General features: G+C 40.3%; 5 protein-coding genes and 1 long non-coding RNA gene across 11 annotated transcripts; 2 read left to right on the top strand and 4 right to left on the bottom strand.

Moving 5' to 3' along the window:
* Positions 1–36,999: 36,999 nt before the first annotated feature.
* LOC131932493 (homeobox protein Hox-D3-like) lies at positions 37,000–48,883 on the bottom strand. Its single transcript, XM_059289408.1, has 4 exons — positions 48,706–48,883; positions 43,992–45,217; positions 37,747–37,904; positions 37,000–37,575 (listed from the first exon to the last, which is right to left on the bottom strand). The coding sequence occupies exons 2-4, from the start codon at positions 45,199–45,201 to the stop codon at positions 37,129–37,131; spliced, it is 1,815 nt and encodes a 604-aa protein (XP_059145391.1). The 5' UTR covers positions 45,202–45,217; positions 48,706–48,883; the 3' UTR covers positions 37,000–37,128.
* A 9,494-nt stretch (positions 48,884–58,377) lies between these two features.
* On the top strand, positions 58,378–67,837 carry LOC131932492 (coiled-coil domain-containing protein 13). 5 transcript variants are annotated; one of them, XM_059289402.1, is made up of 18 exons: positions 58,379–58,491; positions 58,806–58,899; positions 59,052–59,219; positions 60,005–60,082; positions 60,175–60,280; positions 61,118–61,257; positions 61,506–61,685; positions 62,271–62,375; positions 62,758–62,910; positions 63,679–63,755; positions 63,849–63,948; positions 64,555–64,761; positions 64,995–65,113; positions 65,274–65,345; positions 65,580–65,714; positions 66,026–66,132; positions 66,486–66,597; positions 66,846–67,836. In XM_059289402.1, the coding sequence occupies exons 3-18, from the start codon at positions 59,058–59,060 to the stop codon at positions 67,009–67,011; spliced, it is 2,019 nt and encodes a 672-aa protein (XP_059145385.1). In that variant the 5' UTR covers positions 58,379–58,491; positions 58,806–58,899; positions 59,052–59,057; the 3' UTR covers positions 67,012–67,836. The 5 variants fall into 5 exon arrangements, with proteins under 5 accessions (XP_059145390.1, XP_059145387.1, XP_059145385.1 ...); XM_059289403.1 differs by lacking the exon at positions 58,379–58,491 and adding an exon at positions 58,539–58,560; XM_059289405.1 differs by lacking the exon at positions 58,379–58,491 and adding an exon at positions 58,544–58,560 and having other exon boundaries at positions 58,806–58,853; positions 66,846–67,837.
* An 846-nt stretch (positions 67,838–68,683) lies between these two features.
* Positions 68,684–70,786, bottom strand: LOC131932489 (uncharacterized). The gene is made up of 2 exons (XM_059289401.1): positions 70,717–70,786; positions 68,684–69,776 (listed from the first exon to the last, which is right to left on the bottom strand). The coding sequence occupies exon 2, from the start codon at positions 69,768–69,770 to the stop codon at positions 68,835–68,837; it is 936 nt and encodes a 311-aa protein (XP_059145384.1). The 5' UTR covers positions 69,771–69,776; positions 70,717–70,786; the 3' UTR covers positions 68,684–68,834.
* A 328-nt stretch (positions 70,787–71,114) lies between these two features.
* LOC131932490 (uncharacterized) lies at positions 71,115–76,267 on the top strand. Its single transcript, XR_009384589.1, has 3 exons — positions 71,115–71,207; positions 73,924–74,059; positions 74,397–76,267. It is a non-coding gene; the product is annotated as an uncharacterized LOC131932490 (long non-coding RNA).
* Positions 76,268–77,014: 747 nt separating this feature from the next.
* Positions 77,015–88,479, bottom strand: LOC131932488 (INO80 complex subunit D). Of its 2 annotated transcripts, none has more exons than XM_059289399.1 (11): positions 88,377–88,479; positions 86,838–87,112; positions 84,123–85,681; positions 82,899–83,007; positions 82,507–82,734; positions 82,199–82,296; positions 81,375–81,508; positions 80,934–81,102; positions 80,557–80,742; positions 80,044–80,154; positions 77,015–79,914 (listed from the first exon to the last, which is right to left on the bottom strand). In XM_059289399.1, the coding sequence occupies exons 2-11, from the start codon at positions 87,077–87,079 to the stop codon at positions 77,927–77,929; spliced, it is 4,824 nt and encodes a 1,607-aa protein (XP_059145382.1). In that variant the 5' UTR covers positions 87,080–87,112; positions 88,377–88,479; the 3' UTR covers positions 77,015–77,926. The 2 variants fall into 2 exon arrangements, with proteins under 2 accessions (XP_059145382.1, XP_059145383.1); XM_059289400.1 differs by lacking the exon at positions 88,377–88,479 and adding an exon at positions 88,227–88,270.
* Positions 88,480–93,658: 5,179 nt separating this feature from the next.
* On the bottom strand, positions 93,659–97,758 carry LOC131932501 (protein HEXIM2). Its single transcript, XM_059289426.1, has one exon. It carries the CDS (start codon positions 97,566–97,568, stop codon positions 96,621–96,623), a length of 948 nt encoding a protein of 315 aa, XP_059145409.1. The 5' UTR covers positions 97,569–97,758; the 3' UTR covers positions 93,659–96,620.
* Positions 97,759–137,863: the final 40,105 nt, after the last annotated feature.

Genomic DNA, 137,863 nt, shown 5'->3' with positions numbered 1-137,863 from the left:
AAACTTGTGTCATTACGACAGCTGTTTCACTAGATTAAACGTCAGATTAAAACCTGTATCATTACGATAGCTGTTTCACTAGATTAAACGTCAAAACTTGTATCATTACGACAGCTGTTTCACTAGATTAAACGTCAAAACTTGTATCATTACGACAGCTGTTTCACTAGATTAAACGTCAAAACTTGTATCATTACGATAGCTGTTTCACTAGATTAAACTTAAACTTTGTATCATTACTATAGCTGTTTCACTAGTTTAAACGTCAAAACTTGTATCATTACGACAGCTGTTTCACTAGTTTAAACGTCAAAACTTGTATCATTACGATAGCTGTTTCACTAGATTAAACTGAAAACTTGTATCATTACGATAGCTGTTTCACTAGATTAAACTGAAAACTTGTATCATTACGATAGCTGTTTCACTAGATTAAACGTCAACTTAAAACTTGTATCATTACAACAGCTGTTTCACTAGATTAAACGTCAAAACTTGTATCATTACGACAGCTGTTTCACTAGATTAAACGTCAACTTAAAACTTGTATCATTACGACAGCTGTTTAACTAGATTTAACTTAAAACTTGTATCATAAGGATAGCTGTTTCACTAGATTAAACCTCAACTTGTGTATCATTACGACAGCTGTTTTACTAGATTAAACGTCAAAACTTGTATCATTACGACAGCTGTTTCACTAGATTAAACGTCAAAACTTGTATCATTACGACAGCTGTTTCACTAGTTTAAACGTCAAAACGTGTATCATTACGATAGCTGTTTCACTAGATTAAACGTCAAAACTTGCATCATTACGATAGCTGTTTCAATAGATTAAACGTCAAAACTTGTATCATCACGACAGCTGTTTCACTAGTTTAAACGTCAAAACGTATAATTACGATAGCTGTTTCAATAGATTAAACGTCAAAACTTGTATCATTACGACAGCTGTTTCACTAGATTAAACGTCAAAACTTGTATCATTACGATAGCTGTTTCACTAGATTAAACTGAAAACTTGTATCATTACGATAGCTGTTTCACTAGTTTAAACTGAAAACTTGTATCATTACGATAGCTGTTTCACTAGATTAAACTGAAAACCTGTATCATTATGATAGCTGTTTCACTAGTTTAAACGTCAACTTAAAACTTGTATCATTACAACAGCTGTTTCACTAGATTAAACGTCAAAACTTGTATCAGTACGACAGCTGTTTCACTAGATTAAACGTCAAAACTTGTATCATTACGACAGCTGTTTTACTAGATTAAACGTCAAAACTTGTATCATAACGACAGCTGTTTCACTAGATTAAACGTCAAAACTTGTATCATTACGACAGCTGTTTCACTAGATTAAACGTCAACTTAAAACTTGTATCATTACGACAGCTGTTTCACTAGATTTAACTTAAAACTTGTATCATAAGGATAGCTGTTTCACTAGATTAAACCTCAACTTGTGTATCATTACGACAGCTGTTTTACTAGATTAAAGTCAAAACTTGTATCATTACGACAGCTGTTTCACTAGTTTAAACGTCAAAACTTGTATCATTACGATAGCTGTTTCACTAGATTAAACGTCAAAACTTGTATCATTACGACAGCTGTTTCACTAGTTTAAACGTCAAAACTTGTATCATTACGATAGCTTTTTTACTAGATTAAACGTCAAAACTTGTATCATTACGATAGCTGTTTCAATAGATTAAACGTCAAAACTTGTATCATTACGACAGCTGTTTCACTAGTTTAAACGTCAAAACTTGTATCATTACGACAGCTGTTTCACTAGTTTAAACGTCAAAACTTGTATCATTACGATAGCTGTTTCACTAGATTAAACGTCAAAACTTGTATCATTACGACAGCTGTTTCACTAGATTAAACGTCAAAACTTGTATCATTACGACAGCTGTTTCACTAGATTAAACGTCAAAACTTGTATCATTACGATAGCTGTTTCACTAGAATAAACTTAAAATTTGTATCATTACTATAGCTGTTTCACTAGTTTAAACGTCAAAACTTGTATCATTACGACAGCTGTTTCACTAGTTTAAACGTCAAAACTTGTATCATTACGATAGCTGTTTCACTAGATTAAACTGAAAACTTGTATCATTACGATAGCTGTTTCACTAGATTAAACTGAAAACTTGTATCATTACGATAGCTGTTTCACTAGATTAAACGTCAACTTAAAACTTGTATCATTACAACAGCTGTTTCACTAGATTAAACGTCAAAACTTGTATCATTACGACAGCTGTTTCACTAGATTAAACGTCAACTTAAAACTTGTATCATTACGACAGCTGTTTTACTAGATTTAACTTAAAACTTGTATCATAAGGATAGCTGTTTCACTAGATTAAACCTCAACTTGTGTATCATTACGACAGCTGTTTTACTAGATTAAACGTCAAAACTTGTATCATTACAACAGCTGTTTCACTAGATTAAACGTCAAAACTTGTATCATTACGACAGCTGTTTCACTAGATTAAACGTCAACTTAAAACTTGTATCATTACGACAGCTGTTTCACTAGATTTAACTTAAAACTTGTATCATAAGGATAGCTGTTTCACTAGATTAAACCTCAACTTGTGTATCATTACGACAGCTGTTTTACTAGATTAAACGTCAAAACTTGTATCATTACGACAGCTGTTTCACTAGTTTAAACGTCAAAACTTGTATCATTACGAGAGTTGTTTCACTAGGTTAAACGTCATAACTTGTATCATTACGATTGCTGTTTCACTAGATTAAACGTCAAAACTTGTATCATTACGACAGCTTTTTCACTAGATTAAACGTCAACTTTTGTATCATTACCACAGCTGTTTCACTAGATTAAACGTCAACACTTGTATCATTACGATAGCTGTTTCACTAGATTAAACGTCAACTTAAAACTTGTATCATTACGACAGCTGTTTCACTAGATTAAACGTCAACTTAAAACTTGTGTCATTACGACAGCTGTTTCACTAGATTAAACGTCAGATTAAAACCTGTATCATTACGATAGCTGTTTCACTAGATTAAACGTCAAAACTTGTATCATTACGACAGCTGTTTCACTAGATTAAACGTCAAAACTTGTATCATTACGACAGCTGTTTCACTAGATTAAACGTCAAAACTTGTATCATTACGATAGCTGTTTCACTAGATTAAACTTAAACTTTGTATCATTACGATAGCTGTTTCACTAGTTTAAACGTCAAAACTTGTATCATTACGACAGCTGTTTCACTAGTTTAAACGTCAAAACTTGTATCATTACGATAGCTGTTTCACTAGATTAAACTGAAAACTTGTATCATTACGATAGCTGTTTCACTAGATTAAACTGAAAACGTGTATCATTACGACAGCTGTTTCACTAGATTAAACGTCAACTTAAAACTTGTATCATTACAACAGCTGTTTCACTAGATTAAACGTCAAAACTTGTATCATTACGACAGCTGTTTCACTAGATTAAACGTCAACTTAAAACTTGTATCATTACGACAGCTGTTTCACTAGATTTAACTTAAAACTTGTATCATAAGGATAGCTGTTTCACTAGATTAAACCTCAACTTGTGTATCATTACGACAGCTGTTTTACTAGATTAAACGTCAAAACTTGTATCATTACGACAGCTGTTTCACTAGATTAAACGTCAAAACTTGTATCATTACGACAGCTGTTTCACTAGTTTAAACGTCAAAACGTGTATCATTACGATAGCTGTTTCACTAGATTAAACGTCAAAACTTGTATCATTACGATAGCTGTTTCAATAGATTAAACGTCAAAACTTGTATCATCACGACAGCTGTTTCACTAGTTTAAACGTCAAAACGTATCATTACGATAGCTGTTTCAATAGATTAAACGTCAAAACTTGTATCATTACGATAGCTGTTTCAATAGATTAAACGTCAAAACTTGTATCATCACGACAGCTGTTTCACTAGTTTAAACGTCAAAACGTATCATTACGATAGCTGTTTCAATAGATTAAACGTCAAAACTTGTATCATTACGACAGCTGTTTCACTAGATTAAACGTCAAAACTTGTATCATTACGATAGCTGTTTCACTAGTTTAAACTGAAAACTTGTATCATTACGATAGCTGTTTCACTAGATTAAACTGAAAACCTGTATCATTATGATAGCTGTTTCACTAGTTTAAACGTCAACTTAAAACTTGTATCATTACAACAGCTGTTTCACTAGATTAAACGTCAAAACTTGTATCAGTACGACAGCTGTTTCACTAGATTAAACGTCAAAACTTGTATCATTACGACAGCTGTTTCACTAGATTAAACGTCAAAACTTGTATCATAACGACAGCTGTTTCACTAGATTAAACGTCAAAACTTGTATCATTACGACAGCTGTTTCACTAGATTAAACGTCAACTTAAAACTTGTATCATTACGACAGCTGTTTCACTAGATTTAACTTAAAACTTGTATCATAAGGATAGCTGTTTCACTAGATTAAACCTCAACTTGTGTATCATTACGACAGCTGTTTTACTAGATTAAAGTCAAAACTTGTATCATTACGACAGCTGTTTCACTAGATTAAACGTCAAAACTTGTATCATTACGATAGCTGTTTCACTAGATTAAACGTCAAAACTTGTATCATTACGACAGCTGTTTCACTAGTTTAAACGTCAAAACTTGTATCATTACGATAGCTTTTTTACTAGATTAAACGTCAAAACTTGTATCATTACGATAGCTGTTTCAATAGATTAAACGTCAAAACTTGTATCATTACGACAGCTATTTCACTAGTTTAAACGTCAAAACTTGTATCATTACGACAGCTGTTTCACTAGTTTAAACGTCAAAACTTGTATCATTACGATAGCTGTTTCACTAGATTAAACGTCAAAACTTGTATCATTACGATAGCTGTTTCAATAGATTAAACGTCAAAACTTGTATCATTACGACAGCTGTTTCACTAGATTAAACGTCAAAACTTGTATCATTACGATAGCTGTTTCAAGTAGATTAAACTTCAAAACTTGTATCATTACGACAGCTGTTTCACTAGATTAAACGTCAAAACTTGTATCATTACGATAGCTGTTTAACTAGTTTAAACGTCAAAACTTGTATCATAACGACAGCTGTTTCACTAGTTTAAACGTCAAAACTTGTATCATTAATATAGCTGTTTCACTAGTTTAAACGTCAAAACTTGTATCATTACGATAGCTGTTTCACTAGATTAAACGTCAAAACTTGTATCATTACGATAGCTGTTTCAATAGATTAAACGTCAAAACTTGTATCATTACGATAGCTGTTTCACTAGATTAAACGTCAAAACTTGTATCATTACGATAGCTGTTTCAATAGATTAAACGTCAAAACTTGTATCATTACGACAGCTGTTTCACTAGATTAAATTTCTTTCATCTTGAACACACCTCATAGATATATTGTATACAAGGGTTTCGTAAACAAAACGATATCTTGAATAGGCCTAAATTTCGTAGACATCTTATCATGGACAGGCATAAACTTTATAGGCCTAAAGTTCATGGACATCTTTAATACACCTCTTGGACATCTAGTCAAATGTCGAGGCGACAAATGGGTGACTGGACAACGACTTTCTCTACCTATATCTGTTGGCCACACGACGTGTACCTGGTCAGTCTCCCACTACACGTGTGTGTGGGGGTCAAACCCCATTATTTATAGTCAGTTTATCAACACACCTTTGTTTGTGTGTGTGTTGGGGGGGGGGGGCGTCTAACGCCACCACGTGTGGTCAGCTACTACCTACAGCCACACAGCCACACAGCCACACAGAACACCTGCCATAAACCACGCCGTGTGGGCCCTCAGACAACCACTTCTTGTACCCCCCCCCCCCCCCCCCATCATACGGCACCTAATACAGTCCCCCAATAAAACAGCCTCGTTCCTTCAGCCAGCGTTAATGCCACAGATTATCCCCCTGTTTCAACGCTTAAGGGAATCTTTCTTCCCGCGTGCCCCACTTCCTGATACTTTCTTTGATCTATCCTGTCCTGTCACTGTCCTGTCACTGTCCTGTCACTGTCCTGTCTGGTCAGACAGGTAAGGTCATTACATCACCATTCTCTTCTGGCGAGGTCATTACATCACCATTCTCTTCTGGCGAGGTCATTACATCACCATTCTCTTCAGGCGAGGTCATTACATCACCACTCTATTTAGACGAGGTCATTACATCACCATTCTCTTCAGGCGAGGTCATTACATCACCACTCTATTCAGACGAGGTCATTACATCACCACTCTCTTCAGACGAGGTCATTACATCACCATTCTCTTCAGACGAGGTCATTACATCACCATTCTCTTCATGCGAGGTCATTACATCACCATTCTCTCAGACAAGGTCATTACATCACCATTCTCTTCATGCGAGGTCATTACATCACCATTCTCTTCAGGCGAGGTCATTACATCCCCATTCTCTCAGACGAGGTCATTACATTACCATTCTCATCTGGCGAGGTCATTACATCACCATTCTCTTCTGGCGAGCTCATTACATCACCATTCTCTTCAGACGAGGTCATTACATCACCATTCTCTCAGACGAGGTCATCACATTACCATTCTCTCAGACGAGGTCATTACATCACCATTCTGTTCATGCGAGGTCATTACATCACCATTCTCTTCAGACGAGGTCATTACATCACCATTCTCTTCATGCGAGGTCATTACATCACCATTCTCTCAGACAAGGTCATTACATCACCATTCTCTTCATGCGAGGTCATTACATCACCATTCTCTTCAGGCGAGGTCATTACATCCCCATTCTCTCAGACGAGGTCATTACATTACCTTTCTCATCTGGCGAGCTCATTACATCACCATTCTCTTCTGGCGAGCTCATTACATCACCATTCTGTTCAGACGAGGTCATTACATCACCATTCTCTCAGACGAGGTCATTACATTACCATTCTCTCAGACGAGGTCATTACATTACCATTCTCTCAGACGAGGTCATTACATCACCATTCTGTTCAGACGAGGTCATTACATCACCATTCTCTCAGAGGAGGTCATTACATTACCATTCTCTCAGACGAGGTCATTACATTACCATTCTCTCAGACGAGGTCATTACATCACCATTCTCTTCTGGCGAGGTCATTACATCACCATTCTCTTCATGCGAGGTCATTACATCCCCATTCTCTCAGACGACGTCATTACATCACCATGATCTCAGACGAGGTCATTGAATTACCATTCTCTTCATGCGAGGTCATTACATCCCCATTCTCTTCATGCGAGGTCATTACATCCCCATTCTCTTCTGGCGAGGTCATTACATCACCATTCTCTTCTGGCGAGGTCATTACATCATCATTCTCTTCTGGCGAGTTCATTACATCCCCATTCTCTTCAGGCAAGGTCATTACATCACCATTCTCTCAGACGAGGTCATTACATCACCATTCTCTCAGACGAGGTCATTACATCACCATTCTCTCCAGACGAGGTCATTACATCACCATTCTCTCCAGACGAGGTCATTACATCACCATTCTCTCAGACGAGGTCATTACATCACCATTCTCTTCACGCTGTCGCACGAGACCTGCGGTCAGACCTTTGGGACCTTTCACGTCTCACATAGGGAGACTGGGACATATTTTTCCTAATTAATGCTAGAAACGCTAAAGAGCTGAGCGATCTCGCGGTCTGTGAAAAGATTTGTTCGTCAGCTTACACTGAGATCTTCCTTTCTTTTAATTAGTCTCTCCTGACATTGTTAGGTACTCCTGACATTGGTCATTTCATTTCTGGCATTGTTAGATACTCATCACATTGGTGACTCCTGACATTGGTCATTTCATTTCTGGCATTGTTAGATACTCATCACATTGGTGACTCCTGACATTGGTCATTTCATTTCTGGCATTGTTAGATACTCATCACATTGGTGACTCCTGACATTGGTCATTTCATTTCTGGCATTGTTAGATACACTTCACATTGGTGACTTCTGACATTAGTGACTCCTAACATTGGTGACTCCTGACATTGGTCATTTCATTTCTGGCATTGTTAGATATTCATCACATTGGTCACTCCTAACATTGGTGACTCCTAACATTGGTGACTCCTGACATTGGTGATCTCCTGACATTGGTGACTCCTGACATTGGTGACTCCTGACATTGGTGACTCCTGACATTGGTGACTCCTGACATTGGTGACTCCTAACATTGGTGACTCCTGACATTGGTGACTCCTGACATTGGTGACTGACGCTGTGATCAGTTCCTGATGTGCAATAAATGTAGCCTTTCCGAAACCCCACCCACCCTTCGTTACCCCTGCAACCATAAATTTAAAACTGCCCACAAGTGGGTCACGTATACCGGAAGTCGTCTGTTGTATCTTAATCAGGCCATGAAACATCGAAGTAGGTCAGATCAAAAGTGTGCCAGATTTATTAAACTAGGTCATAAATTAACCTGTGAAATATTATCTAGAAAAATAGTAAAGTGAATTGGTTGACAATGATTTAATAAAATAAGTGTATGGTGTAAGTGTTTAGAATAAGTGTATGTGATAAATTCATGTAATGAGTTTATGAAAAAGTTTTAAAAATTAGTGTATACAATAATTGTATGAAATAAGTGTAAGGACTAAGCGTAAGGACTAAGTGTAAGGAATAAGTGTAAGGAAAAAATGTAAGGAAAAAATGTATTCTCTAGCAAAAAGAAAAGAGCTGAGTCAGGAGAGACAACACTAACTGCCAAGTTTTCAGGTGATGTCGCGTCCAGATTTTGAGTGATGGCGTCGCATGTTCTTTATGGCAGACAATATTTAAACTCAAGAGACATAAATCCACTGGCCCACATTAAAATCTAATTATTAATTATTAAATTACAAGCAAGTTGATGCGGTCTATTCATAGATCAAGTGTTTCCGGTTGTGTGTGGCTGTGTGATTTTGTGTGAGGACGTCTGTGGTTATGCGTGGCTTTTGTGTGGTTGTATGTGGCTGTGTGAGATTGTGTCTGGTTATGTGTGGTTGAGTAAGATTAGGTTAGGTTAGTTTTGTCTGTCGTCCCACCTGGTACATAGGCCGCTGACAAGAGCTTTCCAGGCATCTCTGTCCTGGGCTAGGGTTGAGTGTCTGGTTATGTGTGGTTGTGGAAGGTTGTATGTGGCTGTGTGGTTGTGGAAGGTTGTATGTGGCTGTGTGTGGCTGTGTGGTTGTAGAAGGTTGTATGTGGCTGTGTGGTTGTGGAAGGTTGTATGTGGCTGTGTGGTTGTGGAAGGTTGTATGTGGCTGTGTGGTTGTTAAAGATTGTATGTAGCTGTGTGGTTGTGGAAGGTTGTATGTGGCTGTGTGGTTGTGGAAGGTTGCATGTGGCTGTGTGGTTGTGAAAGGTTGTATGTGGCTGTGTGTAGCTGTGTGTAGCTTTTGAAGAGGATCTGATCATTGGTGACCAGAAAAATGCGCAATGGAAAAAAGCGCAGACTTATATTATACGGTCTGGACAAGAAACTATGGCCCCAGACTTATATTTTATGGTGTGACCAAGAACGTATGGCCAGAGATTAATATTCTATCACACCTTACACTGCGCATGCCCATCTGTCATCTTCAGTTGACAACTTCCTTTGATGCCAGCTCGCGCTAATGAATATTCATGGGAAAAGTATCCAATGAATCACGTTATTTGCAGGTCTATCAGAAAAAACCTGATTTCACTGTGAAAACAGACAACCCGACATCCCTTTGACCTAAGTAAGACAACCCGACATCCCTTTGACCTAAGTAAGACAACCCGACATCCCTCTGACCTAAGTAAGACAACCCGACATCGCTTTGACCTAAGTAAGACAACCCGACATCACCATGATCCTGAAAAAAAAACTGCTAATTATCAGCTTTGAAAAAAAACGGACTTAAGGAACTCTCATAAGTCGCCGACTCCATGTTATAAACCATCAGGGCTAATCTTTACACGCTAATCTCCTGCGTCAGCATATTTTTTAGCCTGGCATAATGAGTAGGATAATAATTTACTTCGTTAGCAATTTTAGGGCGAACTTGTATATCAGGCTTCATCAATCTAGACCACGGGTTCCCAACCTGGGGGTCGCGACCCCCCTGGGGATCGCGAAGGTCTTTCTGGGGGGTCGCCAACTGGTATACTAAACCTTAGTAATTTGAAACAAAACATAAATATTTAGAAGAATTTTTTAAATTCGGCGTCATTAACATCACTGGAAATGTAATAGAGAAGAAACAAAGCGCACTGTACAAAGTTGTTCTTAGTCACGAATCTATGAAATCTTCAAAACTAAAACGTCATTCGGAACACACCAAAAAATATATGGAGTTCTTTCGTCGGTAAGAAGCTAGTTGCAAACGCCAGAGACTTGATCGAAAAAGAAGTTTTCACTAGCATTAGTGCAAGCATCAAATGAAGTCGCGATAGAAAATGCCAAGCAAAAAAAAAACAATAGGAGACAATCTCATCAAACGCTGCATGTAAGTAAATGTTAAATAACACATTTTTATTGAAATTAAGCTTTCACCATTGTTTGCTTTTCAAGTTGATAAATCAACAGACGTGAGTTCTTGTTCGCAGTTGCTGGTCTGTGTCTATATTCACGCGGATGATAGCAAAGAAGAGTTGCTCTTTTGTGAAGATAGCAAGGAGAAAATAAATACATTTTTTTGAAACTGGATGATTAAAATGGGTTAGAACGGCTGTGGGGGTTTGTACGGATTGCGCGCCATCTATGTTTAGCTCAAAATCGGGCTTTCAGAAAACAGAAAAAATTTAGCTCCCTAACCACTGCCCTAACCAATCGACATCAAGAGTCCATTGCTAGTATAAGTCGTAAATTATATAAAATCTGGAGCCTTCAAAGAACTGAGCAAAAACATTAATATAGATCACGAGGTTCTGCTCTTCTACACTACAGTACGCTGGCTGTTAAAGCGAATTGTTGTTGTGTTTTTTAATTGAGATCTGAAATCAAATTGTTCTTGGAAGTCCAAAGGAAACAAGACTTTTTGGTATACTTAAAACGACATAGATTGGTTGGAGAGAGTATCATACCTAGCAGATGTGTTCGAACATCAAGATAAGCTTAACTTGAAGTTTCAGGGAAAATGAACGAATATTATAACTTTCCATGATAATCTCGGGGCATTTTCATCTAAACTGCAAAATCGGTAAAGAAAATAAATCTTGGAAATATTGTAAATTTTAGAAACTCTGCGGTGTGGTAGATGAATCTGATTATGAGATAATTAAAATTTTGAAAGAAGCGATTTCTGGGCATCTTGAATCTCTTGAAAACGAACTGCATCGCTATTTCTCTGAGCTGAAAAAAAGAAGAATCTGCATTTATGCATTACCCATTCTCTTCTTCCCTTGATGTTGCCAGCATTCCCGATGAATTACAAGATGAATTCTTTGATTTGCAGAATGATTCCGAGTAAGATGAAAAACTGCAGACACAATTTTGGTATAGTATTCACCATTCATACCCAAACGTAAAATTGATTGACTTTTCGATAATATATTTTCAACACTTTTTTTCGATTAAAAACAAAATTAAGATAATTATAATGACATAGGTTGGCGTTAACAAAAATTTTTTTTTAATTAAAAAGTTAACCACGAAGATTTAGTGAATAGTATGCAATTTTACTCATGCTATTAAAACAGTTATCAAGAGTAGTTCATATTGAAAGTCTACTAGAAAATCTTATTTTATACTTATTAATTTCCATACTAATTTCGGCTTTTTAATTCTATGGGGGTCGCGGGTCACTTACTTTTTATAAAAGGGGGTCGCCACTCGAAAAAGGTTGGGAACCACTGATCTAGACCATATATAGCACCAGACTCCATCAATCTAGTACCGTTACAGCTAGGTTGCTGAAATTTGATATATAAGTATTATATCCAATGTATTGTTCTGTATCAACTTTTCAGCGATTTCCGATAAATGGAAGTGGAACTTATTTTACTTTTAAATTTTCAAAAGCCTATAACTTGAGTACTGTTTCAGATAGATAAACGAAATTTCACATATAAGTAAGCTATCTAATGCTCTGCCTTCTGTCAAATTTTTAGTAATTTCCGTTTACTGGAAGTAGTAATTTACACTATTTTCGATGTCTCAAAAAATGCATATGAATTTATAAAGTACTAATAATATTCCGCACTATTATACAAATACTTTTTTTCGTTCACTAGGTGTGCAATTCTTTTTTCTACGAGATTTTATTGTATTTTTAAAAGTGTAATTAATTAAAAATGGATTTAAAATGTTGTCTTCATCGTGATGTGCCATCCCCCGTAGTGTTATATAAGAATTTTCAAGAAAGTTTAGGGGAGATCACTCCGGTTTATTTTTTTTTAGTTCATAAATAAATCGTGCGATAAATTCAAACTTTTATGACATTATTTCTATTTGTTTTTATCTAATAAAATCACATTAACCAATGAAATAATGAAATGGAATTTCTTTTAAGCACAAAACTAGTTAATTATTACGTGTAATTTCACTTCGACTTAGTAAAGTATGCCATAAAAATTGGAATTATTCATATTTACGATTTAATTGCTATTAATTGGAAAACTTGGTTATTAAAATGAAATACAAACAATATAAACAATAAGCTTTCGATGGGGGTGCAGGGAGGTTATTTCTGGGAGTTGGGGGAGGCATGCAATTGGTGGCGGGGTGCTGGTACAAAGGGCGCCTGGGGTGGGTGTGATGGGGTAAGAATCGCGCATAATCTCACTTTTGAACATTATATGTTGGAAAAAAATGTAATTATAAGTAATTTAAACGATAAACGCGTAATGAAATAGTTGGGATACTTAACGTGTGAAGGCGGTGGGAATGGGGTGGTAGACTTGGTCGTTTTGGGGGGGGGGGGGGGGGAGCGTCTGAATTGGGTGTTGTTTTGGGGTGGTAGGTGCGGGTTTCTATCTGTTAATAATATTTATTGTTTTTAACTTAATAGTGACAACATAAAGAGAATTATTAATGATTTTTAAAACAATTATTTATTTAACTAAGACGTTTAAAATAATAAAAACGAAAATGGGTTTTTAAAATAAAATCCATTTTTTATGATCACACATTTAAAGCATACTGCACAAAATGTTGAAAAATAGTCAGACCCGACTACAAGAGTTAATTCAATTCGATGCCATTACTTTGGTTTACTGAACCCGATTGTGTTAGTGTTGATGTTAGTTTGTGACTTCTTAGATTGCACAAAATCTTACTATAAAAAAATTGCGCTCTTTGTGTTTCTTCGTCAAATAATGTTAACTTTCACTGTTTTCGTATCAAAAATATAACTAAGCTATCCTATAAAGTCAATACCCCCTCCCCCATCAACCACACCAATAACATAATTCCCTCACATATCAAAAATATCACCAAGCTATCCTGTAGCGTCAATATCCCCCACCCCACCCTCCCTCTACATACCAATATTCAATATAATAAAACTATAGTATACCACCCCCTCCTAACCCACAACATCACCCTTTTTCAAAATAAAATCATACCCCTTCCCCCCCCCCCCCCCCACTCCAAAGATAAAGCTCAATAACATCTTTAGGTGTTCCAAAAACTCATTTGCCGTGACGTCACGTCGAGATTAGAGAAGATGAAGAGGCTCGTGCGTGAGCAGTCGCCCAGCACCCCCGGGGAGCCGTCGGGAGGGCCCCGCCCCCGGGGAGCTGTTTTGAGGGGCTCATCGACCCAAATGGCGAGGTCCCCACCGCCGTTGGACACCACCATCGAGCGCGGGGCTAATGGAACAAAGATTTCCTCATCGCGCCGGTTATTAAAGGGTCAATTTGTAATAAAATGATACCGTTACAGGCGCTTAAGGGTTAATACTTGTCGATTGGAAGGGGGATAACCCCGGATTTGTTGTAGATCGTTGCCTCCCCTGAGTGCCATCTTGGATCAGGAGGCGTGATGGCTCCCGATTACGGAACTCGAATTGCACAAGCGTTCCAGAAGCCATCAGATCTCATTTATCCCCCTTGTCTGGGCCTCGGTTGGGAGAAGCGTTATCTCCCCGCTAACAGAGTAGCTCACAAGAAGTGGCCAGAAGGAATTTGTTAATTTATTAACCGCTGTAGATCACGGAACAAATTAAGGATGTAAAATGTGAAATGAATCCACTAAATCTGGCAATTGGCTGTGGCCCAAACTCTAGGTGTCAGCCATTTTGTTTTTATCTTTTTGACAAGCGGCAGAGCTGAAGGATTGCCACGCAGTCGTTCAGTGTTCGAATCTGGTTGGTTCTTGGGGCAGATTCCGTTTTTTTTTTATGTCTAGGTGGATCTGGTGGAAACAAATTGATTTTCTAGTATTGGTGGAGCAGACTTGTGATTTCTATCTTAGTGGATCCAGTGGAGCAGACTTGTGATTTCCGGTGGATCCAGTGGAGCAGGCTTGTGATTTCCGGTGGATTCAGTGGAGCAGGCTTGTGATTTCCGGTGGATCCAGTGGAGCAGACTTGTGATTTCCGGTGGATCCAGTGGAGCAGGCTTGTGATTTCCATCTTGGTGGATCCAGTGGAGCAGACTTGTGATTTCCGGTGGATCCAGTGGAGCAGACTTGTGATTTCCGATGGATCCAGTGGAGCAGGCTTGTGATTTCCGGTGGATTCAGTGGAGCAGGCTTGTGATTTCCGGTGGATCCAGTGGAGCAGGCTTGTGATTTCCATCTTGGTGGATCCAGTGGAGCAGACTTGTGATTTCCGGTAGATCCTGTGGAGCAGACTTGTGATTTCCGGTGGATCCAGTGGAGCAGGCTTGTGATTTCCATCTTGGTGGATCCAGTGGAGCAGACTTGTGATTTCCGGTAGATCCAGTAGAGCAGGCTTGTGATTTCCGGTGGATCCAGTGGAGCAGGCTTGTGATTTCCGGTGGATCCAGTGGAGCAGGCTTGTGATTTCCATCTTGGTGGATCCAGTGGAGCAGACTTGTGATTTCCATATTGGTGGATCCAGTTATTTTATATCTAAAGTTTAGATATCTTGTTATACGGAGGCAAATTGTCCCATCTCGGTGTATCCTATGGAGCAAGATGGAAAATAAAAGCCAAAAGAAGAGGCAAAGAAAACAGATCGCAAACCTAACGCCATAACTACTAATTAGCATAACGTTAATCTAAAAACAAATGTACAACTATTATTGTTTGTTTGATTTTAAAATATATTTTTTTAAATTTTCATTGCATAAACTGTATCTCTAACCAAGATTAGACAACATAATATCAATTAAACAAGCACTTTAACTTGGGCACATTCTTGTTTCGAAATGTAGGCCTATACTATTAGTCGCACAAATCCTAATAGTATATTTTTACTATTTGTTTAGTAGTGTCACGAATCGGGAAATTCCGATCTCAAAGATTGTTTTTATTATCCCCTAAAGAAAAATTTGGGGAAATTCCGATGTTGCCAACTATCTCAAGTCTTAAGTAGCTCTCTTTGCGCGGCGAGCGAAGAAAACAATGTGACAATCACAGAACCCATACACAGCCCATCCAAGGCAGCACGGTGGTGTAAACACTAGATGATGGGAAATACCATCTGCCTAATTCTTACAAGTCCCTCTAAGCCTTTTATCAACAGCGGCGTGCCGGGGTCGCCAAGACGGGGGAGGGGTCCACATTTCAGGGGAGCCACCGCTTCACCCCGGGTGACTTTTGATGTGGCGGCGTTAGCCACATTTTGGCCGGTCTCCACCTGTCTGGGCACATGATTGATGCCAGACCCGGGGGGCCCTGGAGGGGCAACAGGTCCCGGGACGACTGGTGACAAACCCAAGTTTGATAAGAAAATTTTACACTGGATCAAATGCTGTACTGTACACAGGAGGGGGGGGGGGGGGTAAAACATGACTTGACCGATGCCAGACTAGCTGGACATCACACAGTCACTCACATCACACAGTCACTCACATCACACAGTCACTCACATCACACAGTCACTCACATCACACAGTCACTCACATCACACAGTCACTCACATCACACAGTCGCCGTCACTCACATCACACAGTAGCCGTCACTCACATCACTCACATCTAACAGTAGCCGTCACTTACATCACACAGTCACTCACATCACACAGTAGCCGTCAATCGATGACGTGTTTATTACAAAGATTGAGCCAATCACGTAATATCGTAATGGGGGGGGACACATTTTGAGTAATGTGGTCGTAATGTGGGATTATAAACTGCACTGATTTCACTTCCCAATCTATTTACATCAAAGTTCCCGGTCACGTATCGTCTAAGGTTCCCGATACCGGTATCGACAAAGTTTCTTGTTCCCGCTTAATTCAAAGTTCCCAATTACTCCAAGATTCCCGATACCATTGTCTTCCAAGTTCCCGATTCCCGTTTCCTTCAAGGTTCCCGATAAGGTCCCTATAAGACCTTCGGCTCCTGACCTACCCCTGCCATCCAGCAACGGAATTCTGGTACCGGAATGTCGCGACTCGCAGGATGTGTGAAAAATGTCGAGTTTGTCCCCGGCGTTTCTCTGTGCAAATAGCGTCGTGATTACGGCAGACAAGAGCGCTCGATAAGGACGCACCTGGATAAGCCAGATGAAATACCGGTGTTTAGACCACTGATTGCCTGTTGCTCCACTATAAAGGAAGAGATCGGCAGGGGCAACAATTGTAGATGTAAATACGGAGTTACCTCCCGTAATGAATTCGCTTATCGGGAGAAAGAAAACTAAATACCCGAGCAACAGTTGTGTCCCCTTTAATCTATTGCTGCCTGATAACAGAATCGGGTTAATGTTCCTTGTTCTCTAGCTTAGCTATGCTTATATATATATATATATATATATATATATATATATATATATATATATATATATATATATATATATATATATATATATATATATATATTTAATGCGGACATCATTGTCGAAATGGTGGAGCTTTCACATTAACGTTGCTCGGTATAAAGTGTTTTGTGATCATATGATACATACACATGTCCCGACTTCGTATGTTATTAGAACAACGCGTTTCAATCCAACACGCTGGTAGATGCTCAGTATCAACATGAATTATTATTTATTTGTCTAACAATAATAGGGAATTGTCTACCCTTTCTCAAAGAGTACTAAGGGTAGAAACTATTTTAAATTGTCGCCCTTACTCATTAGACTACATGGTAGATGGGATCCAAAAAGTCTATTGACAAACGAATATAAAGCTAAATCTTTTGACGCAGACCACGATGCAAGTTATCGATTTATAAAGCTGTTTTGTTAATCATTAAAAGCTATTTGCTCTAAAACTAATGTTTCCTTAAGCTTTGACATGACGGATAAAATGCGATTTATAAGAAAACCCTTGGTTTTAGTCATGTAGCCCTCTGATAAAGGAAGACAATTAAACGTAAAGATTAGCGGATTACAAGATGTTCACGTTTCAAGTGAAGAGTTCATTCCCTTTGACATGTTATGAATTTTTTTTCAAGGAACGATAACTTATTATTAACCCCCTTTGTTATTTAGTTATTTTCGAGAGGGGGTGGGGGGGTGGCAGAGAGGGAGGGCTTTAATTTTCCTTTATTTCAGATGTTAAAACGGTAGGATTTAGGGATAGGATTTGCGGATTGGATTTAGGGATACACACAATCATTGTTTGTTTTTAACTGTGGGGGATGGGGTGCGCCATGTGCATGCGTGTGTACACGTGCGTGGGTTGAGGGCACGTGCACCGCGTGAGCACGCTGATATCATTTTGACGAGTTTATTCCAATTTTCTTTCAATATATCTGTCTGGCTGTAGAATTAGGCAGCGTGAACTTCCACTACGCACCAGCATCCCATGATACAACATTACACTACCGCTACTACACATCACCACCACTAAATACCACCAGTACACAATACCACCCTTACTAAATACCACCAGTACACAATACCAGCACCACAAAATACTACCACTACACCATCACCACTAATGCGCTGATGTTTTCAGTCATCACTATCATATATTGGCTAAAGCCTCAACAATCTCCGTCAAAAACAAGCTACCAGCCACATCCCCCTACATACCTAGCCGTACCTTGTACAACAATCAAATATGACAGTCCAAGGTCTCCTAGATCTCCGACCCCCCCCCCCCATCCCCCAAGCTCTCTGACCCCCCCCCCTCCACAAGCTCTCTGACACCCCCCCCCCCCTCCCCAATGCCTACTGACCCCCCGTCTACACACAAAGTAACTTGTCGTCTCCACGTTAATTTTTTAATTGCCCACGAATGTTAACAATAGAAAAATGCGTTTATCACCTACTCCCCCTCCCTCCCATCAATTGTCACCCCCCCCCCCCCATCCGCAATTATCTCCCATCTGAACAAGATGCCCGCCCCTGACAACCCGCGAAGCCTATGACTCCCGGGAGAGCATCACTTTGCAATCCCCAATTAATTCGTCTTTAACCCCAGCCCCCTCCCCGTCAGTTGCACCCCGCCCCTCCCCCCCCCGGGCCCCTCCACTCACATCAAACCCCGGCTCGTCCAGCGTATCGTAGTATATTAGGTCCTACAGGACATGCAATACATTAGGTCCTACAGGACATGCAATACATTAGGTCCTACAGGACATGCAATACATTAGCTCCTACAGGACATGCAATACATTAGGTCCTACTGAAATCATCGACAGAAAGTAAGTACTAAAGTAAACTACTGAAATCGATGATTTAAATAGTTTACTCCAGGAGTTTCTTTATCTTGATGATTTCAGTAGTTTACTTTAGCAGTTACTTTAAGTGGACCATTTCAGTAGTTTACTTCAGTAACTACTTTCTCTTAACATCGCAAGCCCCGACACTACAAGGACTTGTGACTTAGAGCAGTGTCAACTTTTTTGTGACTTAAAGCAGTGTCAACCATCGGAACGATAAAAGATTTACTACCTCACAAATTCTTTATCCAAAAAATACTCCACCTCTCCCCACCCCAAACTCTCCACCCCCCCCCCCCCCCAACATCTATTTCGTGCGTTGGCATCTCCTATTACCGTTTCGTGTGGGACCTAGACCAATCATCGAAAGTTTCAGCGATCATGTGACACGTGTCACCGTGTTTACATCTATAAAAAGAAGTCGATTATTATCAAAGAGGCCATTGGATACATTGACTGGGGACTGGATGGACCCCTTGTTCGTGCGGCGACCCCGTACATCACAGGGTACCCCGGCCATTCAGGTCGTAAGGGCTCTGTGTCCCCTCCCCACACCAACTTTAATGACTCCTCTGCTTAGGGGCGCGTTTGTGCCATTCAAATGTCTTTTATCATTTAGGGCTTGTCAATTCTCTATCCCCGAAATTTTACGGACAATTAATTTTTATCAAAAAAATATAACGCGATAAAGGTGGTTGGGAGTTTAAGAGGGAATTTTTTTATGGTTAAAGAAGAGGTACAAAACACGGAATTTGGGGGATGTGGGTAGTATGGGAGGGTGGGGTATGGGGTGTTGGTGGTATGACACGGAATACCTGGTCATATGTTGAGGTAGGGAGACTCAGGAATACGAGATACAACATACATTATGACAAGCTAGTGGATCTTTATCTGTTTGTAGTTTGAAGAAGTTGTCTTGTGAAATTGTTATGTCAGGGGTTCAGATACGTCATATCAGGGGTTCAGATACTTGTCATGTCAGGGGTTCAGATACTTGTCGTGTCAGGGGTTCAGATACTTGTCGTATCAGGGATTCAGATACTCAATCAGATCTCCGGTGACCGTTCTACACTAAGGTAAGTTTTGTCAAGGCATTTTGTTGACATGTAAACTTCAGCTAACCCTGACTCTACTTACCCTGTTTTCAGGGTTTGAAACCACCTAGACTAAGGCAAGAGGATCTGGGATTAGCCGTACCACCGCTGGATTAACCTGTCTATACTAGAATTTTCCAGCCACTCCCCACCCCACAACCACGGATAAGGTGGGCAACTCCCATTTAAAACACCACCTTACATCCAAACGACCATAGGATGACGTCACACCGTTCACAAATTCTATCCTCGAGTCTGTCCATCACCAGCCCTCAGCCTACCTGTCCCCCCCCCCCCTTCAGCCTACCTGTCCCCCCCCCCCCCCTTGATGCTGCGTACAGGTGGAATTAATTACACCTTATAATCTTCTTTAATGTTCATATTTAAAACCGACGTTCGCCTGGGGTCGCCTTAAGCAGCCTACATTTGTTCAACTTTAGCGTGGATGACGTACATCCGTCACCCAGCTCTGCCGTCATGTCGCGGAAAATCGCGCGCCCTTCAAAAGGAAAAGATAATTCCTGTTACGCCGAGAACGATTGGTTTATGGACACACATGAAACGAGTTTTTCATTTTTCATCTGGAAATTTTAAATTTAGATGACATTGTTGCTGTCAGGGTAAGGCGATAAGAGATAAGGGACTGTACTCCGTCACCTCGCTCACCTGAAAGGGGGGTAATTATAAACATTTAACGGCTTCATTTGTGCAGGTAATGAAGGGAGGCTATGGACGGGGGAGAGTCATTAATTAAGCGCGTCGTGTTGGGGGTGCTTTGAAATGGATCGCAAAGTCTGGGTCGTTGGCTGTTTGAGTAGAGTCGACCTCTGTCGCACCGCAGGGATGGTGGTGCAGAGAACGGCGAGGTATAGGTGAAGCAGAGTTTGTCATGAATACGGCAGACTAGGGACCTTTATGATGAGAATTAATGCTGACCTAGCTGACCGTACACTGGACCACAGACCACTGAACCACAGACCACTAGACCACAGACCTCGGGACCACAGACCACTGGAACACAGACCAACATTACCTTGTATTTTGTGTGCGCGGTGCACTAAATAACGTATACATGTTGTAATAAGCTGCGCGGCAGGTTCAAAACTTCTGCGCGGCCGCGCCACTGCGCAGCCTAGAGAGAACACTGCCACAGACCGCTGGACTACACTATACCTCATTCGTAAACAACTTATTCTGTTGCTATAATCTTGCCAAACTTGCCTGAGTGTGAGAGGAGAAGGAGAAATCCTGCACAACCACCCCCACCCCGTCATACGACCAGGATACGGAACTTCATAAGACGACCGGCTTGAACGAAGCTTACACTGGGATAATAACGATGGTCCCCTACAACCTCCGAATGTCAACACACCCCTTGTCTCTTGCTCCCCCCCCCCTTTCACAACCAGCTATACAGTAGCTATACAGTGTGCCCCTCCGTACAACCAGCCCCCCCCCCTCACAACCCCCTCCCCTACCCTGGCTGCCCCATCTGTCTAATTAAAAAAGTATTTTGTACCATCCTGATTAGTCCCGCTCTACACATTTGTCTTCGTACAAACTTCCCTATGTCGCTTAGTAGATTGTGTGGCCGGGATGGTTGTTGTATGTGTAGTTTTATGTGGTCTGTGTGGTTTTATCTGGTCTGTATGGTCTGTGTGGTCTGTGTGGTCTGTGTGGTCTGTGTGGTTATATGTGGTCTGTGTGGTTATATGTGGTCTGTGTGGTTGTATGTAGTCTGTGTGGTTTTATGTGGTCTGTGTGGTTATATGTGGTCTGTGTGGTTGTATGTAGTCTGTGTGGTTTTATGTGGTCTGTGTGGTTTTATGTGGTCTGTGTGGTTTTATGTGGTCTGTGTGGTTTTATGTGGTCTGTGTGGTTGTATGTAGTCTGTGTGGTTGTATGTAGTCTGTGTGGTTTTATGTGGTCTGTGTGGTTTTATGTGGTCTGTGTGGTTTTATGTGGTCTGTGTGGTTTTATGTGGTCTGTGTGGTTTTATGTGGTCTGTGTGGTTTTATGTGGTCTGTGTGGTTGTGTGTGGTTGTATGTAGTCTGTGTGGTTGTATGTAGTCTGTGTGGTTTTATGTGGTCTGTGTGGTTTTATGTGGTCTGTGTGGTTTTATGTGGTCTGTGTGGTTTTATGTGGTCTGTGTGGTTTTATGTGGTCTGTATGGTTTTATGTGGTCTGTGTGGTTTTATGTGGTCTGTGTGGTTTTATGTGGTCCGTGTGGTTGTGTGTGGTTGTATGTAGTCTGTGTGGTTATATGTGGTCTGTGTGGTTTTATGTGGTCTGTGTGGTTTTATGTGGTCTGTGTGGTTTTATGTGGTCTGTGTGGTTTTATGTGGTCTGTGTGGTTTTATGTAGTCTGTGTGGTTTTATGTGGTCTGTGTAACTGTGTGGTTTTATGTAGTCTGTGTGGTTTTATGCGGTCTGTGTAACTGTGTGTAACCTATGTGGCTAGAGAAGACTTCCACTGTGTGACATCTACTCTAAAGTTTGACCCTGTAGTGTGGCCCTTTGTTCAATACTACAGCTGCCACGTCACTAATTCATGCATCTACGGCTCCAACATTATGTGCAGGGCCGGCGCTACCTATAAGGCGAACCAGGTGGTCGCCTAGGGCGCCATACTTGGGGGGGGGCGCAAAATGTTTAACCGCTATTATCAAAAAGTACCTAATAATTAATAACTTTTATAAAGGAGTAGCGATCTATTTCGGCGCCCGGGACGAACTTTCAATTTTGCACCCCCACCCCAAATTTAGGTCTATATATGCGTATATTTATTCGCGATGGTAAAAATGCAACCCCACCTCCCTATTTTGGAAAGGTCGGGGCGCTTTTTACCAGTCACTTTGCATTTTAATTTGGTTTCAAATAATTGCTGTACAAAAGATTAATTTAAATTTCGAACATTTCAAACGGTTATCTAATTTTAATAGGGCTTTTAAGTCTCGTTTTCTCTGACTTTGAATTAGAAATCTGTCCTAGTGTTTTGTAATAACGGAGTGTTCAAAGTATTTTACTTGTTTGGTAAGCTATGATGAATCGTTTAGATTAGGGAGTAACGGCGGAAGGCACTGATATGGTTTCGTAGGTATAAAGTATCGAAGTGTTCAAGTGTCACAATTTTAATAAGGCTGTTTTGTAGATAAAGGTCTAGTGGAATCTGACTAGTAATAGAGAAATGAGAAAGAAGGTGATGATAGTAGTTCTGGAGTTCGGGAGTATTGATTTTTGTGGTATTAAGGTATCGAATTATATTCACTGTTAAAGTGTAGTAGTAGGTCCAGTGAAATCGTTGTTGATTGGGAGTACTGTTTGAGGAGCCTGGTGAAGTTAAGCGAGGTTGCGTCGTAGTTCTGAAGCATCGAGTCTAGTTATGTTTAGGCATCGATATGTGTTTTGAATGTATATCGAGTAGTCGAGTTTATCGTAAGTTGGATAATTTCAATTCAGTACGGAACACACTACAAAGAAAGGTGGGCGTTCTCTAGTTGAAAAATCTTTAGATTTTTTGGAATCTATATTACCACTCTTTAAGTATTAATTTATAATATTAAACAGGATGGAATTTATAACTAACCGTAAACTTTGTTTTTTTCAAATTATATATTTTTTATATTTAATGAATAATGATAGCAATGTCTAAAACAGTTACCCCTGTTGGAATTTTTTGAAAGGCGTCCCTTTATCTATTTTTTTTTTCTTTTTTTCTCCGCCTCAGACATGTAATTTACAGCGTCAGTTGTGTGTTCGCTTTAGCATTAGTTTTCATCATCGGCTTGTGGGGACATTTACAATAGTAATATTTCTTTCTTACTTGTATTGTAGCCTACTTTCATTCCTTTAAGATGGTTTACTTATACATAGATCTAATACAAAACGTCTAAATATAAAAAAAAAATATTTAAAAAAAAAAACCAACCTGAAAATGCAAATTAAGTGATGATTCAAGGGATTTTTTTCCTCGGCGTGGTGGGCTGAGGGGACGGGGACGGAATTTGGGTTTTTAAGTAGAGCTGAAATAAATTTGGGATTACAGAGAATTAAAATTATACAAATTTTAAGCAATAGGAAAAGTTATGTTATTACAATGAGACACTTTGAAAGCAAACATTCTTCCCTTTCAAACCAGTGTTTCTTCCAGACTTTTTTCTCCGGGGGGGGGGGGGGCACTTGAAATCTTCGGGGGGGCGGTAAACTTTCTTCGGGGGGGGGGGGGCGGACACTGTTAAAAGTATATATTTTCTATATAAATTTCATTTCGTTCAAACATCTATATCTTTACAATCCCTTAAGATAAAGGGATCCAAAATTTTATATTAGTTTTGTTCATCAGCATGCGGATTTATGTATGTCATCAGAATTAAATAGAAGTATGTTATAAAAAGCTACCGTTTTTAGACTTTCAAACAAAAACTACAATTAAGTATTCAATAGATAAAATATATTGTTTTTACAAGGGTTACATAGCTAATATAAAATATTTGTTATAATTATTACGTAATGAAATTTAAAACGTTTTATTGTGTTTTTCAAGCATGTCTTAGTTAGACATAGTTAATTTTGCTATTATTGTGAAAGTTATTTCCCTTGAATTTAATTTTGGTATTTGGATTTTCATATGGGAGATATTTAATCGTTTCTTAACTTTACATTCATTACAAATTCAAGCACCTTAGGTTGACGGCTTACATATAAATATAACTTTAAGTTATTATTTGCTATTGTAAAAATTATATAGGGCTTAAGTTCTAAACAAAATAGGTGTTTTAGCATTATTAAGTTGAAAAACAAATATACCAGTAGCCGATGTAGATTGCAATACTTAATGTTAGTAGACATACAGCCTTAGTCGTAATTTAAACATCTAATTAATTGTCTTTTCATATTTTTCACCCTCTCCTAAAGGATTCATATATAACAATTTTAGGCTGGAAGCTATAACATTTATAACCCTTTATTTTTCAAAAACAAAAAGTACCGTTACAAAATCATACAATATAGAAATTTTACAATTATAACAAAACACAGTCAAGCTTAAAACATGTAAGTTCCGTTTTGGAACTCACCTTGGGAGGTCTGCAGAGAGCCCAACACTACAAGAATTTTATTTTTCAGTGGGTTTTTTTCAGACTTTTTTTTCTTTTTTGTCCCCGGGAGGGGGGGGGGCTATGTCGTAAAGTAGACTCGTGGACTTGGCAACAATTTCAATATAGTGAGAATACGCTTGCAAACTGGAATTGAAGGAATTAGTACAATCCTTTGAGACGAAGGAGGCAAGTAAAATTTGATTTTGATGTCTTCTTATAACGTGTATGCAATGGATAATAAGTTATACGTCACTTTTAATTATTTTTTTGCTTACACATATGTTGTAGTGATTAATTTGTGATAAAGGGGGCATTTTAATAAGTTTTGCCTGGGGCGCTAAATAGCCTGGCGCCGACACTGATTATGTGATGCATCTACAGCTCCAACATTATGTGATGCATCTACGGCTCCAACGTTATGTGATGCATCTACAGCTCCAACATTATGTGATGCATCTACAGCTCCAACATTATGTGATGCATCTACGGCTCCAACGTTATGTGATGCATCTACGGCTCTAACATTATGTGATGCATCTACAGCTCCAACATTATGTGATGCATCTACAGCTCCAACATTATGTGATGCATCTACGGCTCCAACGTTATGTGATGCATCTACAGCTCCAACATTATGTGATGCATCTACAGCTCCAACATTATGTGATGCATCTACAGCTCCAACATTATGTGATGCATCTACAACTCCAACATTATGTGATGCATCTACGGCTCCAACATTATGTGATGCATCTACAGCTCCAACATTATGTGATGCATCTACAGCTCCAACATTATGTGATGCATCTACAGCTCCTTCATTACTACACCTACGGCTTCTTCACTACTCCAGTTCTGATACACCTACACCTCCTGCTTTGATGCAGTGAAAAATCTACATGAAGCTGCATCTTGTAGCCTATCATATTTTGTTCTATAAGACATTGTAGAACCTGTGTAATCATTAAAGCCAAGAAATATCTTTCTGCCTGTCTATTTACCTGTCTGTCCAGTTGTCTGTCAAAACGTATGTCTACTTTCATGTCTACTTGTCCTCGGCCCTGTCTATAATTGGACGACCTTGACAGAAATCATTGACACCGGTCTGTAGGTGGTCCAGTCCATGATGTCTCTCTCGGAGTCAACTTTCTCACCCAATTAGGGCATCCTGCTAGAGAATCGATACCAAACCTACTCGTACCTTTTTTGTTGTTATGGTGGTGTGCAGTCTGTAACATAAAGTATCGATACCCCTAGTGTTGTATCCGAATCCACGTGACCAGGTTCAACCATCAGCCCTCTCTACTAATCAGAGTGTCGGGAGCTGTTACTGCTCATGCGAGAATCTAATGATCCGTTTTTTTCCAGCGCTTGTTTGCAAACACGAGTGTTAAGGCCATAATTGCCCTCACAGATGTCAGACCCCACAGTTCGGGGTCAGCCCCTCCCCCTCAAACCACCCCCTTCCCCCCCCCCCCCCCACCAAACAAACAGATATACCTCGCATCCTTGGGTCTTCTCAGCAGACACCCCCCCCCCTCCCTGCTACACACACAAAATCAGACCACGACACAGACAAGGTCAATTGCAAATATCCTAGACCACCACACCTTTGAGACGTTGTTGAAAACGGTTCAATGACAAAAACCACCCAGCTGTCTAGGGTGTCCTCACGAGTAGACTAAGACCACGACCCACCAAACACAGTTGCTGTGTGTCTCACAGTTGCTGTGTGTCTCACAGTTGCTGTGTGTCTCACAGTTGCTGTGTGTCTCACAGTTGCTGTGTGTCTCACAGTTGCTGTGTGTCTCACAGTTGCTGTGTGTCTCACAGTTGCTGTGTCTGGTTTCAAGTATTCCTCCAGCGTGTGTCCTGTTCTGTTTGCTCGTTCAATTAACAAAATAAAACTGACTTGTGATTAGATCAGTCTTACAGCTGATTATCTTCATAGAGCACCAACATGTCCACCTGGATCAAACTCTAATACACCACATTTTACTGCACCATCTGAGCCTCTAGTTTAAAACATCAGGTCTCTAAAACAGCGTCTCTAAAATCCATCAGTAAAATCATCAAGAAGAAATGGTACTGTTTTCCTGTTTCAGCCAAAGTCCTTACAGTTTTTTTATTTACTAGCGGTTACCTCTTTTGTTCATTAAGATAATTTCATACATTAAATGACGTCTATCAACTATATTGTGCTGTAAAGGATAGAATATTTCTTCCAAATTTTCTAACCTAATTCATGTGTACATAATACCATTAGCATTGCGTCATATTCTAGATTCTAGCATGCACGGCTTACAAAAAGCAACACAGTCGTGTTGTGTGTGTAGGCTTACTAACGCCCCCTGTGAAATAATCAAGTTCGTCAGGCAAGATTTATCTCAAGCAACCACCGACTCGATCATTGTACCTACATTTTTTTTTTCGCGATCTGGGCGGCCGCGTCGTTTAACGAAATGATAAAGTAATCGACGTCACGCCAGCGGACCGGACTCACCGCAACATCTACCACCAGCACGACAGTCCGTTCAGGTTGGGACCATCCATCCGCTAGGGGCGCGTTTATCTCAGCAAGCACTAAGCCGGCGCTTACCTTTTTTGTGTTCCCGTGAGCCGGGATGAATGTCTTTTCACTGGAGTTGCGACAAAACACAACCCATGAAGAAACAGGCTCATTAGTCAGTGACAGGGAGGTCGTCTGCTGGGGGGAGAAACAAACGAGCGCGCTTAGGAAGGTGTACACCGCCAGTGGTCTACCTTGTGTTTACACCTCCGTGCTAAGATAGCTCATTATTGACGTCATTAATAAACTTGGCACCTGGCCTGAAGGAATTACGGTCCGGATTATCGGACCAGAAAGGCAGAAAACCTGGAGCTTGTCTGCCTTAATGGAATCTGTCCTTTTTAATTAGTAAATCAGTTTTACAATATAATTCGCATTCCATGTAGTATTCGTGGATATTAAAATACTGTTAAATACACGTCACACATGTAAGTCTAGCCTCAAGTATTCACACATCTATGTCTAGCTTCAAATATTCACACATCTATGTCTAGCTTCAGCCATTCATACTTGTTCGACTAGCTTCGAAGTATTCATGGCACACGTAATGAGTAAATTTCTTACGAAAACGTGTTTACACACGTAATTAGTTAATTTCTAACCCCCTTGTTTATTGAACAAACAAACAAACAAACAAACAAACAAACAAACAAATAAACAAACAAACAAACAAACAGAGAAATTCACACACCGCCCCGTCTACTGTACAAATGTCAACAACTTATAGCACACTCCAGCCCATACACCATACATATCTCATAAGGGCTAGCACACTCCTACCCATCTACCATCCAGATTTGATAAGGACTAACACACTCCTACCCATCTACCATCCATATCTCATAAGAGCTTGTTTAAAAAAAAAAGCTTCTTTCCTTCCACAACGCTGAACGGCCTAAACCTATGAAACTAAATCTTCAACTGTTGCACCGGGCTACCTCCATCGACACCCCCTCCCCATCCTGTCCTGTGCCCCCAACAATTGCCAACATCCCCCCCTCCCCTGGACCAACAAAGAGTTTGAGTTTATTTATCCGGGGCTTTTTATTATTATCTTACCTGAGATAAAGGTGCCATTAATAACTGACAATATCGCACCTGAGTTCTAGTCCTGGTATGTCGGGCTGATACAAGATTCCATTGTTGCTGGCCTAGTGTGTGTGTGTGGGGGGGGGGGGGGGCTGTACAAGAAGGGGGCGTCAAGGTGGGCTGTCACGTGACTTGCGTAGACCTGGTCATGTGACGTTTGATGACGGTAGTATGACTTGTGGTCACGGACGTAGGTCTGTAGATCCAGAACCGCATGTGACTGTCTGTTGGTCCTGTATGCTTTACCACACCATTTATCTGTTGGTCCTGTATGCTTTACCACACCATTAATCCGATTACCAGAAATCCCGAGTTTTCCGCATACATTTTTTATTTTCTCGTCCACGAAGTAGGCCTATAGAAGAAGGTTTTGTAATCGTGCAATAGAAATCCAAATTTTAACAAATCTCCACGTTTTACTCTTCGATGAGTCTAAAAAACTTAGTTTTACAATTTTGTCTGTATGTCTGTATGTAAATAACGGTACTAATTTGTAGTTCTGTGCCAACTTTTGAACGATATCCGGTAACCAGAAGTGGTACTTACACTATTTCCGGTTTCTAAAATAACTTGAGTACCGTTTAAGTTAGGTGAATGAAATTCCACCCAATAGATTACATTATAAGTGCATGCATGTGCATGTCTCTACAAAATTTTAACGATTTCTGTTATCCGGAAACATTATATGCATTATTTAACTAATGCGTCCGTTAGTTCGACAAAATGTCTTATCTAGTAAAAGATCTTATTCTTGGATTATTCGCAATTTTTGAGTGACCTCCAGTAAACGGAAGTGGTACTTTATTTCTGGTTTCTAAAATTAAAAACTTGAGCACCATTTCAATTAGGTGAACGAAATTTTAACATAGGCATAAGATCGTATCCTCTTGATTTTATTTTATTAAACGATTTCTGGTGACCGGAAGTAGTACTTTACACAATTTCCGACTTCCGAAAAAAAACTCCTACCGGACCGATATAATCTTGACGTAGGCTGGGCTGGACGACATGCATTATGACATAAGAGTTGGTCGAATTAGATGGTTAATTAACTTTTAAAAAATGAATCAACTTTACCATTATACAACACTACTTTTTCGCTATATCCAATATACACACTGCTTAAGTTAATTTGGTGCGCTATTTTTTTTTGGCACGAGATGATATTATATTGAAAAGATTATAAAGGAGAGTTGAGGTGAGATCACTCCGGCTTTATTTACTTTATCGTATACGGAATATAAAACTTTATCGTATACGGAATATAAAACGTATCGTATACGGAATATATAGGATGCACTGAATTCGTGCAAAAAATTCGAAATCGAGATTTTGACAAATGTTGACGATTAAAATTAAAACCTTCCGGAGCCGAAAAAAACATATTGTGCGATGCTGTCCGTCTGTGTGTGTGTGTGTGTGTGTGTGTGTGTGGTTGTGTGTGTGTGTGTGTGTGTGTGTGTTTGTGTGTGCCTGTAAAGTAGATCATTTGAGTACCGATTCAGTTATGTTGACGAAATGTCATTACTGACGTATTATATCAAATTTGCAATTTTCTAACAACTTTAGAGCGATTTCCTGAAACCAGAAGTGGTACTTGATTACACTTACGTTGGATTACTTGAGTACTCTTTCAGCTAGGTAGAAGAACTTTCATGTGATATATGTGATTTTTTTTGAGTGAGTATAAGCTGTTTCGTGTGGTTATATGTGAAATACATGTGCTCTTGTTTATAGTGAGGATAATTGAGTGATGTTTCTAGTGATGTTCATATGATTTCACTTCGGTTAATTACCACTTTCCAGGCTGTCCCCGAACCCGCAACCAAAAGCCATACATCATCTGACAAATACCTTACAAGGACGAGAGCAGGCCGCGTAAGGCTCACCGCGCCAGTTGAAAGGGGAACCATGCAGCTAGTACTTGTTGGGAGTTCTGTCCCTTTGTCGTCTCTAGCCGAGTGGCCGCCTCGGGCAAGAAGGTAAACTGGCGCATTGTCCTACCAGCGCATTGTCCTGCCAGCATATTGTCCTCGGCGGACAGTTGGTGACACGTGACAAATGGAGGAAGAAATCTGAAGGACGAGGACAAAATTGTGGAGTTAATCGTTTTCATAAATGGTCGGCCATTGACTTGCTACCGTCCGATGGTCGGCCATTGACTTGCAACTGCTACCGTCCATGTGATGGTTGGCCATTGACTTGCTACCGTCCATGTGATGGTTGGCCATTGACTTGCTACCGTCCATCTGATGGTCGGCCATTGACTTGCTACCGTCCATTTGATGGTCGGCCATTGACTTGCTATCGTCCATGTGATGGTCGGCCATTGACTTGCTACTGTCCATTTGATCCATGTGATGGTCGGCCATTGACTTGCTACCGTCCATTTGATGGTCGGCCATTGACTTACTACCGTCCTTGTGGTCGAATAAAAAATGTATTGATTAAATAAAAATCTGATGATAGATTACTGACGCAATTAAAAGCATAATAGCCGATTCATCTTGTTTAATATGTAAATCAATATTTGAGCCGTCAAACTGAGGTGAACAGTTTTGATGAATGAGACATTTTGATTAACGGCGGATTTTATGTTTTCCTCAAAGCTGGGGGGTTTGACGTTTGCTATTTTTAACCATTGGAAATTTCCGTTTAGTTCTCGTGTCATTTTAAGTGCTTTAAAAGCATGTTATATGGATCTGAGTTTTTAAAAGGCTAGCTTATAAAAACATTTGCTTTTAATCTAATCAACCTAAGCATTCTATTAGGAATTTTTTTTTTAAATTATATCTTAGGTGTTTTAATTCAAGTACTATGTTATGAAAAGCAAAGTTTCTTTCGGGCAAGGGGGGGGAGGACTTGAAACTTTGGGTGGGGGTGGGGTAGGACTTAAATTGCCGGGGTGAGATGGCGACACTGGCTAAAGTGTATTTTCCATAGAAATTTTATTTTTATTCTATTTCGTCCGGGGGACAGTGCCCCTGCTCCACCCCCCCCCCCCCTTCCCAGAGACGCCTGAAAGAATCTGCTGGAAAGTGTAGATGTGGTGGTGTATGTGGTGGATTTGTTGGTTAGATGTAGTGGGAAAGATAAATCATCCCCCTCCCGCGTACACGTAAATTATGCTACCCCCTCCGCCCCTCCTCAGTCTCTACTTCATCTCCCCCTCCCCCCCCCACCCTCCCGTCCCCACGGTGGAGTGACAACTTTTGATGAGCCAGTCCTCGTTGTTTCGTGATCCAGCATGACCCTTTGTTTTGGCCGTCCAGACGGCCGTGGTCTGGCTGTTACCTCAACCCTCCCCTGTCGTATGTTCCCCGGCAGTTCATGTTTGTGCCCCCCCCCCCCCCCCCACGTGACACACATTTCACTTGTAATTTTCTGATTTTGAATTTAGTAACTCGCAGTTTAGTGACCTAATTCAAATCGCGAGTTAAACAATTTCAAATCTTGTACAATAGATACTAATTGTTTTATCTGAAACTGTACAAATTAGGGTCGTATTCCAATTTCAAATTCGTGACAGAGAAAGCTTTGTAAAGTCCCCTACTTAATAATTAAGTTCTAAAAAAAAAATCGACAAATTAAATGGTACTCAAACCGGCACTTATAATCAGAGGGGGGAAAAACAAACCGACGCTCATAATCTGAGGGGGGGGGGGGGGGGGTAACACATAAGTAATGGCATCATGCAGTTAAACCACAACAGTCGCTAGATTATTTATAAACGTTAAAACTTCTGTAATTAAAGAAATTTGATAGTGTGATTTTTTTAAGTATTATCTTTGTATAAATGCGATGTATTTGACACTAAAATGTTATATAATAGTGGGCTTTGTCTAAAGCAGGGGTCTCCAAACTTTTCAGCCCGAGGGCCGCATTAACTATCAAATATAAGTTCGGGGGCCAGAGTTTCTTCCAGGCATCTCTTCGGATATATATATATATATATATATATATATATATATATATATATATATATATATATATATATATATATATATATATATATATATATATATATATTCAAATTTCAAGTACCCCTACCCGAGAAAAAAAGCCTGAAAGAAACATTGTCGAGGACCGACAACAGACTCTAGGTCCAAGTTTGTTCTCAAATTTTTCTCAAAAAGATCTCCGAGGGCCGGATGAGATGACCTCGCGGGCCGCATCCGGCCCGCGGGCCGTAGTTTGGAGACCCCTGGTCTAAAGGTATATATTAGAGGGGTTTGTCCAATGTTTACAAAATAGAGCGTGTGTAATCTTGAAACTTTTTTTTATCTATATGGTGAGGGGGCGGGAGGGCTGATTGTGACGGCTTTTAATCATAGCTACCTGGACGGCCAAATAATCGCTTAATCTTCCTATTGTACGCCGACATAATCCCCGTCTACCTGTGGTTGGGTTGAAAGCCAGATCGTGGTTAATGGGAGCGCTGAAGATTAATTAAACAATAGCGCCAAGATTAATTAAAACGGTACGCTAGATGTTCATGTGGCCAATTACGTCCGTGTGCGATCAACTCGGCCGCTTAAGATGATCAAAGGCAGCCCTCAGATCAGAAGCCGCCGGGACGGGAGTGAGCGACCCTTATGATAAATATTAATGGATCTGTTGAGAGTGGCGTCCCCTTGTTTCGGGTTAATTATTTATTTAGGTATTACGAGCCTGTGGTAACATGGTCGTTATTAGGATAGACGTGGCCCACGTGACGTCATCTAAGTGGCGCGGTCCTGGGTTCAGTGGACGTCAGCTCTGAGGGGGGGGGGATGTTTACCAGGGAGGGCATAACGAGAGAGGGCACAACGAGAGAGGGCATAACGAGAGAGGGCACAATGAGAGAGGGCACAATGAGAGAGGGCGCAATGAGAGAGGGCTCGACAAGAAAGAGCACAACGAGACTGTGCATAGCAGAAAGTATAACGAGAGAGGGCATAACAAGAGAGGGCACGAAAAAACATGGCATAACAAGAGAGGGCACGACAAGAGAGGGCACATCAATTTATCAAGAGATGAGCAAGCTGTTTAGGGGGTCCCAAAATCCAATCATAATTAAATATTTGTAAACGACCTGACCCGCGGCGTATCATACGCCGCGATTAAGTTGTTTTATTTTCTACTTTTCAGAACTTCATAGTTAGTGAATTTCGTGCACATTGGTTGCGTTTTTGTAAATAAAAACAAAGCTACTAGCACGGTATTAACTCTACAATCTCTAACCCATTCTGTATATCACATCCTCCGGCATGCCAGATTTGTGGCTTCTACTCACAGTTATGGCCGGCAATGAAATGCTTATACAAAAATTTAAAAAAATTATGTTACAAATCTGAATTATTTCAGGCTTTAAATCAGACGGGGTCATGGTGGATGGGTAATGTGTGTGAGGGGGTGGGGTGGATGGGTAATGTAGCAGACACTGACCTCAGAAATAGCAGACACTGACCCCCACAAATAGCAAAAACTGACCCCACAAGTATCAAATGGTGACCCAAAAATTGGCAAACAATGATCTCTCATCCCAGCAAGTAGCTAACAGTAACCCCGAATCTCAAAGTTGATTGTCACCAGGAGCCATCGTGACTCAACAATGCTGACCTTTCCATAGTGACCTATCCATTATGACCAATCCATAGTGACCTATCCATTATGACCAATCCATAGTGACCTATCCATAGTGTGAGCTATCCCCCCCCCCCCAAAGCCAGGTGAGTAACAAATTGACCTAATCCCACTTATGTTTAATAACTCACCCGACCAGTCAACGCAATTTGACCATCCACACCGCGCCAAACCAATATTTGTGAACTGACATTTGATTGGTTGACTGATTCCATTCCTTGCATCCATTGGTCGAGAGGGGGTAAACACAGCATATTTCAATAAATCGTTACACATCAAAGAGCTAAAACTTGCACGGTACGGAGGGGGATGAAAGGTGGTTTTGTGGCCAAATTAGCGGGCTGGTGGTTTTATTTTCACCTGCTTGGGTGAACAATATCTACACAGCGTGTTCGGGAGTTTAGAATGGTTTACTTTCGAGAGGTCACGTGATTTGATGAAACAAATTACGGCGGGTGGTGTCTGGTCTAGAGGTTAGCACTGACCAAATGGTCGATGTCTGGTCTAGAGGTCAACACTGACCAAATGGTCGATGTCTGGTCTAGAGGTCAGCACTGACCAAATGGTCGATGTCTGGTCTAGAGGTCAACACTGACCAAATGGTCGATGTCTGGTCTAGAGGTCAGCACTGACCAAATGGTCGATGTCTGGTCTAGAGGTCATCACTGACCAAATGGTCGATGTCTGGTCTAGAGGTCAGCACTGACCAAATGGTCGATGATGTCATAGTCAAAGATACGTGGCTGACTAAACCAGCTTATTCATAGCAATTAACTGAATTTGTTTGTATGATTTTGAAGGCATTGTAATGTATTAAACCTATGGGGGCGTAGAAAAGGCTCGTTAGATATCAAGTAGGTGCTTTTTGTTCCAAATTTATGATGTTCATGGCCGTGATTTGGTAGAGGCCGATAATGTTGTTGGCTGTTGTTTGGGAGGGGGTGGTGAGTGGGGGTGGGGGTGAGAAGGCGATTGCTGACCTGAGTTCTGGACTACAAAACTGGAGTTTGAGTCTGCACGAGTTCACTCAGCGCTATTGGGTACCTGGCATAAATTATGGTGATGGAATCAAGACCCCTGGAGCTTATTGCTTTAATTTTTAATTTTTGTAAACGATGGTCTAAAGCAGTGGTCTCCAAACTTTTCAGCCGGAGGGCCGCATTAACTATCAAATATAAGTTCGGGGGCCAGAGTTTCTTCCAGACATCTCATTGGGGTGGCATTTTTCCGCAGCCACCTACAACAAACATTTTTTTCCGTGGACAAAAAGATCTCCGAGGGCCGGATGAGAGAACCTCGCGGGCCGCATTCGGCCCGCGGGCCGTAGTTTGGAGACCCCTGGTCTAAAGTGACTACGACTAAATGTTTTTTGGAAAGACTAAGCCATTAGTAGCTGATAGTCACACATCAGTCTGTCACTTGGATAGAGGGTAAGCTATGATTAAACACGAACTAGGGCTGTGACTTTAGAGGGGGGAGAGGTAGTGACAAAGTCACAACTTAACGTGATACAGCAGTTGATTGCTGGATCGACGTCCGCGGCGAGGCTTGTTGGACCAGCAGGTCAAATGATATATTGGTCGTGTGGGGGTACTTCATGTATGGTGTCAGTTGGCTACTGGTCATTCATGTGCATGTATTGGTTGACTAGGGATCTATATCGTGTTGTTCATGTGACTAGGAGACAAAACTTTAAAAAAAATGAAAACAAAAGAATGCTGTAAACCTTTTATTGGTGTCATGGTGAGTACAATCTAGTTTGACAAGCACACACGTAACAGATAGTTTTCCCTGAGACCATTACATCGTTTATTTATTCAAGCAACAATCAGCAACACAAAATATCCTGGCTACATATATGTACATTTATCTGGTAGGTTCTGGATGCCATAGCGGGTTACCGTAGGTAGGTTCTGGGTACCATAGCGGGTTACCGTAGGTAGGTTCTGGGTACCATAGCGGGTTACCGTAGGTAGGGTCTAGGTGCCATTGAACGGGGAAATAATTGTTCCTTTAGTCACCTGACATTTCAAACATCACAAAAAAAAAACATGAATTTGTATTTACATTTTTTATACAAGTCGAGTGGTAAGAAATCTGACATTGCTTCCTTCCTAATATGGGAAGAAACTGGTGTAAATGAAGTCGGCAAATTGCGACCTATGGCCTGGGCGCCACTGATGGAGAGCCTTAGGGGCTCCCAATAGATTTGGGCGCCTGATAGGTTTGGGCGCGACAAAGGTTGCGGGTAAAGAAAAATATTAAATGTAATGACTGACATCTAGGGCCCAAATCAGAAGCTCCGGCAGTGGTGTAGCGAGATGGGGTGTGTGTCATTGGTAGGAGTCAAATCCATGATGGGGGTGGGGGCACTGTCATGCTGCTCCGCCCTCGGTACGACACACAATGTTGATGCCCATGTTGATGTCCAGCGTTAGAGAGCTGGTACGATACACGGGCCCAATGTTGATGTCCAGCGTTAGAGAGTTGGTACGACACACGGGCCCAATGTCCAGCGTTAGAGAGTTGGTACGACACACGGGCCCAATGTTGATGTCCAGCGTTAGAGAGTTGGTACGATACACGGGCCCAATGTTGATGTCCAGCGTTAGAGAGTTGGTACGACACACGGGCCCAATGTCCAGCGTTAGAGAGTTGGTACGACACACGGGCCCAATGTCCAGCGTTAGAGAGTTGGTACGATACACGGGCCCAATGTCCAGCGATAGAGAGTTGGTACGACACACGGGCCCAATGTCCAGCGATAGAGAGTTGGTACGATACACGGGCCCAATGTCCAGCTTTAGACAGTTTGTCCCCGGATGATGCGGGAACTCAGTCGATGCCGAAAGGAAACATTGGCAGCATGAATGGGAAGGGGGGAGTCCCGCCTGAAGGGTTCACTGGAATTCTGGGTAACGGTTTCCTGAACATGACGTCATCAAAACTGGCTCGCTTCTCGGGGTGGAAAGCCAGTTCGTGTTCTGGGATATGGGATTTTAAAAAACTTGAGGCACCTGGGGCGTCTCCTGGAGTAAAGGGGAAAATTGGAGGCATTTGGTAGGCGGGGCTGACGTAGGGGGCGCCCCGGGGGTACAGTAGAGAGAGAAGACTGGCGGGTTGACTGGGCAGTTGACTCGACCCCGGGGGACCGTGCGGGAACGAAGCCGACGCGGCCGCAGCGAGGTAGGCGTACAGGTGGTGGTCCGGTGCTATCCCGTACGGCCAGGTTAGGGACAGTCTCTGCCGCTTGTCTTTCATGCGTCTGTTCTGGAACCACACCTAAAGGATATAAAGAAACAAATCAGTGTTGGTGTGAGTAGGTGCCGATCTAGGCTTTTGGTGGGATTTTTTTTAGCGAGGAGGTGGGGGAGGGCGAGGTTGCAGTACTTGAGAGAAATCTCTAAAAATAGATTTGTGTATTGATCAGTAAAAAAAACAACGAGGTCTGACCTTGATAGTGCTCTCTGGAAGGTTCATGGAGGCCGCCAGTTCGCATCTCTTAGGGCGGGATATGTAGTTTTCCTTAGAGAACTCCTGCTCGAGCTTGGTGATCTGGTCCTTGGTGAAGGCTGTCCTGTAGCGCCGTGACTGGTTGTCGGTGGGGGAATCTGGGGGAGAGGCATGGTATTCTGGTCAGCTGGGCACAGGGGTAGTACACTGGGCACAGGGGTGCTACACTGGGCAGAGGGGTGGTACACTGGTCAGAGGGGTGCTACACTGGTCAGCTGGGCACAGGGGTGGTACACTGGGTAGAGGGGCACAGGGGTGGTACACTGGGCAGAGGGGTGGCACTTTGGGCAGAGGGGTGGTATATAGCAGCTGGGGTGGAAGTATGGTATGCTTGGGGCTGCATCTTCTTACCTTTGTGCAATATAGTGTTCCTATATGCGTCAGTTAATGAGATTTAATACACAGTTTAATACATCGTATATAATTACGATTTTTTTTTAAACAAGTGAACACCATGTCTGCCAATGCAGACATTTTTGCCGTTTCCATTCCTTGAACTATCAAACTGAATAGCCATCTTTTTTTTTCTTCCCGCATGTATTCGATACCAGGCCCCAAAGGCCAACCGCTAACCGTCTCCGCGCCGTATCACCTGGGATTTGTTCCGCTTCTAATCCCGCGCTGAGAAACGAAATCTCCCAACTTTATCATTCAAACTTTAATACGCCTGCACGCATACGTGGTCACCAGTGTGAACTGCGCATGCATGATCGCCAGTGTGAACTGCGCAATAGTTAGGTGCTGGGGTAGAAAAATCAGGGATAAACGTTTCCAGCCAATTAAAGTTGCCCGTTTAACCCCCTCCCTCCCCAGCCTGTTCACAATGAAGCGATAACACCGCTATACCCCCAATTAAACAATCCAATGTGGTGTTCTCTCCCCTTTAACCGATGCTTCACTGACGCTGTTTACACTTTTAAAAGCGCTCTTCTGTCCAGGGGACGATACTCGCTCTAATACTAAAGGGACATAACGCGTATCTTTAAAAAGTCTTTCGCAGACAAGTTTTAAATCGACACCATTAAGACAGGTGAGCGATGTTTTCGGTGCTGCGTTAATTGTTTGTGTGAGTGGGTAACATTAACAAAGAAAATAATATAGGACTCATAGAATTACATCATTATTAAGGGAATAATTATAACAAAACATACCTAAAGCAGTTAGTTTGTATGTATTATTCAGTGGTAGAATTTGGACTAATAAAATAGCAGATATACTATTTGTAAGTACATCGTACAGTACAATATTTAAACTGACTTAGCAATGTAAAGGCGAACATAAACAAACATATAACACGTATCAAGAGGACAATAGACAACAAATACAGAAAAACTGAATATAACGAATCACATCTGCATCAATATGGTGTAACCCCCCCCCCCCCCCCCACCCCCCATTGGTGACGCGTATGTGTATAGAGCTCAAATCGCCCTCCATTGATCTGCAGGTGTTGAAAGTTGACCCATGAAATTACGCCAAACGATCAAAGCCGGTTAATTGAGAGCAACATTAATTGGGTGGCTTGGTTTTTATGGCCTGCTACAATATAGGCATAGTTTGTGTGGGGAGTTTACCGAATACACCCGTTCCTCTCCACCCCACCCCCACACAGCACAAAGTTCAAACCCTCTTTGTCTAGACACTGCTAAGACTAAACCACTGGGGTGAATGGGTTTATTTTACAAGGTGACGTGAATTCTGGCCGATCGTAAAGTGGGTGATACAGGGGTTCGTTGTGCGACTGATGACGTCAGCCAGTGGACAACACCCTGGTCAGTTTAACGACCACGAGCCAGCTGCTAAAAATAGAGGTCACGTTACACCGGCTCTCTCCCCCCACCCCCACCCCACCCCCAGACAGAGAGTAGCTGTACACGCCGTGTGGAAAGCTGGGTGTTGGTCATGTGCACTTTAGTGCTACTCAAGTCTGGGTACTGTTTTACTGCTGGGTGTTGGTCATGTGCACTTTAGTGCTACTCAAGTCTGGGTACTGTTTTACTGCTGGGTGTTGGTCATGTGCACTTTAGTGCTACTCAAGTCTGGGTACTGTTTTACTGCTGGGTGCTGGTCATGTGCACTTTAGTGCTACTCAAGTCTGGGTACTGTTTTACTGCTGGGTGTTGGTCATGTGCACTTTAGTGCTACTCAAGTCTGGGTACTGTTTTACTGCTGGGTGTTGGTCATGTGCACTTTAGTGCTACTCAAGTCTGGGTACTGTTTTACTGCTGGGTGTTGGTCATGTGCACTTTAGTGCTACTCAAGTCTGGGTACTGTTTTACTGCTGAGTTCTGGTCATGTGCACTTTAGTGCTACTCAAGTCTGGGTACTGTTTTACTGCTGGGTGTTGGTCATGTGCACTTTAGTGCTACTCAAGTCTGGGTACTCTTTTACTGCTGAGTTCTGGTCATGTGCACTTTAGTGCTACTCACGTATGATTCAAAAGGCAACAAAGGAACACAGACAATTGATAGTGTGGCAAGCATGGGTCAGCAAGGGAACAGTGCGGCGAGCATTGGTCAGCAAGGGAACACAGTGTGGCAAGCATTGGGTCAGCAAGGGAACAGTGCGGCGAGCATTGGGTCAGCAAGGGAACACAGTGCGGCGAGCATGGGTCAGCAAGGGAACACAGTGCGGCGAGCATTGGGTCAGCAAGGGAACACAGTGCGGCGAGCATGGGTCAGCAAAGGGAACAGTATGGCAAGCATGGGTCAGCAAGGGAACACAGTGTAGCGAGCATGGGTCAGCAAGGGAACAGTGCGGCGAGCATTGGGTCAGCAAGGGAACAGTGCGGCGAGCATTGGGTCAGCAAGGGAACACAGTGTGGCAAGCATTGGGTCAGCAAGGGAACACAGTGTGGCAAGCATTGGGTCAGCAAGGGAACAGTGCGGCGAGCATTGGGTCAGCAAGGGAACACAGTGCGGCGAGCATGGGTCAGCAAGGGAACAGTGCGGCGAGCATTGGGTCAGCAAGGGAACAGTGCGGCGAGCATTGGGTCAGCAAGGGAACAGTGCGGCGAGCATTGGGTCAGCAAGGGAACAGTGCGGCGAGCATTGGGTCAGCAAGGGAACACAGTGTGGCAAGCATTGGGTCAGCAAGGGAACACAGTGCGGCGAGCATTGGGTCAGCAAGGGAACACAGTGCGGCGAGCATGGGTCAGCAAAGGGAACAGTATGGCAAGCATGGGTCAGCAAGGGAACACAGTGTAGCGAGCATGGGTCAGCAAGGGAACACAGTGCGGCGAGCATGGGTCAGCAAGGGAACAGTGCGGCGAGCATGGGTCAGTAAGAGAAAAACACCAGTTTTACCGCCTATTCTATACACAACATGTAAACTATTCCTGTACATGGAAGAATTGTGTTGATGTCTGACCACAACAAACCACGTGGTTTTCTACAGCTAAACCTGTTTGATAACAACCCAAACAGCGGCTATATAACAAACCACACAGCGCTATATAACAAACCACACAGCGCTATATAACTCACACATAGGCTATATAACAAACCACACAGCGCTATATAACTCACACATAGGCTATATAACAAACCACACAGCGCTATATAACTCACACATAGGCTATATAACAAACCACACAGCGCTATATAACTCACACATAGGCTATATAACAAACCACACAGCGCTATATAACTCACACATAGGCTATATAACAAACCACACAGCAGCTATATAACTCACACATAGGCTATATAACAAACCACACAGCGCTATATAACTCACACATAGGCTATATAACAAACCACACAGCAGCTATATAACTCACACATAGGCTATATAACAAACCACACAGCAGCTATATAACTCACACATAGGCTATATAACAAACCACACAGCGCTATATAACTCACACATAGGCTATATAACAAACCACACAGCGGCTATATAACTCACACATCGGCTATATAACAAACCACACAGCTGCTTTAAGTACCCACCCAGCTGCCAACACCCACACAACTGCTGTTACACCCCTCACAACTGCTGTCACACCCCACCCAACTGCTGTTACACCCCACCCAACTGCCAACACCCACTACAACCCGCCGCTCCTAACTGCGCCAATACAAACAACACTTGCAACACGGCCCGTTCAGCCACCGGCAACGACTTTTTAAAATTGTTTATTTACACATTCTATGAGCCCGAGTGATTGATCATTAATACTTTAGCGGCGGTATCGATCTCCTTTTCTCCTTCCAAATATCGCTAAGCCGCTCTTTTAACATCAAAGGCGCCGTTAATTCGATTAGCAAGCGGATATGGGCCGATTGAGTCGGCCTTTTACCACCTCTCTCACACCTTGTGTTGGGGCTAGATGAGGCGGAACGAGGGCTGCCTGTCTTTTGATAGCGCCGAGAAGAAAAGATTTGATTGGCTAATGATTGTAGACGTGAATTATCCCTACCGGTCGTTGGGGGCTAATTATTGCCGTAGGATTACGTCATTACGTCACTGGAAGCCATTTCCGGTTTTCAACATCAGATCAGAAATAAGGGTCGCAGACGGCGCTTGGAGGGAGGTATTTTATGGCGGCCATCAGGTGGTGGGGGGGGGGGTTCTGATTCTAGCAACAGATAGGGGCTGGACATCCCGGCGGTGGACGGGGGGAGATCCAGAGACGGGTCAGCCGCGGAGGGACATTAATCTGTCATAAAAACATTAGGGGCCCTAGACTGGACGCTTAAAACGGCATTAAGGTCTCCTCAAGCAGACGTGGAGAGGGTTGGTGCGATGATGGACAATGTCAGAGGGTCGGGTTCGGCATAAAAGCGCGGGAAGCGGGTGGTGGGGGCGATGAAGGAGGGCATCGAGTTACTTAATGTATTCAAAATGGCCCTGGAGTATGACAATGGTTTTATGCTTGTCCTATGTGCTTGATAATATTCCTGATCTCCGCCAGACCATCTTAAGGTGGCCAGATAACACTTGTGACACCTTGTTGGTTGAGAGCTACGGGCCTCAAGCTTCTAATGGCTAGCTACTATTCAGTTTCTTCCAGGCATCTTTTCGGAGGGGCTGTGCCCCTGCTCCCCCCCCCCCCCCTTTCCCCCCCCCCATGGAATTTATGCAGAACACATACTTTTACTATTGACCGCCCCCCCCCCCCCCGGAGAAAAAAGTCTGAAAGAAACACTGCTACTATTTCGTCAATGAGCCCAGTATGATTCGAACCAGGCACTTTAAGTCGGGGTTTGGGTATCCTACACAACAAACCACCACACGTATGTTGCATAAGTTTTAACATACGGAACAATTACATTAAAATGCTCCACCTCTCATAATGTCACATACATAAATTAACATAAATCAACATAATGTGCAACTATTCAAGTTTTTTAACTCAAATAAAGCCCAAGCGAGAGCCACGCGTTGCAAACAACATATAGAGCACAGTGGCAATGAGATTTGAACCCAGACCCCATGTTTCTCCCACATCAATTCGGTACTCTGACCCACGTGACATGACGTCATGTTTACTTAGCAGAGACGTTCATTTGTCATAATGAGCAACAAGTCAACGGTAATTTGTCATAATGAGCAACAAGTCAATTCCTCTCGTTTGTTATCATCTCTTTTATCTAGGTTTATTGCGCCACATCGCGCGCCCGGGGGGGCCGGGGTTTCTTCTAATGACGGTCATTAGTGGCACCCTCGCAGTCGGCTCGTGTGTTGGCGGGGTGATTGCGTTCTGTTCTCATCCTCTGGCTAAATAGACCGTTACTGTGTGACAAATGAGGGGAGGCAATGACGCGTTTCGCCAGACTAACAGTTGAGGGGAGGAGGGGGGACTTGTACGGCTAATAGAGGAGTTGACGAACTATCCTACACTTGTCATTTCATGGGCAACAATTAATCACACAGATACACCACACGTACTATAATATATGTGTGCATACATAGACTGACAATTATGTATACATGTGCGCATATATATCTAGGTATAGGCAACTTATTTGGGGAATGGCCATTTTTAAAACTACTTTATGTACGGTGTACAGTTAACTACCTGGATGTATATGAGAAGAAAAATCTGCCTGCATATAAACCATCCTCCTCTAGTAAACGAGCTCTATTGTTTTAATTGTCGCTTGCTGTTTGTGACCTCTGACCTGACCTATGTTTGACCTCGGACCTGTATCTTATAATACAAGAAAAAGTGGACCTACCTCTTAGGTAATTAAACTGAGATCCAGGTGATGACGCGGGGCCAGGTGACGTCATGTCGCGTATCTCATCTGCCGTGCCGGTGACGTCACGTCGGTACATGTCGCTTGGATCTTGTTTTGACGTCACCGTCTCCTCTATGGTGCGTAATTTCTTATGTGGTCTGTGCTCCCAAGGTTGGCTGGCGTGGTGGTGGGCGTGGGACGGGGAGGGTGGGGACCTTTCCCTCACGGGTGGGTACACGCCAGCGTGGTGGTGGACGTGGGACGGGGAGGGTGAAGACCTTTCCCTCACGGGTGGGTACACGCCAGTATGTTGGTGGGCGTGGGACGGGGAGGGTGGGGACCTTTCCCTGACGGGTGGGTACACGCCAGCGTGGTGGTGGGCGTGGGACGGGGAGGGTGGGGAACTTTCCCTCAGAGGTGGGTACACGCCAGCGTGGGAGAATGACCTGTCCTGGTAGGCGGGGGAGCGGGGCGAGTTCCTGCCGTTGGTCTTTGAGAAGGCTGAGATGTGGGTCCCCACCCCCAGGCCCGGGGGTGATGAAATCTGGAGGCTACCCTGGGAATGTAAGTGTTCCAGTCCTGCATCACGTCTGCTGTTGTCCACAGTTTCCTGCCCGCCGTGACCACCCCTGCCCGTGAAACTGTCATGAGGGTGAGCTACATCCGGGCTAGTACAGCGCTGACCTAGATCGTGGTGGTGTCCACCAACGGAAACCACGTGACGCTGAGAGACCGGCGCTGCCAGGCCAGGCACCACGAAGGGTGGGGGGTGAAGTGGTCGGTGCTGGTTCAACAGCTCCGTCCAGTGACCTTGACCCATGAACGTGGAGTGACGTAACCGCTCCTCCCTCAACTGAGCCTCGAAGTGCCGGTAGTCTGGCACTGTCCTCGGGTAGTCTACCAGTCGGTCTTCACGTCCATGACACGTGGTGACGTCATCTTCGGGAATGTCCGTTTTTAACGGCGAGTTTTGTAACGTCGCCGCCTGCAAGCAATCGTCCTGTTTAAAGCCAGCCTTCAAGTCCTTGTGGCAGGCTCGCGCGTCACCGCCGTCCTCGTCCTCCGATTTGGAGTTCGAATCCCTGCTGGAGGGGGATAATCGATCGTCTACGTCACAGCTTTCGTCATCGGTGACGTCATCGATGTTGATGTCTGAATCGTCATCATTGTGAGAGGGTGTGGGGTCGGCTGTTGGCTTTGACTGCATTTTACAACCGCCAAGCCTAATTGTGACCAAAAAAATACAACATGTCGTCAGTAAAACATTAATTAGCTGATTCAGAGATGTATAAAACTTAGAACACTAATAACACAAATTAGTCACGTGCTCATCAGCATGAAGCTGCTTGCTTTTTACAATAATAAATAACATTTATCTAATAGATATAATAAAAACAACACAATATTAAAAATGTCTATAATTTTTAAAAAATAATGTTACACTAAACATTGCAATAAATATTTTAGCAGTGTAAATGCAATACTAGCAAATATTTTATTTCCATTTTTAAATATATCTCCGTGTAGATTAATTCTCGTATAATTGCGCATTTTTTAAGATCTCCGTGTATTTTATTTCTGTGTACAATTTTAAATATAAATAATTATTTTTGTAGATTTCTGTCTTTTTAAAAGTTAAATATGTTTAAACATGTTAGTATTATTTTGTTTCCTGCGTATTTTTTTTTATATAAATATTTAAACGGTGTATGCCCTATACTTAATACATTTTTTTTTAAATGTCCGTGTTCACGTATTTCTCTTTATTACTAATTTTTTATACTAATTTTATTTATGAAATATTTTTAAAATGTCTTTCGGTATATTATTTGTCTTTAGTTCCGTGGTTTCAGTGTTTGTATTGGTAATACACGGTTGCCTCCGACTCTTATGTTGTTCTTTACAAAACAAAGTGATGAACACCGGCGTTTAATTTACACAATACTTGAACTCAGTGAATTTTAACAGATATGGAAATAAAGTGAAAAAAAAAACAGAATCGATCTATATCAGAGGACTTTTGTTTAGAGTGATGTAGATGACTGGCATTTAATTTATGGAGAATGTTAGGGAATAAACCGTTTTATTGTTCGGAAAATGATGCGCACTGATCAAATATGATTTAATCAAATTTCTTATGACGTGGGTAGTGACTGGGTTTCTTGTAAAAATGAACAAATTTTTTGATAATGGTTTTATTATTAAAACCTACACAATAGGATAGACGGTATCTTCAATAAAATATAGGTCTGGGAGTGGGGGTTAGGACTTTGGTATCGTTATTGGCGATACTAGCTATTCGAATATGTAAGTATCGCTAATCAACAACTTCCGTTTAATTGTAGTCAGAGTATCAATCATAGCATCATTTAGAATCTCATAACAAACTAAACCTAAGCACACAACTTAGGGTACGACTAAGCGAACTGAGCCCAAAGTCTCACCTAGCTTAAAGATGTGGGTGTGAGAAATAGAGGGTCGAGGTGACATGGAAACTATGGTTATCGGGACTCTGCTGGTGAGGGACATTTAAAGGCGTGGCTGTGGGAATTTGAGTGACAATGGGTGTGTAGATGAACCTAAGTAATATCACATGGCGACAAGTGCCAGATCGGCACTTGTCCAGGGGGGGGGGGGAGAGAAGAATGACATGGGTTTAATTGAACAAACACTAGCTCACTTCACGTTCCATCCTGCTAGTCGACTGGATGTTTTAATTTGTTTTATAGGCCAACTTATCAAAAATTTTAATTTACGTCTACCATCACAATAGTTTTGACGACGCATGTAAATTAAGCTTGAGTTTGATTGACATGTTTATGGTTAAAAAAATTGTTTTATTAGCTGGTTTTTCCTCAAAACATTATACTTACACATCTTAGGAATTATTTACATGTTACATTTGCACATCTAATGAATTACTCGTATGTTTATCATCAAAACATTAAATTTACACATCTAATGAATTATTCGCATGTCCATCATCAAAACATTACATTTACACATCTTATGAATTATTCTATTCGTATGTTTATCATCAAAACATTAAATTTACACATCTAATGAATTATTTGCATGTTTATCATCAAAACATTACATTTACACATCTAATGAATTATTCTATTCCGTATGTTTATCATCAAAACATTAAATTTACACATCTAATGAATTATTCGCATGTTTATCATCAAAACATTACATTTACACATTTTAGGAATTATTCGTATGTTTATCATCAAAACATTACATTTACACGTTTATTGAATTATTCGCATGTTTATCATCAAAACATTACATTTACACATCTAATGAATTATTCTATTCGCATGTTTATCATCAAAACATTATAGTTACACATCTTAGAAGAGCTGAGCCCTGGTTCTGAATGTTGATGTTATACACTTTAGTATAATCCCACCACAAATAGATTTTTTCTTTACAACAATTTTCTCTCTGCATAATTGATTTAACCAGATTGATAATGAATATTGATCAATGTAAAAGGTATTTATAAAAGCAATTCTAATAATTTCGCTATTTTCAGAGAGAACAATTGCATTATCATTATGTAATACCAAATTGTGACAGTCTATATGTCAAATGCTAGCGTTTATTCTTCAGTAAAGCTACTCTTCCGTAATGTAGGAACCAGTGACCATTATTAGTTATCATAATCAACCCATGGGTATCACAAACCTAATCTAACTAAAAACACTATCAGTCTATCACTACCTGATCCTATCATTAACGTACCTATCACTTAACAAATTATCATTAACGTAATTTAGCACTAACCTAACCTAATTTAAAAGCAGCTACCTGAACCCTAACAAATTTAGATCTAGCTCTCTATTAATTAAAAATAAACGATTAATAATTAAATTAAGTTTCCATCACCATCATGCCTGGAGACATTGGAAGCCAATGATGGCCGTTTGGTACTATTTAACTTAACAGAAATGTAGCCTGCTGTACTCACCAAGTTCGTGTCATAAACGAAATCATAGCAAGCCTTTCCCGGTTTAAGTTTTTAACATTAGATCTAGATCTAGATATCTACCTATTTAGAATCTACGTCTTAAATTGATGTTTTCTGTGATACTCAGCTAGATCTAGATCTAAATGATGCGGAATTCTGACAGGGTCCAAACCCAACTAAAACTTAGGATTTATTAGATTAGGGTTTTAGAGGCCTAATCTTTACACTTTACACGACATACACTGGGCAGTCTACAGCCTACAGTTAGACTGTTAGATCGATACCTTGATTCTATATCAAGATGTAAAAACAAGTAAGGGGGGGGGGGGGGGGGGGCATGAGACAATACGAAAAAGCCTTATCGGGCCTTCTTTATTCTTAATGGGACAACCCTTTCCATACAATGATGTATGGCATACATCATTAACTTAAATATTATAGTCTAGATTCTAGATCTAGACATTTTAAATAACTTATGAAATACGTGAAAGACTAGACAAAGATTAGTAGAAAAATCTAGTATAGGACTAATTATTAATATAAAAATATTAAATATTATTAATTTAAAATAAAATTATAAGTTTTAATATCTGTAGACAGTAGAGTGTAGACTGTAGATCTAGAATCTACATAACATAGACTAGACTCGACTAATTATAATTAATTATACATAAAGAGATCTAGAATCTAAATCTAGATCTACTGTTATATTAAAAAATCATTTTTACAAACCTTAATTTTGAAGATCTAGACTCTAGAATACTCTAGGTCTAGTCTAGATTAAATCTAGATTCTAGATCTAGAAATCTAGATTTCTAGATTAGAATGGTCCAAAAATCTGGATATGGTCTTCTTGATCTGGGGTGGTACAATAATCCCAAATTGCTGAATTTGTTGCAGTAAATATTGAATTTATAGATCTAGAATGTAGCCACGATACTAATACTACTTTAAATGCCAGTTGTGCTGTTTTAAACTAATCTAGAAATCTAGATCCAGTCTATGAATTTCTAGATGTCAGCTATAGTATTACTATGGCTCCATCCTAGCACAAGACTCAAAACGCTGGAGATCTGCGTGATGTCGCCTTGACTGCTACACATCGGTCGTCAGTGTGTCACATAGGCCAGCACACAACAGCGCGGGCGGACCGTTCCACTATGTCAGACGCCAAAGTTAGCTTCAAAAGAAACGTCAATTCAGGAGAGGAATGGAGGGGTGTTTGAAATTTTCTTAATCTTATCATCGCCTGCTCTCAACTGCGTCCAATTTGCCGAAAGGCGGGACTTACTCGACGGTAAACATGACAGCTGAACTCCTGTGTTGTGTCTGCACGGCTCGCGCGACTAACCAGCAACGCTGATTTTGATTGGTTCATAAGGCGGGTCCCTCGCACGATCCGCAGTAACATGATTGGCTACTGAAAATGGCTATTTATTTATTTTTTTGAAACACGCGAATGTCTAAAAGGAATATAATAAGAACTAACTACAATAAAAGCTTGCGGCTTTTTTTTTTGTTCTGTTATTGCTGTATGAGAAACGGAAGTGAACAAGTATTTTTGACAGCTTTGATGCCACTCACAGCGTGCGATTTGGCGGCTAATGACGTCTGCTCTTAAAGGGGGTGGGGGGGGGGGGGGGGGCTTGTACGAATCGCTCACGCGACAACATCTGCATCACCCTCTGTGTACAGCATAACTTGAGCACTGATTTTCTAAAAATAGAATCGATATTGATTAAGAGAAAATAAACAAATTAATTGGAATATTTCTCCTCCCAGTGTCCGTAGATGGACCTTCCAAAAATGGATGTGTTAAATTGTGTTATGTTGTCAATAGGGCTGGTAAGTAGACCACCAACATGTTCCACGGCTCAATAAAACCTGCACGGTCCATAGAACTGGTTGGTGACCTACTTACCAGCCCTATTAGTATGGCCTTTTCGGGTATTGGTATGAAACACACCAAATTATGTTATATTATGTTATGTTATTCATGTTAGACCTATACTAATACAAGAGTACATCAAATCACCACTTGCTTCGTGGAATTTAACTTTTTGTGATGTCGGTGTTTCGACTTAAATATCTAAACACTAAATCTTGCCATAACTGTGGTACTTTTGGTACTTTTCGGTAATTTTTTTATTTCCAGTCGACTTCATCGATAATTTTTCCAGTCAGCTTCACCGATAATCTGTCCCATCGGCTACAACAGCGGTAACCTTCTGCTGAGAGTTCACCTCGTTACAGCTTACACACTGCTGCCTCAGAGGTTAGGCAGCTGCAATTGAAAGATTTACTCATGCACAGTAGTACTAGTAGGCTACAGATGGACATCGCAGTTGTGGATTAAACCGCTACAAAAATGTTGCTTAATCCACGAAAATTTTTACTTCTAATCCACAAAAAAAACATGGTTGCCTAATCCACGAAAAACTTGTTGATTTCATCCAAAGTTGCCCCACGTCTTGTGTGCATGTGTTTCAAGAGGTAACATTTTATCGTGAAATCTGAAATGTAAGATTAAAACAATTACATAGGCTGTAATATGTAAGATAGAGATAGACTTGTGTGTATGGGAGTCGTGTTGTATTGATCCACACTAGTAAACAATGTCTGTGTATGGGAGTAGTGTTATATTGAACACAAACACACTAGTAAACAATGTGTGTGGGAGTAGTGTTATATTGAACACAAACACACTAGTAAACAATGTGTGTGGGAGTAGTGTTATATTGAACACACACACACTAGTAAACAATGTGTGTGTGTGGGAGTAGTGTTGTATTGAACACACACACACTAGTAAACAATGTGTGTGGGAGTAGTGTTATATTGAACACACACACACTAGTAAACAATGTGTGTGTGTGGGAGTAGTGTTGTATTGAACACACACACACTAGTAAACATTGTGTATGTGTGGGAGTAGTGTTATATTGAACACACACACACTAGTAAACAATGTGTGTGTATGTGGGAGTAGTGTTATAACGACCCACACTAGTAAACAATGTGTGTGTGAGAGAGTAGCGTTGTATTGACCCACACTAGTAAACAATGTGTGTATGGGAGTAGTGTTATAACGACCACACACTGGTAAACAAAAGGGAAGATGAAAAGAAAAACTATCTCGGTTGTCGTATTAGAAAACTTTCTCAAATATGACAGAAAAATGTCCTGTGGATGGTTGAACAAAATGTGTGTACACACATATGGGTTGTCACATTAGGTTCCCAGAAAGAACCGCAACGGAAAAAAGCGCAACGGAAAAAAGCGCAAATCAAAAAGCGCAACGGAAATAAGCGCAAACGGAAAAAAGCGCAAAGAGAAAAAAGCGCACACAGAAAAAAGCGCAAACAGAAAAAAGCGCAAACGGAAAAAAGCGCAAAGAGAAAAAAGCGCACACGGAAAAAAGCGCAAAGAGAAAAAAGCGCAAACAGAAAAAACCGCAAAGAGAAAAAAGCGCACACAGAAAAAAGCGCAAACAGAAAAAAGCGCAAACGGAAAAAAGCGCAAAGAGAAAAAAGCGCAAACGGAAAAAAGCGCAAACAGAAAAAAGCGCACACCAGAAAAAAGCGCAAACGGAAAAAAGCGCAAACGGAAAAAAGCGCAAACAGAAAAAAGCGCAAACGGAAAAAAGCGCAAACAGAAAAAAGCGCACACAGAAAAAAGCGCAAACAGAAAAAAGCGCAAACGGAAAAAAGCGCAAACAGAAAAAAGCGCACACAGAAAAAAGCGCAAACGGAAAAAAGCGCAAACAGAAACAGAAAAATGCGCAACCAGAAAAAAAACAACGAAAAATGTGCAAAAGAGAAATTTAGCACAAAGACCATATGGACTAGATGACACATTTATACATGACTGTTAGGACTGCTGTGAGAGTGTCGTGTTTGATCACGTGATCTACTACCATTAAAAGCGTACCACTACCATCTGCATTCCCATCACCACGATACAGGCGAAAATCACTTTACACAATGCCTATTATTTTCTTGGTCAATAATTATTCAACTACTATTCTCGTATAAACATAAAACTATCGACATTACACGAAGTATCTCTCACATTCTCCCTAGTCCGAACTACCTAGCTTGCATACTATAACAACCCGTTCCTATGGCAAAACTTCACTCTCTTTCATCCGCGTCATCAAACATGCATTCGTCATATCTCTCGTAACAACATTCATTCGCACCAAAATAACAATTTTGTATTTAATATTTTTTCACATCATGACGCACCTACCTACCTACCACCCACCTACCTACCTACCTACCTAACTACCCACCTACCCACTTACCCACTTACCCACCTACCCACCTACCCGCCTACATACTTACCAAACTACCCACCAAAAAAGTATCGGCGAAGTTCGTAAGTTTCGTAAACTGTACTAGACATCTTTTTTTTAATGAAAATTCATTGACATCATTGACATATGTTACATATATGTTACATTTTGCGACAACCTTAATTAGTGCGTTGGGCTTGTATGAAAACTCACTTCGAACTAACTCAATTACATGCTATTTATTTTAACATTACACGGTAAGCGTCACCCAACTGTTGTGATGTGAGGCGAGGACAGGTTCGACAATAAACCAACACGAAAGTACGAAAGAGACAAAGATTGCCTATTAGAGAATGGACCCCTTAACTTTCCTAACCCCACCATTTATTATACCCTACCTAACCTCTAAATTTACTGCGCTAAATGTCACTTCCCTCCCAATCGTTCCTATTCTACAGAATGGTGTATACTATTTATTTACATTCTTTAATCTCAATATAACTAAAATAGACTTTTGTTTGAAGGGTAATGGAAACATGTAAACAAAAGGGACGCTACTCTAAATCTATGCGAATACTTATATGCAGTGTGGGTGGGTGGATGGATGTGTGGGTGGGTGGATGGATGTGTGGGTGGGTGGGTAGATGTGTGGGTGGGTGGGTGGATGTGTCGGTGGGTGGATGGATGTGTGGGTGGGTGGATGGATGGATGAATGTGTGGGTGAGTGGTACGCTTTAAATGGTAGTAGATCACGTGATCAAACACGACACTCTCACAGCAGCCCTAACAGTCATGTATAAATGTGTCATCTAGTCCATATGGTCTTTATGCTAAATTTCTCTTTTGCACATTTTTCGTTGTGTTTTTTCTGGTTGCGCATTTTCTGTTTCTGTTTGCGCTTTTTTCCGTTTGCGCTTTTTTCTGTGTGCGCTTTTTTCTGCTTGCGCTTTTTTCCGTTTGCGCTTTTTTCTGTTTGCGCTTTTTTCTGTGTGCGCTTTTTTCTGTTTGCGCTTTTTTCCGTTTGCGCTTTTTTCTGTTTGCGCTTTTTTCCGTGTGCGCTTTTTTCTGTTTGCGCTTTTTTCCGTTTGCGCTTTTTTCTCTTTGCGCTTTTTTCCGTTTGCGCTTTTTTCTGTTTGCGCTTTTTTCTGTGTGTGCTTTTTTCTCTTTGCGCTTTTTTCTGTTTGCGCTTTTTTCTCTTTGCGCTTTTTTCCGTGTGCGCTTTTTTCTCTTTGCGCTTTTTTCCGTTTGCGCTTTTTTCTGTTTGCGCTTTTTTCTGTGTGCGCTTTTTTCTCTTTGCGCTTTTTTCCGTTTGCGCTTTTTTCTCTTTGCGCTTTTTTCTGTGTGCGCTTTTTTCTCTTTGCGCTTTTTTCCGTGTGCGCTTTTTTCCGTTGCGCTTTTCGTTTTGCGCTTTTTTCCGTTGCGCTTTTTTCCGTTGCGGTTCTTTCCGGCCACCGTCACATTAAGGCCAATGTCAGCGTTGTTGTCATGTTAAATGTCAGCGTTGTTGTCATGTTAAATGTCAGCGTTGTTGTCATGTTAAATGTCAGCTTTCTTGTCATGTTAAATCAATTTTCAGTGTTGTTGTCATGTTAAATGTCGGTGTTGTTGTCATTTTAAATGTCAGCGTTGTTGTCATGTTAAATGTCAGCGTTGTTGTCATGTTAAATGTCGGTGTTGTTGTCATTTTAAATGTCAGCGTTGTTGTCATGTTAAATGTCAGCGTTGTTGTCATGTTAAATGTCAGCGTTGTTATGTTTAATCAAATGTCAGCGTTGTTGTCATTTTAAATCAAATGTCAGGCTAGTCGTCAAGTTAAGTTAACTGCCAAACCTGTTATTTATGCAAAATTCACGAATATTTACGTTGGGGGGGGGGGGGGGGGGGGGCTATTCCACCTGGCCAAAAATACGGACAATTAAAATTAAAAGGCATCATTTTTGCAAAGACGTGGGACAGGGGTGAGATGGGTGAGGGTAAAATGGCCCCCAAAAAAAAGCGTGATGTTGTATGTGAACCACCCCCCCCCCCCCCTCCCCCGACCCCACCCTTTAGTGGTAAAAGATGTCAGAGACCTTACGTTAATTAACAGAAAATGCGTGTAATAATTGTCCTCTACGTACGTATTATTACTATGTATGCAGCAGTGTTTCTTCCAGACTTTTTTCTCCCGGGGGTCACTTGAAATTTTCGGGAGGGGGGGGGGGGGGGGGCAGTACATGTTGTTACATGTTGGCATTATTAAAATTTAAGTTTCCTACAATAAAATATATTTAGTAATAAAATTAATTACAAATTAGAAAGTTCTTTAGAAATAGGTTTTGATCAACTATATTCATCCTTTATCTAACATTCATCTCAAACTGCTAAAATAACTTCGAGAAAGAAATAATTGCTCTGTTGGTTTAGCCGCTAAGGCAAGAACGTTAAAATTAGGGTTAAGCTTCTAAATATTGTTGTAAAGAACCGAATAAGAACAAATTGAATCGCAAATGTAATACAAACCCATCATTGTGGGAGGGTCGTCAAGACATGGAGAGAGGGATAACTCGGCTAACATTTTGATTGTCTCCCCTAGGACGCGCTAATTTCCCCTTAATTTATCACTGAACAGAAATCATCTCGATACAGTCTACACGGTGACAGCGGGGATTCCCCAATAACAACGTCAATGCTGGACGTGAGTAAGTGTGATCGGCCTTTGTGACCCTCGACAGCTGACCGCTCAGACATCCGCACTGACAAGATAATTGCTCGCTAAAAATCTGGTAAGTGCTTGCCGCGACCCCACGACGAACAGCGACTTGGGTCACCAATGTCATCTACATAAGAAATAAAAACATCATTTGGAAATCTATACAAACTGATTACGCCAAGGACTTCACGATATAAATAGACGTGTTTTTTTAAAAGACGATAAGTGGCCTTACACTGTAGCAGGTCTTTGCTAAAGGCGCGATTAGAACGGAAATTCCCGTTGTCTGCTTGAAACAAATATTTGAGCCGGGGACAATGAGGGATGAATTCATCAATTATCTCATTTGTCGCGGCCACAATGGGGATGGGTAGGGAGGAGCTGCCCGGGCAGTGGGTAGCGGTGTTAGCTCCCTCGGGCTGAGGCCGTTGTCTCGTTTGGCATCGATCCCGGGACACTTGTTGGCCCCCGACTGAGCGACAGCAATTATAATCGTGCCGTGAGAAACACGGGGGAGAACTCTGAACAGGTCTGCTGTTGTCTGGAGTTATCTTGACATGAATACCTAAAACCACCCGATGAGTTTATTGGTCTGATTGTCCAAACATTTCCCACTTCCCACGTCAGTCTACACTGCCCGCAGTCATGCTTTGGGGTGGGTTTGTCTAGTTTTAAAAGCAGAGATTTTGGTTTACAATTTGTTTCGTTTAGTTTTAGGAATATAATCCACTATTTTTAGATTGAGACACTCAGAAAAAGCATGTGTACGGTATGCCCCTATAGCAATTTCTTATGTGACAAAATGTTTCTCGAATAACACAAAATGTGTATCGCATAAAAAGGTGTGTTGTATAACAAAATATCAATGCTACATAACACAATTTTGAATCGTTTAACTTTAAATTATGTAATTTTGTAAAGTGAAATTTGATGTGTGTGTGTTTTTTGTTTTTTGTTTTTTTTTATAATGAAGCGTAACAAAAATATTTTGAAATCAAGATCCAGCATATTCACAAAACAGATTGAGCTTTTGATCAATGTATGGTTTTGTGTAGGGTGTTGAAAACGAACCAAAACGGAATCATTCTTTACGTCTTCCGGTCTTACTCGAGTAAATCGAAAAATTGCCGTCATAATGTAATACAATGTAATCTACGTTCGCTGTTGCTATCGACGCCAGTTGCGTATCGAGGGGGGGGGGGACATATGTCCCCGGGCGCCGACCTTAGGGGGCGCCAAAATGGGTTGGAAAAATAAATTGTTAGGTTGAGGGGGGTGTAAATTGTAAGTTTGAGGGGGGAGGGTGCAAATCGAAATCTTGAGGGGGGGTGCAAATCGAAAAGTTTGTCCCCGGGCACCGGGAAGGGTCGCTACGCCTCTGATCGTCGCATTATGTCAGCATGGAAAATAGGTTTTGCTGCTAGCGCCACTATAAGCCTAACACGGACCTGCATCCTAAACTTGACTATAACCACGATCCTTAATATAACCTACCTAAACTTTATAGGCTCTACAAGTAATAAAAGCGAAACTTGCTCCATGTCTTATAAGTATAGTCAGTGGCGTAGCCAGGATCGTCTCAAGGGGGGGGGTTCCAATTTTTACCCGGGGACAAACTTTCGATTTGCACCCCCCCCCCCTCAAACTTTCGATTTGCACCCCCCCTCAAACTTTCGATTTGCACCCCCCCTCAAACTTTCGATTTGCACCCCCCCCCCTCATACTTTTTATATATACCGAGGGGTCTATGGGGGGATTATGACCCCCCTAACCCCCCCCCCCCTGCCTACGCCACTGAGTATAGTCTAATTGTCCGAAGCCCACCCCCCCCCCCCCTCATAATTGTAGCATATCACAAAAAAAGACTGACCCCCCCCCCTCCCCCTCGAGTGTCTTCCGCCCACCCACGTATTTTTCCCCCATCAACATAACATCCCATAATATTAACGATAAAATACTAGATCTAACACTCGTTCACAGACGGTTAAAGTTTACATTTTGAAGCCGCCATAGTAGGGTAGGTAACTCAGTAAATGTAACAATGAAATTTAGCGGTACGTAGTAATGCCCCTTTAACCACTGTCATTTTTTACCTACATCAACATTGTGCGTTACAATTATTTTTATTCCAATGTGGCTACATTTATTGAAGCTTTTTGAAAACTCTTCAATCTTTGAAAAGATTTAGAAATATTCTAAAAATTAAAAAATTAAGACGCACCCTAGAGAAAAGAGAGAAAAACATCCAACAAAAATACGTTAAATTGTGTCAGTCACGTCGTAATTGGCGCCTTCATTAACCAATAGTTAATGATGCCACTTAAAAAAAATACAAGTTAAGCGCCTTCAATAGCCACCAATGAGCTACAGCCTTCATTAACCAGCAGTGAGTTGGAAAACGCTGACAACAAGATAGGCACATACATTTCATTTTTTATTAATTTAGTTACAAGTAACTGACTCTTCTTGCCTGTTTTAATTTATGTTTCTTTTCCAAAAAAGGCGCCTTTGTACTAAAAATGCAGACTCTCCCCCTGCGCTCCTCCTGGTTACACCACTGGTGGGGAGGTTGTGTCGCGCTACGCCAATGTAATGGGTGGAGAAGTGATGTATGTGTGTGTGTGAGGGGGGGGGGAATTAGGTTATTAAGCTAATAGTAATCCATTGGATAACAGGGGTCAGCTCGTTAATAATATTTACAATTTAGTTTCGTGCGCTTTTAACTAAAACATTTTTGATACTAGAAAAGTATAAATGAGCTATTAAGCCTATATAATAGCATTGTTTTAATTCACGTATTACTATTTGACTTGAACCTGTGCAGGATAAGACGGACACCCTCCCCCCCCCCCCCGCGCTGCTAAATAGAAAACATAATTTCTATGGATAATATATAGGCCAACGCCTACTTTAACGGTATCCGCCCCTCCACTGAATTTTTAAGTGCCCCCCTCCTCCCATCCCCCCCCCCCCCACACACACACGGAAATAAATGTCTGGAAAAAAAATGATCGCACAAATAAAAAATTAAACTACAGGTCCATACATCGGAGTTCCTATTTAAAAAAAAATCTATATTAACTCAACTTTCTTAAAACTATAATTTTTCAAATTAAAACAAAATTCTATTTAGAGGCTAATAAAATCTTAGTATTCTTTAGCCTTTAAGGTTACTGGTTTCAAAATAAATTACAGGTGAATTCGTTATTTAGGCCTAAACTGAGCATATTAAATTATTAATATTATGTAGTCGAAATAGGTTGCTGCTATTTATATGTTAATGTATCAACTGTAAAACAAATTCAATAAATAACATAATGTTCTTAAAATAATAGATCTAGATTTACTAGGCCTACAGCTAAATGAACTAAATTATCAGAATTAAATTTGTAGTTTTATCAAAAAGTTTTGTCCGACGAAATATTTCGGCTATTAGACATCCCGCTGTTGGCATTCGTTGCTACCGAAGCCAAAAATATAAATAAATATTGAAGATCGTTTGAAAAGAAGAATTGGCACACTTATAAATGTAAAATTTAACTTAATTCGCTTAAACATTTATTGCAAGATATTAGATTGTTGGTATAAAGAAGAATAGGTAATAATACGGCCAAAAACAATTTTTATTTATTTAATATTAAAATATTAAATCAAAATTAAAAAAAATGTAGTATTTAGAATGTAGTGAGTGTATTAAATTAAATATCCCTTTCAAACCTAATATTTGTGATCCATGGGGCAGATGACATAGATTTAAGTAGAGTTCACTTGATCTGTGACCTCAACTTATGAAGGAATTGTGAGTTCAGCGCTATACCCAGCTGCCTTTATTTTCTGTAACAGAAGTCAAGATACCCATCAGATGTAGGTAGACTCACTTCATTTGCAGAGGTAAAGAAATATATGAAGTCTACTTCCTCTGCCTATTGACAGTTAGGTATAAAAAGAGAACTTTATTTTTTATTAATTGCTAACTCAGCAAAACCCAATAAATTTACCATAACCAGTTGTTTCAAGTGTATTTGTTTTTCTTTTGATACTGTTTGGTTTCCAAACTAATAATATTAATATTCAAACTATTCATATCAGATTTCAATGGAAAAAGAAAATTTACAGCAACAGTTTCAGCAGTTCCAAGACCAGCAGAAGCAGAAACTTCTGGAGAGAAGGAAAAGAAAAGAGCAGGCCAATCAAAATATCAAGACAGAGTCAAAAGAAAATCATGCATTTGGTGTCAGTGATAACCTAGACCTGAGGGTAATGCTTACTTATCGGCTACTTATCTAACGGAAATCTCCACTCTGACAACATTAACCTTAACACATAACCAAATATTGATAAACTAACTTAATGATTAATTCATGGGAGTAACCCATTTAATCAAAACTTTTTCAATTGTAAAAATTAAATTTCAAATTTCAAGGTAACATTTGTTACTAGGGGTCGGCGTGGTCGTGTCGGTAAAGCTCATGGTTGCTAAACAGAAAAGTCTCGAGTTTGAACCCTCGGGCAGATGAGGCGTGTTAGCTGTGGACAGCTACTCTTCTAGGAGAGACAACTCCAAAATCAAACATCTGCTGCCTTGTAGTTTGTTCTTGGTTGGACAAAGGCTATGGAAGCAAATCCAAAAAGAAAAGCAGTCTGAGATCAGAGTCAATGGCGCATAACCAGTTGACACGTATCCTTAATTGTGATGGAGGCGTGGTCGAGTCGGCCAAAAGCTCATGGTTGATAAATTCGAAAAAATCTCGAGTTCAAACCATCTGGCAGATAAGGCTTGATCCTTTCCAACACTAAAAATTAAGAACGAAGAAGAATATTTGTTACTTAAATATTTAAAAAGAAAATTTGTTTGTAGGGCTGTATGAAATGCATGTTAAAACTTCAATATTTTCACTTTGACAGTTATCTCTTTTGACATCCTAGCACAATAAATTGAAATATAATTTAATATAAACAAAAAAAGTTGAATAATTTTGCTTTTAAAAAATTTATTTAAATATTTATGAACATATCAAATAAAATAATTAATAATTACACAGATTGGTGATACACATTTAGTGAACACAGATAGCATTATATCTGAGGAGCTGGTGGACCATTTAAATAGTGAAATAAGAGTGAGTATCATAGATATATTTAGCCTATATTTTTTTTCTAAGAACTCAACTTCTGTTTAAAATGCTGATGCCACTTTTAAAAAAATCCACAGCAAATTAAAGATGAGAATGGACGACTTTTTAAGCTTTTGAGTGAAAAAGATTTTGAGATTCGTCAGTTAAAGAAAAAAGCTGAAGATTTAAAAAACAGCGGTTTAGGTTGGTATTTTTCTTTTGTATAGACTATCAATGTGAACTCTAGGTCTAGATTTTTCATGTTTTGTACAGATAACTTTAGGTGAAGTTACTGTTGATTTATTTTAGCAAAATCCTCATTTGAGAATTTATTTTGCCATTGTAGAATAGATGACTGGTTCACAATAATTTGAATTAAATTACCATTTCCCACTCACAAAATTACTCTGCATACCTCAGTACCAGATTGAGAATGCTACAGCTAAAAATATGTTATTTCAGCATATATGTTTGGGGTCGTCCATAAATGACATCACACTCGTAGGGGAGAGGGGGGGGTCCGTAATTTTGTGATGGTGTGTGATGAGGGGGAGGGGGGGTTCAGATGGTGTGACGTCATACTTTTGCATTATAAAAAAGCAATTTTAAAAAACCAGTTTTAGCTGATATTTCGCATTTTAGAAAACAGTTTTAATAAATTGTAATAGGAATTGATCAAAATAATCTATGTTGACAGAGTTCTGACAAGAATTTGGAAAAATATCGATGTTTTAAGAAAACTTCAACAGCAATTTTTAGGGGGGGGGGGTTGTAGGCTGAGGTGTGACATCATTTTATCGGGGATATCTGGCTTTTAGTGACGACATGTGACGGAGGGGGGGGGGAGGTAAAAATCATCAAAAAAGTGTGACGTCATTTATGGATGACCCCTTTTTAAATGTAACTGTGTTCTAGTTCTACTTATATTTGCCTTTTTATAAAAGCTAATTGTGTAAGTAATTTCAATATATTTTGAATAGTGTTAATTAAATAGCTTTGAGATAACAACTATTTAAATGTGTCACTTTTTTTCATTTACAGATGGTCCACTGACCAATGAAACAGCAGCAACTAAAATAATTGAACTCAGTAAAAAAGTGCGTGAGTTGACGGCAGAAAAAGAATCTGAAAAAACCAGATGTAAGCAACTCCAAAAGAAATGTCATGACCTTGAAATTGAAGTTAGTTTTTTTTTCTAATATAAATTTAGACACCTTACATTTAATTTACTACTCTTTTGGAAACTTGGTTTCTGCTTACCAGATGTTTTTAACTATCCATTCCTTTTAGCCATTATCCAGTAAACTTTAGCTTTTTGTTTGCATAAATATAAAATCGTTACATTCTATAGTTGTCTATAGAAGGTTTCTATTATTAACTAGCATATTAGTAAGATATTTTTAAAACAATCTAACACTGGTAATTTCAGCTTCAGCGATGTCCACCATCAGAAGTAACATCATCAGTCGCGCCACCTACAGACAATAAAGAGGATGATGGCGTTGATGTTAAGGCCCTACAAGAAAGGTTAAAACAGTCAGAATCCAGGATGACAGATTTTAGAAACCAGTGCCAGTCTCTACGACAAGAGCTTAAAGTTGCTCACAGGGTAGGTGGTGCCAGTGTCATGCAGTGCTGGATTTATGTACAAGATCAACAAGCTATAGCATTCTTGGGGTCGACCAAAAGTATTTTCTTTAATCCATGGTGGGCATTTGTCGCAGATTTATTTTTTAACATTTATTTATAATTTTCTTTTCTTTCTTTATAAATCTGGGTGGGGGCTGTTCACTTTCCACTATAGTTTTAAACACATTTTTTGGTTGGCAAACTTCTTTTTAAAAACATAAAATAGCTGGACTTATAAAGGGCCACATATAAAAAATAACTTGGGGTCTTATCATGCCTAAATCTGGGTGGCATGTCCTTGACATCCTAAGATGTCATTTCATTGTGAGCTGTATGTGGCATGTGATTGTTAAAAAAAATAATTTTAAAACCAAAAAAAAATGTATGCATCTTATAACTTTTAAGATCTTTTTTAGGAATATATTTTTCTAAACAAAATCTGTGAAATGATATTAATAAAAGGCTTTTAAAACATGAACATGTTATCTACTGCACCTGTATTGATGATTGTTGTACACACACATGTACACAATGAGCCAGATGTCAATCTAAATGTTACACCCAGGTGCTGAGTCAGGAGCTGGGGGAAAACGTGAACATTCAATCTTTACTCAATGAGACCAGCAACTGGAGAGGCAGGGCACAGCAGATTCTGGCACTCCAGCAGAAGGTCAGTTTTTTCTTCTTCTAAGATTCCTGCACCATGACACGATTGTGTTTAATATTCTAAGATTACTATACTACATCTGTATTTGTTGTGTTTAATGTTCTAAGATTATTATACTGTGTTAATATTTGTTGTGTCAAGTCTATAATGGATCTTACTGTTATTGAAAAACCTGTAAACTAGTCAATTTATGAGATTATTACATCTCTTCAGTATTTTTTGTGGCACATCTCAAACCTCATTGTTTTTTTACACTACAAAAACCCTATTAAGGTAGCCATGATAGTAGCAGACTCGAGCCCACACTTAAAGCTATTGAATTCCTCTTACGTTAATGCTGTAGATGGCTGAATCCACTAACCAAATCTTTGCTGTTGTTGTATAGGTGGAAGAGTTGAAAGTTCAGCTGGATGGGCCCAACAGTGAGGTTACAAATACAAATATTTTCAATGAGAAAGTTGCCTCAGCCAGAAAGAGGGAGGAAAAGTACAGGGAGGAGTTAAAGAGAGTGGAGAAAGAAAGAAAAGAAGCTCAAGAGGTGATTATTTGTAAATAATAAACCGGGAGTGATCTCCCCTAAACTTTCTAGAATATTCTAATATAACACTACGTGGGATGGCAACTCGGAATATAGACATGATTTTTGTTTACTTAAACTTTTAAAAATAGAATAAAATCTAGAAAAAAAAACATTGCGCACCAAGTGAACGCCAAAGCAAAAAGCGCATAATAGTGCGCAATATTATTAGTTCTTTATACATTTATATGCGTTTTTTTGAGAAATCGGAAATAGCGTAAATTAGTACTTCCGGTCAACGGAAATTACTCAAAATTTGATAGAAGGTAGAGAATTAGATCTTTTACTCAAATGTGAAATTTTATTTATCTATCTAAAATAGTACTCAAGTTATAGGCTTTTGAAAAATTCAAAGTAGAAAAAGTACCACTTCCGGTTCTTGGAAATCGCTCAAAAGTTGATACGGATCTACGATTTTGATAAAATACCTATATATGAAATTTCATCAGCATAGCTGTAACGGTACTCAAGTAATCGTGTTTACAGACAGACAGACAGACACACAGACAAGATTGCAAAATTATGTTTTTCCGTATCAGTGAGGTGTAAAATGTCGAGATTTGTAAAAATCTCGATTTTTTTTTTTTTTGCACGATTACAATACTTTCTCTATACTTCGTATATACGAGAAAGTAAAAAAGTGGATATTTAGTCATTGGGTCTGAGGTAAGGGAGGTAATTCAGTTATGTTTCAGTGTTTGTAACTGATGAAGATTTTTTCCTCTTTAGAACATGTCTGTCAAGGTGAAGTCCCTGAAGGCTGAGAATGAAAGCTTAAAAGAAAAGTTAGATGCTGCCAAGGCCAGGTCAGTAGCAAGACAGGAGTAAAGAATATTTTCAGGCTTAAACCTTGACATCTGTTCCCTGATAGTAATATGAATCTATTTACAATGTTTTAGGAACCAAGTTCTGGCTAATGAAATTAAAACTCTAAAACCACAAGTGCAGACACTTTTGAAAAAAAGCCGAAATGATGATGAATTTATTGATGCACTTATGGTAGGCAATTTTTCAGCTTTATTTATGTTTTATTAAATTAAAAAGTAGACTCTAAACCAGGGGTTCCCAACCCCGTGCCCGCGGGCGCCATGGCGCCCGCCTTACGATTCGTATGTGCCCGCCTCTAATTATTCGACAGAGACAGAATTTTTTTCATAAACATTATTGAAAGGTTGAAGGGGATGGAAATCAAAAGTTTGAGGGGGGGTGCAAATCGAAAATTTCAGGGAGGGGGTGCAAATCGAAAGTTTTGTCCCCGGGTGACGGGAAGGGTCGCTACGCCTCTGAAGGAGTTTGTCGATTTAAAATAGGTGGTGCCCGCCACCCTACCGGTATTTTAGAATGTGCTCTAGAGTAAAAAAAGGTTGGGAACCCCTGCTCTAAACCAATTGAGTAGCTTTACAGAAAGAAAGGAAGTAATATAATTTTAACTGTAAGATCCACTGAGTTTGTTCCCTTATTAAATAACTATCGTTTTTGTATTGTTAACCTCATTTATATTTGTGTATTGGTAAAGTTAAGCTATATTCTCCTGAGTAGTTTATAGTTTTTTCTGTATGCAAGCAAGACATTTTTTCACTACTCTCTTGCATGATTTCTCCACAGAAACAGCAAGGACAGCTGAAGCAGGTGCTGGAGGAGCACAACAAGATGCAGGCTGAACAGCAGCAACAGCAACAGAAACAGCTGCACCACATGTCCATGAAGAGTCAGCAGGACAACAACATTGTGGAGCAGCTTAAGTCTATAGCAGCAGAGAAAGAGGCGCAGGTCAAGTTGCTGGAGATGGAGCTGCAGCATTTAAAACTTTCAGTGAGTTGTTCCATTCAGCCAGCCAGAGACCATGTAGGGAGATCACAAAATAACATGTGGGGAAGAGATTTGAATTGGGTATGAGAGAACTGAATCACAACATTTAATTGTATGTGACTTGAGTATGAAGGACAGGAAATGGAAAAGTATGTGCCTTGTGCTGTAGCAACAGTGTGAGTTGAAACATAATGATTGAGTTACTGTGTTGTGTACAGTTCTGTTCTTCTCTACAGCATACACAAAATCATCCTAGTTATGGACATTATAATCAGAATCCCAACCCAGGTCATGTGACACCACAAGCAGACAGCCGACCAATCACAGCCAACGAATTAGAGAATGTATCTGCAAGGTAAACTGTATAAGCTGTGTGCAGTGATTTATGATGGCCTAGATAACATTAGTCCAGTACAGTGCTTTTATTGATTTTATTAATTTTTTTAAAATTAATTTTTATCGTTTGTCAACTATCAATGTTCATAAAATGAATTCTATTTTTTAAATGCCTTCAGACCAAGAGTAAACCACTCCTCACTGTCAAGTGCAAGAAGTAATTCAAGGGCCTCCAGCAGAGACCATTTAGTGTGAGCTTTTTACTCAACTGTGTCAATGTGTTCTTATTTATGTCTAATTCAAAATCAGACTGCTACTTTCAATAATGAAACCATGCTGATCTCTGATAAATTTTTTTTCTTTTGAAATGAAATGCTATCTGGAAAAAAAAATCACATTTGTATTGTTGAATACTATTTTTTCTGGCAAATAAAGACTGCATCAAAAAAAATATTTTACTGATGCGAAGAAAAATCTTTCCCCAGTACACAAGCTCCTCAAATACAGCAGACAGATGGGGCAAACCTTCAGTATCAATATCAGGAGCTGGAAATAATGAGCCGTGCTCTGGAGGTGGAGAAAGATAAAATGACAGAGTTGGTCAAACTGTTACAACAAAGGTGCATTGAATCTCCTTGTACTTGTAGTAGGATAACATTATTAACATTAAATTGTTTGAGGGGAATGGCCCAGGAGAAAAATTTTGTTAAATTTTTAGATTTCAGCTTATATAGTAATTAACTTTTTCCAGCATTTTATGCAATAAAATGGAAGTTAATTTTGTTGAAATTTAAGGGCTAAACATTTAGAGGAAAAATTATTTCATTTTATTCATCGAATTTAAGTTTTAGGCATTAATTGAATTTTCTGTTAGTTACTTATGGTATATTGAAGCAATATTAAGTTGTAATACAGGTGTTTTTTTTGTCAGGTTGACAGAAGAAACTCTTAAACTAAATGAAACACTATCAGAACTTCAGGCACAAAAGAGGCTAGCTGTAGAGCTAGAGAAGCAGCTGGGCAGACGTACTTTAGAAGGTAAGAGACAGTACCACATACAATCATAGAGAAAGACTAACAGGTTTCTTTCAGGTATTTTTCTCCAGGTGGGAGCGTAGGGGTTGAACTGGATGAGGAATATATTTTCTTTGTAAACTTAATATGACTCCACTCCCCAAGGAAAGAGTAAGAGGTTTAAAAGAAACACTGAACATTAATTTGGTTTTGATGCAAATAACTTAAATATTTAACTTTAAAAAAGTCAATTTCATCAAAGTTTTATCAAATAACATATATTTGTACTTGTAATCTTAGGAAATATGTACACAAATTGAATTTCTGCATTGTTTTACTATTTCTAAAATTTATAATTTCTGCACAATTTTAAACAGCTTCTAAAAAGAGGAATGACAAAATTGCTTACTCAGCCAGAGATCATGTCACAGGTGATGACAGCCATGAAGGTGACGACACGCACATTGACAAAAATGAGCTCCGAACCAGGTTTGACTTAAAGCTTTCTAATTAATTTAGTTTTAAACTGCATGTCAACACAGGGTTTGGCTTAACGGCTTTCTAATTAATTTTGTTTAAATCCCAACTGTATGTCAACACAGATTTCTTTATTTCTACTTTAAATATAGCTCTTATAAAAGATTCAAATGATTAATAATCTTACCAATAATTTATTTGAATGTTTTCTGCTAAATGAAAAAGTGAGTAAATAATTGAAGCAACTTTTGAACTCTCAGACTTGAGATACAGAAGGATGAGAATGAGTCCCTCAAAGCTGCCCTGAAGCGAACACTGCAAGCCAAAGAGGAAGACCTGCAGGTGTACAGTATAACATTAGAGGAAACCAAGAAAGTTTTCCTGCAGGCCCTGCGACAGATGAAAGATAGGAGTCCTAATACTTGATCTGTTGCAGAATCTGTGCAAAACATTTGTTAAATATGATGCAAGACTTAGTAGTTTTCAAATTTAAATTTTTAACTGTACTTAAGTTTAAGTAAATTTAAATTTCTAAATTTTGAAAATTATTATTTACTTACGTTAGTTTAATTTTACTTGTAAGCAAAATAAATTTTAAACCAAAATATCTTTTTCATAAATGCAGTTCCAGAAAACATTCTTCATACAAAAGCACAACAAGTGACATGTTTTAAAGAAGTTTTTAATTTACCATCCAGTTTAATTATTAAGATATTATACATGCAGTTGAACTTTGTTATTCAACTGCATTAGTACAGGATCTTGGTAAACACTAATCCTTCACTTATTATTAAATTTTTAATGGTTGGCTAAGTTCCATATAATAATCTGTTCAGAGAATAACAATAGGAGAATTATCTTAAAATAGTGACTTTTAAAGACTGACCCTGAGCAAAACATTTTTTTAAACAATTCTCTTAAAAACCAACTTGTTGTAGGTGTCATATTGTTAGTTTTTTGCTTTGAATTACCAAAAATTACTGTTGGCATGCTTTGTAATATTGATCTGGAGTAATCAAATATTATTTTCTAAGACTTCCAGTAATAGACAAACCCAGCCATTGTAACTTTATAACTAGAATAGGGAATTTTCACCTGTCACATATGTGGTTCTTAAATAGCATTAAAAAAACTACTTGTAGACTGTAGACCATCACTTAAAACTATATTAGCTACACTACAGTACAAATACTTGTCCAAAATTCTTAAGTTAAATTTAATTGAAGCTTAAGTAGCCTACCTACACGGCATTGTGTGTAAAACATATTAAAATGCATTGCAATATAAGTATAAGGTAGGATACTGTGTAATGTTAACTATAATTCAAAAGTATTTTTCCTTTTTTTTTGTATCTTGGACTAAAAAAGCAGCTGATAAAACATTCCTTACAACTTGACTGTGTATTTAATGTTTCACGTTTATCTATTTTACTTGCACGTACCCTGTGTAAAATACAGGGGCTGGTCACATAAAATTTTTTCAAACATTTCATTCTGTTTTTTATTTCTTTTATATTACATGACAGATCTTAGTGGTAAGGATTCTCTTTCTGGGAAACTGGTAGTTGACTTCTGGTCTAGGAATCCTTTTGTTTAGTTGTTTCACTTGAGCTATGAGTTCACCAAGTGCAAAGAGCCTGGTTGTGGAATAAAATCTATTAGATCAATATCAGATTATAGAGCCATAGATAAACCTCCATGTACAATAAAAAGTTTCATGGCTTATTGACTACAGTGCCTTGAAAGTATAAGGTGGTTTCTGTTTTTTTGCACTAGACTGCTATTTTGTAAGTCTCAACTTCAGATCTCGGCCCTGACTTGAGTCGGCAGTACATTCCTGAGTCCACCCAAAGAGAGAGTAAATGTGGCTGAGCATAGTGCTGACCACACCATTTTCATATGCTGAGGTCAAGAAAGGCTAGTTAATCTGCCCTATGGATTTTTAGGTCTTAAAGGACAACTTTAAACTATCATTTTAAAATATAAAATTTGGTTGCATCAAGATTTAGCATGATCTTTGTTACAGATCACTCTTCTTTATAAATAACAGAGAGCATCAACCAACCAAATGTTTCTCCTCAAGATACACATACAACTTTTTAATTTTGAAGCAACACAAGAATACAACATTAAAACATCACCCTATTGAATGAAAGTTTTGACTAAGATATTTTATTACTGCAATTACAAAAATTAACCATTCAAGAGTTATTAAAGCTAAAATTATAATATTTGATTATTGTACGGAGATTAAATCCCTGCGAGGTGAGGAGGTAGACACACAGAACCACGGGGTAGGCATGTAAATCGATGTGCCTCCTTCCAATTTTTATCTTGGCATTCGTGACTACAAAAACTAGCAACCATACACCTGCTACAGTTTAGAAACCTCCAGCTAGTCATATGATTCGTATCCTCCAATGGAACGTCTCCTTTTAAAATATCAGACACGAAACCAACTCCTTGTCTTGGATACTTCCTACAACCCCAACATATATATCTAACATTAGGGTCTATACCTATAATTGATACCTTATATTCATCATACATATGTCGTATCATAGCAAAATAATAATTATAATAGTGTTCGTGGTTTAGGCTGAGAGCAAGAGCCATGTCAGACTCTTGGACAAAAAGTTTAATTTGCTGTTTCACATTTATTAGTCTACCAGACTGCTGGCTAGTTGTATCCAACTCGCACTCTTTATAACACTCTTCTATATTTGTCTGCATGTATACTATGTTACTCTCCTCTAGGTTGTTAATATTTGCATTATCTATGACAGAATCCTTGATACAAAGCCAAACATGGGGCCAGCTTTTCTTCACGTCTATTTTCCTCTCCCCATAAACTATTCTAGTCTCAATACCTATTGCAGTAAAGCATCTATGTAAAACAATAGTAACAAAACCATTGCTGTCTGCGATTTCATCATCCCTCTGTTGTTGTAAGCTGAATTTAAGGATTTCATTGATTTTCTCTTCAAGTGCCCCACTAGCAAACGCGCCGCTGCCAGTATACACAAATGGTGGATTGCTGAATACAACTTTGGCACTTGGGGGGTTTGATTTACAGGCAGGAGGAGCTGGGGTTGGAATGTCGATATTATTTCTGTTGAGACTGTGGATGATGGAGCAAGATACAGTGGTTTGGATCTTCTGGGTATACTTGATTTTCTCTGCCATGGTAACCTGGAAATTTAAAAACATTCTTAACGTTACCTCATTTATTTACTTTTTACATTGATATATTACTCAATAATTTACTGACTGCATTTATTCTGCTCATTATTTATGTACAGTAATAAATAATAGGAATTCACGATTTCTTATATTTATTTATATCAAAATTTCAACTGTTTTATAATTTAAGTAGCTTTGTTCATACTTAATAAGTGTGATAAACAATAAAAAGATAAAGTAGGCCTATATATTTTCTATTTAAATTTACCTATTTCTATTTCACCCGGGGGAAATGCGTAATCTCAGTATAAAATAAATGAGTTAATTAACTATTTAAATATCACTAAGGATACGAAGGGAGAATGTTTTGGTTAAGGCACGACATACAACACTGTGCTTGCGTGGTATGTGGGAGGAGATTGTTTATATTATTGTTTTGAGTTTATATTTAACTCAATGCAACAATGCCCGCCGGTTGGTTAAGGCCACAACGGTGGGACGTTCTGACCGGGATTCAAGGAGACGACTCGAAATATCATCCTCTTTTTGGTCTTCTTTAGTTTTTAATTAAAAGATCTAGTCTCGAGATCTAGATTCTAAATTTAAAATTATTAGGCTATTAGATCTAGACTACTTTAAGTACAAAATAAATAAGTCATAAGTAGATCTAGTATAAGACTTATACTATAAGTACTAGATCTAAAAGTAAAAGTCTAAAACTTTTCTCGCTGGTGTCCATTGAATTGAATAGTAAAAAAAAATACTAAAAAAAATAGGTAGACTAGAGATTCTTAATCTAGAATCTAGATCAGGCACATAGATCTAGAATCCTAGATCTATGATCATACTATGATGGATCTAGAAATTATATTATCCATTAAATAAGTGTTAAAACAGAGTCTAGCTAGATCTAGATTTTTATAGATTGATAGAGCTAAGCAAGTCATACTCATAACGAATGAAGACGTGTCTCCAGATCAAAATATTGTTGTGCGGGCTCTGCCCTAGATCTACTAAATTTAAACAGTGAATGCGCAATTTTTTTACTGCTTACAGCGATTTTAGGCTACATAACGCCATATTCATATTTCTAGCCAGAAACAATATAGACTAATAAAAATAGATTAGATCTAGCCTAATGTGTCGGTATGATTTTATAGATATATTATTAAATAGCTTACTTTATGGATTGTTTTTAATAATAAACTAACTTTCATTGTTGATGGTTCTTTAAAAAAATGTACACAAATTATAAAGCCTATTTAAATTTATTATTATAGCCTTCTAGACTAGTGGGATAACAAATGTTCAATGTGTTTTTTCGGTTGTTTTTTTTTTGCAGTGCGATGACTTTTCTGCGCTTAGTTGTACCAACTAGTCTAGATCTACACAATCTGACTGACTGTAGAGCCGGAATAAGTCGGGAATGCAAAGCGAAAGGTCATATTAAAAGTTATCCATTTTAGCCTAAGTGATCAGTTTAAAAATTTTAAAGTTTACTATTATAGAACTAGTTATCTAGATCAATAGGCCTATCAATAACGGCAATGAATGAAGTCAGAAGTGGTATCAATGATCAAAGTTAAACTGGCAGTGTTAGGCCTACACACTCTACACAGGCCTACAACATAACTCAGACAGTTACTAAAAATTAGTTATTTAAAAAATTAAAATTAAACTCTAAAAATTTAAAAAACACAAAACGGGTTGGTTGGACTCTGGAAGGCCGAAGTGGAGTTAGGGCTAGAGTCTAGATCTAAATACCAGTGTCCGATAATGGAATCTTCTTTAAAAAAGAAGTGTTGGGTTGTTAACTTGTTAGTAGTACTACTAGTAGGCCTATAAGTATAAATCATAATAAATGTCTTAAATGACATGTAATCTCGATTTTTATGGTTAGAAATTAGGGTTAGGACGGTTAGGTGTATGATGGAAGGGTTAGGGACAGGGTTAGTTAGCATTGACTATTAACATTAGCCTAGTATTTCTCGCTAACCCGGAGGCGTGGCCGGTTGCTAACAACAATATGGCGCCCGGACCGGACGCTTGACTTCCGACGATTTTTCGGCCAAATTCTAGAGACCTTCTACTAATTAGTTTTTAAAATGTTTACCACGCGCAAAATGGCGGGACTTTCACGTTATAACAACAAGCTATAGGTGGCAGGGCTATATATGCCAGAAAAGCATTTTAAAATTTGCGTTGGAGAATGAAGGCTAAATTTAAAAGTTGGTTTCATCAAAAATACTAGAACTTTTTAAATATCGATTTCCATATTACAAAATTGATTTCCATACTAAAGCATTATTAGTTTTATCATTCTATGAAAAAATAAATCAAATATCTGCAACACTTTTTTTTATGGCCGATTCTAGTCGGAATAAGATACGCATGCGATACGCATGCGCAATGGAGAGAAACTACGACTTAGCGGCGATGTTTTCGATGGTACTGCGCATGCGTGTGTTTACAACCGCAGAACCCTAATACCAACCCTAATCCTATCCTTAACCCTATCCCTAATCCTAATCCTATCCCTAACCCTAGCCCTAATCCTATCCCTAGCCCTAATCCTAACCCTATCCCTAATCCTACCCCTAACCCTCATTCTAGCCATAACCCTAGCCATAGGTCACTGCGCATGCGCAGAACTATCTTTTGCCGAAAAATCTTATTCCGAGTAGACACTTCGTTTTTTTATATTATGTGTCCAAAAAATGACAACCACATTTTTTTATTTTTTTTGACCACGTGACCGCTATTTGAATGGATACGTTTACCTGGCATGGTTTTTTATTTTGCTCTTTTGTACAATAAAAAATGTTATAAAATTAAAGAAATAAAAGAATTCAAACATCACTTCTGTCTTGTCTTTTTTAAAATTCTTTTCTGATGACATTCTCTTAAATTTTTTTCCTCTATAAATATATCCCGACGATAGACGGGCCAATTCTACTTTTAGGAACTCTCTTGTGAAAAAAAATTAGATCTATTTCACGGTCACTTAAAAAGTTAAACCTTTCAACTTTTAACCAGGTTGTCATGGATGATCCGTCATATCATAGCTGTGAGTGACAAAACATTTTAAAATTCAATAATTTAGCCTAAACTCGCTACAACCCCCAAATTAGTGCCTAGAGGATAAAGTATGGACGTTTTTTATTCAGTTGTCATGTTTAAATTGAGAATTGAGTAGATTTCACATATAGTAAGAAAAACTACATTAGCCTCATGTTATTTTCAATTTTGTTAGATTTAGACTAGACTCTAGTAGACCTCTAGATGTAGACTGTAGATTAAGTTCATTCTCCATAAAAACAAATTCTGGGAGATTAGTTAGGCCTATGTCCAATAATAATAGAAAATAGTTGAAAATAAATTATTATAATAAATAGCTATAGGCCTACTGTGTGGGTTCACAGACGTTGTACAGACTAGAGTCCAGAATCCGAACTTGAGACTTTCTGGTTAGCAGTAGAACGCTCTACCATTATTAGATCACGTAGATGCAAAATTATAATAATTACTAATTAGGCCTATAGTCTAGGCCTAATACCAGGCAGGTTTAGATAATGCCACAATAAACAGTTTTAGTTTTAGGCCTAATGAGCCCTATTGGAACCTTTTTTAAAGAGGGGGATACCATTAGAGACAGCAATTTTTTTTTTTAATTTAAAAAATTCAACATCTGACAAGCCAGAAAAACAAGTCATTTTGAAGTTAAGCTAGCTTGTTTTTATTATGATTACCTGTGTTCATTTGTTTCAATGTTCTTACTAGCTAGAGAACATTTGCACATTTCTAAATCATTGGCACCACCTCTAGATAACCCATAGTTATCAGGCAACTTTTGGCTAATGCCAAAGCATAAATAGAACTTAAATCCTTAATTAGAGCCCCTATACACCTTTCTTTTAATTTTGTTATATTTATAACTTGGGGAATATGAAAAATAGTGTGGTTTTTATCAACTGTTTTTATTCAATTTGGTATGTAATATTCACTTTAATTGGTCTTCATTTGTTTCTATCTTTAATTTTTTTTACCGGTGATTGTTTAATACATTTCCAGCAAAGATAGTTATATCATTTGATCTGTAAATTCAATATATTCATACTTTTTTTTTGTTGACGATATGTATTACATCCTGTTTCAGATAGCTAGCACAATGAAGAAAGCTACAAGAACAGCACTATTGGATAAACTTCATTTATGGACAGTTCGTTCTTTAATGGGAATAACAGTTGCAGGATGCACTCTACTTTCTTTCCAAATATATACCTATTTTTCATGTAAGAATTTTTCATTATCTAAACTATTTGTAATAAAATTGTCCCAATGCTTACATTAACCTACACTTCAGTCTTGTTTGTTTTTTTCCCCATGAATCCGTCTATATTGTAGACATATGAGCACTATTGGAATCAATCATTAGTTTTATCATAATAAAAACTGTTATGACTAGTAGTTCTGTATAACTACAGTAATTTAAGATTTTTATGTTAAATATATGAATAAAAAAATAGTGCATTTTCATTTTATTTTTCTATTTATTTAAATTCTTTCAGTTATTATCCTATTTTTTTTCTATCCTGACATCATCAGAATAAATGTGACAATTTTTTTTAGATGTGAGACCAGCCAAGCAGGAAGAGCGCAGAAAAGTTCGGGAGAAAGAAATTGCTTTAGAGCAGCAAGAGAAGGAAGAGGAACTCTTGCGTCGACAGAAAGAGGCTGAAAAAGTTTTAAAATATTAATGTTACTTTTTTCTAAAGCTTAGTGTTGTTTAGTGATGAGAGAACAACAGATGGTATATACATTTGGTGAAAAACTTTTTCCAATCACTTAACCTAGGAATACCTTTAACTTAAACTGCTCTGTCAAGTATAAGTATACTTAGTAAAATTGGTCTTCAAGTATTAAGTTAAATGTTACATTTTTGTACCTACTAATATCCTGTCAAATTTCACAGGAACGACCATTCTAGAAATTATTGTGAAAATCTTTTTTGTTTAAAATATTTAATTTAACAGGGCTTGTAAATGTATACGTTTTTTTCCCCATACTTTTTCATGACTAATTATTCATGTATCATAAAGTCAGTGTGAGACTTTTGGTGAATTTTCTATGTTACTGTACAATAAAATATACAAATATCTAATTTTTCTTTTTAGCATTCTTGAGCTGGTATTGTAAGAACCAAAACTGATTCAAAAGCCCTCCTCTTGCATCCCTGGGTGTAGTAATATATGTAGTGCTCAGCCATAGCACTTCATGAGCATAAAAAAATAATCCTCCAACAAGAGAGAACTAGTTCACACTTAAGCAGTTAAATGTTAATATTGTTAATTAGTAGTTACAAATCATTTGTAGATACTTTAAGGCCTATAATATTACTACCAGATATTTGTGAGGTCAAAACAAGTAGACTATATGAATATTTTTTTTTAACAAGTGAAGCTGGTAAAAATGTAGTTAGTATATTTGTGTGAGGAAAAGGTAAAAGTTTCCAGGTCAATAAAGATGTTTTAATCTTTTTTGTAAAAAAAAAAAGTAAAGTACCCTTTCAAACCTGACTGTCCATGAGGCGTATGAAGTACGGTTCACCTGTTTCAATTACCTCTGCATATGAAAGGATAGTGTGGTCAGCAGTATGCCCAGCAGCCCTAACTTTCCCTAACATGAATCAGGTACCCATCAGAGCTGGGAGACTCAAACCAGGGATTCGAACTCAACGTTTTGGTTAGCGGTTGTATGCTCTACCATACGACCATGTCGTCCCACTATGTTTATATGGCAACGTATTTTTACTTTCTATCCTTGACAAAAATTGCAACAAGAGCCTCAGTATAAAATTGTTTTATTTTCCTAGTCAATAAACGTTCACAAAATTGAATTAGCAGCTACAAATTTATTGAGAATAACAACATTCAACAACAGTTTAAATTTAAAATGAACTCAAAATATTAAATTTTTGTACATGTATATATATATATGTATATATATTCTTTGTCTTCTTGCGTTCATAATGATCAAATGCTTTTAATGTTATTACTTACAACCCATATTGTTAAAAATGTACAACATCAAATTAAAAATGACAACAAACATTGCACTCAGTTTAAGGACCTGCGCTGGTAATAACAAAATTCCAGCCAAAATTGCCTCTAACGCCTTTACATTTTAATTTACAAAATGTCAAACCTTTTACTTTTCCTTATATATATAGTAGGGCTTACTCACAACTAACCCAGCTCACCTTCAACAACAGGATGTAACCAATAACATGATTTTTACAAGAACTATCACAATGACAACACTAACCAAAATAAACATGACCTAAAATTTACTGTTGGTTATATTCATAGTAGTATCAAGTTTTAAAAACCTGCTTATTGCAATATAAAATGATTTCATGAAGATTATTAGTTACATTACTTAATAATGTGAATTTAAGTTTATTCATAGATAATTGAGAGCAGAATATAAATAAATAAAATTTAAAATTAATGCTTGTCAATCATCAGTCATTTGTTGATGCATCACACAAATAATAAATTTCAAGTAACTTTTAAAACAAAACAATAAATGTACACATTTACAAAAACTTATTGTAAGTTAATATTTTTTTAGTTTTGGAAAAGGGAGAAAAACAAATGGTAACAATCTGCATGAAAGTGCAGTATTACAGTTTAAATAAGGGTATATATATTGTGTGCTCTATAGAGGGATTCTAGGAAAATTATTGGTCCTTTCAGATACAATCAATATAGTAAATCTAAACTAGAATCCTTGAACTCTTAACCACGTACAGGTAAGAACTCAAATCTTCTAAAAGTACACATTACAAGCTGTTCCAAAAAGATCACCTGTGGCAGCAGCTCACCTTATCCTTGTAAGGCAAATATTCATAGAAATAATTGACAAACTGCTAGGTAAAGTTAAAACTCCAAATTTTGAAGCCTGGACTCCAAATTAAAAAACTAGAAGATGTCAATTTTATCCTTATCAAAATATTTCAGTTGCTCACACAATGTATGATAATCCCTTCTAATTACCTACCCTGTTGTACACACAGAAATTGAATAAATTTTTTGAGTAAAAATTATTTTGAATACATGGCAAAGAAGTGGACATAAAAAGAGTGCTTAAATGAATGTGTACCAACAGTAGCAGCATTCATGCCATGTAAATACAGCTGTAGCCAGTCCAAAAACAAGGCTAAGCTGGTTTCACCTACACTTATGGGTGTATGTAAATTAATTCATGCTACTTTTATTCAAAAACTGTTTTTGAGTTTATATCAATAAATACTACTTTAAAAAATATTTTAACACAAATCTGTCTTTATAAAAGTCATAACATACTTTTAAAAAGACGACTAGGTTGTGTAAGCAAATAATTAATTATATGGAAGATATGCAAATTTTACATTAATAAAACCTTTTTCTACAAATATCAATAAAATTTTACATAATAATTGTGTGCAGAAATCAATACAAAAAATTTATTGACATCTTAAGGTCCTTGTGGGATTAAGAAATTTTGTAGAAATATTACAGACATTTTATTACTTTTTGTCAATCTTACAATGCCCTGGTTTTTATGATTTATTGAACCCATCTAATTTACATTTAAAGCATAGGCACCAAGAACTGACAACACAGGCACCAAAAATTTGCAAATGATATCAAATGATAAGTCACTGATTCCTGAATTATCACAGAAAATGCATGGACTTAATCGGAATACACCAAGATATAATGATAAAAAAAATATTTTAACCAACATACATTCTATGCACAATTTATGGATTGGCTGCTGACAGGTTATTGGAACTAAACTGTTATGTTCATCATGTAAAAAATTTGTTTTGCAATGTTTGTCACACACAGAGGAATATCCATATAAAAACTGACTATTTCATCTAACAAAAATTAGTAAAATTTTAATTGCAATGTATAAATAAACAAGATAAGAAAAGATATAAAGAAACATGCCTGTGTATTTAAGAAAAGCAATTCAGAAGGACCTACTACTTTTTAAAGTTGAATTCTGCAGTCTTGATAGGGTCAATTTCATAGTTGGTAAGCCTTGAATTAGACAAGGCCTTAATAAAAACCCAATATTTTTACTGCCTTGGTTGACCAGCCTTGAATTCATGAGGATCCACTACTTTTGAATGTTGTAGTTGGTAGGCTTTGAACTAATCCAGGCAGAGATACTGGATTACAAACTACAGGAACACCAGCAGCACTTGCGAGGGCAGATATCCTTGCAGCTTCTGCCGCAGCTTTTGTTTGCTTATTTCTTGCACTGCCCTGACCAGCAGGGCTAAACCTGTTAGAGATTTGGTTCCGAGTGGAGCCCGGGCCAAATGGTAGGCCATTTTGTAGCGTGATGTTGGTTGTCATGGATGCTTGTGGGGCCCACTGTTGCCTCTGGGACATAAGAAGCTCTTGATGCAAATTGCTGGATGACTGAGAGGAGATGGCAGTTGACAGCTTGGATTCTGCCGAAGATGAATGTGATTTTAGAGGCAATGAAAGAGCAGGCGATGATGGCAAAGTCATAGGTGTGGGGAAAGTATCTGGCAGCGTGTGCCGGACTGTGGTCGGAACACTTTCCATTGGTGAAGGATGAAGGACAGTCACGGAGATAGACTCATTAGGTCCATTGCTATCCCCAAGTAGACTGTGACGTATCGTAGTTGTGGACGTTAGGGTGGAGGAAGAGTTGTGGGAAGAATCTGCAGTTAAAGAATAGCGAACAGCGTTACTTGTGCAAGAAGACTGTGACACTGAATTTAACATGTCATAAGAGCCTGCACTGTCAGGCAATGCTAGTCTACTCTGGCTGGCCTCAGATAGCAAGTTGTTACAAACTGGCAGTGTGAGCTTAACACCGTCAGACTTTTGAGAAAAACTGGTGCCATCGTGCTGTAGGCCTGGCAAGGTGAGCCTCTGTTTATTAGATGTCTGTACACTTGTTTTAGGGGAAGCCGGGGCCTTATCATGTGGTCTCAGGTTCCTGTTAGTTTCCTGTAATGTCAGCTTGCTGGCGTTTGATGTTTGCAGCAAGTTTCTAACTGTGGTAGAATTCTGCTGTAACAGCTGCTGCTGCAGATGCTTTTGGTGGCTTGTATGGGGTATCACAGATGGGGTATCCAGCTTAGCCTTCTTGGCTTGAGAAGGTAATGACAATGAATATGACATTTCTGATGATGGTTGTGATGAAGGCAATAATGAGTTTGAATACAGTGAAAAATTTTGATGCTGTGGCCCAGAACTTGCTCTTGAGTGAGCATTAATTAATGGTAACGAGGTATTATTAAATCCTTGAGTCGAGCCTGACTCTAAATGAACAACGCCTCTTCCAACTTCCAAATTCACTTGTGATTGAAGAGGTGCCATAGAAGCACTATTGCCAATTGCTGAAAGATATGTTTGGCTGGAGCCTGCATACAAGTTTGATGAAGTGGAAGCAGGTGTTGATTCTGTGGGTAAATGTCGAATCCCAGACTTTGAAGTTGAGAAAGAATCAAGACCAGAGATGTGGTTGAGGTTGAGTCCAGATGATTGTTTGGCAGCCAGCTGGGACCTGGTCAGACTCTCTATCTGTCCATACACAGCATTCAGATCTGCTGTAAGTACAGGAGGCATGTCTTCCATGGTCTGGACTGAATTGGATGAGATGGGGGTCTGCTGTTGCTGGGAAGTTGGAGTCATTTTATGACTGTCAAGGTTTCTGTAAGAAGACATGGTAAGGGAAGCTGTAGTTAGCAGTGGCTGTTGGTAGTTGCTGTGGAGCACAAAACTGGAGTTCTCTGAGGCCTGCATGTTCATCATCTGATGGTCAACAGCACCAGTGCTGGTCAGGTCAGATGTTTCTGCCATATGTGAGCCCAGGGTCATTTCCATGGCAGTGGTACCCTGAGCAGCACTGCTGGAATCTGTGATGAGTCCAGCATTGTGGGCTAGTTCTGCATCAGTCTGGAGGTTCTGGGCCAGCACCATTGCCAACTGCATGGACTCTTCTTCTGACATGGTCCCTGTTAACAGTTTTTCTAGAGCGTCCCGCGCTTTGTTAGCTGAGTTTAGATCTAAACATAGATGATCAGCATCTTGATCTGGTTCACCATTTTTACCTGATTTTAAAAAAAAATGTCATATTATTATCTACAACATGATAAAGATCTAAATTAACACATCTCATTTTTTTAAGCAAATGAATAAGACTAAGCTATACAAATTATTACATGACTTAATAAACTGACCAAACAAGTCCAATTCATCGAACGGCATTTTGTTAACAACTTCTTGAAAGTCAGATTCCTCCAACAGACGAGATGCTTGTTCAAGTGGAAGCTCAAATGGTTTGTCAAAATCTACATGGGGATTAAAAGTAATTAAACAAGTTTTTTTTACACTCAAATATAAACTTGGAATAAAATGTGCAGCACTAGCACCTTGTAGTGTTTAAGTATTTAAACAAACATGACAGAGTAGTAGAGAAGGCTATGACCAATATTAGAGTTAAGAGATATTTATGAACTGGCAGTCCATTGGACAAACTACGTAGAGTTCATGTTTAAATGCAGGGTAGTGTAATCAGCAGGCCTTAATTTCCTTAACTAGTGCCAAGTAACAATTAAAGCTGGCTTGACTTAGGAAATGTGAGCTTGCAGTAAATTTAACTTAGCTTAGCAGGCCATAAGTAAACACAAATATCTAACTATTTTTAATTTATTTCTGAACATTATTTGCGTGATAAACATTCTAATCACTACCTGGTGATAAAGATTCTTCAAGTTCAAGGCTGAGGTTTTTGCTGTTGCCCTTCATGTCAGGTGTGAACTGGGAGACAAGGGTAGACGACTGCTGGTGTGGAGTAGTGGGTTGTCTCCCTGGAGGAGATTCCAGCCCTTCTTCAGGTTTTGATGTGTCTATACTGGTCACATCTACATCTGAAAGGGCTGTTCACAAGAAAATTGGACAAAAGCATTACTAAAGCTGTTCACTAGAACATTGGACAGTTACATAACTTAGGCTGTCAAGGAGGGGGGAGTTAAAGTTGACCTTCCATAAGATTTTTTTACAAAAACAAAAAAAGCAGACTCAAAACATATTATGACAGTGCTTGTGTGGTGAATTAAAGATAACTTACTTGATTCTAGACCAATAGAAACAGGAGGGGGCAAAGGTTTCTGAGCTTTGGTATATTTGCCTTTCTTTTTCTTCTTTCCTTTCCTGGGAGGTCGGGTGAGTGCAGGTGGTTTAGATTTTTTCCTTGGCTTCTTCTTATTCTCTATCTCCAACTGCTTCTGATAGTTATCCTGTAGGCAGACATTGTATTTAACTATAAAGTAACGTGAACATTCATTTCAATTTTTTTTAAATTCACACACTGTCATGTTTTGATCTGTTATCATGTCACATGCTGCAATTCACTGTTTACAACATTTTTTTGTTAGCTGTATTTTTTTTGTCAAAATTATTCCAATGCATAGTCAGATGCTACCATCTTACATAGAGTAAGTAAACTTCATAGTTTCAGTAATTTATATTAGGAAGCTATTACTGCCATAAATGTAGGTGAAATACTCACAGCTTTAGCCGCATGCTCCTGACACAATGGCAGCTCATGGCGGAGGTCAAATGACGGCAGACAACACTGAACGTTATTGGCAAACTTGGCGGTGCAGAAATCAAACAACTGCTGATTGATATTATATGTAATGTCTGGACACAGTCAAGGCTAATAATAATAGATGTAGCCACATAATTATTCTAAAGTTTGCTGAGTTAACATTCTAATAGAAGCACATGATAGTTTTTGAGTGTGCAGGATCTCAATGGAAGTACAAAAAATGCTACATGTTTTAGACCAGGGGTTTCCAAACTTTTCAGCCCGAGGGCCGCATTGACTATCAAAGTTCAGTTCGGGGGCCAGTTTCTTCCAGGCATGTCTTTGATTTTTCTGGGCAAAGTTCCTCAGCCATCACCAACAAATGTTTTTTCCGTGGACAAAAAGATCTCCACGGGCCGAATGAGAGGACCTCGCGGGTCGCATCCAGCCCGCGGGCCGTAGTTTGGAGACCCCTGTTTTAGACTCAAGAAACTAAGTATCCTCAGAGTTGCATGTACCAAACAGTAGGCTAGAAAACAGAGTTTTCAAAGCTGTCATTAGGTTAAGCTCAAGATAATCCTAAAGAATCCTCCTGAATTTAGGACTTACTGATTAACAAACTTCATAATGCTGCATCAACTATAACATTTAAATCAAATGTATCTAATACAGCAGGTCATCTGCAACATTAAAATGTCATCAGCTCTTAAAAGATTATACACACAATATGTCTAAACAGTAAGTAATTCAAATAACAAATGAATAGTATCTACCAAACCATTACAGTAACAGAGAAAGGATACGCTTAACACAGTGGTTTGCATATGGCAAACATTGATTGGTACATTGTCCTTCCTTTTCACTTTTGTTGCAGCATGTTTTAGACCATCTTTTTCTTATCCTGAAATAAAAATTGATGAACATGTGATAACCATTCCTAAAATAGAACATTCTTACAAAATTAGCTATAAAATAAGATTAAACTATTGACAGATTAAGTTCATAATGATAAACATTTCAAATAAAAATCAAAATGTTTGGGTGGTTTGTAGAGTACAGGCAATGTTGAGGGACAGAGGAAGATAGTGTAAGAATTAAACTGATGACCCACTTCTTCTTAGACCTCTTAAGATGGGTAATCTGCCACAATGCTCTGACCGCACAAGCTGCACCATTGCGAACAGTGCGGATGAGAGCTAAAGTTGCCTGGTTGCTGTTCTCTCTCAGAAGTTTGTTTGTCTTATAGGCATTTTTTGCTTGACACCACTGTCGTCTAAGCCGTGTTTTCAACAGTGATATCTTAGTTGGTCTCATGCCCATTGGAACATCATTTTCTAGTCTGTAATTTTTAAAAATGTTACTGGAAAATGAAGCAACAAAATGAATAAATAGCAATCTAAAAAAAAATATGTTATTACTCAGCAGCTAAAATGAAAATGTGGTTTACATTAACTTCAAATCAGCAGCTGAAACGTAATCATGGATTAAGAGGTCACTACTTACTCATCATCACTGTCTGCTTCATCATCAGATGATGCAGAAAAAATCTCTCTTTGCCATGGCAACATGTCAATATCCTCATCTTCACTGTCATCATCTGAGCTACATAGGTCTAAGAGAAAAATAACATGAGATGTATAAAGAGACCAAAGTTTGTTTTTTTCTTTCAAGAGTCAAGTGTGTAATGTGTAGAAATTAGGTGGTTCACAATATAGGATGCAAAATAATAAAACTATGCCACAGCAATAAAAAAAAAATTCAGATGTAAAACAGTAAGTTGTAAGTAAATTCAATAACCTCCGCAATGGAAAGCTAATAAAATTATTCCTAATTCATTAATCTCTAAATGGTTGAAGTAAAGTTATCAGTTATAAATAGTGATTTAGGTACAGGTAAGGTAGTATAGCTAATTGAAAAGGGCTAAAATTTGCTAGTTTTTACTTAAGTATACTATACATTTATACAATTATGAATTCAAGTCTTGTCAAGGTTTTTTTTATCTTAAAACCGACTGTTAGGATGCAGGAATTAGTGAATGGTGCTTAAGTCAAGTTATTCATGTTTAATAAGACAGGGCTTGTGTTATAAAGAGGCTTTAGATTGACTAGGTAAAAACATTTTTTGCAATGCACATTTTAAATCTGTGTAGGCCTATGTTATGTTTATCATACAAAGGTTAATAATCATTTATAATTATTTTTTAAAGAATTAATAGATTATGCAATGCTTGAGGGGTGTATTATATTCCAAATAGTGAAATAACAAAGGAATTACAACAAAACAAGGAGGTAAGAGTGTCAAAACAGATAGTGAGTTCACTTTTAACTCTCTGTTTCTGTAGTTTAACTTTAACCTATAGTTAATGTAGTGGTATAGATTCTCAATGTTCACTTACAAATCCAATTCCCAATTACTAAGTTATTTAATGATTTTAATGTCCAAAGAGCTGATTTAAAAACATCTGGTAGCAGTCTACCTGTTTACTTTATTTATGTTTTTGATTAAAAAAAAAACAATTTGTAGAATAGAATTGATGAAAAAGTTTTTCCAAATATTTTAAAAGTAGACAGATCTATATTTTACTGAAATAAATGCTTAATTAAAGTATTTAGAGGTTTATAAGAATCTATAATTTAAAAATTAAGAACGAAGAAGAAGAAGAGGTTTATACGAATCTATAATTAACTGCTGTTAGAACAATAAATAGAATTTGAAGAAATGACTTACATGGCCCCACCATGCAATGGCTGCTAACCCTCCTCTTAGCATAGAATGAGTAGAATTTGACAGCTAAATCACTCCTAAACTTTCTCTTAGCTTCTTTCTCTGATAAAATCCCATTTAGTTTGTGTAACTTTACATGTGGTACAGATGCTCTGGGAACTGCACTCAGCTGCACCTTAGGGACAGGTACACTGGGTAACACAGGCGTGGAAACTTTTTGTTGCACTGCAGGAGGCACATAAGGCGGTGGTGGAGGTAAATTTAGATGGGCAGCAAGTGTGTTTGGTGAAGGAAGCATCGCTGAAGGTGTGACTCCCATGGAGGGATCTACACCCAACTTAGAGTTTATGTTCAGTAGTGAGAAGAGATCAACATTTGAGGGAGGTAGTGGTGCAGTTATGTGGTTCTGTAGCTTGAGATGAGCCCCGCTGGTAACACCAGATGAAGGAAATGAATAACTTGGCGTAGAACTTGTGGTAAATGACGCAGAAGTCTGTGATAAAAATGAAGTTGATGATGGATTATTCTGATGATGCGTAAAGTTTAATGAGGGTATTGATGATGGTCCTGAAGGTCCCACTTGTGTAATGGCTGTTCGTTGTGGAGATGAGTTAAAACTTTCCAGTACACAGTTTAAATTTGTCTGTGGACTAAAGGCACTGGCTGGAAGATCTGATGAGGCTAAAGAAGAGGGTGTGGATAGTGTAGATGATCCTGGGTAGGGTGGAGGAAGTCTTGGAGGGGTGTGGACTGTCAGAAGCCTTTCAGAAGTAAGTCCCATATCACCAACTCCACTGTTTGGAAAGCCTAAATTGTCTTGGGCTGCCAATGTAGCAAGAAACGAGGTGTCAACGTGAGGTAGAGGAGGAACATCTTGGCTTGAACGCACATGCTCATATCCAGATAGGGAAAAAGTGGATGTGAAAGGTGGAGCTGGGGCAGCTTGAGGACTGAAGGTATGGGAAGATGCTGGGCTTGGTCCTGGACTAGTGCTGTGTTCTGGGCTTGACAACTGCAACGGACTCGAGTTCGAATCTGTCTGACTTAATTCTTGAGATTTGCGCAACTTTTCATTAATTTTGTTCTGTGCGATTTTTGTTTGCAATTTATTCATGGTCCTTGAGCTTCTTGCCCGACTCTTGGATGTCACTTTTGGTTCAGGTTTTGCTCTCATTTTTTCTAGTTTCTCTGCAAGTTCAGGATAGTATTTTGCTATGGTCGAACCTCCAGACATACTCAGCCCACTAGTGCTGATATCACTGGCAGATCTGACAAACCCTTGCCCTGATTGCAGAGACTTGCCTAAAACACTATCAGATGTGGAAGAAACTGAGGACGCAACAGTTTTGTTTTCAGCTGGCCCAACATCAGGAAAGGCATATGGATCATCTGGGTCCTCAGCAGATGTGGCAGGTTTGATGGGAGGCACACTGTCCTTTGAGAGACAAAATTTTGTTTTTCCAATCACAGGAGGCTGCTTGGTCTCTATTAGTTGTTTATCTTTCTTCTTACGCTCCTTCTTTGGTAACATCCCCAGTACTTGCATGTGGTTGTTGCAGTACCTAAACAAAAATATTTGATGGTTAAAATCAAGCATAAACAGTATTTTCATAAATTACATTTTGGTTTATTTTAATTTTAACCGTAACAATATGTCACGGATGTAATCCACTCACATTTATTTTTAAATTTCTGCTAAGGTGACTGCTAAAATAACTGCTAAGTCAATGGACAACATTCTGATAGTATTAATAAGTAACCTTTCTAAAACAGGTTAAGGACAGTGATCGTAATATCATAAATAAATTCTGCAACTTGCTTGCTGTTCTAGGAAAATATTTATTTTTGTAAACCATTAATGAAAAGAGAACAAGAATACAAAGGAAAGGCAAGTTTCAACTAGCACTAATATTTTTTATAGAATTTTGGGAAATTTTCTCACCCAACACATGTTGGTCAGTAATAGCATCACAATTGATGCACCACACTGACACCCCATTATGCTAAAGGTGCTTTTTTTAGAGAATACAAACCATACAAGTATGGCATTTGGCCATCTAGATTTTTTTAGGCAAGTAAAACAAAATATATTAACTTCAAAATGTAGTGGTTAGCGAACATTTTAGATTAGGGTGCTCTTGCAATCTACAAGGATTTTTGTGGTTTGTGCATTTTATTTTAAAGATTACAAGGCAAGTCATCACAGCGAAAAATAAAGAATAATATGCGGCTGCCAAGTGTAAATATTTGAGGAATATGATGGAATAGTTTTAAAAAATTACCCCATACAGAAAATTTGACTAGCGTTAACTATGTGAACATTAGGGGGTTGTTCATAAATGATTCTTCTTTGGCTGATTTTCACCTTATTCCACACATCACACAAGCCAGGATCATAACCCAAAAATACACCCCACCCCACTTAAAGAACATATTTTTATAATTTTTTTTTTCGAGAAATAAAAAAAGTATCCTATGTCACATTTCTTAACCTCCCTACTCACTCTTACATTCCTTAACATCAAAATTCTCTATGCCTCTAATGAGTGCTGTCAATAAAGACTTTAAAGACTATTTTATGTCATGGCATATAATGCAAGAAGTATTTTTTTACTTATAATTTGCAATAATTAAAAGCTTGTAGTCATCTAACATTAACTTTATCTTGAATATTTTGCAATTTCTATGTTTTTATATCCTAAGTTTAAAAGCATTTACCTCCTTTCTTCATGTTTTGGTATAGCCTGTGTGCACATCTGATTGCTTGATTTTGCAACATATGCACATCTTTTAAATGGTGCATTAGGGTCTTCCAAAATATGTCTAATACAAAATCCGTATCCATTAAGACGTCTCTGATTGCACAATTTGCCACTGAAAGAGCATAGGAGCTTGCTGTCTGAACTTGAATAGTGAATGTTTTTTCCTTCGTACATTGTACGCTGCAGCCTATGGCACATTCATCAATCATACCCTAAAAAGTATGTCATAACCTGAAAATATGAATCAAAGTTTCAGTTTACATCAATAAAGTGCTGACTATAATAAAAATACACATAATTAAGACAAAAAGGCTCAATTACGTTGAATTAATATAGGATGATAACAAACATCATAGTGAAAGATTTTAAAGTGATTTAATTATATAAATATCTAAACAATATTCAGCTCATTTGTAACAACAAAAATCTAGATCTGTATATGGCCTCTTATTATTAAGTTGACTTAGGCCTAAATTATGGGAATTTTTTTGACTACTCCTGTTGTTTTGAACACTTTGGTAGAACGACCAGATTCATTAATTTCGGCAGGATCTTAAATCAAATCTATTTGGAAATTAGAAACAGTCAAACAAGTCACTATACAAACCAATAGTAAAGCTCCCTTTCAAACCTGACGGTCTACGAGGCAAGTGAGGTAGAGTTCACTTGTTTCTGTGACCTCGGCACATGAAGGGATAGTGTGCTGAGCACTATGCCCAGCCGCCTTTACTTACCCTAACTTGAGTTAGGTACCCATTAGGGACAGTCTACTGACTTGGACCCGGATTTGAAGTCGAGACTAATGGTTAGCAGTCCAGCTCTCTACGACTAGCCCACTCTATCCCATATACAAACCAATACAACAAGAAAATAGTCTTATTTGTAAACTGTCAATGTTTTGAAATGTTTTGTTTATAGATCTAGATATCTAGATTTCAGACTCTAATTTCAGAATCACTAAACTAAAAAAGAAATAATGTAGGCCTAGAGGGGATGTTTGAAAATTTAGTAATTTCTGTGTTTAGGGCTCAGAACAACAATATAGCATTCAGTTAAGAACATAAAACCCAACTCAGATTATATAAAAATTAAGTTTTAATAAACGTAAGTTGTATTTTTAAGTTAATAGACTTATTTTTTAAGAGATGCAAGATTTGTTTTCAAAATTGTAATAGTCGAAAATAGGTGCACTTAACTTGGCAAAGTATTTTGAGTTATTTGAATGGCAATATACAAGGCAATTTAAATATTATTGATTGGCTTATGATGATGGCATGTGCTCTTTGTGTTAAAACAGCAATATGTGTGTTTATTGTTATTTGTGTGTTATTATTTGTATTTTTACCATTCTTGGTTTGTTGACAATTCACACTTCCGCGATTGTTACTCACAGCGGAAGTGCGATAACCAGTTTCTAATGCTACGGCAGATTCACCGAAAATAGTGTCGTAATCCAAATTTGCCCTTGAATATTAGACTACAAAATCTTTCTTACCATGTTTTGTAACGTAATAATTAAAACAAATATTCAATGCAGTTATATTTGACCAAGCAAAAAGGTCTCAACCAAAATGGCGGCCAGAATTTGCGTGTAAATTTATTCCCCTTAACACAAAATAGTAGGGGGTTCTAGAGGAGAGGTTCGGTCATGTTGATTTGTTGGAGGTCAGAAAGAAAACAAGAGGATTTTAATGATAGCAAACAATTACGTGTTTAAATATATATTCTTTGTGTACATTTATGAATGGTTCCCTCGAGAAATTCTTAAAAATACATTATAAATTGCGATTCCCAAAATATGCGTAGTTATTTACATCATCCCTCCGCACAAAAAGTAGATTGATATAAACGCCATTATAAATATATTGACATTAATCTTTACTTCATGACCACTTATGTTCATGAAAATTCTAACTAGCAGTAATTTGGTTTAAGGATTTTAACACAGGGCCTCTTGTTTTTTAATTAGTACAGCACCTATATCAAATCGCAAGTAGTACCGGCGACAAATCTTGCGTGGCTTTGAGCCACACGGCGCAGGCTCGCTGCATCACCACCTTTTGATCAGATGCTATTTTTAGTAACACCTATACCTCAGACACTGCACTCTTTCAACGCTTAATTAAACGTTCTTAAAAGCATTGTATAGTTTGAAATAGAGATGAAAAATGTCAAGTAGTGATTCTTGTTATGTACTATGTAATTTTTAAAAGAAATTATTCTCGTTTAGTCAAAGATTTTGCAATCTAAAATTAACTGAAAAATAGGGCTTTTTCGTAAGCTTTTGACCCCAAGACCGTGAAAAAAGTAAGTGTTCTGATTGGTCTAAATGGGAATACCCCTGTGTAGCGTGTTCACTTATTGGTTGTAAGTAGTGCGGGAAAAATTGGAACACGGTGATCTTGTAAGATGCATGGTCGTTAAGTTACAGTAACGCTTACACGCTTAGAAATGATTACACAATGCCACATTTTTTTTTAATTTTCATATTTAACTATAAGTAAACTATTTTATTTGCTTGAACGAGAGACCGTTAAAAAGATAGACTTAGAATTGTGTAGCATCTGGTGATTTAAATTAGTCACTGTAAATCGATATTGAAGAGATTCCAATGTTTATTTTCTTTGCCTAGCTGTACACAGAACAGTGTGTTGGCGTCCCATTCATTTTCTGTTTTCATGTGCTCTTTTTTTTTTAATGTGTTCATTAATTGACCTAATTTCATATTTCTTCGTTGTATTTACATGACTAATGAACGTTCTGGTCAGATCTTACGGTGTTTAATAAAATACTGGCCTATTATTTGTGTCAGTGCCCCCCTCCTCTCAACCACCCCCATCTATCAAATTCTGTTGCTGATATAGGAAGTTTGAAGTTGAAGAATAGTAATCAACATTACGATTATGAATACTGGATACTTGGACTGTATGTGTATTGAACTTTCGGTCGAATGTAAACCGCAAGCCTTTATCACTCGATGAATTAAACGACTATTTTAAAAATACGAAATGTTATTTAATGTAGGTCTATGTAATTGATAAAGACTATAGCCAAAGGGAGTATCGCAGTGTTTCTTTTAGACTTTTTTCCTCGGGGGGGGGGGGGGGGGGGGAGTGGGCACTTGAAGCGGACCTAGTTTTTCGGGGGAGGGCGCACACTGCTAAAAGTATAGATTCTCTATCTCTATATATATTATATTACGCTCGGAGGGGGGGGTGAATGTGGGGTAGACGTGCAGTGTTTCTTCCAGTCTTTTTTCTCCGGGGGGGGGGGGCGGACACTGGTAAAAAGTATGTTTTTTTTAAAGTATGTTTTTTTTCGTTAAAGAAAGAAACACTGGATTATTGCAGCAGGCCTCCCCCCAACTATCACTAACCATCAAACGAAATAGAATCTCAGTGTCCGTCCCCATCCCCACAACCCCACCCCCGAGTTTCAAGCCCCCCCCCCCCCCCCCCCCGGAGAAAAATGTCTGAAAAAAACACTGCTTATAATTTAATTTAATATCATTATAATTTTACAATCAGGGCTAGTTGAGCAGTCTAAAAGATATACGGTGATAGGCTTAAATGTTAGGACTACTCGTGTGTTCCTTGATACTGAAACTGCACGACGTTTTGTGTTGAGGGTTGCCTTCCAAATGTTTAGCCTTACTAATTACCCCCTTCCCCCCCCCCCCCCCCATCCAGGAGAGATGCACGGAGGACACTCTGGTCGGGTTGGGGGTGAGAAAGTGTAACAAAACGTTTTTGTACAATACTTATAAAAAGTTCTTTAAAAACTGAATTTTACCAATATTTTATACTTTAAAAGACGTATTTTAATATTAAAAATTGTTCTAAATAGCTTAGAGGCCCACGCAATATTTCTAAGGGAATCGCTATTTTGTTTGTTTTTAATTTCTTTTAAATACAATTTTGAGGGGGGGGGGGGGGGGGAGGGGTAGGCAGAGTTAGGGAGCGGGTGTGACTTTATCATGTGACGATGTTGAGGTAGAAATCTTTCTTAATCGTGGCACCGTTTATAGACGATTCCTAACTAAAAGCTTGCTGTAAATAAAGTTTCATCGCTTTGATATATATTTGTTTTGTAAGAGGTTGACGAATAGGTGTGCTGACCGGTAGAACTGGGGCATCTTTCTAAGACGGTTATCTGGAGTCGTACTCGGGTTGTATTCTGTTTATATTCCCCCACACGCATCTAATTAATATTATAATAAAGGAGATGCAGTGGCGGAGGCAGGATTTTTTCTTTGTTTGGGGGCGGAGGATATATATATATATATATATATATATATATATATATATATATATATATATATATATATATATATATATATATATATATATATATATATATATATATATATATATGCCTGTCTTCTTCGCCCTTGGCTGACTGGCCTCGGAGCAACGTTATTCACAACATCCAGGCTTTTCCGTTCTTTGCTTTTTGTTCTGATTTATTCTCATTTGTTGTGAAATTGTGTAGTAAGGGGTCATCCATAAATGATAAAATAATTTTGTGACGATGTGTGATGAGGGGGAGGGGGTTCAGATGTTGCGACGTCACACTTTTGCATTATAAAAAAGCAATGTTAGAAAACGAATTTTAGATATGTCATTTCGCGTTTTAGATAACTGTTTTAATAAATTGTAATAGTTTAGACAAGATTTTAGAAAAATATCGATGTTTTTTTAAAAATTCAACTGCAATTTTGAGGGGGGGGGGGGGGGGGGGTTTGTAGGTTGAGGTGTGACGTCATTTTAGGGGGGGGTCTGGCTTTTTGTGACGACGTGTGACGGAGGGGGGTAAAAATCGTCAAAAAAAAGCGTTACTTCATTTATGGATGACCCCTAAATACATAAAAACCCACACTGCTTAATTACTGATTTAATGATTTCCTACTTAAGTTGGAAAGCATTAACAAAAATAATGTTTGGGCGAATCGTTAAGGCTAGAACTACAAAAAAAATGCTCCGCCCACACCCCCTTTTTTTGTTTACTAAAAGTTGTGGGACAAAGTAAATCCAAATGAATTTTCAGTGGATTGGTTGCTACTCCTCTAACTATTCATACTTTAGTCAATATAATAATATCATGTAACAATATTTAATAACATTTCATTAAACACCTAGATCATCTACACATTAAAAGTTCATGTCATATTGCATTGTCATCAAATCTTCATCTCTCAAATTGGTTCGATAGAAATGGGTGAAATTTTGAATGCGAGATGTCACCTTTAGACTGCTTTAGAAGGACGAAGTTTTTAACCACGGGGAATCGTTAAACAAAAGTTTGTTTAAATACCAAATAAGCTTGATCCCCCCCAAACTACAAACTAGAATCTATAATGAAATAGTTGTTTTTTAACCAACACAAAATGTGTGCTATATTAGACTTCGTCACTTCTATGGACATACAGTTTCTTCCAGGCTCTCGGGGGAGGGGGCACGTCCCCCCCCCCCCCATCCCCCCCTGAAGAAAGTCTACCCCCCCCCCCCGGAACAAAATGCAAATTATATAGAAAATATATAATTTTAACAGTGTCCGCCCCCGGAGAAAAAAGTCTGGAAGAAACACTGTGGACATATAGTTCAGCTTTTCTTTGCAATCTTTTGTAGGACAGTTATAAACATTCAGAATATTTTCATAAATATTTCTAATTAGGTTTTTTCAAAGTAGAATCCATAAAAGAAATTTAAGATAAGAAATTCGTGTGTCGTGTTTAGGTTATATACATTTAATCATTTTGAAAAAAAATGGCATTTTTTAAAACAATATAGACTCTAAATGTTCCTATCCCGGGGTGGACTTTGCTGACAATGCGTGACAAAGTGGGAGGAGTTAATATTGACCAATAACAATGCTGACCCAGTTCATGTTTTATAAATCTAGGAGGGCCTGACTGAAGTGTGACGCCACTTGAGAGTTGTGACTTATTTAGCAGTTATTGTGACCATTGGGGGAAGGTAAACATCAAATCAATCCTCGTTAATGGACGAACCCTAAGTTAGCCCGGACTTTCCAAGAGTTCACCGACTGGTGGATCAAGACACACAACAAAGCCAGCAGTCGAGCTAGGCAGATCCACGACCATGGGTATCTTCAGCACTGTCCTGCATCCACACACCAAGTCACTGCAGGTGCTCAAGTCTTTGAGTTCGGAGTTTCTTTCAGACTTTTTTTCTCCCGGGGGAGGGGGGGGGGGCACTGGTTGGTAAGAGTATATTATTTTCTACATGAAAGAAACGTTCGTTTCAAGACAGTGATGACGGTCAGTTTGGGAACGTTAGGTAAATGTCAATAACTTTTTGATTAGGCCCAACGTAACAAACTACTAGTAAGTGAACAGCTTCCACTTCTACCCGCAGCAACAGAACACAATAAAACAATACATGTACATTACTTTATCGTCTTTATTGGGATCCATTTTTAAAAAATGAAACTGTACAAAGCAACCTTAATTAACTGTCTTTTATTACTTTTAATAACTTGTTTGAATTATTCCGTAGTGGTTAATTCCTCCATAAGCCCAAGTTTATTTAGCAATGACATTTATTTTAAAAATCATGTTAATGTTATTTCAATATTCTGAATTATTCTAGTACCTGTCCTATCATTCGCACTGAATGGTAAGAAACCACGACAGCAGTCAGTGTGAATAGATCTATCACTATAACTATTACACTTGTAGGTTTCCCCACCAACTGACCACAGACCTTTCATAACCAAGCTCTATCTGATCTACAGATAATAAAACTGATACAAAACTGTGGTTATATAACATTGTTTACTTTTAATATAAAAGAAAAATAAACATGTATGAACAAAATGATATAATATGTTTCATACATGGAAAATATCAAAATAACATGTTGAGTTAAACACCCAACAAACTTGAAAAAGGAAAGACCATGGCAAAATGCGTCACAAATATTGTGCTAAAATATTTTGTATAAAAATAACACAATATATGGCTATATACTGGGTACAAGATACAATAAATTGAGACTAAGTTTTTTATTGACTTTAATATTTTGGTTTGCATTCAGATGAGGTGATAGGCCGAACAGATGATAGTGAGTTTTTTTGGCATCAATGTTTGTTACTACACTTTTTCTTTCCCTTTTCAAATAAAAAAAAAAACCTCAACTACAAACATGAACAACTGAGGAGAAAAGATTACCTATCATTAGAAAATGCTTTTTTTTTAATTAAAAAAAAAGTTAAAACCTGTATGAGATATTTTCCCCATCTAATCATTTTATTATTTGCATTCAAAAAGCATTAATCTAATGCCAAGTAATCTTTAGATGATAAACATGCTAATTTTGAAGAAAGCCTTTATTCAATTCATCAGATACAGATTATATAACATTATCACTAACACCTGCATTAACATTTTCAATATTACATGCAAATAATCAATAATTCAAGGGCAATAACCAAAACAATATATATAATGGTAAAATTATATCCCTTGTATAATCTAAGCTATATTACTGAGGAATTAAAGAATTGCAAGTAGGCCCTACAGGTATTTCAAAATATGTGCTCAAGTTCAAAATATCCTACCCAATTATTTTAAGATAGGAATAGTTCAGAAGTTAACCAACAAAAAGTTACCTCCTAAATTTAAAACGAAAATTATAACATTTTCTTTAAACTAGATCAAGTAGTACGTAGACAAAAAAAAACTGAGATTCCTAACAGCTCTCAATTGGTTTAAAAATCCTTCACTGTACTGTAAAGGTATACTTTTGTTATACATTTTTACAATTTCAATATGGTGTACTGTATATGAATAGTAACTTATGACTCAATGATTACTAAGGTAAATAAAAGACTCAAATGCCCTCATTCAAATGTGCTGCCTGACTACATTACATACCTACTAGTTTTGGTGAAGTATATGAAGAATTAAAATTTGCTTTTCATTTAAAAAAAAAAGAAATCTTCACAGCATCTAAATGCAGTTTTTTAAATTGTAAATCATGATAATATACTAATATAGTATAAAAATCTTATAAACAAGACTAGTTCGGTATGTCTTTAGTTTACAATTGCATTCAATTTCAACTTCTTAAAGAAAAAACTGCAATAAATTAAATGACTTGTGAAATTATATTTAATAATGGGCACATCAAAAGAAATGCAAGTAATTTAGACACCAGTCTGAAAACACTGCAATATGAGCAGAGAACATAAGATTATTACAACAACTGCATTATATATGCATGTTAGAATTATTTGCCAATAAAACTACAAACCATAATTTTAGCACTTTTACTGGCAACATTACTAGTCTTGGCAAGTATGGGTTTTAAAAAATTACAGCATAATTGATGGTTAAAAAGGACACAAGTTTTAAAAATACAATAGAGCAAAACTTAAGGTTCAAGTAAAAGCATAACAGAACAGGATGAAAGAGCCTACTCTAGAACCAGTGTGCCACAACCCACGCTAACCTTATGCATGTTTATGGAGGCAGGATAGATATATTTGAGTAACCAAATTTCAAAGTTTTTAAATCACACAAGACCAGGAAAGGAGTTCAGTTGCCTAATTTTCACAGAACCAGGGTTATCTTAACACCATGACCGACAATGATGTAAAAGTTTGTCCACATACAGAACGGAATGCATTTTTTATTACTAATTACACTTAAGATAAAACAAATGAAAAAAATGTATACACCTATAAATTTAATTTGGTTTAAAAATGCATAATATCTAAAACAGAAGTAGCAAATTTAAAATTAAAAACAAATTTTCTGATACACTAGATCTATACATAATCTTGAAAACAGTATTGACAAAAAAATTGATGAAAGTTAGCAGGAAATGCTTCAAGTAAACAAAGGAAACTAAAAAATTTAAAGATGTTTAACATAATCTGACACACATTTGGAAATCTTGAAAAACAAATGCAGGTAATAGTTTCTTGCATGGCACATGATAGCATGATTACATATAATGGATGATGCAGGAGTAGCTATGTAAAACATTTGCACAAGTCTGACTTTTGAAAACAATAGAACTTTCTTTTAAACTACCGTACATTAGATAATTCATGCTTCATTCATAACTTTTAAAGAAAAAACATTTAACTAGTGGGCATACAATAGTTAACAATGCCACTAATCAACTTTTTAACAGAAACTATGCAGTAAACAACTTAAGCAAAATAAAGAGATGACAAAACCATTAAAGAACTCACATTGAAAAAATGCAGACCATATGGAAGAAAGACTAAGCAGAATGAATAGGCCTACATCTCTCCACAAATGTTTAAACGGTCAACCTAAATTTTATATACCCATATGTCATCTAATGCTGAGTGTAAATTTTGATGTCTGGCAAAATTGTGTAGTGTAGCAAATTACTGAAACTAAAATAAGTTAAAAATCTAAGGTAAAGAATCAATACCAAATTACAAGAAATAATCATTGTTGTTTTTAAACATTAATTAACATGTGACAAAGTGAATAAGCCTAATGAAATTTTTTTTTAAAAAGCAGCAACTCTATTGTATTATGGTCACAGAAGAAAGTGATGGCCTAGTAAAATAAAATCATACTGCTTAAATAAATATTAAACAATGTTCACTGTAGGCCTAATAACCTGACCATCAATAAGTTATCTTAATATAGTAGTTAGATCTATTTGTAAAGTATTACATAGTTTTAAAGCATCAAGTTTTCTATCAATACAATACCTAATAATACTGATCACTAACTAACAACACTGGCTTTGGCTTCACATAACAGTTCAGGGTTGTTTGAAGTGGGACAGACTTGAGCTTCAACTGAAATGAGGCTTGAGTTAACTACATTGAGGTCAACATATTCTTCATTACTGCTTGATAATGAATTTGTATCAGAGCAGCAAACTGAATCACAAACACAGTCCTTGTCCCCATCATACATCTTTGTCCCAAAGTCATCATCCTGCTTCATCTGTTCAGCCTCCGCAACTTTTTTCTGAAGGGCTGCAACTTTTTCTTCAAGACTCATGTAATGCTTGACAAGTTCTTCTTTGGGGAGACTTTGCAAACTTTCAGCATGAACAGTTGTGTAGATGTCAGTAAATTCTTTGTCTTTTTTGGTAAAGTGTATACACCCATGGTTACCATCAGCTGGTGTTGATGGCACAGAGTGTATTGTAAGGCTTTGTGGAGATAGTTGATTAAGCCTTGAACTGCTAGGAGTTTTACTTAATCCAGCAGGGGAGCTAACACTGTGCTCATCCATCAAATACTGGGTAGAATTAAATGGAGCCACTGGAAAAGTCATATACTGCTGATCAGCACCATCGCGTCGGACAACAGCAGCAGCGTTTTCTTTTTCCTGGAGTTCTTGAGATTTTCTTTTAAGCTTTATCTCTTCTCGAGGGGGATAAGGCTTGTACTGTACACTTTTGTGCTTGTGCCGACTACCCCCTTTATGTCGTCTACTGCCATGACTACCGTGACGCCGTTTTCTTCGGGGGCGAATTGCATGGGCACTTACGTGAGTGCCACCCGATCCGGAATCACCTCGGCTGTTGTTGTCAAAATCGTCTCCCTCGTAAGATCTATCACTGCCGCTGGATGAATCTTCATAATCCCCAGAATCGACGTCGGCTTTAACCATTTCTTCTTGCTGAGCTATAATGCCAATGTTTATCAAAGATTCAGCCATTGAATATTCCACTACCAACACACTGGTTAGTTCCACCGTCGAAGTGTTTACTATGACTGACAGAAGCTAAACTGTAATAACGATGACACAGAAAAACAACAAAATAGCAGTCGACTGGCTCTGTTTGCATCATACAACAGTATATATACGCCAGCCCGAGATCGTAGGACTGATGTTTGCAAATTGAGAACACGGAAATAAATACCATTCTGAATCGGATATTCGTACGCAAAGAAAAAAGGCCGTAATAAAATATACCCGTATCTGTTAAATGTAAATTACTATTGAAACTTTTAAAAGTCAAGAGATTTCAAAAACTTTTATATAACCAAATGCATAGTATTTATTCAATATAAACAATTTAGACTAATATATTTAGCGAACATTGTTAGACAGCGTAGCGATATTTTGGATAGTTAAAAATAATAAAAATATAAGGGAAACTACTCTGAAAATACATTCGTGAACCGTCTTTACATTTTTGGTCTTATGAATTTGTTATTTATAGTAATTTCATTCCTCACTCGTCAGTTAAAATTCCTCAAATACACATATTTAATCCCATATACACTATTTATTATTTTTGCCAATATGTTAAAAATCATTTAAATCAGAAATTTTATACTCAATATAACACACAGCAATACAATAATGGCCCCACTTAATTCTAGCGACAGCCTTTGTTAAAAATTAAAACTATAAATACCTAGGAAATGATGACCTAAAGGCACTAGATCTAGGCCTAAAGGTATTTTATTACATAATTTCTTTAATTATTTTGAATTTTGGAAGCAATTCATTATCAATTTTAACTTGAGAATCGTCTGTGTATTAAAAGTGACATAATATTTGATTAATATAATAATTTAGGCCTAATCAACGTCATTTTTATTTTGCTGTTAGACTAACCTGCTTTCGGAATACTATCGGTTTTTTTTTTTTTTTTTTTTTTTTTTAGATCTAGATCTATATTTGGGGGGGGGGGGGGGGGGGAAGTGATCTACATCTACATTTAATCCTTGAACTAAACGTCGTAAAAACGTTGTGGCGTTACGTGTACGGTCTATTTGTTATGACGTCAGTAGAGCATTGAGAGAATGGATTTTTTAACGGCACCGGTAGTTAAGGCTTATACGTTTTTGGAATAACATTAATTATAAATAAAGACACAAACAATTGTGTTTTTAGTTACTTCTCTTTCTTGTTTGTTTAAATAGTCTCGGTCAATGGATGTGTTAAATATGGCATCTGAAAGATGGGTTCATCGATTAGACGTCTTTACCCAATTAAATTGAGTGGATTGATTAATATCTCATTGTTAACATTGTGACTGGATCGTTAGATGCAGGTTTAATCATTCAGTGTTCACGTGAAAAGTACCATTGTATAAATAAAGCATTAATGTGTAGCCACATTTTTAAAGAGTGGATTCTTTACCTGCTGGTACTTTATAGTGGGCCCCTTCGAAAGAAGAAAAAGATGAACCAAAGAATATTCTATTGTTAAGGATTATGGTCTACTCAATAAATTGGATTCTATCATTAGGCGTGACGTCATGAAGGTGACCAGACAGCTTAATGGGGTAACACTAAAATAAAAAGTAACATCACCTTGCGATGATGATCACGATATAATTTTTAATGGACTCCCACAACAAAAGCTCAAAGACCCGTGTAGTGTTTCTTCCAGACTTTTTTCTCCGGGGGTGCACTTGATTCTTGAAATTTTCGGGGGGGGGGGGGGGGGGGGACACTGTTTAAAGTATATATTTTCTATATAATTTATAAATTCCATTTTGTTCGAAGAGATGCCTGGAAGAAACTCTGGACCCGTATGACTGAGATGGCTATTTAAATATTTTACAGCTGTTTTAGTAAAAGTAAATGCCCTGTCAGATGTGCTGATGCACTTTTTGACAAAACCTGTCAGTAGATTCTAAATCACCACGACCGAGTGAGGTAAGAGGTCACCCCACATACATACCTATTTGTGATTACATAACCTACAGCTTGGCTCATTATGGTCTACTGGTATATAAATATATATATATATATATATATATATATATATATATATATATATATATATATATATATATATATATATATATATATAAGAGGTTTTATTTTGTTTTAAACTGAACTAGGCTTGCTGTTTTTTTGACGGCTCCCAGGGATGGGTAGTGGGAATCTACTTTACGATCACACCAGCAGATATTTTTTCTACTGTTTTGGACAGTTGTTTTTTTTTCACTGAAAAATTTAATGAACTCCTTTCGGAAGAGCACACGTCGTCACTGAAAGAGAATGTCTAACCACAAATGAACACACACATACATACTTGTACACTGTACGTATGTATGTATTTATTTGTATGTCTATGATATCTATATAAAAGACAGAAACATAAAAATAGAAATATGTTTCTAGGGAGAAGAGTGATGCGTGTGTGTGTTGGGGAGGGGGATTAGAATATGGATTCGAACCGTTACCCTCAGCGGTGAGCATCTTAGTTAGCGACGCCTTCTTGATGTATGGTAGGGGTGGGTGTACTTGTTGACATGTGTGTGATGTGTGAGGTGTATGGTAAGGGTAGGTGTACTTGTTGACATGTGTATAATGTGTGAGGTGTGTGTATCTGACACGTTTCTGCCTGAGATGGTGAGGTGTGTGTTTTTCACCTCTGTGTGGTTTTGTATGTTTCTTGACACCTAGGCGAGAGAGGTAAAGGTGTATTTGTCTGATGTATTTTTGTGTGTGGATTGGTGGGAAGTAATTAAGACCCAGATGACAGTGTGAGTATAGGAACATTTAGGCCTATATGACCCTAGCACAGTGTGAGTTATCAACCATGGGAGGTGGATACGGGGTGGGTAGACAAGAGGGTGGGTAGACAAGAGGGGAAGTGGATACGGGGTGGGTAGACAAATGGGGGGTAAGGGGTGGGTAGACAAGAGGGTGGGTAGACAAGAGGGGAAGTGGATACGGGGTGGGTAGACAAATGGGGGGTAAGGGGTGGGTAGACAAGAGGGTGGGTAGACAAGAGGGGAAGTGGATACGGGGTGGGTAGACAAATGGGGGGTAAGGGGTGGGTAGACAAGAGGGTGGGTAGACAAGAGGGGAAGTGGATACGGGGTGGGTAGACAAATGGGGGGTAAGGGGTGGGTAGACAAGAGGGGGGGGGGTAGACAAGAGGGGAGGTGGGTAGGGGTGGGTAGACAAGAGGGGAGGTGGGTAGACAAGAGGTGGGTAGACAAGAGGGGAGGTGGGTAAGGGGTGGGTAGACAAGAGGGGAGGTGGGTAGACAAGAGGGGAGGTGGGTAAGGGGTGGGTAGACAAGAGGGGAGGTGGGTAGACAAGAGGGGAGGTGGGTAAGGGGTGGGTAGACAAGAGGGGAGGTGGGTAAGGGGTGGGTAGACAAGAGGGGAGGTGGGTAAGGGGTGGGTAGACAAGAGGGGAGGTGGGTAAGGGGTGGGTAGACAAGAGGGGAGGTGGGTAGACAAGAGGGGAGGTGGGTAGACAAGAGAGTAGGTGGGTAAGGGGTGGGTAGACAAGAGGGGAGGTGGGTAGACAAGAGGGGAGGTGGGTAAGGGGTGGGTAGACAAGAGGGGAGGTGGGTAAGGGGTGGGTAGACAAGAGGGGAGGTGGGTAGACAAGAGGGGAGGTGGGTAGACAAGAGAGTAGGTGGGTAAGGGGTGGGTAGACAAGAGGGGAGGTGGGTAGACAAGAGGGGAGGTGGGTAAGGGGTGGGTAGACAAGAGGGGAGGTGGGTAGACAAGAGGGGAGGTGGGTAGACAAGAGGGGAGGTGGGTAGACAAGAGGGGAGGTGGGTAGACAAGAGGGGAGGTGGGTAAGGGGTAGGTAGACAAGAGGGGAGGTGGGTAAGGGGTGGGTAGACAAGAGGGGAGGTGGGTAGACAAGAGGGGAGGTGGGTAGACAAGAGGGGAGGTGGGTAAGGGGTGGGTAGACAAGAGGGGAGGTGGGTAGACAAGAGGGGAGGTGGGTAGACAAGAGGGGAGGTGGGTAGACAAGAGGGGGGGGGGGTAAGGGGTGGGTAGACAAGAGGGGAGGTGGGTAAGGGGTAGGTAGATAAGAGGGGAGGTGGGTAAGGGGTGGGTAGACAAGAGGGGAGGTGGGTAGACAAGAGGGGAGGTGGGTAAGGGGTGGGTAGACAAGAGGGGAGGTGGGTAAGGGGTGGGTAGACAAGAGGGGAGGTGGGTAGGGGTGGGTAGACAAGAGGGGAGGTGGGTAGACAAGAGGGGAGGTGGGTAGACAAGAGGGGAGGTGGGTAGACAAGAGGGGAGGTGGGTAGACAAGAGGGGAGGTGGGTAGACAAGAGGGGAGGTGGGTAGACAAGAGGGGAGGTGGGTAGACAAGAGGGGAGGTGGGTAAGGGGTGGGTAGACAAGAGGGGAGGTGGGTAGACAAGAGGGGAGGTGGGTAGGGGTGGGTAGACAAGAGGGGAGGTGGGTAGGGGTGGGTAGACAAGAGGGGAGGTGGGTAGACAAGAGGGGAGGTGGGTAAGGGGTGGGTAGACAAGAGGGGAGGTGGGTAGACAAGAGGGGAGGTGGGTAAGGGGTGGGTAGACAAGAGGGGAGGTGGGTAGACAAGAGGGGAGGTGGGTAGGGGTGGGTAGACAAGAGGGGAGGTGGGTAGACAAGAGGGGAGGTGGGTAGACAAGAGGGGAGGTGGGTAAGGGGTGGGTAGACAAGAGGGGAGGTGGGTAGACAAGAGGGGAGGTGGGTAAGGGGTGGGTAGACAAGAGGGGAGGTGGGTAGACAAGAGGGGAGGTGGGTAGACAAGAGGGGAGGTGGGTAGACAAGAGGGGAGGTGGGTAAGGGGTAGGTAGACAAGAGGGGAGGTGGGTAAGGGGTGGGTAGACAAGAGGGGAGGTGGGTAAGGGGTAGGTAGACAAGAGGGGAGGTGGGTAAGGGGTGGGTAGACAAGAGGGGAGGTGGGTAAGGGGTAGGTAGACAAGAGGGGAGGTGGGTAAGGGGTGGGTAGACAAGAGGGGAGGTGGGTAGACAAGAGGGGAGGTGGGTAGGGGTGGGTAGACAAGAGGGGAGGTGGGTAGACAAGAGGGGAGGTGGGTAAGGGGTGGGTAGACAAGAGGGAGGTGGGTAGACAAGAGGGGAGGTGGGTAGACAAGAGGGGAGGTGGGTAGACAAGAGGGGAGGTGGGTAAGGGGTAGGTAGACAAGAGGGGAGGTGGGTAAGGGGTGGGTAGACAAGAGGGGAGGTGGGTAGACAAGAGGGGAGGTGGGTAAGGGGTGGGTAGACAAGAGGGGAGGTGGGTAGACAAGAGGGGAGGTGGGTAGACAAGAGGGGAGGTGGGTAGACAAGAGGGGAGGTGGGTAAGGGGTAGGTAGACAAGAGGGGAGGTGGGTAAGGGGTGGGTAGACAAGAGGGGAGGTGGGTAGACAAGAGGGGAGGTGGGTAAGGGGTGGGTAGACAAGAGGGGAGGTGGGTAGACAAGAGGGGAGGTGGGTAGACAAGAGGGGAGGTGGGTAGACAAGAGGGGAGGTGGGTAGACAAGAGGGGAGGTGGGTAGATAAGAGGGGAGGTGGGTAGACAAGAGGGGAGGTGGGTAGACAAGAGGGGAGGTGGGTAGACAAGAGGCTCTGCGTTTTATCTGTCAGCGATGTTTTCGTGCCAGGATTTTTTAAATTTCTATTGGAGAGTTTGTGTCATGACTTGATTGTTATATCATAGCAACCGACCTTCAATCAGCTGTGTATATTATTTGACTGATGTATCATAGCAACCGACCTTCAACTTCAATCAGCTGTGTATATTACTTGACGGATATATCATGGCAAACGACCTTCAATTAGCTGTGTACATGACCTGGCTGTTATATCAGTGATACGTGAACAATTTATTTAAAAGGTCATAGCAAATCGAAAGTAGCGAGTAATTGTGAATTGTGTGGGGAGCCAGAAGTTTGAGGAGTGGCGAGTAAAGATGAAATATATGGGGTACCAACCGAATATGAAGGTGTTTGTTTTAAATATGTCACAAAGCGCCAGTATTCAAGTATGGGCCACAAACACAAACCTCGTTCACAAATCAGCCTATGTGAAAGATAAAATCAATGCGCACATACGTGTTAGGGACCGCAGTTAAAACCTAGTTCAAATGTTCTATAACATGTCGCTAATTTAGGCTTGCTGTTAGAATGCAGACTTGTAAAGTTAGCCTAAACTATCCTAGCATACAAGATAGAGAAAATCTAATTAGGTAAAACACAAATAATTAAGGTTTTTGATTCACAGAGAAGCACGTATACATAATTTACGGTTAACTTTGTAATAGATTGAAATAATTGTGAGGTCAAGGGAACTCACTCTTCTGTATTAGTTATATTTATAATATTGTTATCTTGAGTGATGTCCCTTGTGTACTTGCTTCCGTCCTCTCTGTGTGTTACCATCGTGAGGTAGTTAGACCCAATAAATGTGTTATATACAACCACAGGCTTCTGTCGTCAATCTATTATAACTGGCGACGAAGGATAAACATCTACTAGAAAGAGCACCTACTTACGCAAAAAAGAGGTTTGCTAGAGCTTATTAGCTAATTATTTCTAGAATTATGGCGCTGTATGGCCAAATAAAAGAATTTGATGCGAATGATGAAATCATTCAAGATTACCTAGAGAGGTTAAGCTTTTACCTAGAAGCTAACAACGTGACGATAGAAGCCAAAAAGAGAGCTGTTTTGTTAACAGTCATAGGGCCTCAACAATTTAGGCTACTAAAAGACTTATGCGCACCAGCTAGTCCAGATACCAAGAGCTTTAACGAGCTGAGCAAATTGCTAACAGACCACCATGCGCCTACCCCATCAAAGTTTCTATGTCGAGCTAGATTTGACAGTAGGACTCGTCAACCAAACGAGTCAATATCAGAATATGTTGCTGCCTTACGTCATTTAAGTGAATTTTGTGAATTCGGAGACACGCTGTCTGACAGACTATGTGAAAAGTTTGTGACAGGTGTAAACAGCCCTGATATTCAAAGAAAGTTGCTGCTCGAGTCAGATCTAAAATTGGAAAAAGCAATACAACTTGCAAATTCATACCAGCAGTCATCAGATGCGGCGAAATCTCTTACGCCTTCAGGGATCCATGCAGTAAACAGCAGGTTAGTCAATAAACATCAACCCCAACAGAGCATTCCAACTTATGCTAAACACCCTGCTCGTTCAAATCCTAGATCTAAATCTAGTAATAATTATCAAATATGTCATCGATGCAGGGGTCCCCATGCATCTCATCGGTGCAAGTTCAAGTTAGCAACTTGTTATAAGTGCGGTAAGCAAGGTCACATTGCCAAGGCCTGCTTCGCAAAGTCTTCGTCTGTTGCTAAATCTAGCCAGTCAAGACAGTACCGCAACCAAAGGCAGCACTATGTTAACTCTCACCAAGACTACCTAACCCAACCAATGAACCACTCTACCTGTGAAAATGCCCAAACTGATTCGCAGCCGGATTTCAACCTATTCTCTGTGAAATCAATAAGTCATGCTCCCATCAATGTACCAGTTTATATCAACGGTAAGAGCATCAGCTTCCAACTTGACACTGGAGCATCTCTAACAGTCATAACAAAGAAAGATTTTGACGCTGTCACAGGAGGATCAGTGTCTCTACAGCCGTGTCACAAGTGTCTGACAACATACACTGGTGACAATGTTCCGGTAATAGGAGAGTGTATGGTTCATGTAAGTTATAATGGTCAAAGTGTTAAACTTCCTCTTCTTGTGGTTGAAGGAAATGGACCGCCATTACTAGGTAGGAACTGGTTAAGTGATCTTAAGTTAAATTGGGAGAGTATTTGTTCATTGAAGAATGTAAAAGAATCTAGTCTTACTTCACTAGATAAAGTAATATCTGAAAATAAATGTGTTTTTGGTAACTCTGGATTACTAAATGATAGAACAGTGAAGTTAAGCATTAAAGATACAAATCCAAGATACTGCAAAGCTAGAGTTCCACCTTATGCAATGAGGAATAAAATTGAAAATGAGCTAAGTAGATTGGAATCTAATGGCATTATAAAGAAGGTAGACTATTCCGATTGGGCGACGCCCATTGTGCCAGTGTTAAAGAGGGATGGTTCTATAAGAATTTGTGGAGACTACAAAACTACACTGAATAAGCAAATAGAGCTAAATAGGTACCCTATACCTAACATTGAGGAAATTTCTTTGAATTTGGCAGGAGGAGACAAATTCACTGAATTAGACTTTAGTCATGCTTACACTCAACTAGAACTGCATCCAGATTCAAAAGTCTATACGACAATAAACACACATAAAGGACTCTACCAATATGAAAGACTATGTTTGGCATATCATCCAGCCCTGGAATTTTCCAGGCTGTCATGGACAGTATTTTTAAGGACATTCCAAATGTTTGTGTGTACTTTGACAATGTGTACATAACTGGTAAGAATGACACTGAACATCTTAAAACACTTGATAAAGTATTAAAAATTGTTGGTGAAAAAGGTTTAAAGATAAACAAAGATAAATGTCAATTCATGTTGACAGAAATTAGTTTTCTTGGTTATATATTGAGCAAACAAGGCATCAGACCTCAACCTGAGAAAACAAAAGCCATTAAAGAAGCACCCAAACCTGAAAATACCCAACAACTAAGAGCTTTTTTGGGCTTGATAAATTACTATGCAAAGTTCATAGGGAATCTGTCTGGTAAACTATCACCACTGTACAAGCTGCTACAGAAAAATGCAACTTGGCACTGGGGTAAACAACAAGATACTGCTTTTAATACAGCAAAAGAGGCTTTGTCTTCTGACACCTTACTAACTCACTATGACCCAGGGAAAAGACTTGTATTGACATGTGATGCTTCACCAGATGGTGTAGGAGCAGTCTTGTCCCACATGGATGAGAAGGGTGACAGACCCATTGCTTTTGCCAGTAGATCTTTGAACCAGACTGAGAAAAATTATTGTCAGTTAGATAGGGAAGGCTTAGGCATCATTTTTGGTGTTAAGAAATTTCATAAGTTTCTGTTTGGTAGGAAGTTCACCATCTTTACAGATCATAAACCATTGCTAGGTTTATTTGGAGAAAACAAAACCCTACCTGAGCATGCCTCACCAAGAATTCAAAGATGGGCTATCACACTAACTGCATACAATTATGAATTGAAATACAAACCTGGATCTGAGAATAGTGCAGATAGCCTTAGTAGATTACCTTTAAAAAACCAAAGCCTGAGCTATGTACCAGAAGATGTATTTGTTCTCTTCACTATCATGGATAACTCCAATATAAATGTGAATGATATTAAAAGAGAAACACAAAAAGATGAGTGCTTAATAAAAGTATATGAGTACTGTAAGAATGGTTGGCCTGAAGAGTCTGTGAATGATGACTTAAGGCCATGTAAAATAAGAAATAAAAACCTTTGTGAAGATAATATAAAAGATGGAGAAGATGCAGTCCATTATCAGTCAGAGTTACCTAAACAAAGTATTTATAACTTAATAAATGATTATGGTGATATGGCAATTTCAAATGTTTTAAAGAAAATACATTAGTAAGAAGGAATGTGATCATCAAACAACTTTGCTAACATCATTAGCACTTACAGAAACTAAAAGGGTAACATCAAAAGAAAAGAAAAAAGATTTTTGCCATTTAATACTTTCAGATGCCAATTCAAAAATAGTTCCAGTAAATCATGACAACTCATGCATTGAAAGAGAATTTGGTGTTAATAAGAATGTGTATCTAAGAAATTATGGGAGAAAGGAAAAATGGATACCAGGTCAAATTGTTCAATGTACAGGACCTGTGCCTTATAAAGTTAAAAATAACTTGTGCAGATAATAAGTGTGAATCTGTCAATCCCACCAAGTCTGATCAGTTCACACCAACTCAGTTTGTTCCACAACCAAGTTCTGTTGATATGAGTGAACCAAGTTGTCTGGAGTCAGAAAATGTAAATTCTGGAGTTAATGATTTAAATCCTAGACCTCCTGAGATAGAGAATCCAGATGGTCAGAATCTTGAGTCACCAAATCAGAAGCCACTGAGAAGGTCAAGCAGGACAATCAAAGTCCCAAATAAGTTAGACCTATGATTCTAAAGGTCAAAAGGACTTTGACATTATTGTTTTGTATTTTGATTATGTTGTAGCATATTGTGCATTGTTTGTAAGGATGTAATCTACCATAGTGTTCATGTTACAATATAATTGGTGATTTTAGGATACTATCAATTGTTCTATTGAGAGATGTGTTATTGTGTTATAAGGGTAAAGGGATGTAATAGATTGAAATAATTGTGAGGTCAAGGGAACTCACTCTTCTGTATTAGTTATATTTATAATATTGTTATCTTGAGTGATGTCCCTTGTGTACTTGCTTCCGTCCTCTCTGTGTGTTACCATCGTGAGGTAGTTAGACCCAATAAATGTGTTATATACAACCACAGGCTTCTGTCGTCAATCTATTATAAACTTAAAAAAATTACGGCGTTGACATTATGGGTATGCTTCTAATCCATATCAACACGTTGTATCTTCAAGGTATCAACATCCAATCCAGATCAATACGGTGTATCATTAAGATGTCAACATCCAAACCATATCAACACGATGTGCTTGTATCATCAAGATATCAACATTCAACCCAGCTCATTACGGCGTGCTTGTATCATTAAGATGTCAACATCCAATCCAAATAATTTCTGTGTGCTTGTATTATCTTGAGTTCAACCAGCTACACACCAGATACAACCTCAATACACTTCGCACACACCATTTGCCTCAATATTTTTATTCAACCTACACATTAAATGACAAAAGATGGTACAGTATTTTTAGAAAACCAATATAACATAAATCATACATCAACATACAGTCACTCACGTTAACACCTCAAGGTTTACAAGCATATACCATAAACACGTACACAACGATAAACATAAGATAAATAGTTACACATCATTGAAACAACTTGAACAGTAAGATGTCAATTACACAAAAGCATACATAGCAACACGTCAGTAGCCACTAACACACCAACGAACACACGTTAAATGCCACTCACACACCAACCAACACACGTTAAATGCCACTAACACACTAACGAACACATGTTAAATGCCAATAACACACCAACCAACACACGTTAAATGCCAATAACACACCAACCAACACACGTTAAATGCCACTAACACACCCGGTGTACTCATCACAAAGAAACAGTCACTGTTATTTTTATAATGCCGTGTGTACTCCATGAACATGTGTCGTACTTGGTAATGTTTTGTCTCACTTATCAAAACAAAGGTTTATCTGTTCACTGTTTTAAAATCTATTTAATGTCCTACATAGACGTACATATTGCGTACTTGTACATAATACAAACACGTTAAGGGGGGGGGGGGGGTTGTACATACGTGGCATCGTGTGTTCAACATGTACACACAACACATAGGCCCCACTCTTGTAAGTTGATGTACACATCTAAGCCAAGTGATTACACTGTGTTACACGGCTTAAGGACACGTAAAATTAAGATTTTATCACTAATAAGCTGTCATCCTTATACAATCGCCTATGTGTATATAGTACGTCACACCCTTGCCCATATGCTTTAGAGCATCTCTAAAATGAGGTCACTCATCTCTAAAAATAGTAACACTTGTCGTGTCATCATACTACACGCAGTGTAGTCACGCACCACTGACACGGCAGTAGAGCTCCAGCCTCACCCTAACACACGTCAGTTTTCACACATCGAATCACACACATACACACTACTGTCAACACACATACACACACTACTGTCAGATACTCTTCATTGACCCTATTGATATTTGTCATGTATTCTCAATATTTAGTATGGTAATGCTGTAGTTTTTACATAGCTAAAACGTTAGATGTGAAAAATTGTTTGGCAGCCCAAATGTATTCAAAACTCTCTATAGATTTAAATATACACACATTATCATAAATACCAGTCCACAAAAAGTATGTATGTATTTATTTTAAATCTCAGTAACAATGTAGCACGCCATTCTCTCCATCTGTGTAAGATATTGGTGTCACACACCGTTGACCCACAACACACACGCGCCCTACTTTCCTGCGGCGTGCCGCGTTATTCACTCCTCGCAAGCAGACGACGACCAGCTGAGCCTGATATCAATGGCTGTTGGCGGGACCGGCCTGTTTTCTCGCTGCGTGTATCGATCTCTACTGCAGTTGCCGTAGAGCAGCAGTTAACCTATGCTCAAACCAGGCAGTAAACACAGACATTTTAAGTTTACTAATTGTTGTTCAATTTTTATCTACCGAAATCTTTTTCTTACAACGAAACTTTCCATTAAAAAAAAAAAAAAAACCCACGAAAATTCAACCGTCACAAGTTGTCACACATCGCAAAATCATGCCGATTTTAAGTCAATATCACCTGAAATATTAATTGATGTCAGCTGGAATTACTTACATTGCTTACATTTTCAATGTAATAAAAGTAATACTTGGTTGCCATTTCTCGAAAAAGTGAGATTTTCCGTTGAGGTCTAACGGGTTAGAAATTAGTTGGCCTATAGGCCTAGGTATTTTTCTCAAAACAAAACATTCTGAAGATCCCCCACCCCCCCCCCCCCCCCCCCATTTCAATTTATAAGTTAAAAGCAAATGTCACACACATTTGTTTACAATTCCCCCTCCAGTCACCCACCCCACCTAATAATAATTATATTTGCAACAAAAGTGTTTTCTCATTGTTCACATATCCATCCGATTGTAGGAAAAAAAGTCACAGGAAAAAAGTCACAGGAAAAAAAGTCACAGGAAAAAAAGTCACAGGAAAAAAAGTCACAGGAAAAAAAGTCACAGGAAAAAAAGTCACAAATATATATTTGCATGATATTTGTTAATACTTTTATGTATTAAATATTTAGAGAGTGCAAATTAACTTAGGATTAATTAAATGTAATGTAATGTGTGTAGTCTGTATACGCATAGGAATTTTTATAATTAATCTAAAAAAATTATTTTTTTATGTAGATTGTAATTATTTTAAACTTAAGTTTAGTAGCATTTAATAGAATGCTCCAAAGTCCACGTTTTTCATCGTGTTTTTTTTAATACCAATATTATATTATCGTGAAATGGTAAGTTCATCTGACTTGCTGCCCTCAACTCATGGCAACAATAGTTATGTTTAGATGTTTAGTTCAACCACCTTTACTGCCCACATTTATCACGCTCATTACATAACAAAACTTAGGATCAAAACAGAAAGCCGACAAGGTTCAAAGGCTGTCATTGACGCAACGTCAACAACACAAAATATGTTCGGACAATGCCTACTGAGAGGCCGACCAGAGAATAGCCTACGGAAAAATGTGCCTAAATTTCTTTTATAATTAACTTTTCTACCGCGTATTTAACTAAATACGTAACAAAAGTTGAGATTGTTGTGTTAATTATCTTAAAGTATTTTTACTTACAATTGTTATAAATCATAATGATTTTAACGTCTATAAATAATTTATGCTATAAAAAAATACAACCCACAACAATAAACATACAAAATTTTACAATTCTTAACAAATTAATAAAAATATTTCTAAAAAGATTTTTGTGACTTTTTTTCTGTGACTTTATTTCTCTGACTTTTTTTTCGAAAATTTTTTTTCCACTGTGACTTTTTTTCAGTGTTTTTTTTTCCTGTGACTTTTTTTCCGTTCACCATCCATCCATGTATTCGGTCTATCTTTTATGCTGCATTTTGTCAAGCATATCGATGTAGATCAGGATCCAAACGTTGCTCTAATTCCAACTCCAAATCCTAACCAAATCTCTCGAATCGATAACATGACGGTATCGATACCCTGGGCGACATGCTCCAGTTCAAGCCACACGGGGTAGAGAAATGTATGTGCTAGTTTGGCCCATCATTGTCTGCTGCGTGTTTTTGTGTGGGGAGTGGGGGAATGTGTGGTGGGTAGATTCAGAGGTGAAGGTTAGGTGAGGGGAGGGCTGAATGGAAGCGACAGTCATTTCTGGAAGTATCAAAGTATCAAACACACATGTGTCTGAGTAAACCATGGAAGGTCAAGCTGAGGTCAACTTGTCATTTACGGTGTGTTGTGACCTAATTCCAGAACTCAAGAAACCTTTGGAACCAAAAACTTTTGGGACCAAGTACCATAGACCAAGAAATTTTTGGGACCCAAGCCACAGAGATCAAGAAACCTTTGGAACCAAGAAACCTTTGAACCAACCCCCGGAGACCAATAAAATTTTGCGACACAGCACAACACAGCACACTCACCCAGCTAATGACAAATGGACGCTTATTCAAGCACACGAAAATCGCGTGCCTCAATACACAGAGAATCCAACCAATAGGGGAAGTGTGTCCATCATTAGATACACACACACACACACACACACACTAGTCAAAATGAGGCTGTAAATCCAGATTAGCGCATCAGCCTTACAGCCAGTTGATCAAGCCAAAACATGTAAGCTTGGCCACTGAAACCACGACATACTTGAACGGTAGAGCTTACGACTGCTAACCCAAAAGTCGTGAGTTCGGATCCCGGACTCGAGTCAGTAGGACGTACATGAGTCCACCCAGCTCTGATGGGTACCTGACTCACGTTAAGGAAAGAAAGACGGCTGGGCATAGTGCTGACCGCTTTATCCCCCTCATGTTCCTAATGTGTTTTGGGTAAAAAAAACATGGGAAAATATGCTGACTGAAACCACAACAACCCCATTTGAAATGAATATGGAACTCAACAGAGTTTAATCCGCTAGGTAGTTTTCATCGAGAACATTAACAACATTATTTCAACATCAACATATCATCCATACCAGAACATTAACAAGATATAATTTCAGCACCATTAATAGTTTCAGCCTATCTCCCCAATCTTTCGTTATGAGCATTAAGACATGAATCTGGATTTTATACACTGTAATTGGGCCCTGTAGCGGATGTAAGGGGCCTTCAAACTTTATCTAGCTCTCATGCGCTCTCATACTTTTCTTTAACTCAACTGAGGTGTGTATGTGACTGACACATACGCTCTCATCGTTTTATTTGAAAAACTCAGATGTGTATGTGATTTAATACATACGCTCTCATACTTTTCTTTAACTCAACTGAGGTGTGTATGTGACTGACACATACGCTCTCATCGTTTTATTTGAAAAACTCAGATGTGTATGTGATTTAATACATACGCTCTCATACTTTTCTTTAACTCAACTGAGGTGTGTATGTGACTGACACATACGCTCTCATCGTTTTATTTGAAAAACTCAGATGTGTATGTGATTTAATACATACGCTCTCATACTTTTCTTTGACTCAACTGAGGTGTGTATGTGACTGACACATACGCTCTCATCGTTTTATTTGAAAAACTCAGATGTGTATGTGATTTAATACATACGCTCTCATACTTTTCTTTGACTCAACTGAGATGTGTATGTGACTGACTGACACATACGTTATCATACTTTTATTTGACACAACCCATATGTGTATAAGATTGAATACATACGCTCTCATACTTTTATTCCTACCAGACGACGAGGGCCGACATGACCTTGTAAAGACCGGCCACAACCCACATCACTGATAACAGGCTTATCACATCTGGAGGGTAATATTTGGCCCATTGTTAATTCAATACCAACAAATCATCTTAAGGGGAAATATTGGGCCCATTGTTAATTCAATATCGAGAAATAATCTCCCCTACATCATATCCCCTCTCCCCTACATCATATCCCCTCTCCACTCCATCACATCCCCTCTCCAATACATCACATCCCCTTTCCATCATATCCCCTCTCTTCTATATACCCTCTCCCCTACATCACATCCCCTCTCCAATACATCACATCCCCTTTCCATCATATCCCCTCTCTTCTATATGCCCTCTCCCCTACATCACATCCCCTCTCCCCTACATCACATCCCCTCTACCTTACATCACATCCCCTCTCCATCATATCCCCTCTCCCCTACATCACATCCCCTCTCCCCTACATCACATCCCCTCTCCCCTACATCACACCCCCTCTCCCCTACATCACATCCCCTCTCCCCTACATCATATCCCCTCTCTCCTACATCACATCCCCTCTCCCCTACATCACATCCCCTCTCCCCTACATCACACCCCCTCTCCCCTACATCACATCCCCTCTCCCCTACATCATATCCCCTCTCTCCTACATCACATCCCCTCTCCCCTACATCACATCCCCTCTCCCCTACATCATATCCCCTCTCTCCTACATCACATCCCCTCTCCCCTACATCACATCCCCTCTCCCCTACATCACATCCCCTCTCCCCTACATCACACCCCCTCTCCCCTACATCACATCCCCTCTCCCCTACATCACATCCCCTCTCCCCTACATCATATCCCCTCTCTCCTACATCACATCCCCTGTACTTCCCTCCCTTCCATCCCTCCCTGTGTTGGTAGTGAAGTTCATCTTTTTTTGCCGAAATGTTGACCCCGTAAAGGTCACGACCACAGCCTGTGTTTGTAAACACGGCTTCACTTGTTCGGTGGGAGAACATACACACACACTGACTCGAACACACCCACACACACACTGACTCGAACACACACGGTCGAGTTAACGGGACATGCAACTACTGGGGCGAACGGCTAAAGTGGGGAGGGGGGAGCTGTGATGGGTGGGGAGGGGGGAATATATAGTTCTTTTTTATGATGATGATACCCATCATAATGGTTGTGTGTATAGAGTTATGCTGGTTGCGTGTGCAGTGTTGTGATGTGTGTGTAGTAATGTGCGTGTTGTGTGTGGAGTGGAGTGTGGTGCAATGTTGTGATGCGTGTGTAGCGTAGTGCTTTGTATAGTGTTTGTAGTGTTATGATGTGTGTAGTGTTGTGATGTGTGTAGTGTTGTGCTGTGTGTAGTGTTGTGATGTGTGTAGTGTTGTGATGTGTGTAGTATTGTGATGTGTGTAATGTTGTGATGTGTGTAGTGTTGTGTGTAGAGTTGTGCTGTGTGTAGTGTTATGTTGTGTGTAGTGTTAAAATGTGTGTAGTGTTGTGTTGGTTGTGTGTAGTGTAGTGCAGGTTGTATGTGTAGTGTCATGCTGTGTGTAGTGTTGTGTGTAGAGTTGTGTTGTGTGTAGTGTTGTGCAGGTTGTGTGTGTAGTGTCATGCTGTGTGTAGTGTTGTGTGTAGTGGAGTGCTATGCTGTGTCTGTAATGTAGGTTGTGAATGTTATTTCAATATGCAAGTTGTACTCTTTATCAGGATCATCTACGTGGTTGTGCGGCGTGTTTATGGCTGTGTAATGTAGGTTTCTCATTGTGCATATGTTACGGTCAAAGCCCGAAGCACGCATTGGCCGGCTGTAGTGTACACATTGTGTATGGCTGTAGTGTACACATTGTGTATGGCTGTAGTGTACACATTGTATATGGCTGTAGTGTACACATTGTATATGGCTGTAGTGTACACATTGTGTATGGCTGTAATGTACACATTGTGTATGGCTGTAGTATTCGTTTGTTGTGCGCGTATGTTGTGTGTTTGTTGTGTGTTTGTTGGTGCTTAAGTGAACACCGTGTTTGGAACAGCTGCTGACATCCATATTGTATTGAAGTAACAGCGTGTATATTTTATGACCTTTGTTGTTTTTTTTACGTTGTCCTTGTGTGTTTTTTACGTAGCATCTGTCTGTAAACTGAGTAATGTAATTATGTTTTCATATGTGTAATGTTTACGTTCAATTTTTATGGTGTGTTCTTGACTTTGCCTAGTCTTGTTATGTGTGGAAATTTTTACCACTTCGTGTTGAAAAAAATAAACATCTGACACAAGTAGGCCTAAATATGTTGTGTTACAAATTACGATTTGTCACTTAATTGTACGTTTTTTAACGACGTGCTTAAACTAATGTACACACGGCAGGCTGCTTTAGTCAGTCGTTATTCGCGTGCCGGTGTGTGCGTATAGCTCAGCAAATTTATCTAGATCTATGTGTAACTTGGTGCGTTATTATTTTTAAAATTTTTGATCAAGGCCGTATCCTGCTCACCGGTTCAGTATTTGCAGCAGAGGTCATCTTTTTCTGTTGATAGCAGACGATTCGCTTCTTCTGTCAGATCTATAAATAGCATTAATAAGTCGCCGCCGTATTTAATGGACACTGTGCTGCTAGGAGCTAGAACTTAGCTTACAGCTTTGTCTTCGTACTGAAAAATTTGTTTTTAAATAAATAAACCAATTTATAAATAAAAATCAAATGTACTTAACGCTGCATAAAATGGTTAGTAAGATATAATCTTGTCGTCATTAATTTAAAAATTGTTAAATACTGTAGGTCTATTTATAGAACAGCCTCACGTGACCTAAATTGCACGTACACATACACAACTCACTGAAGTTACTCGGGCCAGTTTTCTGTGAAGCTATGACAGGCTTCCACGGGTAGGGTGTGCTGTGGTGGGGGTGAGCTTAAAACGGCCCGTACTCTACGAGTCTGTATGAGTAGCACGGGTAAGGGGAGGGGGGGGGGGGGAGTTAAACTGGCCTCATTAACTGATTACATAAGCTCGTTGAAACCGTTACTTAATGTCTTAATTTGTTAGATATATAAAGGCGAACATTGGAAAAAAAGGGAGGGGGTGTTAATTTCTATTTAGTTTAAAGGATCTCCAGAATACTTTGTACAAGCCGTACTTGTAGTCGTACTTGTAGCCGTACTTGTACTACGTAGCCTTTTATGTATACTAGTAACCGCACCTGTAGCCGTACTTGTAGCCGTACCTGTAGCCGTACCTGTTAGCTGTAGTCGCCGTACTTACAACCATACTTGTAGCAGTACTACTAGTACTACTACTTGTCTACCAGAATACCTATAAAAACGTCCTCCAGCGGGTATAACGCATCACATGACCAACTTTTCTGGCTGCCATACTTGTCCATCTAAGTCCGTGGGTTATGGTTAAAGTGAAGGGAGGGTGGGGGGGGGGGGGGAGAGGTTGGGGGGAGATTGGGGGAGTAGTGGGGATTGGTGGGGGTGGCGGGGGGTTGCAGTGGCTGCCTGGTGACCGTCCATAGATCTGTGAAATGTCATCAGTGATGTGATGTGTGATGTTGGTGTGTGTGGTGTTGGTGTGTAATGTGGTGTGTGTGATGTTGGTGTGTAATGTGGTGTGTGTGATGTTGGTGTGTAATGTGGTGTGTGTGATGTTGGTGTGTAATGTAGTGTGTGTGATGTTGGTGTGTAATGTGGTGTGTGTGATGTTGGTGTGTAATGTGGTGTGTGTGATGTTGGTGTGTAATGTGGTGTGTAATGTGGTGTGTGTGATGTTGGTGTGTAATGTGGTGTGTGTGATGTTGGTGTGTAATGTGGTGTGCAATGTGGTGTGTAATGTGGTGTGTGTGTGATGTTGGTGTGTGTGATGTTGGTATGTAATGTGGTGTGTGTGGTGTTGGTGTGTAATGTGGTGTGTGATGTTGGTGTGTAATGTGGTGTGTGATGTGGTGTGTAATGTGGTGTGTAATGTGGTGTGTGTGATGTTGGTGTGTAATGTGGTGTGTGTGATGTTGGTGTGTAATGTGGTCTGTGATGTGGTGTGTAATGTTGTGTGTGTGATGTTGGTGTGTGATGTGGTGTGTGTGATGTTGGTGTGTGATGTTGGTGTGTGTGATGTTGGTGTGTGATGTTGGTGTGTGATGTTGGTGTGTGTGGTGTTGGTGTGTAATGTGGTGTGTGTGATGTTGGTGTGTGTGATGTTGGTGTGTGATGTGGTGTGTGTGATGTTGGTGTGTAATGTGGTGTGTGATGTGGTGTGTAATGTGGTGTGTGTGATGTTGGTGTGTGATGTTGGTGTGTGATGTTGGTGTGTGATGTTGGTGTGTGATGTGGTGTGTAATGTGGTGTGTAATGTGGTGTGTGTGATGTTGGTGTGTAATGTGGTGTGTGTGATGTTGGTGTGTGTGATGTTGGTGTGTGATGTTGGTGTGTGATGTTGGTGTGTGATGTTGGTGTGTGATGTGGTGTGTAATGTGGTGTGTAATGTGGTGTGTGTGATGTTGGTGTGTGATGTTGGTGTGTGATGTTGGTGTGTGATGTTGGTGTGTGATGTTGGTGTGTGATGTGGTGTGTAATGTGGTGTGTGTGATGTTGGTGTGTAATGTGGTGTGTGTGATGTTGGTGTGTAATGTGGTCTGTGATGTGGTGTGTAATGTTGTGTGTGTGATGTTGGTGTGTGATGTGGTGTATAATGTGGTGTGTAATGTGGTGTGTGTGATGTTGGTGTGTAATGTGGTGTGTGTGATGTTGGTGTGTAATGTGGTCTGTGATGTGGTGTGTAATGTTGTGTGTGTGATGTTGGTGTGTGATGTGGTGTGTGTGATGTTGGTGTGTGATGTGGTGTGTGTGATGTTGGTGTGTAATGTGGTGTGTGTGATGTTGGTGTGTAATGTGGTGTGTGATGTGGTGTGTAATGTGGTGTGTGTGATGTTGGTGTGTGATGTTGGTGTGTGTGGTGTTGGTGTGTAATGTGGTGTGTAATGTGGTGTGTGTGGTGTTGGTGTGTGTGATGTTGGTGTGTGATGTTGGTGTGTGTGATGTTGGTGTGTGATGTGGTGTGTGTGATGTTGGTGTGTAATGTGGTGTGTGTGATGTTGGTGTGTGATGTGGTGTGTGTGATGTTGGTGTGTAATGTGGTGTGTGATGTGGTGTGTAATGTGGTGTGTGTGATGTTGGTGTGTGATGTTGGTGTGTAATGTGGTGTGTGTGGTGTTGGTGTGTAATGTGGTGTGTGTGGTGTTGGTAGGTAATGTGGTGTGTGTGATGTTGGTGTGTGTGGTGTTGGTGTGTAATGTGGTGTGTAATGTGGTGTGTGTGATGTTGGTGTGTAATGTGGTGTGTGTGGTGTTGGTGTGTGTGATGTTGGTGTGTGATGTGGTGTGTGTGATGTTGGTGTGTGTGATGTTGGTGTGTGTGATGTTGGTGTGTGATGTGGTGTGTGTGATGTTTGTGTGTGTGATGTTGGTGTGTGTGATGTTGGTGTGTGATGTTGGTGTGTGATGTTGGTGTGTGATGTGGTGTGTGTGATGTTGGTGTGTAATATGGTGTGTGTGATGTTGGTGTGTGATGTTGGTGTGTGTGGTGTTGGTGTGTGATGTGGTGTGTGTGATGTTGGTGTGTGATGTTGGTGTGTGTGATGTTGGTGTGTAATGTGGTGTGTGTGATGTTGGTGTGTGTGATGTGGGTGTGTGATGTTGGTGTGTGATGTTGGTGTGTGATGTTGGTGTGTGTGATGTTGGTGTGTGTGGTGTTGGTGTGTGTGATGTTGGTGTGTGTGATGTTGGTGTGTGTGGTGTTGGTGTGTAATGTGGTGTGTGTGATGTTGGTGTGTGTGATGTTAGTGTGTGATGTTGGTGTGTGTGATGTTGGTGTGTGTGGTGTTGGTGTGTGTGATGTTGGTGTGTGTGATGTTGGTGTGTGATGTTGGTGTGTGTGATGTTGGTGTGTGTGGTGTTGGTGTGTGTGATGTTGGTGTGTAATGTGGTGTGTGTGATGTGGTGTGTGTGATGTTTGTGTGTAATGTGGTGTGTGTGATGTTGGTGTGTGATGTTGGTGTGTGTGATGTTGGTGTGTGTGATGTTGGTGTGTATGGTGTTGGTGTGTAATGTGGTGTGTGTGATGTGGTGTGTGTGATGTTGGTGTGTGATGTGGTGTGTGTGATGTTGGTGTGTGTGGTGTTGGTGTGTGTGATGTTGGTGTGTAATGTGGTGTGTGATGTGGTGTGTGTGATGTTGGTGTGTAATGTGGTGTGTGTGATGTTGGTGTGTGTGGTGTTGGTGTGTGTGATGTTGGTGTGTAATGTGGTGTGTGATGTGGTGTGTGTGATGTTGGTGTGTAATGTGGTGTGTGTGATGTTGGTGTGTGTGGTGTTGGTGTGTGTGGTGTTGGTGTGTAATGTGGTGTGTGATGTTAGTGTGGTGTGTGGTGTTAGTGTGTAATGTGGTGTGTGTGGTGTTGGTGTGTGTGGTGTTAGTGTGTAATGTGGTGTGTAATGTGGTGTGTGTGGTGTTGGTGTGTAATGTGGTCTGTGATGTGGTGTGTAATGTTGTGTGTGTGATGTTGGTGTGTGATGTGGTGTGTGTGATGTTGGTGTGTGATGTTGGTGTGTGTGATGTTAGTGTGTGATGTTGGTGTGTGATGTTGGTGTGTGTGGTGTTGGTGTGTAATGTGGTGTGTGTGATGTTGGTGTGTGTGATGTTGGTGTGTGATGTGGTGTGTGTGATGTTGGTGTGTAATGTGGTGTGTGATGTGGTGTGTAATGTGGTGTGTGTGATGTTGGTGTGTGATGTTGGTGTGTGATGTTGGTGTGTGATGTTGGTGTGTGATGTGGTGTGTAATGTGGTGTGTAATGTGGTGTGTGTGATGTTGGTGTGTAATGTGGTGTGTGTGATGTTGGTGTGTGTGATGTTGGTGTGTGATGTTGGTGTGTGATGTGGTGTGTAATGTGGTGTGTAATGTGGTGTGTGTGATGTTGGTGTGTGATGTTGGTGTGTGATGTTGGTGTGTGATGTTGGTGTGTGATGTTGGTGTGTGATGTTGGTGTGTGATGTGGTGTGTAATGTGGTGTGTGTGATGTTGGTGTGTAATGTGGTGTGTGTGATGTTGGTGTGTAATGTGGTCTGTTATGTGGTGTGTAATGTTGTGTGTGTGATGTTGGTGTGTGATGTGGTGTGTAATGTGGTGTGTAATGTGGTGTGTGTGATGTTGGTGTGTAATGTGGTGTGTGTGATGTTGGTGTGTAATGTGGTCTGTGATGTGGTGTGTAATGTTGTGTGTGTGATGTTGGTGTGTGATGTGGTGTGTGTGATGTTGGTGTGTGATGTGGTGTGTGTGATGTTGGTGTGTGATGTGGTGTGTGTGATGTTGGTGTGTAATGTGGTGTGTGATGTGGTGTGTAATGTGGTGTGTGTGATGTTGGTGTGTGATGTTGGTGTGTGTGGTGTTGGTGTGTAATGTGGTGTGTAATGTGGTGTGTGTGGTGTTGGTGTGTGTGATGTTGGTGTGTGATGTTGGTGTGTGTGATGTTGGTGTGTGATGTGGTGTGTGTGATGTTGGTGTGTAATGTGGTGTGTGTGATGTTGGTGTGTGATGTGGTGTGTGTGATGTTGGTGTGTAATGTGGTGTGTGATGTGGTGTGTGTGATGTTGGTGTGTAATGTGGTGTGTGTGATGTTGGTGTGTAATGTGGTGTGTGTGGTGTTGGTGTGTCATGTGGTGTGTGTGGTGTTGGTGTGTAATGTGGTGTGTAATGTGGTGTGTGTGATGTTGGTGTGTGTGGTGTTGGTGTGTAATGTGGTGTGTAATGTGGTGTGTGTGATGTTGGTGTGTAATGTGGTGTGTGTGGTGTTGGTGTGTAATGTGGTGTGTGTGGTGTTGGTGTGTGTGATGTTGGTGTGTGATGTGGTGTGTGTGATGTTGGTGTGTGATGTGGTGTGTGTGATGTTGGTGTGTGTGATGTTTGTGTGTGATGTGGTGTGTGTGATGTTGGTGTGTGTGATGTTGGTGTGTGTGATGTTGGTGTGTGATGTGGTGTGTGTGATGTTGGTGTGTGTGATGTTGGTGTGTGTGATGTTGGTGTGTGATGTTGGTGTGTGATGTTGGTGTGTGATGTGGTGTGTGTGATGTTGGTGTGTAATGTGGTGTGTGTGATGTTGGTGTGTGATGTTGGTGTGTGTGGTGTTGGTGTGTGATGTGGTGTGTGTGATGTTGGTGTGTGATGTTGGTGTGTGTGATGTTGGTGTGTAATGTGGTGTGTTTGATGTTGGTGTGTGTGATGTTGGTGTGTGATGTTGGTGTGTGATGTTGGTGTGTGATGTTGGTGTGTGTGATGTTGGTGTGTGTGGTGTTGGTGTGTGTGATGTTGGTGTGTGTGATGTTGGTGTGTGTGGTGTTGGTGTGTAATGTGGTGTGTGTGATGTTGGTGTGTGTGATGTTGGTGTGTGATGTTGGTGTGTGTGATGTTGGTGTGTGTGGTGTTGGTGTGTGTGATGTTGGTGTGTGTGATGTTGGTGTGTGATGTTGGTGTGTGTGATGTTGGTGTGTGTGGTGTTGGTGTGTGTGATGTTGGTGTGTAATGTGGTGTGTGTGATGTGGTGTGTGTGATGTTGGTGTGTAATGTGGTGTGTGTGATGTTGGTGTGTGATGTTGGTGTGTGTGATGTTGGTGTGTGTGATGTTGGTGTGTATGGTGTTGGTGTGTAATGTGGTGTGTGTGATGTGGTGTGTGTGATGTTGGTGTGTGATGTGGTGTGTGTGATGTTGGTGTGTGTGGTGTTGGTGTGTGTGATGTTGGTGTGTAATGTGGTGTGTGATGTGGTGTGTGTGATGTTGGTGTGTAATGTGGTGTGTGTGATGTTGGTGTGTGTGGTGTTGGTGTGTGTGATGTTGGTGTGTAATGTGGTGTGTGATGTGGTGTGTGTGATGTTGGTGTGTAATGTGGTGTGTGTGATGTTGGTGTGTGTGGTGTTGGTGTGTGTGGTGTTGGTGTGTAATGTGGTGTGTGATGTTAGTGTGGTGTGTGGTGTTAGTGTGTAATGTGGTGTGTGTGGTGTTGGTGTGTGTGGTGTTGGTGTGTAATGTGGTGTGTAATGTGGTGTGTGTGGTGTTGGTGTGTAGTATGGTGTGTGATGTTGGTGTGTGATGTGGTGTGTGATGTTAGTGTGGTGTGTGGTGTTAAGTGTAATGTGGTGTGTGTGGTGTTGGTGTGTGTGGTGTTGGTGTGTGTGGTGTTGGTGTGTAATGTGGTGTGTAATGTGGTGTGTGTGGTGTTGGTGTGTAGTGTGGTGTGTGATGTTGGTGTGTGATGTGGTGTGTGATGTTGGTGTGTAATGTGGTGTGTGTGATGTTAGTGTGGTGTGTGGTGTTAGTGTGGTGTGTGGTGTTAGTGTGTAATGTGGTGTGTGTGTGTGATTGATGTGGTGTGTGATGTGGTGTGTGTGATGTTGGTGTGTAATGTGGTGTGTAATGTGGTGTGTGATGTGGTGTGTGATGTTGGTGTGTAATGTGGTGTGTGTGATGTTGGTGTGTGTGGTGTTGGTGTGTAATGTGGTGTGTAATGTGGTGTGTGATGTGGTGTGTGATGTTGGTTTATAATGATATATATATGATGTTTTGTTTTATCCTGACCTCTCCATTCCTATCTTGAGAGCTGATCGTCTATCCACTGATATTTTGATAGTTTGATGGTGTGGTTGGGTGCGAGAGCTCATGGCAGATTGTTCTTGTGTAGAAAGGCTATGGAAGCGAATCCAGGATAAAAAGCAGACTGAAGTGAGAGTCAACGAGCCCCATAGATACACAATGCTTAATTATGCTCGATAAAATCCCCTACAATATTACAATTAAGAGCGAAAATGAAATAAGGAGATAGTTTGAGACAAAGACTCTGTTCATGGTAACCGGGTTTAGACTTCGGTTGTATGCGACCCACCCAATTACTCTACTACCCCTACCTCAATGGGTCATTACATGGAGCAGCCTACCTATATGAAGTATATGCCCGGCACCCCCAGGTGGGTCATGACGCGCGGACCCTGGGGACACGAGAATCATTAAAGTAAGAGCATGCAGTCATTTATTTCCTATATATTTTGACAAGGTTTGGTTGGACATCAGCCTGCAACTCTTTGGTTCAATTTGTTTAAGAAATCTGGCAACTTGAATCAACCCACCCAGTAATACCCAGTCACATCATAGGACACGCCTCTTGGGCGGGCTCAGGGTTGCTTACCACATCGGTATCCTGGGAGCTCTTGCGAAAGAAGGGGGGGGGGGTGTATGGTGTACTGAAAGGGTATTCTAGATCAGGGTCTCCATTGTATTTAAAGAAATAATTTGCCTAGTTATTTTTTTGCAATAGGACACCTTCTAAGATTTGCTTTAAATTTTAAACTGGACCAGATTTAGAGAGAAAATAAAGTTTGTTTAGATGACCTCGATCTAATTCTGTGTTGACCTTTTGAAGGCCGAAGACAGACTCACGAGAGTTTTATTTATAGACCGGCTCATACCGAATGCCATTAACACACTTGTTTGTCATGTCTTAACACTGGCCCTAATCTTACTCCTAATTAAACTAAGTTTTAGTAAGCCAACCCCAACTCTACTACCCTAACTCTACTACCCTAACTCTAATACCCTAACTCTACTACCCTAACTCTACTACACTAACTCTACTACCCTAACTCTACTACCCCAACTCTACTACCCTACCTCTACTACCCCAACTCTACTACCCCAAATCTACTACCCTAACTCTAATACCCTAACTCTACTACCCTAACTCTACTACCCTAACTCTACTACCCTAACTCTAATACCCTAATACCCTAACTCTAATACCCTAACTCTACTACCCTAACTCTACTGCCCCAACTCTAATACCCTAACTCTACTACCCTAACTCTAATACCCTAATACCCTAACTCTACTACCCCAACTCTACTACCCTAACTCTACTACCCTAACTCTACTACCCTAACTCTACGACCCTAACTCTAATACCCCAACTCTACTACCCCAACTCTACTACCCTAACTCTACTATCCTAACTCTACGACCCCAACTCTACTACCCCAACTCTACTACCCTAACTCTACTATCCTAACTCTACTACCCCAACTCTACTACCCTAACTCTAATACCCTAACTCTAATACTCTAACTCTACTACCCCAACTCTACTACCCTAACTCTACTACCCTAACTCTAATACTCTAACTCTACTACCCCAACTCTACTACCCTAACTCTACTACCCTAACTCTACTACCCTAACTCTAATACCCCAACTCTACTACCCTAACTCTACTACCCCAACTCTAATACCCTAATACCCTAACTCTACTACCCTAACTCTACTACCCTAACTCTACGACCCTAACTCTAATACCCTAATACCCCAACTCTACTACCCCAACTCTACTATCCTAACTCTACTACCCCAACTCTACTACCCTAACTCTAATACCCTAACTCTACTACCCCAACTCTACTATCCTAACTCTACTACCCCAACTCTACTACCCTAACTCTAATACCCTAACTCTAATACTCTAACTCTACTACCCTAACTCTACTACCCTAACTCTACTACCCCAACTCTACTACCCTAACTCTAATACCCTAACTCTACTACCCTAACTCTAATACCCTAACTCTAACACTGTCTCTAAACCTTATCCCAAACTTGACCCTTAAACGACCCAAGAACGATGGTTTTTTGAGTGCCTTGATTTTCAGTCACTACCGACCCCGCCCACCCAAAACAACACCCACCCACCCATCTCAGCCCACCCCACCCAATCGATCTAACCAGTGTCCAGCTGTTGCAAGCATGTTCCTCGACCACTGGACACCAACACACAGCCCCACCATATGCCCCACCCCCTTCATACGACTGTTGAGCTAAGATCCAACGAATTAAACATATAGGCCCACATATAGATACACACGACCCCAACTCACACCAACAATACTTTTTTTTAGAAATATCGACTCTCTCTAGTTCTTTCACCTATCTTATGTGCTTGTGTGTAGTTTCAGTGTATGTTTTAGTTGTGTCCCATTTAATGAGAATTACTATAACTCATTCATAAAAAAAATATTAGGCCTACTAAAAGTAACTCAACTTTCAAAAAATCAATTACAAATTAAATTGCGATGCTGTCTTTGCTCACACGTCAATACTCTGCTATTGATCTTCAGGCGCATCAATCTGATCTGGTTATAGATCAATCTGTTCTGGCTATAGATCTGGCCATAGATCAATCTGATCTGGTTATAGATCAATCTGTTCTGGCTATAGATCTGGCCATAGATCAATCTGATTTGGCCATAGATCAATCTGATCTGGTTATAGATCAATCTAATCTGGCTATAGATCTGGCTATAGATCAATCTGATCTGGCTATAGATCTGGCTATATATCAATCTGTTCTGGCTATAGATCTGGCTATATATCAATCTGATCTGGCTATAGATCTGGCTATAAATCAATCTGATTTGGCTATAGATCAATCTGATCTGGCTATAGATCAATCTGTTCTGGCTATAGATATGGCTATAGATCAATCTGTTCTGGCTATAGATCAATCTGTTCTGGCTATAGATCTGGCTATAGATCAATCTGTTCTGGCTATAGATCTGGCTAAAGATCTGGCTATAGATCAATCTGATTTGGCTACAGATCTGGCTATAGATCAGTCTGATCTGGCTACCCATCAAAATTCACGTGCCTCTACACGTGTGTTGTTCGTGAGGTCAGCGTACGTCCATATGTGGTCAATTACAGAGAGCACAGTTTTATCTGAGCAGTAGCTCCCCCCTCCCCCAACACCACACAAATTAGATGTGCTCATCAGTAGCTCCCCCCTCCCCCAACACCACACAAATTAGATGTGCTCATCAGGAGCCCCCCCCCTCCCCCAACACCACACAAATTAGATGTGCTCATCAGTAGCTCCCCCCTCCCCCAACACCACACAAATTAGATGTGCTCATCAGTAGCTCCCCCCTCGCCCAACACCATACACATTAGATGTGCTCATCATTAGCTCCCCCTCCCCCAACATCACACAAATTAGATGTGCTCATCAGTAGCTCCCCCCTCCCCAACACCACACAAATTAGATGTGCTCATCAGTAGCTCCCCCCTCCCCCTCCCCCAACACCACACAAATAAGATGTGCTCATCAGTAGCTCCCCCCTCCCCCTCCCCCAACACCACACAAATTAGATGTGCTCATCATTAGCTCCCCCTCCCCCAACACCACACAAATTAGATGTGCTCATCAGTAGCTCCCCCCTCGCCCAACACCATACACATTAGATGTGCTCATCATTAGCTCCCCCTCCCCCAACATCACACAAATTAGATGTGCTCATCAGTAGCTCCCCCCTCCCCAACACCACACAAATTAGATGTGCTCATCAGTAGCTCCCCCCTCCCCCTCCCCCAACACCACACAAATAAGATGTGCTCATCAGTAGCTCCCCCCTCCCCCTCCCCCAACACCACACAAATTAGATGTGCTCATCATTAGCTCCCCCTCCCCCAACACCACACAAATTAGATGTGCTCATCATTAGCTCCCCCTCCCCCAACACCACACAAATTAGATGTGCTCATCAGTAGCTCCCGCCTCCCCCAACACCACACAAATTAGATGTGCTCATCAGTAGCTCCCCCCTCCCCCAACACCACACAAATTAGATGTGCTCATCAGTAGCTCCCGCCTCCCCCAACACCACACAAATTAGATGTGCTCATCAGTAGCTCCCCCCTCCCCCAACACCACACAAATTAGATGTGCTCATCAGTAGCTCCCCCCTCGCCCAACACCACACACATTAGATGTGCTCATCATTAGCCCCCCCCTCCCCCAACACCACACAAGTTAGATGTGCTCATCATTAGCTCCCCCTCCCCAACACCACACAAATTAGATGTGCTCATCAGTAGCTCCCTCCTCCTCCAACACCACACAAATTAGATGTGCTCATCATTAGCTCCCCCTCCCCCAACACCACACAAATTAGATGTGCTCATCATTAGCTCCCCCTCCCCCAACACCACACAAATTAGATGTGCTCATCATTAGCTCCCCCTCCCCCAACACCACACAAATTAGATGTGCTTATCATTAGCTCCCCCTCCCCCAACACCACACAAATTAGATGTGCTCATCAGTAGCTCCCCCCTCGCCCAACACCACACAAATTAGATGTGCTCATCAGTAGCTCCCCCCTCCCTCAACACCACACAAATTAGATGTGGTCACGATGAACCCCCCCCCCTCCCCAACACCACACAAATTAGATGTGCTCATCAGTAGCTCCCCCCTCGCCCAACACCACACAAATTAGATGTGCTCATCAGTAGCTCCCCCCTCCCCCTCCCCCAACACCACACAAATTAGATGTGCTCATCAGTAGCTCCCCCCTCCCCCAACACCACACAAGTTAGATGTGCTCATCATTAGCTCCCCCTCCCCCTCCCCCAACACCACACAAATTAGATGTGATAATCAGTAGCTCCCCCTCCCCCAACACCACACAAATTAGATGTGCTCATCAGTAGCTCCCCCCTCCCCCTCCCTCACACAAATTAGATGTGCTCATAAGTAGCTCCCCCCCCCTCCCCCAACACCACACAAGTTAGATGTGCTCATCATTAGCTCCCCCTCCCCCTCCCCCAACACCACACAAATTAGATGTGATAATCAGTAGCTCCCCCTCCCCCAACACCACACAAATTAGATGTGCTCATCATTAGCTGCCCCCTCGCCCAACACCACACAAATTAGATGTGCTCATCATTAGCTCCCCCTCCCCCAACACCACACAAATTAGATGTGCTCATCAGTAGCTCCCGCCTCCCCCAACACCACACAAATTAGATGTGCTCATCAGTAGCTCCCCCCTCGCCCAACACCATACACATTAGATGTGCTCATCATTAGCTCCCCCTCCCCCAACATCACACAAATTAGATGTGCTCATCAGTAGCTCCCCCCTCCCCCAACACCACACAAATTAGATGTGCTCATCAGTAGCTCCCCCCTCCCCCTCCCCCAACACCACACAAATAAGATGTGCTCATCAGTAGCTCCCCCCTCCCCCTCCCCCAACACCACACAAATTAGATGTGCTCATCATTAGCTCCCCCTCCCCCAACACCACACAAATTTGATGTGCTCATCATTAGCTCCCCCTCCCCCAACACCACACAAATTAGATGTGCTCATCAGTAGCTCCCGCCTCCCCCAACACCACACAAATTAGATGTGCTCATCAGTAGCTCCCCCCTCGCCCAACACCACACACATTAGATGTGCTCATCATTAGCCCCCCCCTCCCCCAACACCACACAAGTTAGATGTGCTCATCATTAGCTCCCCCTCCCCCAACACCACACAAATTAGATGTGCTCATCAGTAGCTCCCTCCTCCTCCAACACCACACAAATTAGATGTGCTCATCATTAGCTCCCCCTCCCCCAACACCACACAAATTAGATGTGCTCATCATTAGCTCCCCCTCCCCCAACACCACACAAATTAGATGTGCTCATCATTAGCTCCCCCTCCCCCAACACCACACAAATTAGATGTGCTTATCATTAGCTCCCCCTCCCCCAACACCACACAAATTAGATGTGCTCATCAGTAGCTCCCCCCTCGCCCAACACCACACAAATTAGATGTGCTCATCAGTAGCTCCCCCCTCCCTCAACACCACACAAATTAGATGTGGTCACGATGAACCCCCCCCCCCTCCCCAACACCACACAAATTAGATGTGCTCATCAGTAGCTCCCCCTCCCCCACACAAATTAGATGTGGTCACGATGAACTCCCCCCCCCCCTCCCCAACACCACACAAGTTAGATGTGGTCACGATGAACTCCGCCCCCCCCTCCCCCAACACCACACAAATTAGATGTGGTCACGATGAAAGTTTTACGAGACAAGTGACGTCATCAACGATTTATTATAGCCCCTAAGTGTACACGTGTATAATAATTACAATACATATACGTTATTGCTCTTAAATGAACATGTGCACGATAATGCAATGCGTACATTATTGCCCTTAAATGTAGGCCTACGTGAGCACGATAATGCAATGTGTACATTAGTGCCCTTAATGTAGGCCTACACGTGTAGGATAATGCAATGTGTACATTAGAGCCCTTACGTTTACCAACATACTTGACACATTGCAACTCCCTTTCAGAGGCTTGCTGCCAGGTCGAGATACCCTACTCCCCCCTTCCTCCCCTCTCACCCCCCACCTTCCCGAATCAGGACAACAAAATGAGACTAGGCTAAGACAGGCCTCATGTAAATGTTTGGCCTCGGCACGACGCTCACCCGTGTGCGGTCAGCCACATGCACGCGCCTTCGTGTCGGCTGCACCGTGAGCGTTGGACCGTGACACGCAAAACCGCGGCACGCTAGGGTGTGATCTAATTTGTTTATAAACACACACACCACAACCGACTGAAGCCTTAAGGGGGCGGGGGCTTTGTGACTTTATTTAGATGGGTTCCATGACGTCATATGACAATGGGGGGAGAGGTGGAGGAAAAAAAATTAGCCTGGAAACTCCTCATGGATAGTCAACCTTTTTCAGGGGAAAATCACCCAGCTAAGATGAAAACAAAAACATAAGAACCCGCCTATTGACTTGGGTATTGCAAGCAACAGTATTCAATCGTGTCACCTTTAGGCTTGTTACCAAACATTTCTCATCGTCGACCACACAGAAACTCGACCACTAGGCACCATCATTGCTATCACGATCTTGTTCGTATGTCACCCCCACAAAGTTTTTTTAGTCAGAGTCAGTTGAGGCTATACAAGTGGTCCCCTTCTTAGGGAATAGCTTTAGGTGAGTGTGAGTGTGGCCCCTACATAACTGCGTGTGGGACCCTAATTTAATGCTTGGGGGACACTAGTTTAATACGTGAGGGTCCCTATTTTATTACATGAGGGTCAGTGTTCCTGAAATTTTCGGGGGGCGGTCTAAAATTTCCCCGGGGGGGGGGGGGGGGGGGGGGAAGTAAAAGTATATATTTTCTATATAAATTCTATTTCGTTCAGAGCCCCCCCCCCCCCCCCCGGAAGAGATGCCTGGAAGAAACTGATGAGGGTCCCTAGGGTCCTTGATTTAGCGGATACGGTCCCCCGCTACTCGCCCCACTGCTGCAGCCTGTGACCTTGCTCATTCCTGGCAGCTGACCTCTGACCTTTACCTGCAACACACCTGTAGTATCAGACACCTACCTGTTACATCCACCGACTCTAACCTTTACCTACAACACACCTGTAATATCAGACACCTACCTGTTACATCCACCGACTCTAACCTTTACCTACAACACACCTGTAGTATCAGACACCTACCAACACACCTGTAACATCAGACACCTACCTGTTACATCCACCGACTCTAACCTTTACCTGCAACACACCTGTAATATCAGACACCTACCTGTTACATCCACCGACTCTAACCTTTACCTGCAACACACCTGTAATATCAGACACCTACCAACACACCTGTAGTATCAGACACCTACCTGTTACATCCACCGACTCTAACCTTTACCTACAACACACCTGTAATATCAGACACCTACCAACACACCTGTAACATCAGACACCTACCTGTTACATCCACCGACTCTAACCTTTACCTGCAACACACCTGTAATATCAGACACCTACCAACACACCTGTAGTATCAGACACCTACCTGTTACATCCACCGACTCTAACCTTTACCTGCAACACACCTGTAACATCAGACACCTACCTGTTACATCCACCGACTCTAACCTTTACCTGCAACACACCTGTAATATCAGACACCTACCTGTTACATCCACCGACTCTAACCTTTACCTGCAACACACCTGTAATATCAGACACCTACCTGTTACATCCACCGACTCTAACCTTTACCTGCAACACACCTGTAATATCAGACACCTACCAACACACCTGTAACATCAGACACCTACCTGTTACATCCACCGACTCTAACCTTTACCTACAACACACCTGTAATATCAGACACCTACCAACACACCTGTAACATCAGACACCTACCTGTTACATCCACCGACTCTAACCTTTACCTGCAACACACCTGTAATATCAGACACCTACCAACACACCTGTAGTATCAGACACCTACCTGTTACATCCACCGACTCTAACCTTTACCTGCAACACACCTGTAATATCAGACACCTACCTGTTACATCCACAGACTCTAACCTTTACCTGCAACACACCTGTAGTATCAGACACCTACCTGTTACATCCACCGACTCTAACCTTTACCTACAACACACCTGTAATATCAGACACCTACCTGTTACATCCACCGACTCTAACCTTTACCTGCAACACACCTGTAGTATCAGACACCTACCAACACACCTGTAGTATCAGACACCTACCTGTTACATCCACCGACTCTAACCTTTACCTACAACACACCTGTAATATCAGACACCTACCTGTTACATCCACCGACTCTAACCTTTACCTGCAACACACCTGTAGTATCAGACACCTACCAACACACCTGTAGTATCAGACACCTACCAACACACCTGTAGTATCAGACACCTACCAACACACCTGTAGTATCAGACACCTACCAACACACCTGTAGTATCAGACACCTACCAACACACCTGTAATATCAGACACCTACCAACACACCTGTAGTATCAGACACCTACCTGTTACATCCACCGACTCTAACCTTTACCTGCAACACACCTGTAATATCAGACACCTACCTGTTACATCCACAGACTCTAACCTTTACCTGCAACACACCTGTAGTATCAGACACCTACCTGTTACATCCACCGACTCTAACCTTTACCTACAACACACCTGTAATATCAGACACCTACCTGTTACATCCACCGACTCTAACCTTTACCTGCAACACACCTGTAGTATCAGACACCTACCAACACACCTGTAGTATCAGACACCTACCTGTTACATCCACCGACTCTAACCTTTACCTACAACACACCTGTAATATCAGACACCTACCTGTTACATCCACCGACTCTAACCTTTACCTGCAACACACCTGTAGTATCAGACACCTACCAACACACCTGTAGTATCAGACACCTACCAACACACCTGTAGTATCAGACACCTACCAACACACCTGTAACATCAGACACCTACCTGTTACATCCACCGACTCTAACCTTTACCTACAACACACCTGTAATATCAGACACCTACCTGTTACATCCACCGACTCTAACCTTTACCTGCAACACACCTGTAGTATCAGACACCTACCAACACACCTGTAACATCAGACACCTACCTGTTACATCCACCGACTCTAACCTTTACCTGCAACACACCTGTAGTATCAGACACCTACCAACACACCTGTAACATCAGACACCTACCTGTTACATCCACCGACTCTAACCTTTACCTACAACACACCTGTAACATCAGACACCTACCTGTTACATCCACCGACTCTAACCTTTACCTACAACACACCTGTAGTATCAGACACCTACCAACACACCTGTAACATCAGACACCTACCTGTTACATCCACCGACTCTAACCTTTACCTGCAACACACCTGTAGTATCAGACACCTACCAACACACCTGTAACATCAGACACCTACCTGTTACATCCACCGACTCTAACCTTTACCTGCAACACACCTGTAGTATCAGACACCTACCAACACACCTGTAACATCAGACACCTACCTGTTACATCCACCGACTCTAACCTTTACCTGCAACACACCTGTAGTATCAGACACCTACCAACACACCTGTAACATCAGACACCTACCTGTTACATCCACCGACTCTAACCTTTACCTACAACACACCTGTAGTATCAGACACCTACCAACACACCTGTAACATCAGACACCTACCTGTTACATCCACCGACTCTAACCTTTACCTACAACACACCTGTAACATCAGACACCTACCTGTTACATCCACCGACTCTAACCTTTACCTACAACACACCTGTAACATCAGACACCTACCAACACACCTGTAACATCAGACACCTACAACACACCTGTAACATCAGACACCTACCAACACACCTGTAACATCAGACACCTACCAACACACCTGTAACATCAGACACCTACCTGTTACATCCACCGACTCTAACCTTTACCTGCAACACACCTGTAAAATCAGACACCTACCTGTTACATCCACCGACTCTAACCTTTACCTACAACACACCTGTAACATCAGACACCTACCAACACACCTGTAACATCAGACACCTACAACACACCTGTAACATCAGACACCTACCAACACACCTGTAACATCAGACACCTACCAACACACCTGTAACATCAGACACCTACCTGTTACATCCACCGACTTCACCACACAGCGACAACTTCTGATCTCTGCCCCCCCCCCTCACACACCCACACAACTAATCGTTGACATCACACACACAACTAATCGTTGACATCACACACACACACACGCAACTAATCGTTGACATCACACACACACACGCAACTAATCGTTGACATCACACACACACATGTAACACCCCTACACACCTGCCACACACCCCTAAACCCGACACACCTGCCACACCCCCCCCCCCCCCTACCTACGACAGCAACTACTTCTCGTCACTGCCAATTATCGTCGTCATCTCCCAGAATACTAGATGGTTAGATGGTTCCACTATTGATTCCAAGCTGATACAGATATTCTACTTAGACAGTCGAGGTTTCCAACCCAGACAAAGGGGGTGGGGTGGGGGGGGGGGTCAAGCGGGGGCGTCGTTTCCTGTAATCAAGAATAATCACAAACAAGAAAAGTTTAAATTATTTAGATTGTATTAGGTAAATATTCGTGAATGGAAGTGTAAGTTGGTATCTGTTAACACATGCTTGATTTGGGTTTGTTTATGCGAGTGCATATATATATATATATCAAGTTTGTACTTGCAAGAATGTGTCTATCAATATTTTACTTGCCAGTTCATGCGTATATCAAATGTGTACATACGAGTGTGTGTTTGTATTATCCACATACACTGCTGTAATCCGTTTGTACCAAGATCTACGCCCCTGCATGTACCCCCCCCCCCCCATCAGTCTTAAACCAGAGCATAGATACGACCTGGCTTAATCTCAACACGCACTGAGAGCCCGGCTGACATTTGTCGTCGGACGGACTGCCACATCAACCTCTGACCGCACCATCCACTGACCACATCAACCTCTGACCGCACCATCCACTGACCACATCGACCTCTGACAGCACCATTCACTGACCACAGCACCATCCACTGACCACAGCACCATCCACTGACCACAGCACCATCCACTGACAGCACCATCCACTGACCACAGCACCATCCACTGACCACAGCACCATCCACTGACCACAGCACCATCCACTGACAGCACCATCCACTGACCACAGCACCATCCACTGACCACAGCACCATCCACTGACAGCACCATCCACTGACCACAGCACCATCCACTGACCACAGCACCATCCACTGACCACAGCACCATCCACTGACAGCACCATCCACTGACCACAGCACCATCCACTGACCACAGCACCATCCACTGACCACAGCACCATCCACTGACAGCACCATCCACTGACCACAGCACCATCCACTGACAGCACCATCCACTTACCACAGCACCATCCACCATCCACTGACCACAGCACCATCCACTGACAGCACCATCCACTGACCACAGCACCATCCACTGACCACAGCACCATCCACTGACCACAGCACCATCCACTGACCACAGCACCATCCACTGACCACAGCACCATCCACCATCCACTGACCACAGCACCATCCACTGACAGCACCATCCACTGACCACATCAACCTCTGACCGCACCATCCACTGACCACATCGACCTCTGACAGCACCATCCACTGACCACAGCACCATCCACTGACCACAGCACCATCCACTGACCACAGCACCATCCACTGACCACAGCACCATCCACTGACCACAGCACCATCCACTGACCACAGCACCATCCACTGACCACAGCACCATCCACTGACCACAGCACCATCCACTGACCACAGCACCATCCACTGACAGCACCATCCAATGACCACAGCACCATCCACTGACCACAGCACCATCCACTGACAGCACCATCTACCATCCACTGACCACAGCACCATCCACTGACAGCACCATCCAATGACCACAGCACCATCCACTGACCACAGCACCATCCACTGACCACAGCACCATCCACTGACCACAGCACCATCCACTGACCACAGCACCATCCACTGACCACAGCACCATCCACTGACAGCACCATCTACCATCCACTGACCACAGCACCATCCACTGACAGCACCATCTACCATCCACTGACCACAGCACCATCCACTGACCACATCGACCTCTGACAGCACCATCTGTTGGCCAGGCTTTTTATCACGTAATGCCATAAATAAAAATAGATTTCCTTATAAAAACAACTCGCTAGTTTAACCTCTCATCTTCCTTTGTTACCCTTTCTTTGTCTGCCCGCCTCTCTTTCGTCGTCCTCAAAGCTAAACCTCAAAATGGAGGAATTCTAGATGTATTTAACAACGTCACACGGCCGCGCATTGATTCTGCTGGTTGGGCAATATTTTTAGCTGTAACTATCACTGCATCTAGTCTCACAACTGATCTATTCTTACTGGTACTTATGTTAGAGTTGGATCAGTTGGTGGATCGTGGTAGTAGAACTAGTGTCAATGGCTGCAGGTGCGATAGAGACGTTGGCTAGACAAAAAAAACATGGCGTGTTGTTAGCTGGTTAGGGCGACGGTGGGGTTTAAACACAATCCACGGTACAGTTCAGGGTTAGGGTTTAGAGTTGAGTACTTCAAATATTCTCTTCAAGTACAGGGGTGGTGAAATATTGGGTTGATTCGGGATTACGTTGGATTTATATTAGGTGGGATATTAGGGATACCCTATGTGGAATATCTTGTATTTGTGAAGACAAAATATAGGATATGTTCTTTCGAAAGTTGAATAGCAGGCCTAATAACACTACAATACCCGTGCGTCCTTTATCTCCTCCCGGCGCCTCACCTCCTCACGACGCCCCCAGCCCCTCACGGCACCCTTACCGCCGCACCATTCCTTTTAAACACATGCAGTGGCGTAGCGAGGTCGGGTGTCACCTGGTGCGGCACTTAATGGTGTCACCCCCCAGAGGCGTAGCGACCCTTACCTTCCCGGGGACAAACTTTGAAATTTCGATTTGCACACCCCCCCCCCCACCCCTCAAACTTTCGATTTGCACCCTCCCCTCAAGTTTTTCTCTATATATTTTGCTATTTTTTGCCTTGGTGTCACCCCCTAAATGGTGTCACCCGGTGCGGTCCGCACCCCCCGCCCCCCCCCCCTCGCTACGCCCCTGAACACATGTATACGTCACATTACTGTCCTGAATAAAAAAAATCACGTGGACAATATAACTGAACAACTCGAGGGGGGGGGGGGGGGGGGGAATCGCGTGACTTTTATGTTCCCGCATATTGTCTGTGCAGTATGATATGGCAGTCGATCTCTATGCAAACGTGTCCCCATTTTTTTAATACCCAGTGGGCTTAGAGGCTACAACAGGAAACAGGTGCTACGTCATTGGTTCTCAATTTGTACACAGGGATACCGGAAGTTTTGTACACAGGGACACCGGAAGTTTTGTACACAGGGACACCGGAAGTTTTGTACACAGGGACACCGGAAGTTTTGTACACAGGGACACAGGAAGTTTTGTACACAGGGACGAGAAGTTTTGTACACAGGGACACCGGAAGTTTTGTACACATGGGCACCGGAATTTTTGTACACAGGGGCACCGGAAGTTTTGTACACATTGGCACCGGAAGTTTTGTACACAGGGGCACCGGAAGTTTTGTACACAGGGGCACCGGAAGTTTTGTACACAGGGACGAGACAACTACACAATGACATACACTTGTTAATGGTAAGCGAATGTCTACAAAAAGCATGTACACCACACATCTACGCTCATCCACACCACACATCTACTGGCTGTGTACTGCCATGGCAAGCTGTAGCCATTCTCCACTCAGATACTACAATCTGTTTTCTGTCACACGTGTACACCCCCACCCCCCGAATCAACACCCCCTCCCCCACATCATCAAATACTACAATCTGTTTTCTGTCACACGTGTACACCCCCCCGAATCATCACCCCCTCCCCCACATCATCAAATACTACAATCTGTTTACTCTCACACGTTTATCTCCCCCCCCCCCCCCAGCACCAAAATATGACGCCGCCCACGTACGTGTCCAGGTGTATCCCCAGCACACCCGCCGATTGATTTTCTTCAGATCGATCAACACGCGCCTCAAATACCTCGCGTCAGCAATATTTTAAACTCGCGCCGTCTTGTAACAGTTGGACCTCCCCCACCCCTCCCCAGTTGTAGCTGTTGGACCACCCCCACCCGCCTACCCCTCCCCAGTTGACCTCCCCCACCCCTCCCGTTACCTCCCCCACCCCTCCCCAGTTGACCTCCCCCACCCCTCCCGTTACCTCCCCCTCCCCTCCCCAGCTG

Source organism: Physella acuta, unplaced genomic scaffold (genome assembly GCF_028476545.2).
Source record: "Physella acuta isolate Inbredline_101_S28 unplaced genomic scaffold, ASM2847654v3 ptg002188l, whole genome shotgun sequence".
Classification (NCBI taxonomy): Eukaryota; Metazoa; Mollusca; class Gastropoda; family Physidae; genus Physella; species Physella acuta.
This window is presented reverse-complemented; position numbering and strand designations above follow the sequence as displayed.

Bases quoted from the DNA above. Each gene is read 5' to 3' on its own strand.
- LOC131932488 (XM_059289399.1), bottom strand. From the start codon at position 87,079: ATGTGCCATAGGCTGCAGCGTACAATGTACGAAGGAAAAAACATTCAC. The intron at 83,008-84,122 runs GTAAGTCATTTC...TTTTTCTCTTAG, and splicing joins CCATTGCATGGTGGGGCCAT to ACCTATGTAGCTCAGATGAT. The intron at 81,509-82,198 runs GTATCCTTTCTC...GACTGTGTCCAG, and splicing joins TGCAAACCACTGTGTTAAGC to ACATTACATATAATATCAAT.
- LOC131932493 (XM_059289408.1), bottom strand. From the start codon at position 45,201: ATGCAGTCAAAGCCAACAGCCGACCCCACACCCTCTCACAATGATGAC. The intron at 37,905-43,991 runs GTAGGTCCACTT...CCTCTCCCCCAG, and splicing joins TCAGTTTAATTACCTAAGAG to ATTCCCCCACCGACAACCAG. The intron at 37,576-37,746 runs GTCAGACCTCGT...TATATCCTTTAG, and splicing joins TTCCAGAGAGCACTATCAAG to GTGTGGTTCCAGAACAGACG.
- LOC131932501 (XM_059289426.1), bottom strand. From the start codon at position 97,568: ATGGCTGAATCTTTGATAAACATTGGCATTATAGCTCAGCAAGAAGAA.
- LOC131932489 (XM_059289401.1), bottom strand. From the start codon at position 69,770: ATGGCAGAGAAAATCAAGTATACCCAGAAGATCCAAACCACTGTATCT.
- LOC131932492 (XM_059289407.1), top strand. From the start codon at position 59,058: ATGGAAAAAGAAAATTTACAGCAACAGTTTCAGCAGTTCCAAGACCAG. The intron at 59,220-60,004 runs GTAATGCTTACT...ATAATTACACAG, and splicing joins GTGATAACCTAGACCTGAGG to ATTGGTGATACACATTTAGT. The intron at 65,114-65,273 runs GTAAACTGTATA...AAATGCCTTCAG, and splicing joins TTAGAGAATGTATCTGCAAG to ACCAAGAGTAAACCACTCCT.